This window comes from Lynx rufus, unplaced genomic scaffold, assembly GCF_022079265.1.
Source record: "Lynx rufus isolate CCGP_SWC_20201006 ecotype Redwood Valley unplaced genomic scaffold, mLynRuf1.p SCAF_3, whole genome shotgun sequence".
Lineage (NCBI taxonomy): Eukaryota > Metazoa > Chordata > Mammalia > Carnivora > Felidae > Lynx > Lynx rufus.
Genome location: NW_025814845.1, coordinates 86,568,305 through 86,712,483, shown reverse-complemented (window position 1 = coordinate 86,712,483; position 144,179 = coordinate 86,568,305). Strand labels below are relative to the sequence as shown.

Genomic DNA, 144,179 nt, shown 5'->3' with positions numbered 1-144,179 from the left:
TATATTAGGTCATAAAGATTTCCTAAAACTAAATCAGACATATTTAATTTTGTATGGTTATAATTTCTTTGCTTTAGATAAATATTATCTATAGTAATATGAATATGTTTTAAATTATTTTATGATGTCTTGAGAAATTATGTCCATTGTAACATCAGAAACAATTTTGAAGTTCTCAATTTATCTTATAGGTTAGTTGCTGATGTTTTTCCATTTCCCTTTCCCCCTGGCCCCAGCCCCAAGATTTCCAGTGAAACCAACATCTCTAAACAATTATCAAAGTGAATGTTATCTCTGGTTTGTTTCTAAAATCTTTATTTAGTTCTGAAATATATTTGTACCACATATCTATGAATGATAAAGAGGTAATACTGTTGATTTTACTTTGTAAGACATAATGGACTGAGTAATTTCAAACATGTGTAAGCAGTCTTCTAAGATATTTTAGTTTACTCTTGATACGAACCAAAGTCCTCTGTATGGAATGCAAATCATTCAATAATACTCTTGAAGTATGAATTTATGATTCAAATCATTATGATTTATTTCTTAATGCTATCTCTTATGATTGTATCCTGTTTCCCCAGTGGGAAACAATGCATAAGTATTCCTGTGGTCATCAAAATAGTTTCTATATTACTTTTTGCAGGAGAAAAACTAATCATTACCTTCCTGCTCACATCCTTCCTGAAAAGTACCTGTTCCCACCATTATGAGGAATGGTGAACCTAGGCAGCCTCTTTGTACCAGGTAATCTTGCCCTTGAGAGGATCCAAACAGATTCTTCTGGCCAGGAATTAGAATCTAGAATGATCAAACTGAGTGAGTCATCCAGCTGACAAAAACTGAGTCCCAAGATGATAGAGAAACATAAGAGGAAGTCAGTTCTAAAACAACAACAACAACAACAACAACAGCAACAAAACTAAATGCAGTTATGGAGAGAAGACAGCTAGAAGTCAGCAAAGAGAGGTGGTTTTCAGGGGTGGATAGGAGACAGCCCCATGGAAAGCAAAGGGAGTGGTCTGGTTCTCAGCTCTGCAGTCTGGATCTTGTGAGCAAGCTAACGCAGCTTTGTTTCTTACCCTCAGATGCCTGGAAGACTGCCTGTTGTGCTCTTACTATCAAATTTCTTTCACTACCTGCTTCAAATTGTCTATGCAAACTTGAGTAGATTTTTATTAATTGCAGCCTAATAATTCTGAGAGCTATTTAAAAATCAAAAGGTATTTTGGGGTCCCTGGGTGGCTCAGTCTGGTAAGTGTCCAACTTCGGCTCAGGTCATGATCTCGCAGTTGGTGAGTTCAAGCCCTGCATCAGGCTTTGTGCTGACAGAATGGAGCCTGGAGCCTGCTTCAGATCCTCTGTCTCCCTCTCTCTGCCCCTCCCCCACTTACACTCTCCCTCCCTCTCTCTCTCAAAAATAGACAAACATATTTATAAATTTAATAATACCTAAGAGGTATTATAACTCAAAAGAGTAAAAGAGATTATCTTACAGTTCCATTTCATATAAAACTACCAGATCCAAAGTATGTGAATTATAAAATATATGTATTTGTATCTAAAAAAGAACCTTTCAATCTTCAGTTGTATTTCCATATTAGAAAACCGTAATTACCTTTTTTCTATATGATATCTATTACACAAGACAATCATGTCAGACATTCTCTAGTAAATTCTCAAACATCTTCTTATCCCTAATCAGACCTGAACTCTGGCATGTGTTATACTTGAACTTAATCGTAAGTATGCTTATTTGCTTAAGTAATACATTTCTTGTATTTGTTTCTAGACTAGGATTTTTCTAAATTGTGTTCTTATTTATTCTAAGTTCAGTATATATATTTTTATGTATTAGGAATCTTGTGATTCTCAGAGAAAAAAAACAAACCTTGAAATGGCTTAGATGAAAAGGGAAGTTTATCAGCTCTCATAATAGGATTCTCTAGCCTAGGCTTCAGGTCTAGCTCAAACAATAACTAAAAATTTTTCTCTCTTTGTCTGTTGACTTCGCTTACCCCTATAGAGCTTTCTTTCTCACATGGGTGCTACGCTATCTTACATCCTCTCAGTTAAGGAATCTTGGAAAAAGGAGAACTTCTCATTCTTTTCTTTTTTAAATGTGTATGTATTTATTTTTGAGGGAGAGAGAGAGAACACAAGCAGGGGTGAGGTATAGAGAGAGAGAGGGAGACACAGAATCTGAAGAAAGCTACAGAGCCTGATGCAGGGCTGGGACCCACAGACTGTGAGTTCATGACCTGAGCCTAAGTCAGACACTTAACATACTGAGCCACCCAAACACCCCTTCTCATTTTTAACGTTTCTAGCAAATGTCTGACCATGCTGCTAAGAAGCAACTTCTGTGACCAGGGATAGAATGCTTTGAGTTATTAAGTCTGGGTCCCATGTCCACTAATGAAGTCACATTAAGTAAGAATGGGGCAATGGGAGTGGGTAGTTTCACAAAGGAAAACCAAGATGCTTTTACTATAAGGACAGATGGTGCAGGGAGGCATAAGCATCCCCTAAATCTACCCAAAACTTCATCCATTCCTGTCTTTATTCTGACTTCACCTGCCCACTTCAGTTATGATAGTTTTGTTGTCAGTTGCGGCCTGTTGACCCATACATTCTTAGACATGATAATCGGTATCTTTCAAATAGGATCCGCCAATTCAAAAATCATTCATCTAGCAATAGCCTTAAGACCTGAGAACTTTTATGTGATATGCTCAGAGTGCCTGAAGATTTCCTCTTTATTCCAAATATTCCCTCTCACTACTCAACACAGAGATATGTGTGTGTGTGTGTGTGTGTGTGTGTGTGTGTGTATCCATCCCAGTGGTCTTGGAGTTTTCCAGTTTTATTGAAACACAAATATCCCTTTAGAGCAGTAGTATCTTAAGCTATTCAGAGTTGGTACTCTAGCATGGATTGGTCAATGGCTGGTGATAAAACAGCTATTAAGGGGCAATGTCAAAGGGAGATAGAATAGTTAGATGATTTTCGTTGGCACAGCATCAAAGATTTGCTTGATCTGACATCACAATTTTGTTTATGGTCATTCTTGCTGTAAGCCATCTTTTATACTTCTGCAACTCCAATGGCAAAACACAGGTAAGTTATAATGGATAAAAGAGAAGAGAAAAAAAATGGCAAAAGGGTTTCATATTCATAGATGTTGAAAAAAATAAAGGTATTTCAAATTGCAAACCACATGGAAGATAAGATATTAAAGCTCTCCATCAGTGTTTGTGGAGTAAGACTCCGTGTCAAAGAGAGTTTGTATGTTATTATTCTTGTAATTTTTCAGTAGGAAAAGTACACTTCAATAATAGATACTGCAATCACTAAAAATATTATTAAATTCAAGTACAAAGCAATAATGTTTTATTGAATTGAATTGATGAAGAGAGAGAACACAGAGGATATCATTATGTATTTTCTACCAAAATGCTTTAGTAAAAATTGGTTATATCTTCTGAGGTTCTAAAAGTTTAGCTATTATATTGTTTAAAACTGTATTTTGCTTTGTAAATATGATTAAATTGATAAGGTCTGAGCTGTGGTCTACTTTGGTTAGATGTTATTTTTACTTATTTTACATTTTTCAATTTAGAATCTCATTTCATACATAAATGTGAACTATTTTCTAAGTTGTCTACCACGTATATTAGAAGAGTGTTTTTAAAAATGTGTTTTCTTGATGGGCCCTAAGAGTGGGAAGCTGCCATATGTGACTATATGTAGCCACATACTGGATGATGATAAAAAGTACATAGCCATGCTAAAAAATACGCCTGAACATAGATAACTGCAAACAATCTCCCTCTAGTGTCCAAGAAGGAAAATGTTCAGAACTTACTGGAGTGGAATTTGTTGGAAACAATGCTCAAGTGAAATCAGAAGATGGTGTTCAGTTTGGGCCTTTCTACTGATGTGCTGGGCACTGAGAACCAGTTATTGATCAGAATCTTCAATAAATGAAAAGAATTAATTGCATCATTGTGAAGTAACTTAGTAGCTGACAACATTTATTATAGATCAGTTTTTACTGTGTTTGCCAAATGGCAATTATAATTATATGTATAATATATAATATATATGATATATATATATAATAGATAATAATTTATTTCATAAACATTTGTCAATATCAAACCCTGTGAATGGCGCTAAGGTATTTTGGGGAAAAAATTACAAAAACAGAAAATCAGAGTCCCTACTCTTGATAACTGTAATATATTTTAGCTTTTCTGTCCTGAGTATTTATTCCCAGCCCTGCCTCTGACACTAAGTGAAACAATTTATGGGTTCTTTCTTCCAGGGAATGTGAATGCTTAGAGAATAGCAATTCATTTCATGTCAGTCTAAGTAAACACAAGGAAGCAGTCTATGAAAGGAAATAAAATATTACATTCCAAAAATGGGTCTTATGCTATTACTTGTCTTTTTTAGTGGTAAAGAATTGATAGAATTTTTTAAATTGAATTTTAAATCTTTTACTAATTGCTTTAAAGTCAGATTTTTTTTTCCCTTTAGGCCTTGAGTTCTTGCTCAGTGTTTCCTGTATATTAGTATTTTTAAGCTTAATTTTTCTACCTGCTCATTAAATACTTGAATATAGTGTATGTTTACATTTGCACAAAGGAAACAAAAATACAAATGAACTACACAAAAATTAAATATTATTGGAATATCTATATCTATATCTATATCTATCCATATAAATCTACCCTTCACCAACCCATTACCTTCACTCCTATTTCCTTGCCCATGGTAAACCAGCATTAGGAGTTTGAGTTTTATTTAGATATTCAGCTTATGTACACATATGCCACAGTTATAGTACATTTTTCTGCATTGTGCTTTTCTCACCTAACTGTATAACTTGGAGATATTTGCATGTTATCACTATTCATTTATTTCTATTGCTCCATCTATACCTCTCTTTATATCTATTTGCCCACCTATTTATTCATCTACCTGTCCATCCATCCATCCATCCATCCATCCAATATATCATTTCTAACATCATCTAGTAAGTCTCCTCTCTCCATCGTTCACCTCCACCTCTTTCTGTTCACATGCATCAGTCCCTCTCACTAAAGACTGACTTTCTTTCCTTTCTGTCCACAAGACAGAAAGTACTACCAACAGATTCTCAGTGTGCATCTTATATCAAGAACACAGATAGACTTAGTGCTAATTCCGAGTTTCACAGGGAAGGAAGGGACTCAATGGCTTTATTGGGTCACATGTGACACCAAATCCATCCACTGTAGTCCGGGCCACAGATGGTGTTTCAGCAACATGACCATCAGAGGCCTTGCCCTACAGCTATGAGAGCTGTAAGTGAGAGACACTTCTCAGAGAAAAGGGGTTTCTGAGAAAGAGGTAGGGGTCTGGGCATCCAATTGAGTAAGTTTCCACTTATAGGTAAAGTTTCTCTTAAAAAATCCAATTCAATTGTAAAACCAACTCTAATACCAAGAGCATTACTTTGGACATTTGTGTAGGAATTATCTTCTAATACAACTATTTCTGGGACATCCTCTTATTTTTCTCCAGCTTCTGGACTTGCATTACCATTATCTGTATCACACTAAAAATGCACTGCCTTGGGGCGCCTGGGTGGCGCAGTCGGTTAAGCGTCCGACTTCGGCCAGGTCACGATCTCGCGGTCCACGAGTTCGAGCCCCGTGTCGGGCTCTGGGCTGATGGCTCAGAGCCTGGAGCCTGTTTCCGATTCTGTGTCTCCCTCTCTCTCTGCCCCTCCCCCGTTCATGCTCTGTCTCTCTCTGTCCCAAAAATAAATAAACGTTGAAAAAAAAAATTAAAAAAAAAATGCACTGCCTTGGGATCTGAGCTAATAAAAGTACACTATTTTTCCCCCGAATAAATCAGGATACTTTGTCTGAAGTGTTACTACTGAAATGAAAGAATAGAATTCTGAAATCAAATGCCACCTGAAAAAAAGTCAAAACATGTTTACTCTAAGCATATCTCCTAGTAAGAAATATATATGGATAGTGACACTGAAGCCAACTTGTTATTGCAGAAGAATTTAGAGGAAGTTAATTCCTCAAGAGGCCTTTAGGACACTTACAGACCCAATGTTTCAATGTTTTCAACTTTCTTGGAGACTTTCGAGGAACATAAAATGCTATAATCAATATTCGTATAGACAGTTGGTTTCAAAGGTCACCTGTTTGTATACTTAGAAGTGTTGACTTAAAATTGTTGTTATTGTTATTGCTGTTGTTGTCACTTTTATTTATGGACATTTTCAAAGCTATAAAAATTGAGAAGAGTATAATAAAACTACATACACACATCACCCACCTTCAACAATTACCAACTTGTGACCAATCAGATTTAACTTACTCCTCAACACACTTACCCATCCCCCAGATTATTTTGTAGCAGATCCCAGACCTAAAGCCATTTCATCTTCGAAGTATTCCAGTATGTACCCTTAAAAGATAAGAATTCTCTAAGAAAACTCATTCACAGGAACCATGATCACACCTTAAAAATTAACAATAGCTTCAAAATTTATCATATATTTGTCATGTAAGTTTTCCAACTTGCCTGCTTGAATGAGAGTCATAATATGATCCATGAATTATAATTGTTTAAATGTAAGTTTTCCAACTTGCCTGCTTGAATGAGAGTCATAATATGATCCATGAATTATAATTGTTTAATGTGTCTCTCCATTGTCTTTTAACATATGGGTTTCTTCCTCTATCACCTTTCTTTCCTTGCATTTTGATGTTGTGCCTGCTGCTGTTTGTAAAAACTGAGTCATTTATTATGTAGAATTTTACACATGATAAGGATTTTACTAATTTCATCACCTTGGTGCTTTTGAACATGTTCCTCCATTTCCTGTATATCTGAAAATCCAAACTTTGATCTAGAGGCTTGATTAGAATCAGATTCAGTTTTTTGGCAAGACAACTTAAGAAGTGGTACTGTGTACTTCCATCAAGCAGCACATGTGTTGTGTCGTGTTGATTTCTATGATGTTATCAAACATTGATGATGATTGCCTAGATTCCATAACTCCTTAGTGATTATAAAATGGCGATATTCTAATTCTCTCATTTATCTTTCATCCACTAACCCCTATGGAAGTTAAGTTCTTGACAATTTATTTGATTATCCTGAGGTATAGTAGGACCAGGAAAGGCAGAATAAATGCTTATTTTTTTCTCTTTCATCATTTTTCACAATAATAACCTGGTTGCTTTGCATCATCCAAAGGTGACCAATCGTTTTTTTAAAAATTATTATGAACTTATGGGTCTAAATCTATTTTATGAGTTTCAACATACTGCAGTTAATTTCCTTATTGATGCATATTTGTCCAGTGGAGACTCTTTCGGGCTCCTAAATCATTTGGACATCCCAACCTTTTATAATGTCCTTGCTATCTGATTTTTCAAGTTGATAAAGCTTATTTTGTATATTTCCTACTTCAGAATTGCAATTAGTCTTTTCTGCAAAGAGCCCAGATCCTTTTAGTTGGAAGTTAATAATGATACCGCAAATTTAAATTCAAGTATATAGAGTTTATTTGTATTTAACCTCATGGATCTTACATCTGTTTCTCCTTCCTTAAATATCAAAAAGCCTGGTACAAAAGTAATACAAAAGTAATTTCAGTCCTGTAGAAGCCACAGCAGTCTCAGGATAATGATACGAACCCTACCGCTGAGAATATGATTATTGGAGATAATTCAATAATGAATAGTTATTTCACAGTTGTGTAAACTATTTGTATGGCTACATGGCCAACTCTATGAAATAAGACTAATTTATATCCATGGTCCTCTCCAACCTATTCCTATTCTCCATTTTGTTTTTGTGGTAGTTTGTTTTTATTTTTAAAAAAGCTTAAGCAAAGACATGGAAATACAGTTACAGATATATATTTGTACCCTGCCCTTACTTAGTTATATGATCGTACACAGTTTTCCATCTTGCTTTTATTCACTTAGTGATATATCTTGGAGACCACACCAATGAAATATATTTTAATTTCTTTTTATAGATATAGAATTACATTGTGGATATATCCTGGGTGTGTTCAACCAAGGCCCTGCTTCTGGACAGTTAGATTCATTTTAAAACCCTTGAGGGGCACCTGGGTGGCTCAGTTGGTTGAGCGTCCGACTTTGGCTCAGGTCATGATCTCACGGTCTGTGGGTTCAAGCCCCGTGTTGGGCTCTGTGCTGACAGCTCAGAGCCTGGAGCCTGCTTCAGATTCTGTGTCTCCCTGTATCTCTTCCCTTCCCCTGCTCATGCTCTGTCTCTCTCTATGTCAAAAATAAGTAAACATTAAACAAAAAAATAAAACCCTTGATATTACAAATAGTGCATAATAAATACTTTTGTGTCTATGTCTTTGCTTATTTTTACCAGCATATCTTTGGAATAAATTCCCCAAAGTGGGATTACTCACTGAATCAAAAGTAACATGCATGTGTAATTGTGCTAGATTGTCAAATTCCCATCCATGTGGGAAAATGCCATTTTGTATTCCTGTCAACAATGTATGATGGTGCTGGTTTTCTGACAGGTCTGCTGTAGAGATATTGTCAAACATTTTGATTTTTGCTGTCTTAGAGATAAGAAATAATATATTGGCATAGTTTTAATTTGAATTTCTTTTATTATGTATAAGCATTTCTTTTTCACATTTTTAAGAGCCATTTCATTTTTTTCTCTAAACTCTCTCTTATTTCCAGGCTATGTTCTTTATAGAATTATTGGACTTTTTTTTTCCATTTTTAGAACTTCTTTATACGTTAAGGATATTCACCATTTGCTTCTGATATGAAATGTAAATATTTTTTCCTGTTTGTCATTAATCTTTGGGCTTTGTTCAGAGTGATTTTTGCCATGAAAAAAAATCATCTTTATGAGATCAAAGTTTCCAAGATTTCTCTTTGTTACTCCTTGATTTTAAATCAGAAGCATATTTCCCTGGTTATGGAAAAATCAGTTTATGGAGGAGTTCATCTATTCATTTTTTTAACCTTCTGCATTGTTTTATGCATTTATTTATTTTTACAATTAAATTTTTGTTGTATTTGGAATTTATCTACTAGAGTGTGAAGAGTAGATCCAGTTTTAGCTTTTTCCAGATGACTATCTGGTTAAACCAATGATTAAAAAGTCCAACTTTTAGACCACAGATTTGGGATGCTGCTTTTATCAAATACTAAATGTCTATATGCAATTGAGTATACTGCTGAGTTTTCTATTATGTCACATTGGTCTGTATGTCTGTTTATGTACCAATAACAAATCAGTGCTTTTTTTAGACGCTTTAATTTTTGGTAGATTTATCTCCATGTCTCTAATTAGTACTCTTCTTTTTCGGAGTTTTCCTGACCATTCTTGTTTATTCTCCCAAAAGATATTTTGATTCGATCTAATGTGGTTTTGTTGTTGTTGTTGTTGTTGTTCTTTTTAAGTAGGCTTCATGCTGAGAACAGAGCCTAATGCTGGGCTCCAACTCACCACCCTGAGATCAAGACCTGAGTGGACATCAAGAGTCAGATACTTAACAAAATGAACCACCCAGGTACCTCTCAATCCAATGCATTTTTAAATAAACTTTTCCAATTTCAGGGGAAAAGAAACATGATATATTTCTATTGAGATTATATTAAATTTATTAATTAATTCAGGTATAACTGGCATCTTATAGTGTTGTGTCTTCTGTTCTGAAGATATCGTATAACTTTTCATTTGCTTCAATCTACTTTTTTTTTAATTTTTGGGAGTAGTTTTAGTTGTTTTCATTTCGGTTTGTATATTTCAGGTTATGTTCATACCTAAGAATTGTATTATTTGTTTTCGGCAGTTGACAAGGGGTCTTCTCTTCTATAATACCTTCTAAATGATTTTTTGTTATATATAAGGACAATTATTGATTATTATTATATTTATTATTGGATACTAAGATTAAAAACTGCTTCTGGAGGGATTCTGGGAAGATGGCGGCGTAGGAGGACGCTGGGCTCACCGCGCGTCCTGCTGATCACTTAGATTCCACCTACACCTGCCTAAATAACCCAGAAAACCGCCAGAGGATTAGCAGAACAGAGTCACCAGACCCAAGTGCAGACGAGAGGCCCACGGAAGAGGGTAGGAAGGGCGGCGAGGCGGTGCGCGCTCCACGGACTGGCGGGAGGGAGCCGGGGCGGAGGGGCGGCTCGCCGGCCAAGCAGAGCCCCCGAGTCCGGCTTGCAAAAGCGGAGGGGCCTGACGGACTGTGTTCCGACAGCAAGCGCGACTTAGCGTCTGGGAAGTCATAAGTTAACAGCTCTGCTCGGAAAGCGGGAAGGCTGGAGGACAAAGGGAGGGTGAGCTGCGGAGCCCCCGGACGACAGAGCTCAGTTTGGCGGGGAACAAAGGCGCTAGCCAGCGCCATCTCCCCCGCCCATCCCCCAGCCAAAATCCCAAAGGGAACCGGCTCCGGCCAGGAAAATTGCTCGCTCCGCGCGAACACCCAACTCTGTGCTTCTGCGGAGCCAAACCTCCGGCAGCTATCTGACTCCCTCCGGCTGCCACAGGGCCCCTCCTGAAGTGGATCACCTAAGGAGAAGCGAGCTAAGCCTGCCCCCCCTGCCGCCGTGCACCTTGCCTTCCCACCCCAGCTAATACGCCAGATCCCCAGCATCACAAGCCTGGCAGTGTGCAAGTAGCCCAGACGGGCCACGCCACCCCACAGTGAATCCCGCCCCTAGGAGAGGGGAAGAGAAGGCACACACCAGTCTGACTGTGGCCCCAGCGGTGGGCTGGGGGCGGACATCAGGTCGGACTGCGGCCCCGCCCACCAACTCCAGTTATACACCACAGCACAGGGGAAGTGCCCTGCAGGCCCTCACCACACCAGGGACTATCCAAAATGACCAAGCGGAAGAATTCCCCTCAGAAGAATCTCCAGGAAATAACAACAGCTAATGAGCTGATCAAAAAGGATTTAAATAATATAACAGAAAGTGAATTTAGAATAATAGTCATAAAATTAATCGCTGGGCTGGAAAACAGCATACAGGACAGCAGAGAATCTCTTGCTACAGACATCAGGGGACTAAGGAACAGTCACGAGGAGCTGAAAAACGCTTTAAAGGAAATGGAAAACAAAATGCAAACCACCACGGCTCGGATGGAAGAGGCAGAGGAGAGAATAGGTGAACTAGAAGATAAAGTTATGGAAAAAGAGGAAGCTGAGAAAAAGAGAGATAAAAAAATCCAGGAGTATGAGGGGAAAATTAGAGAACTAAGTGATACACTAAAAAGAAATAATTTACGCATAATTGGTATCCCAGAGGAGGAAGAGAGAGGGAAAGGTGCTGAAGGGGTACTTGAAGAAATCATAGCTGAGAACTTCCCTGAACTGGGGAAGGAAAAAGGCATTGAAATCCAAGAGGCACAGAGAACTCCCTTCAGACGTAACTTGAATCGATCTTCTGCACGCCATATCATAGTGAAACTGGCAAAATACAAGGATAAAGAGAAAATTCTGAAAGCAGCAAGGGGTAAACGTGCCCTCACATATAAAGGGAGACCTATAAGACTCGTGACTGATCTCTCTTTTGAAACTTGGCAGGCCAGAAAGAATTGGCACGAGATTTTCAGGGTGCTAGACAGCAAAAATATGCAGCCAAGAATCCTTTATCCAGCAAGTCTGTCATTTAGAATAGAAGGAGAGATAAAGGTCTTCCCAAACAAACAAAAACTGAAGGAATTTGTCACCACTAAACCAGCCCTACAAGAGATCCTAAGGGGGACCCTGTGAGACAAAGTACCAGAGACATCACTACAAGCATAAAACAGACAGACATCACAATGACTCTAAACCCGTATCTTTCTATAATAACACTGAATGTAAATGGATTAAATGCGCCAACCAAAAGACATAGGGTATCAGAATGGATAAAAAAACAAGACCCATCTATTTGCTGTCTACAAGAGACTCATTTTAGACCTGAGGACACCTTTAGATTGAGAGTGAGGGGATGGAGAACTATTTATCATGCTACTGGAAGCCAGAAGAAAGCTGGAGTAGCCATACTTATATCAGACAAACTAGACTTTAAATTAAAGGCTGTAACAAGAGATGAAGAAGGACATTATATAATAGTTACAGGGTCTATCCATCAGGAAGAGCTAACAATTATAAATGTCTATGCGCCGAATACCGGAGCCCCCAAATATATAAAACAATTACTCATAAACAGAAGCAACCTTATTGATAAGAATGTGGTAATTGCTGGGGACTTTAACACCCCACTTACAGAAATGGATAGATCATCTAGACACACGGTCAATAAAGAAACAAGGGCCCTGAATGAGACACTGGATCAGATGGACTTGACAGATATATTTAGAACTCTGCATCCCAAAGCAACAGAATATACTTTCTTCTCGAGTGCACATGGAACATTCTCCAAGATAGATCATATACTGGGTCACAAAACAGCCCTTCATAAGTTTACAAGAATTGAAATTATACCATGCATACTTTCAGACCACAATGCTATGAAGCTTGAAATCAACCACAGGAAAAAGTCTGGAAAACCTCCAAAAGCATGGAGGTTAAAGAACACCCTACTAACGAATGAGTGGGTCAACCAGGCAATTAGAGAAGAAATCAAAAAATATATGGAAACAAACGAAAATGAAAATACAACAATCCAAACGCTTTGGGACGCAGCGAAGGCAGTCCTGAGAGGAAAATACATTGCAATCCAGGCCTATCTCAAGAAACAAGAAAAATCCCAAATACAAAATCTAACAGCACACCTAAAGGAAATAGAAGCAGAACAGCAAAGGAAGCCTAAACCCAGCAGAAGAAGAGAAATAATAAAGATCAGAGCAGAAATAAACAATATAGAATCTAAAAAAACTGTAGAGCAGATCAACGAAACCAAGAGTTGGTTTTTTGAAAAAATAAACAAAATTGACAAACCTCTAGCCAGGCTTCTCAAAAAGAAAAGGGAGATGACCCAAATAGATAAAATCATGAATGAAAATGGAATTATTACAACCAATCCCTCAGAGATACAAACAATTGTCAGGGAATACTATGAAAAATTATATGCCAACAAATTGGACAACCTGGAAGAAATGGACAAATTCCTGAACACCCACACTCTTCCAAAACTCAATCAGGAGGAAATAGAAAGCTTGAACAGACCCATAACCAGCGAAGAAATTGAATCGGTTATCAAAAATCTCCCAACAAATAAGAGTCCAGGACCAGATGGCTTCCCAGGGGAGTTCTACCAGACGTTTAAAGCAGAGATAATACCTATCCTTCTCAAGCTATTCCAAGAAATAGAAAGGGAAGGAAAACTTCCAGACTCATTCTATGAAGCCAGTATTACTTTGATTCCTAAACCAGACAGAGACCCAGTAAAAAAAGAGAACTACAGGCCAATATCCCTGATGAATATGGATGCCAAAATTCTCAATAAGATACTAGCAAATCGAATTCAACAGCATATAAAAAGAATTATTCACCATGATCAAGTGGGATTCATTCCTGGGATGCAGGGCTGGTTCAACATTCGCAAATCAATCAACGTGATACATCACATTAACAAAAAAAAAGAGAAGAACCATATGATCCTGTCAATCGATGCAGAAAAGGCCTTTGACAAAATCCAGCACCCTTTCTTAATAAAAACCCTTGAGAAAGTCGGGATAGAAGGAACATACTTAAAGATCATAAAAGCCATTTATGAAAAGCCCACAGCTAACATCATCCTCAACGGGGAAAAACTGAGAGCTTTTTCCCTGAGATCAGGAACACGACAGGGATGCCCACTCTCACCGTTGTTGTTTAACATAGTGCTGGAAGTTCTAGCATCAGCAATCAGACAACAAAAGGAAATCAAAGGCATCAAAATTGGCAAAGATGAAGTCAAGCTTTCGCTTTTTGCAGATGACATGATATTATACATGGAAAATCCGAGAGACTCCACCAAAAGTCTGCTAGAACTGATACATGAATTCAGCAAAGTTGCAGGATACAAAATCAATGTACAGAAATCAGTTGCATTCTTATACACTAACAATGAAGCAACAGAAAGACAAATAAAGAAACTGATCCCATTCACAATTGCACCAAGAAGCATAAAATACCTAGGAATAAATCTAACCAAAGATGTAAAGGATCTGTATGCTGAAAACTATAGAAAGCTTATGAAGGTAATTGAAGAAGATTTAAAGAAATGGAAAGACATTCCCTGCTCATGGATTGGAAAAATAAATATTGTCAAAATGTCAATACTACCCAAAGCTATCTACACATTCAATGCAATCCCAATCAAAATTGCACCAGCATTCTTCTCGAAACTAGAACAAGCAATCCTAAAATTCATATGGAACCACAAAAGGCCCCGAATAGCCAAAGGAATTTTGAAGAAGAAGACCAAAGCAGGAGGCATCACAATCCCAGACTTCAGCCTCTACTACAAAGCTGTCATCATCAAGACAGCATGGTATTGGCACAAAAACAGACACACAGACCAATGGAATAGAATAGAAACCCCAGAACTAGACCCACAAACATATGGCCAACTCATCTTTGACAAAGCAGGAAAGAACATCCAATGGAAAAAAGACAGCCTCTTTAACAAATGGTGCTGGGAGAACTGGACAGCAACATGCAGAAGGTTGAAACTAGACCACTTTCTCACACCATTTACAAAAATAAACTCAAAATGGATAAAGGACCTAAATGTGAGACAGGAAACCATCAGAACCTTAGAGGAGAAAGCAGGAAAAGACCTCTCTGACCTCAGCCGTAGCAATCTCTTACTCGACACATCCCCAAAGGCAAGGGAATTAAAAGCAAAAGTGAATTACTGGGACCTTATGAAGATAAAAAGCTTCTGCACAGCAAAGGAAACAACCAACAAAACTAAAAGGCAACCAACGGAATGGGAAAAGATATTTGCAAATGACATATCGGACAAAGGTCTAGTATCTAAAATCTATAAAGAGCTCACCAAACTCCACACCCGAAAAACAAATAACCCAGTGAAGAAATGGGCAGAAAACATGAATAGACACTTCTCTAAAGAAGACATCCAGATGGCCAACAGGCACATGAAAAGATGCTCAACGTCGCTCCTTATCAGGGAAATACAAATCAAAACCACACTCAGGTATCACCTCACGCCAGTCAGAGTGGCCAAAATGAACAAATCAGGAGACTATAGATGCTGGAGAGGATGTGGAGAAACGGGAACCCTCTTGCACTGTTGGTGGGAATGCAAATTGGTGCAGCCGCTCTGGAAAGCAGTGTGGAGGTTCCTCAGAAAATTAAAAATAGACCTACCCTATGACCCAGCAATAGCACTGCTAGGAATCTACCCAAGGGATACAGGAGTACTGATGCATAGGGGCACTTGTACCCCAATGTTCATAGCAGCACTCTCAACAATAGCTAAATTATGGAAAGAGCCTAAATGTCCATCAACTGATGAATGGATAAAGAAATTGTGGTTTATATACACAATGGAATACTACGTGGCAATGAGAAAAAATGAAATATGGCCTTTTGTAGCAACGTGGATGGAACTGGAGAGTGTGATGCTAAGTGAAATAAGCCATACAGAGAAAGACAGATACCATATGGTTTCACTCTTATGTGGATCCTGAGAAACTTAACAGGAACCCATGGGGGAGGGGAAGGAAAAAAAAAAAAAAAAAAAGGACGTTAGAGTGGGAGAGAGCCAAAGCATAAGAGACTGTTAAAAACTGAGAACAAACTGAGGGTTGATGTGGGGTGGGAGGGAGGGGCGGGTGGGTGATGGGTATTGAGGAGGGCACCTTTTGGGATGAGCACTGGGTGTTGTATGGAAACCAATTTGTCAATAAACTTCATAAAAAAAAAAAAAAAACTGCTTCTGTAGTAAATTTTGTTTTGGGGATTTTCCAGATATATGCTTGCATTATCTGCAAATAGAAATGGTTTAACTTTAAAAATTTTTAGGACTATAATTGATTTCTCTTGCTCAATTGAATGGCAATTACCAATAACATTGCTCAATAGCAGTGGGGATTTTGGTCATCCCTGTCTTGTTTCTGACTTCCTTATTTAAGCATCAAGTGATTCTCTATTAAGTAAAGATGCTAACTTTTGTGATATTTATGGAGAGAGATATATATAATATAAATTATATAATATAATGTAAAATAATTTTTAACATGAATGGTGTCAGTTGAGTGTTGCCAAATGCTTTTTCTACATTCATGGAGATGATCATATCATTTTTCTTTTTATATTATATTGATAGAACATATTAATGGATTTCCTAAGCTTTCATTTCTGAATAAACCCCATTTAGTCAAAGTGTATTGTTTAAAAGGACAATTGGATTTTGTTTATTACTACTTTGAGATTTCTTCACATCAGTTTTCACAAGGGCATTGGTCTGTTATCTCTCTTTTTTCTTTCCGCCCACCTCATCCTTGTGTAATTTGTTACTGCATATAGCCATTGTATAATACTGTCTCTCTCTGAAGACCATCATGTAGTCTTAATTCTGTATGTAATTGCATATTTAGTACCAGTCCTTATTTCAATGTCTCCCCAATCATTGAGGTTGTCTAAATCTTATTTTCTGGTAAATTTCTAAGGATAGGTTTATGTAATAATATTATATGACTGCTTGGATTCACAAACTATTTTGTCTGAAATATTGGTACCTGAAGTTTGGTTTAGCTGGATTCAACACCCTTGGTTCACATTTTCTTTCTTTAACTATTTTAAATATTGTACCTAATTGTATCCTCACATAAAACATGGTTGTTAAAATCGACATGATCTTTTTCCTATTGCCAGAGGATATGTTTTCAAGTTCAGTAGTTTAAAACGTGTTATTGTATTGTCCATTCTGGGCGGACTTTCTCCTGTGTAACTTTATGATATGTATTTTCAAATCTTCTTCATTTTGTTCATTTTATTTTAGAACATTTTCTTAAATTATTTTATTTAATGGGTTTGTTGTTGTTTTTGTTCCGTTGCTTGGGTTTCTTATTTGGGGAAAACTGTTATAAGCCTGTTGGATCTTCTTTTCCTGTCTTGTATATCTACCATTTTTCTTGAACTCTTTTTATCTCTTTCCTTATTTCTTTTGATTTATCAAATGTCCCTCTTTGTCATCTAGTATTTCCCTAAAACATTGTATGTTGATCTTTTGTTCTTTCCAGTTCAATCTTCATTTCTGAAATAATTTTTCTTGTTACATCTTTTTTTTCCAGATCTTTCTTTTCTTGAAGCATATATTAGAGTTTTTCTAATTCTGATTTATGATGTTCTTTCATAAAATCAAATTTTTAAAATTTCCTTTAACATGTTTTAGAAGATTAGGTTACTATTTTATGTGTTTATTGGAAATTGTTTTTTGGCTTGCTTGTAGTGATGTTATTCTAGTCCTTATTCTCTTTCTTTCACATATTAAGTTTACACAGGATTGGGTCAAAATCTTTTTTTATTGCCCATTTTTAAGTTTAATAAGTTTTTCTTGTTGTTAGAGAGAGGGTTGGGCCAGAATAATTTTTCTAGCTACGTTACCCTAGCACTCCCCTTGTACTGTGTTTATAAAGTGATTTTTTAAATGCCCTTATATTGTTGATATCTACTTCCTCCTTTTGCTCATTTTTATCTACACTTTTTCTTCTTGTCCCAATTGTTCCTGACCTACTCAATTTGGATTCTATTTCCCTAGGTTTTTCTTCATTGAGGAACTTTGTTTTTTGACTTAGAGCCTGCAGAACCCATTCTCTCCTAGTTATGTCTACTGCTTTCAGATTGGCTGTGTTCTATCAAATGAGGACTTGAGAAAGACTTGAGCGTTCTCTTCTTGAGAGCCTCAGGTTTTTCTGTCAACATCATTTTTCATAGAAACTAATATATGGGCCTTATAATCACTGGTGATTTTCATCACTCACCTTATTGCCTTGTTTTACTCTAGATGTTATCTGTGGGGTTTGTTGTTATTGTGGTTCTGGTTATGTTTGTTTGTTTGTTTTTGTTTTTGTTTTCCCAGTGTCTTTTTTCTGGTTTTGTATAGCAGGCATTTAAAAACTATGCCATCATGTGTTCCCAGACTCTACCTTCAAACTTTTACCAATAGACTTTTTGAATAACACTAATCCCTTTGTGTTGGGGCTGCTTTATTTGATGTTTATTGCAAGCAGTAAAACATGGGACAAAGTCAGAACAGAGTGAATAAGGAGGGAAGCAGCTTGATGAAGTAGTTTTTTAAAGAGCTGGGGGGGGCGAGGGAGGGGGAAGATGCAAACATTGTTATGGGAGTGGGCAGTCACAGAAGCTAAAGGAAAGTAAGAACTGAGGTCTTTGGATTTTGTTGCCTTAAAAAAAATGTTTATTTATTTATCTTGAGAGAGACAGCAGGGGAGGGGCAGAGGGAGAGGTGAGAGAGAATTCCAAGAAGGTTTTGTGCTGTCTGCACAGAGCCCTACGCGGGACTCAAACTCACAAACCGTGAGATCATGACCTGAGCTGAAAACCAAGAGTCCAAGACTTAACTGACTGAGCCACCCAGGTGCCCTGTTGCTGTTTTGTTTGTTTTTTGTTTTTTGTTTTCAAGTAACCAGAGACAGTTTGAAAATAAAGTGGTAGTAAGATGAAATGGTATGGTTCATTTCCAATGCATTCTGCACATGTGTTAGGCCGTTTGCAACCTGGTTTATCTGCCTTTGTTTCTGAGTGGTCGGGAAGAGTTTTTACAGTAGATTTGGTGCCATGTGGGCAAACTGCACTGATCTTGATAAAGAAAGATGGTTCCTTGTGTGTACTTGGGTAAGGGAAATCTTACTAACTTTTAAATTGTTTTTAAAATCCTTACAATCTAGGATTCAGAAGTATTACAGCATCTTCATGGGGAGAGTAGACCTGTTGTCAGGTCTCTCCAATTCAAAAACACTGGTATAGGAAAGGTCTTTAAACACTTCTTTCCAGAAAAATTATTTTGTAATAATCTCTAGTTCTTCATCTTTCTTACTATTGATAAATGTGCATTACTGCCCTCTGCTGCATGAACTTGGACCTCTTCTAGTCTTGCAGACTAATGATAATTTTGTAAGATCATGGATTTGTTTTAAAGCCCATTTCTAAAAGTTGGCAGGAATTCTTCTTTTGTCAGAGAATAATATCATGATGGGTTGCAAGTTTTATCCCCCATTTGTATGGATTTACTTACAGGCATTACTTAGAGCGGTTTCCTTAGAGACATTTTAATATTAAATGGACACTGAAAAAGAAAAGCAGATGATCATGTCTGCTATATTCAGAAAGTGCTTTACAAATGAATGGCAGATAGTGTACAAATTAACTTATAATTAACAGTCTTAGACTGAATCTACACTTGGTTAAAGAGAATGAAAATTGGTAGATTTTAACAAGTATAACTTTTGATCAGAACTTACAATTGTGGGCTTTTTAAATGAATCACCTCCTAGAATTATGCAAACATATAGAAAGGAAAATCACATAATTACATGAACTTGAAAGTAATACTTAGGAAGTTATAATTGTATCTTGCCTTTTCACATTAGAAAAGGTCCCAGTTTGCATATCTCTGGCCCGGTGCTAGCTCCAGTGTTAAGTGGCGGAAAGACATGCATTCAATATTGTAGAACAAAACGACAGTTTTCAAAATTTGATTAATTCTATTACATGCTAAGAGTATATTTATACAATACATTTTGATACCTAAAAGGCCAATGGATAAAATACTTGAGGATTTCATTTTCTTATTAGTTAAAATATAATATTGGTATTGGGGAACAAGGCTAACCCACTTTTAGAACATGGAAACGGTTGTTATGTTCTAGATCTTATTTGATCTTAGGTACATAAAATCTGCACATATATTCTTGATACTAACAACAAAAATAGCATCTTATGGATTTTGGAAAGAACAACAACAAAAACTGAACTAAATCTGAGTTTATTCTAACTCAGATTTCTTTATAACTTAAAAACTAAATGGTCAAAGTGCACATATATTAAAAAATGATTTCATGAGCAGTTTCAATGAAATTAGATATTCCCTCTGCTTCCACATATTTAGCACTGCCTTGAATTAATTAAAGGTACTGTGATTCCAACTGACTATTAATTTACTGAATAAATGGAACAAATCAAATTAAATAAATGGACAAATTAAGTTAGTAACAGAACAACTTGCTGATTGCTAGATCGATCTATTTTTGATTCCCGCTTCCTTTTTCTTTGATCTACAATGATTTCATTTTTGTATCATATACTCCTGTATTTTATTATTTCCATCTTTCATTAACGAGGTGCTGTTTTGAAATGTAAAAATGACCTTATCTTCTTGGCAAATAGCTTGTATTCATTTTCAGGGCCCCAGTGGAATCTCAACAATCATATTCAAACTCAGCTGGGTCCATAGTTAGCCATAAGTCACACACAGAAGAAAGGTGAGAAAGTTAATATCATTAACACAGGCCAGAGGTAAAATGTAATAGGAAAAATTTGAGTAACATTTTTAAGTGGATGTATGACACATCTCCCACCTTAAGTTTAGGAACTCTGGTGGACTTCCAGAAATGTTACTCCTTCCCCAAATATTTTAATATGCACTATGTCTATAAATCCATCTGTTAGGGGCTGAATTCTGTTTCCCCCCCAAATTTACATGTTGAAACCCTAGCCCCCAGTACCTCAGAATGTAACTGCATTTGGAGATAAGGCCTTTATAAAGGACATTAAGTTAAAATGAGGTCTTTAGGGTAGATCCTCATCCAGTCTGACTTATGTCTTTATAAGAAGAGGAAATTTGGACAAAGACATAAAGGGACAGCCAAGTGAGGACACAGAGAGGTGTTAGCCACCTGCAAGCCAAAAAGAGTGGCCTCAGAAGAAACCAAACCTACCCCCACGTTGATCTTGGAATTCTTGCCTCCAGAACTGTGAGAAAATAAAATCTGTTGTTTAAGCCATTCAGTCTGTGTCATTTTGTTATAGCCACAGACTAGCCATAGACATAAGACACCATCTAAATTGATAGCAGAGAGCCTTTTTTGTTTCTCTGCTAAATGATCACTGAGTTTCCAAGAGGTTCTACTACATTGGATGAAGCTGCAGTATATGTGCTCGTCTACTTACATTATTGATGTTATTTGTAGCCATTTACCAAGCTCACCTCCTTCAGCGGAGTCAGCATTGAGTTCTGCTGCAATGAGGAAATTTTCTTTTTTAGGTGTTCTCTACATCGCTGCTGTAACTGGACTTTATGTCTAAAATGAGAGCCCGATGTGCTGCAAGTTACTCTTTGCTCAGTGATTATTTTAATATTGTATATTGTTTTAAAGGCATGAACTAAGGAATCCGAATAAGAGGTAATACATGTAATGCATGTAAAGTACTTAACAAGCCGGCATATAGTAAGAATTTTAATATATTTTGCTTGTTATTATTTTTTATTACTACTGTATATTTCAAGCCATTTACCTATAAAATTCCTTCAGTTGATTGTAGTTTAATATCTTGACTTTTCATACCTCAAATTGTTTTGGAGCATTGCAGCCTATTCCTACTCTATCAAAAGGTAGGATCTATTATAAAATGATCATTCAAAAATAGACCAAACACAATTTACATTTCCTATTACCGAGCCTAGTGATGCTTGAAACACAGATTTTAAATTGCCACTTGGGAACCTATTTCCTTATTTTTTGCAAACAGTTTTCACATTATTTTTCAATCTGTGCCACAATTTATTTTATAGTTAATGTTTTTCCATGGTCATTAGTCATAGGTTCGGATAACTACCAGGAAGAAACATATTGTCCCATGACTGGATTAGCTACCCTGCCCTTCCATTTTTTAATACTCTCTACTTCAAGTGACCAAATCATTTCTGACTGGATAAATTGCCAGATTTTCAATAGTTTCCCCATTTGAGTAATGTTTGTTTTGGAAATAATCTGTAATAATAACAGGGTAGAAATCAATCTATCTTGTTCTTGGCAGGTTGAGGGCTCATAGAATATTTTGCCTAACTCACTGTGGATTCCAAATCTTAGCAGTTAACAGTTGATTAAAACCAACCAATCAACTAACACATCTCTCCCCTAAATAAAAACAATAACAAAAGCAGGCATTTAAAAAGTCATCTTTCTGGATCCCTGTCCTATCAAAAATACAGCAGCTTTAACTTCCTTGTGGGACTTCTCTAGAACCCTGAAGACCTAAGGAATATAGTTTGGAACCCACTGGTCCAGATTACTGAGAAGTTGTTTGTTTTCTTGCTCATCAAGATGAGATTCCTTGCAATGAACCTCTCTTAAGAATTAAACATGTTTCTCTTTCACAGCCAAGTGTAGTAGTTTCCCAAGAAGAATCTTGAAAACAGCCTGCCAGAATTCAGCAGTGGGAGTATGTGGACCACCAAGAAGGATCTGCAGTGTATGGAACCAGCAGAAATTGTGCATCACAAAGGGAAAGGCTTGGTGTTAAACATTTGGAGAATGTTTCCAATTTCAGCTTCACCTAAGGTCACTTACATGCACAAGAATCAGTAGAATTTTGTCCACTTGAGTTTCTGACTATAATATTTGCACACTTTTTATTAGTTGGGTTCAGGTGCTAGGAGAGGGATCTGTTCAATAATTCTCTTTCATCTGAGTAGCAGATAAAGTATTGAGAAGATGATTAGTAGGTCAAAGATCAAAAAAAAAAAAGTCATTAGCTAAGCAATTGTGTTTTTGATTGATCCACTGTGAAATCCCTGAAATCATTTCATTTGTGCATGTTTGTGTCAAGTATAGCTAAGTGCCTCAAAAGTGACTGATGAGGCTTTTTCTCATTAGTAGGTCCTGTTGTTCATCAGATCAAGGTAGAAAAGAGTTAATAGCTGAAAATTACAGCAGGGATCAAATAGGAGATACAAATTTTTCATATCTGGTTGGAAATGAGCCCTATCAAGAAACACACACAAAAATGTTCACAATACCAGTGTTAACTTACGTTTACTGAAGATTATTGAAAATGCAATTAACAGCAACACATGATACTATTATTTCTTAGGCAGAGTGAGAAGCATGAAATGCTCATGTGATAAGATCCAAAATGTGAGCGTACTACTAGAATAGACAGCCAAGTAGCCTTGTTTACTACAGAGAGAGGAAACCCATATAACCATATTTTCCAAGTCTTTTAACATCCAACAGGAGGAAGGTCTGTCATGTCCATCCTGTGTGGACGAGAGGATTTAGGGTCCTGTGGGGCCTACTAAAATGTAATCTCCCTTCCCAATTTGCCATAATACCATATTTTGGTTCTTAGTAACTAAAATGACCACGACTAGTGTCATTGTAGGACTATTTTCTCCATGTACACTCTAAAAGTGTACATGTAACTTATGAAGAAAGAAAAGACTGGAGGACATATCTATTTTTTTTTCTTTCCACAGCCACATGAATTCAATCCAGTTCAGAAGTTCCAGATACCCTATGAGAGACTGAAATTGGCAGAATTCAGCAGCAGATGAGAACAGAGGAAGGCTCATAGCAGCAACTCCTGAGAGGGGCGAGAGGCAGATTTCAGTGAAGCAAGGCCTTGACAGTGGACCATAAGCCTCTCCATAGCCAAGGCACTGTCTTAGGCACCTTTGTCTTCTCAAGACCTTAAGCTCAATAAATATGCAGTGAATGCATGAACAACTGCTAAACAGACTTATGTAGGAAGTGGTTGCCATTGCGGGGAGAGAGATAATGGGATAGAAAACACGAAAAAGGCAATTATGTGTATGCACTTAGCTCACCGTGGGGCTAAGTAGTCAGAAGGAAACCAGGATCCAGAAACAACTAGTGAGATGGTTATTTTTCAACGGAACCAAAATGACTTGAGGAGCAGAGAGAGAAGGGAAAATACAGCCAAAGGAGAAAGTGCTCAGGCACTTTCTTCTAAGAAAACCCTATCCTTACTTCTGTACAGTATTGCCTTTATATATTTACTCCCTAATGATGTTATTGCAAAACGCATTAAAAAATCTATTTTTCCAAGTAGATTATGAAGCTTGTATCTTCATGCTTATGAAAACACACATGAGAAAACACATGTGTGGTTATGACATTAGTCCAAAGGATTATGTTTATTTGCAGTTAGTTGATTTTGTGTATGTATATCTACTTGTCTATGTGTGGGTTATGTGTGTCTGTTCTACAATTTAAAGAGAGCACTTGGATCATGAATACAATTAGTTTTTACCTCCTGTAAAAACTCCTCCTCCTCCTGTTTAGCCTAAGGTGTAATTGTGTGTATTTAAGCATTTGATTCCATAGTGTGATTTAGTTTCATGTATATGGGGAAGTGTTAGTGCACCTAAATGTAAACTTTGATTTTTAATTTTGATTTGCAAAAATTTCCTTTTGGAGTGTGTAGGGTGTCATGTAAACCCCTGAGATAATCTCTATCATGATACCCAGAGAAGAGGGGTTTCTTGAGAGTACATAAGTTGAGCTTCACATCATTTTGCTTTTCAGCAGATATATTGACAAGAGTTAGGAATGACCATGTGGGATCTTACTTTGGTTGGAAGTAAGGAAAGAGGGAACTGACAGGCAAAGTATCTTCAGATTTTCTCTTGATACATGTGTTCCCTCTTTAGCAGATGATGGATATTTGCAACCTTCAAATGGATGTAGAATGATTTCTTACCCATATCATTTAGCTCTCTTTTGTCTTTTCCTTTGCTCCAGATCTTGAAAAATTCCCAACCAATAGCCTCCTAACTTAAATTTATCCATTTCTCTAATATTTTCTAATTGGCATATCACAAAGAAGGCAAAAGATACACCTTCCTTAAGGTGTAAACACTGAATCCCAAGTGCTCATTAATAGCATATCAATCAGTTTCCTTGCCCTTCACTAGTCCTGTAATGTGTCCTTTGTCCTTGCAAATACATTCCCAGGCATATTTTTAAAAAGTGGAAAAAAAAAATTGAATGTGAAAATCTCTACTCTAAGGAAGCACAAAGGCAATCCAGAGATAAAAGATTCCAGAGGTTTCCTCAGTTTTAATGACTCTTTGCTTGTGTTTAAAAAAAAAAAAAAATCTGAAAACGAAGAATTCCACGCCAGACAGACTCACAGATCAGGGCAGAGAAACATGCAAGGCTGGTGCTGTCTGGGAGACCCCAGACATAAATTCCTACTTTAGAACTTGGCCCTTTTGTGGGGAAAAGAAAAGAGTCACTAACGTTCTCACTTAGCGACGTGTTGAACGCATACTCCTGTAGGCGCTGGTGTGCTTTAGGATCAGGAATCCTGTTAGGATCGGGTCCACAGATCAGATCTAGAGTGCAGTTCGGGAGATAAGCCTCCTTCTCTAGCTGTTAGCTGCCAAGCTGTGCTCACGGCCTCAATTTCTCTGCGCGCAGGCGTTAGAGCCTGAGAAGGACAAATACAACTCCCAAACAAGACTTCTCATTGCAGTAGAAGCATTGGCGATTAACGGCCAAACCGCTCCAAACCCGAGCACTGAGCTTGCCCGGGACGCCTTGTCTCCTGCAATACTTCCGCGCCTCGTCCGGCTGCTGCCACTGGCGCCCCCAAGCGCCGCGCGCTGGGCGCCCCAGTCCCTCTTAAATCCTCCTAGACCTTCTCAGAAGCAAACCGGACCTAGGGAGCCTTGTGAGCTGGAAGGAAAGGCTTCCCATGGAATTCCCAGAAGCTAGGAGGCAGGAAGCTGAGGAAAGCAGAGCCTCAAAAGGCTCCCCTGCCTCCGTTCATTCCAGTTTGGGATTTCCTCTCTGCAAAAAGGGGGCAGTTGCCTGGCACGGTAAAGGTGCCCGGTAGAGCTGGGAGATTGAAACCCTCGCAGCGTACTCAGGGCACCCCATTCCTCCTAGCCCCAGAGACATAAACGTACGCTGCTTGTGTGGTGGGGTCCCAGGGTTAGGGGTGCAGAAGGCGGACACTAGAAAATCCCAAATGTCTCCTGGGTTTAAAGAATAGGAACATCTTTCCCCTTTCTCAGGTCGTCTTCTCCCCAATTCCAAAGCCCCCATCCATCTCAGTTGGGCACCCCTTGGCACACAGCATAGCGCAGCCTCACACACCGACTGGGAGGCAAAGACTAAAACCCAACTTGAGCATTCGAGGGTACACAGACCACAGCATTAACGCCCAGGTGCTCACTTCTCTAAATCTTCTGTAGGGCTTTCTAGTGCCCCAGTAGGAGTCAGGCATTGGAGGTGGGTGCTGGTGGTCCCCAGGGGCGGTGGAAACCTGCCCCTCTCCACTTCCACTTTTGTCCTCCGTCCGTCCCCAAAGGTCTTTCCACCGTCTGGAGCTGTGGTCAGGAATTAGGAGACCTCACGTTCCTCTGGGACTGAATCCCATTTTCTCAATTGTTGTAGCGTGAAGAGGGGTGTGGGAGGGGGGCAAGGAGGAGAGGCAGGAGGGGGGGCCGCAGAAGCAGCAGCCGCATGGGGGAAGGAGAAGAGTGGGGCGGGAACGTGGGGGGTGAGAGAAACGATTTCACTCTTTGTCACTCTTGAATTGGGGGCGGAGGGAAAAAAAACCCCACTGTGGGAAGCTATAAAAAGCAAAGGGGGCGGCGGTGAGAGAGCAAACGGAGAGAGGGAGACCGATCCGCGCGCGAGACCGCTCCCAGGGCATTGCTGCGTTCCTGGCAGCGGTAGGCTGCCGGGTGTGAACCGGGAAGCGACGCTTCGCGGCGACTGTGCCTGCGCGCGTGGGAGACCTCCGCTCGCCTCAGACCTCCAGGGTCACGTCTGGGGCGTTCTTGATCCCCCATTAGAGCGTCCGCTAACACTGTGTCCTGCAAAGGTGGAGGCTTAAAGCGTAGTAAGGAAGGCAAAGAGGAGAAAAAAGCAACTGAGGCCGCGGGAGAAGGAGCTGGTGTGGACCTCCAGAGGGATTAAGAGGACGATTGGACCGCGGAGATCCGGGTCCAGAGGGATTAAGAGGACGATTGGACCGGCGGGACCACGGAGGTGCGGGGCAAGGAGCAACTGGAGCGGTGCGGTCTGTGGGGCTGGGTCTTCTTGCACCTCGGGTCACGCCTCCTTGGCGAGAGTGCTCCTCGCCTTTGATTGCTTCCAGTTACTGCAGAACTTCCTGCCCCGCTGGAGAAGCGGGTCTCGCTCTGGTCGCTCTCGCTCCTGGTCTGAAGCGTGAGACTGAGTTCACACGGTGCTGGGCCCCCCCAAGCCAAGTGGGGTTGGGGGAACAGAGCCTGCGATCCGCCTCTCCCCGAGTGAGGGGCCAGGTGTAGGGGTCCTCCCTCCTCTCTCATCCGCACCCCTCCCGGCTTTGCGCCTCCCCGGGGACCCCTCTCCAGGAAATGGCCGCGCTGATGCGGGGCAAGGACTCGTCCCGATGTCTGCTCCTACTGGCCGCGGTGCTGATGGTGGAGAGCTCACAGCTCGGCAGCTCGCGGGCCAAACTCAACTCCATCAAGTCCTCTCTGGGCGGGGAGACGCCTGCCCAGGCCGCCAATCGATCAGCGGGCACATACCAAGGACTGGCTTTCGGCGGCAGTAAGAAGGGCAAAAACCTGGGGCAGGTAGGAAAACACTCCAAATACACTCTACAGCAAGAGCGTTAGGGACCAGCGCTCTTGAGCGCCTCGTTTGCCTTTGCACGCCTCAACCTTTCAAGTGCGTCCCCAGGTGTGGCGCGCACCACAGCTAGGGAGGGGTTCCCAGAACAGATCTTCGTGGGCAGGGGTGGCTGGTGGCTGCTGGTGCTGGAGGGTGTGGACCGGGCGGATTAGGGTTCTCTCATTTTTCCTTTGGGACATGGGCATGGTCAAAATCCAGAGCGTATCGGTGGGGAATGGTCCTTCTCCAAATTTAACATGGCAATGCTGATGATAATGTTAATAGCAGCTAACACATAGCAACTATTACGTGTCAGGCACCGCTCTAAGCGTTTACATATATTTATTTAATCTTCACAACCCTATGAGCTAGGCGCTGTTACTCCCCCCATTCTGCAAATGAAGAAATTGAGTTAAGGAGTGATTAAGCGATTTGCCCAAGGCACACAAGCTAGTGTTAAGTGGCAGAGTGGGATTCCAATCTAAACAGTCTGGGGCCAGGTCCTGGTCTCTTAACCATCACATTTTACAATGTGGAGGGGGGGATTTACCCTCTTTCAGGTTCTGCTTCCCTCCCAACCACTTTCTTCCTTCAAAGAAGTGAGGTCACAGAAAACTTCAGGACAATCCATTTCTCAATTCTCTAGCATTGTAAATAAATCATCCAGGAGGCAGCAAAATGATGAAGCGACATTGACAGCATCGCGTAACTCAGGCGACCAGGGTGCCTGCGACATAGCAAGGTACACGCCGGAGGCATTTTCGCAAGCGGAAACTTTTCGAGGGCGTTTGTCACATTGTCATACAGACACATTGACAGTCGCTTGCAAAGAGTTACGCAAATATTCACAAACAATAAAACTAGCGTGCACACTCAGGGCCCGCTGTGGCCAGCGCGCAGCAGCCAGGAGAGGGGGCCTTGTGGGCACTGGGAACCACGACAGCTCCCCCTTTCTGCTCCTTTTGTAGCAAGCCAAAACCGAAAGCCAGTATGCCAAACAGCACACGCACCTCTCAGCACAACTGTCAACCCGTGAAAGCGGCTCATTGCCCCACAGATCCTGGGTTTCCTTGTTTCATCGGAGGACCTTGTTGCACCCGCTGTGCGAGCTCTTCGTGTCCTCCACTGTCCCTGCTCCTAGCGCAGGCGGCAGGGTGAAGTTGAGAGCAAGGGCCAGTCCTGGATGGACAATGAGGGAAAAGTTGGCCCGGGTTTGGCCCCCTACTGCCCTCTCACGGGGACAGTTTTGCTAGGTTTACAGTTCCAGAATGCTTCCTAGGCTTTGAAATGACAAACATTTCAGCTATCTTCTCAAAGGAATACAAAGTCTACAACCACAGGACTTTTTTTTTTTTTTTAAGGGTCTCCAGGGAAATGCACTATACATATGCATGCATACTACATGCATAAATACTACATGCATACATGTCCTTTGCACATTCTCGTATGTCTTGTGCACATACCTCCACACTTATGTGACCATTGTCATTCCCTTTTACTCTTCCCTCTGAAACACCCAACACTTTCCATAGTAATGCACTTAACATTCCCTTAGATATCCATCGTGAAACGAGGCAAAGTTTAGAAGGAAACAAAGCTGTCAATCCAAATCATAAGACTTTTCTCTCATGCTCCTAACTTCGAATTCTGCCTTGTCAGTTGTTGAGGAGAGCTAGACGTTTAGTTCAGCCAAGGACAGAGGGGTGGACCCAATGATCTTTTGAGGTTCCTATCGATTTTAATCAATGTACATCCTGTGAGTTTCTGTAAAAGACTTTCTGTTTCCCTCACCACTGGGCCCCAACACTTGATGTTCCTGAATCAAATTATCAGTTATGTCAGAACTGTCATTAGCCGTGGGTTTACATGGACTAAACTGAGGAGTGCAGCCCAGAATCTAGCTTATGCCTTATGTTTTGATATGCCTATTTTTCTCTGTGTCCGAATATCTGCTCCTTAAAGAGGTTGCAATTCTATGTGGATGTCTTCAAATGGGAAATTGATTTATTTTTATAAATGAGTTTAATTTTCTTCTTTCTTTCTTTCTTTCTTTCTTTCTTTCTTTCTTTCTTTTTTAAATACTCTCCATAACTTAGTGGTTCTGGGGAATAGATTTCATTGTATTTACTTAACTGTAATACCATATCCTTAAAATTTGATGATGGGTTTGTGAGAAAATTGTAATTTATAAGAGATAGTGGTAATGTAAGATAAAATACAGTTGAATTGAAGTAAGATAGGTGGAAACTGAGAGGATTATCTTTTGTTATTTTCTGGCTTCTTGTTTAGCGGGTGATCTAAAATGTATTCTATTATGAAGAAACAAATGGAAAAATCTATCTTCTTTGAAGTATAAGAATTCTTTGAATATTTACAGGTCTCTTTACCTTCTTTAATCTACTAGTTAGGTGGTTTCTGAAATTCTTTGTACTCTCACTTTCAATAATAGAATGGAAGTTAGAAAGACTATTCAAACAGGAAGATGCCACATCCTTTTTTGGAGAAAAAAATGTCGAATTGAAGTGTAGCCGAGCTGAATTTTTATCCATCAGAATAGAAAAATATGATTGATTGATAAGATTGGGTGTTAAGTGCCAACTGATCAAACTAGCTAATTATGTAGTGTCATTCTGAGGCCTAATAATTTGATTTTCTCCCCCTCTCCCAATCTTGATGAATGATGCTGAAATGTATGTGTTTCAGAGGTACAGGAACAGGAAACTGTAGGATGCAAATTCAAGCAGGTATATCAGAAACTTAGTTTTTGGTCTTCTTTTCCTTAAGTGAAAATTGAATAATTTTTTTTTCTGATTTACTTTCAGAATATAGAATTAAAATAAAGATTTTATTGCCCTTGCAGAATAAATTAATGAAGGAATTTAATAATTCATTAATCTACAAAAGTGAAAATGAGAAAATAGGCCCGAAGCTTTTCTTGATTCAATGTAGACTGTTTTCGTATGAAGAAAACATTCTTATTTACAGGAATTCTATTTATTCTATAGGTGAGATGGATTATTTGTAAATCATTCCTGGAAAAGATGCCTTTGAAGATCAGGAAAGATTAGGAGAGGTCAAAAAGAGAACATACTGTTCTCCAGAGGTGTTACGATTCTCATTTTTAGGTTTGCTTTCAAAGACAGTTATGAGCTATGATGGAAAATGACCTACAAAATTGAATATGGCAGTATTCAAGTGATTGATACAGAAGTAGCAAAAATGATTTCGTTGAATTATTCACATTTATGTTTTAACTTGGCTTTCCATTTTCATCTATTGCTTATGAGTTTTAAAAGATAGTGTATATGTATGTGGGATAAATTAACTTGTAGACTGTTACTAATGTATGTACATGTCAAGATATTTCCCTTTCTAAAGAGATTATTGCAAATGTTCTAAGTTAAAAATTATTTTAAACAAAATCTTTTATATCACGTGGATACATATATTCTGAATAAGTACACCGTTGCTTGACATCACCTCTGGAGTTTAATCAAGTTTTACAGGCCACTTTAAGAACAAATAAAAAAAACAAGCAATTTAAAAAATCAATTTACCTTTGTAATTCACTTTTTTTTTTTTCCAAATGGAAAACCTTTGGATTTGTGCTCGTAATTGCTTCTTTTAGTCTTCTTTACTCCTTGCTTTGTCTCTTTGAGACAGATTAATTTGAATGCAATGCTATTGGATTTTGAAATATTTTTAGAGGTTATGAGTAGAAGAGTGGAAAATAAGTACATTTTAAATGTAAATAAGCTTCCTGGCATGTGTCTCTAAAAAGAAGCTGAAAACCGGTTTAACATAAATTCGATTCCGTGATTTTCTCATATAACTTGGACATTTGGGCAGGTTTGGATAACGTTGTGCTGTGAAAAAAGAATGCTTGAAATACGTTGAAACAGAAGCTTGAGGAAGTCGGTTAGAGAGCCCTAATATTTGTGTATTGCATTTTCTTTAATAAAAAGTGCCACGGCTATTTGTATGTATGAATACTCAGGAAAGTGCTCATAGAAGTAAACTGTATATAAAATAGATGGCCTATTTGCTGTAGGTGATCACTTCACTTTTTGAAATTACCCATGACTTTTTTTTTAACCCCAGCCCAACTTTCTCCTGCTAGAGAGTAAATATCTGCAATTTTTTCGAAACATCACCTGATGCTAAGTGCAATCAGGAAAGCAAATCATTTTTAAAATTTAAACTTTCTAAAATAGAAAGGTTTTGAAACAATCTGCAGTAAGGTTCATTTTCTTTCACTGTGAATAATAGAGAATTGATAGTCGATGCAAGTGGAAGGTGACCTCGTGAATAGCAAGAAAAGTATTTTAACGATAATCTAAGTAGGAGCATCCATCATTTTATTTTTGTGCTAGAGTAGAGAGAGCAAGGGACAAGGGTACTTAAACTCACTCCAGCTGTGACTTTGACCCTACCAGAGTCTTTTTTAGTACTCCCCTCCAATACAAACTCCTCCCAGGATGTTTCAAATCTTATAGTTTTTAAAATAGAGAAAGCAATGTAATAGAAGGGTAACTGATGTATTCTGTTCTAGAAGAATGTTGCCGCTTCCTCTTCTTTTCCTTGCACAATCATTTTAAATGGATATTAAAATAACTTGTTAAATTGTAGAAGTTTTTATAATACTCAACATATTTACCATTTTCGACCCACAATTTTCTAGCTGTTCATTCTTTGATATTGATGTAACATCAAAATGAATTACAATCTTTTTTCTGTCTGTGATTCCCTCACAGCCCTTTAAAGTCATTCTACTTCATTAGACCCCTGGTTACTTGTGCTCATCTATAAAAAGAAGGTAAAGCTGCTCCTAGTTACTTATCTCACAATTGAAAAGATTTATTTACTATGTGTGTCTGCCCATGACTCTCACTGAGTCATTTTTTAAAAAATAATTTTGAAACAGAACCCAAAAGGAGAAAAAATTAATAATAGTTAATGGATAAATTTTTGCATTGTGTAGGATTGCTTTAAGATAACAGAAAGACTGGGGCGCCTGGGTGGCGCAGTCGGTTAAGCGTCCGACTTCAGCCAGGTCACGATCTCGCGGTCCGTGAGTTCGAGCCCCGCGTCGGGCTCTGGGCTGATGGCTCGGAGCCTGGAGCCTGTTTCCGATTCTGTGTCTCCCTCTCTCTCTGCCCCTCCCCCGTTCATGCTCTGTCTCTCTCTGTCCCAAGAATAAATAAACGTTGAAAAAAAAAAAATTAAATTTAAAAAAAAAAAAAAAAAAAAAAAGATAACAGAAAGATTAAATATGGAATGCATAATGAAAATTTAGTATTATCATGGAAGGTAAGCAGAGGTTAATTTTCTTTTCCTCCTTTGTCCCCTCTTGCCAGGAGCTAGAGGACAGCAACATATTTTTCTCTAATTGTTTTGTTGTGTTTTGTTTTGTTTTTCAGGACAAATATAAACTATTCTCCCAAATGAAGAGGTCAACTGATATAAAATATGGGAGATTTTTTTTGATAGGAACATCTGTCCACAGGAAGAAGTCACCACCCAAATATTTTAAGTAGTGGCTTCCCAACAAGTCTCTCGTGCTAGCAGCTCTGGGTTACTGCCCATGTCTCTGGGTTCAAACCAATGATGATGGAGGCCATGAATGATACCAACATCTAATCAGATGTCCTCAGGGAGAGCTCATCCCATAAATCCTTGTCCTTGGAATGATAAATTGAGCCAGATGAAACTTTAAGGCAGAGGGATTTCAATATCAGGTCTAAAATGCTGTATTTTAACTCAAGTAATTCGTTTATGTAGCATTAAAAAACAATTATTATTTCAACACTGATTCCATAACCACTTAACCATAACAGACTATATTTGTGGAGTCTTAATAGTAGTTGAGATTTATCTATGTTCAATAAACAATAACAAATAACAAATGTAGCAATAAAATCAGAAAAAAGCACAAAAGTAGTATATTTTTTAAAACCTCATTTCTTCTCTCTCCTTCATAGATAAAAGGGACAAATGTGCATTAGTTATCCTTTGAAATATATTACAGTGCCTAATTTAATTGGTTGATTCCACTTCTGTATTATAATTTGGTATATAGATAGTTACATATTTTATAATCATACAAATTCTAACTGCTGCACCCTGTCTAAAACAAAGAAATAAAATTAATGAGGGAATAAGTACATTAGGTGGAAAAACATCAAAGCATCACAATTAGGAGTACTGATTTCTTGAAATAGTGGATCTATGCAAACATTTCCTGAAAGATGTTAGTTCTCTGTACTATATCTTTCCAAATAAGAGTGTTCTTTTTTTCTGGGGACTGGAGGAAGTAAGTGGTCCTCAGACATATTATTTCCTTCACTGGTTTATAAGTACTTATAGCACACATTAAATTCTAGTACAAAGTTCCATTTATTATTTACTCTGTGCCATACATTGCTCCAAATGCTTCATTATAATGAACTCTTTCGAACGTCTCAGCAGCCCTTCAAAGGGCAAGTCCTATTGTCATCCTTATTTTTATAAATGATAAAATATTTTATAAATGATAAAGCAATAATTTTTCTGAGACACAGAGAGGTTATGCAGTTTGTACAAGTCACACAGCATTAAGTGCAGAAAGGCAAAAAACACACTCTCCTGTGTTTATCTGCCCGCATCTGAGGGACACAAGGTGCCTGCCCACTGACACCAGCAAGGCAGAGGCCTTCTCAGTGACCTCCCTGCAAGGATTGTGAGTTGGTTTGACTGGCATCACTCACATCTGATCGGATAAGGGAAAAATCATCGAGGGCTAGTGCCTCTGATTGCTTTTGCTTTTCCCTTGCTTTGGACTTCTCTAGCTTCCTTTTGGAGAATCAGATGATCTGTAGCAGCCCCACAGCACTATACTTTCCAAAGAGGTTCCAACTTCTGACTTGCCACTGACCAGCTTAATGTCTTTGGGAAAGTTACTTAATCTCTGGTTCTTTTTCTTTTAATATGTAAAAGAAGATAAGTAACAATAGCAACCAAGAGTAATCATATTTATGTTACTGAGCCAGAGGGAAAGGGAAGTGCACTTATTTACTGTGCTGATGTCATTATTACTGCTACCATTACAGAAATAAGTAAGACCAAGTCAAGTGCTCACGCAAAAAACAGAAAGTGCTGCTTCATCTTCCCCACCAAACCGGGCAGGGGTAACTAAATAAATGCATGTGATGTGCATGAAGGAAACAAATGAACTCAGTGGCACCAACGGCAAGATTGCACAACAAAACAAGACAAAATGAATACACACACAAACATGCTATTACATTTCTTGTATCGAATGTTAACATTAAGAGGGATGGTGAGTCAGTGCTGTCTTGTATAAAGTAAGCAAAATAGCATATAATTGAGTAATTGGTGAAATACACAGAAGCAAGCGTACACCAGACATTAAAATACAATCACAGTAAGTGAGGGTCTTAACAGCCATGGCAATATTAGTTATTTAACCACAGGAACCAAAATAATTGAACAACATGTTAGAGTCTGCTGCCGACAGCATTAATTTGATATTCTCCAAAGTAAGATAGCCTCTGCAAAGGCAAGTTTCTTGACACTTTCTGCACAGCCTGGGGCCCAGAGAGCTTGCTGAGAATTTGGAAGGTTTACAAACCTTTTTTGAGTGTCAGCTGTCCTGCGAGGAGGACTTAGAAATTCGGGGTTCATAATTCCCATTCCACTCCCTTCACTTTCTTTGTTTTATTTGGACTGTTCTAGGATTCAGGTGATTTGGAAGTATTTTAACAATGTTACATTAAGAGTGAAAGTCTTTTAGCATATTGGAAACCAGCTGTTTGCCAATAAGTGTTTCTATCTGGTAATGAGCTAAAAGACTGGGTTCAGATGGGATGATGGGCGTGGGGATTGTCATTTAAAACCAACTGAAATGACAGCTCACATTCAAATAATGGTCTTCACTTGCTCATTCTAGCTTCACTTCATCTTAACCCTTTGAAACTTGGCTCAAGAAGCATTGGGTTAATTTGTCTCTTGAAATCTTTTCAACAATCATCCTCTATGCTCGGTAGCCTATCCTTTATACTTAATTTATCCCCTTGCTTCTGGTGTTACATGTTTCCATGTTCCTTTCTAGATCATTCCTCCCTCTTTCTTTCACTGATCCCTCTACAACCTTCTGCCCATAAATGTGGGCATTTGCTCAAGTCCCTTCCTTACACTTCTTTCTCTGTTCCACTCTCTCCCCTTTGCTGAGAGGATTTCCTTCTTTGCAATCATTTGCCACACAGGCAGAAATCTACCCTTAGTTTGGTTAAACTCCTGAGCCCCCTTACCTGCTCAACTGTTTGGGACATCTTTCCAGAAACAAACAAACAAACAAACAAACAAGTCCCCATATCAAAAATCACACATTTTATATCTAACTTTGAATTGTCAGGAGTTAGGCAACCAAGTCTTTATGATTTCTCATAGCTATCAAAACAAAACAAAACAAAACAGGTGAAAAGTGCCCTAGGTTAATCTAATGCAGGCCACAAGAATCAAGTCTGATAGCCCAAATTCTTCTCATGCTTTGCTCATTACTCACTGGTGATGAAATAAAGCTCTGTAGATTCCCATGAATGCTCCATATTTAAATGCTTGGGATTTAAATGGCCTCCAATTTTTTTTCTCTATGGTAGACCTGTTGTTAAAATAACTCATGTCTGATTAGAATGTGCAAATAAATCTGTAATGTATGCTTATAAAACATTACATATTATAATATGTGCATACCATTTTAAACAATATATAATGTTTATTTTTATAGCTTGAACAACTTACCACAGAGTACTTTTTGCTATTTGCTATTTTAGAAATAATTGTTAATTTTTAGTGTGAAAACCCTTCTTAACATTTCCTTTCAACCTGACAGACTCTTAAACATGCTTTCATAACTGTGTAAGAGGATTCTTCAAATGTGCTTATTTAATATTATTTAAGATGGAGAGCTTTACAGAAAGAACCAAGAGAACCTTTTATCACCCAAAGGTTTCGAGACTTTGTACAAAACAGACAAATGTAGGCATAGTTGGAGCTGGCAGATACATTAGAAATCACCTAGTTTAACTCACTCCTTTTATGTGTGAGGGAACCGCACTATGAGATATTTCCTGACCTGTCCCCGATGTCAGTGCCTGTGACAAAAGAATTTCTGTTGGAACTTGGATTATCTGACTTCTAACACAAGTCTTCCAAATAATCAAAAGCAACACTTTCTGTCAAATCCATGGTAACAAAGCGCTATAGAAGAATTAAATTCAGTTGATTTAAAAGCTGGTGGGAGATAAATTACACGGAGAGCTCTCTTTCAGCTCTGAATTTTGTCTGTCAAAATGTATTATCAAAGAGTACAATGTCATGATGACAACTATGTCAGTAGGATTTATACAAAATTAATGAAGGGGAGGGGCTTTGACTGTATTGTGTTTGCTCACTTTTTCAGTCATGATACTTAGTGACATGATTAGCAAGAAGTCTGGCTGGAGAGAATCTGCACAGGAACAGCAGGAACACACAAAAGAAGGGAAGGAAATAATGGTGGGCTGGCGGGAACACAGATTGCTTGACCTTTGTCCAAGCATCATCTAGGATAGAGGCCAATGGCTTTAAAACTTTTCTGACAGCGATGCACGGAAAAAATTGTATTTTATGTTGTGATCCAGAATGCACACACACCCCTCAAAACAAAGTTTCGAAAATAAATCTTCTTACAATGGGTAATGCAGTGAGACATTTTAAGAAATTTTAGTCCTTTCCTTTATGTTCTATTCTATGTTAGTCTCCTATTCTATTCTCTCTCTCTTTCTCCCTCTTTCTCCCTCTCTTTCTCCCTCTTGCTCTCTCTCTTTAAAATGCTGGTCATGACGGGACACCTGGGTGACTCAGTCAGTTAAGCATCCAGCTCTTGATTTGGGCCCAGGTCATGATCTCACCGAGCCCTGCATCAGGGCTTGGGATTCTCTCTCTCCCTCTCTGTTCCTCCCCCCCTCCCTCCGGTGTGCTGTCTCTCTCTCTCTCTCTCAAAATTAAATAAACTTAAAAAAATAAAATAAATAAATAAATGCTGGTAATGACTCATTGAATTCATTGATCAAAATCTGAGGTTTGAAAACCTCTGCCCCATTTGATCGTGCCCTCACCCTGCACAGAACTCAGGGTACCATGCTGGGACATCAGCCATCCTTTAGGATCAGCACCAGTGAGGGGAGGTAGAAAGCAGAGGCAGGAAGGTCTTCATGGACAGAAGCATGCATTATCTCAGACCTCTCCCACTTTCCCTTCTGCAACAGCATGTCGGCCTCTGGCCTAAATGTGGTGGACCTCTTCACCTACGATGTGCTTCACCTTTGCCTCTCTTTCCACTTTTAGGAGTAGGTGACCGATAACTATGCTGCACGTGGTACTTGGATGGTTCAGACATGTTTACTCAGAATCTGTTATCCTACGTTAGTATTGTTCTTCCTGGGTGTATGCTGTGTGCACTGTCATATTTTATTTCTGAGAAAATGCAGTCAAAAATGGTTACAGTCTCTACACAGGATAGCAGGTGAACCTCAGAGGGCATGGGATATAGATTCAGAAGCCCTGGGTAGCCTATTGAAGAAATATGCTGGCCCGTGAAATCATCCAACACCTTTGAGCCTTAGTTCTCTCATCAGTAAAATGTTAGTTCATAATAATATTATATTTTCTTATGTTTGCAAAATATAAAATATTGCTTATTTAATTAACATCATTAGAAGTTATTTTATGAAAAATAAAACTAAGACCTTTCCACCCTGAATTTATGAAGGACCAATGTGAATTAGAGTCAACTCTAATGAGTTAGAGTTAGCTAGAATGAGTTAATCTAGTTGGATTTTATGATTCTGGAATCATAAATTCAGTTTCTGTTTTAATAGATTGCCTTTTTTATATAAGCAGGAAGATTGAAAATTGAAGGTGTTTTTTGGTTTTGTGGGTTTTTTTTCTTCTTATTCTGATTTTCTTGGATTTACCCAAAAATTACAGTGCTAGTGGTTATACTTTCACCTTTCTGATTAAAACATAGTTTTTGTTTTTGTTTCATTCCTGCAGGCTACAAACTGCTCTCTCGCCTGTTTAGAATATCTTGTCTATGATATTCAAGGAGACCTCTTTTTTTTTTATCATGTCAGAGATGTGTTACTATTTATGTATTTTCAATATATCTTGGAGAGACATGATAAGTGTCTTAATAATAGAAGTAAGTGTATTTTTAAAACTGTGAAACTAAACATGAGGGTCATATTTTGGACACATTATAGGCTATTGGGGTCAGAATGGATAAGTTTAGGGAAAAGCCAATTGTAGTCAAGTTGCGTGGATGTGAAATCACATGTACGGTGACAGAGGAAATATATTTTGTTAGAATTCTTCAAACAGGAAAGTGGGTATTTTCAGAGCTGTTGAAAGCATATTGTATTGCTAAGGAGGCATTTCCTAGCGAACAATGTAATAAGTCTTATCATTCATGTTACAAGTGCTGGAATCTCACCCAACCATTTGTCCGTGCTAAAAATAGTCTAGGCTTCCTGCTTTCTATTCCTGCTCCTAAGCAATTATTCTCCAACGTATAGGATCCTACGTCTTCCTTAATATTGAGGTCTTCTGCTGCTTTATTGTCAATCCAATTGTCATTGCTTTGGCTCAGACCATAATCATTTCCGGATGGACTATTTCAGTATTGTAATCGTTTTGTACTTCTCCAAACCATCCTCCGTACTACTTCTAAAGTGAGCTTTTTAAAGTAAAACTCTTATCAGGCTATTCTCCATCTCACGGCCATTTCTAGAGCGTGATGTCTGAATTTCCTGAGATGGCACACCATATCATCAATTATTTTGTTTCTCTCTACTTTATCCCTGGGGCCATACAATTGTTGAGTGGAAGATGTGGGATTTATAACTAAGCAGTCTTAATGGAGTCTGCCTGCTCAATCACCGAGCTGTCCTGCCTCCTCGTATAAACTGGAGGCCAGAGAAACCAGCTAGAGAACTTTTACTGGTACACTTCAGAATTCAGATGTGGTTCCATTCTTCCAAGTCAGTCAACTTGCTAATTGCTTACTTACTTCTTTGGTGTATTAGATGCTATAGTCATAGTAAACAAACATTTGTCTGACACATATGCCATGCTGGGTATTTGGAGTAGGTATCCATAAAAGCAAATGTAGTCTTCTTGTGGAATCCAGTTGGCATTTTAAGATTAAAAGAGATAGCCAGAAATGGTCCAGTCCATGCTTCTCTTTCTAATACAATATTAAATCCGGACAACCTGATGTGTTTTCCTTTTTCTAAAGAGTTCCAAGAATGAACACTTGAATTGCATCACTTAGTTATCTCATTATTTTAACTTTAATTATGTCAAAAACTAGAACATTCTGCTTTCTGTTTTAGTGGAGAATGAATTAAACAAACCTGGATATCAATCTGTATGTAAAATCCCTCCCTTATTAACAGAAAATGTAAGTACATTATTTTAATCATTTTTCACAAATTACACTCTGATTCCCTTGATGAACAGTCAGGCCGACCTGGAAGGGTAAGACCATCGCTATAAACACTCAAGAAGAAGGTCTGTTCATGTTGGACATTATGGTGACAATGTAGAGCAGTGGTGTGTGCTTTTTCCTTTCTAAATATTTTAGAAGGAATTAAATTTTGATTTTTTTCCTTTGTAAATGCCTCATTATTCCCTGTGGAGGTCTGATCCTAATTTTACCATTTATAAAGGACTAAAGAAACATTAATGGGAAGAGGCATGCTTATGAGGAATTAGAAGAATTATAAGGAATAACAAAGTTGTACTAGTAGGAGGGTAGGAGTCTGGTGACCTAAAAATGGAAAGGTGGAGGGGGTGTGTTCAGTAAAGTAGACAAGATTTTACCGCAGGTAGGGAAGAGGGATGGAATGTGTGCTAAAATACATCACAGAATGAAATTTGATAAAGATACAAGTTTAAAATAATCTCCTAGGTTTTTTTTTTCTTTAAACAACCACACTCATTATTTTTTGAAATTAGTCACTGCAGAAAACTCATCCTTTTGATATTGTCACTTAAATGTTGTTTTGGAACTAACTTCATAAGTAGTTTACATGTTTATTTTAGTCTACAACTTTATGACCACAACTTTATGACCACCACTACAACTTTATGACCAACTTTATGTTATATATATTGATTAACATACCACATTTAAAATGCTAGGCCCTGGGGCGCCTGGGTGGCTCAGTCAGTTGAGCTTCCGACTTCGGCTCAGGTCATGATCTTGCGGTTCGTGAGTTAGAGCTCAGCGTCAGGCTCTGTGCTGACAGCTCAGAGCCTGGAGTCTGCTTGGGATTCTGTGTCTCCCTCTCTCTCTGCCCCTCACCTATTTTCTCTCTCTCTCTCTCAAAAATAAACACTAAAAAATTGTTTTCAGGGATGCCTGGGTGGCTCAGTTGGTTAAGCATCCAACTTAGGCTCAGGTCATGATCTCACGGTTGGAGGTCTGAGCCCTGTGTCAGGCTCTGTGTTGACAGCTCAGAGCCTGGAGCCTGCTTCATATTTTATGTCTCCCCCTCTCTCTACCCCTCCCCTGTTTGCACTCTGTCTCTCTCTCTCTCTCTCAAAAATAAATAAACATTAAAATTTTTTTTTTAATTTAAAATGCTTGGCCCTGAGTGATTTTATGTTGTTTCCATTAACCAAATAACCAACAGAAGGTAAGGATATCAAAGAAATGTGGTGTCATTTCTGAAAGCAATTCCAAAAAGTTCCAAAAGATATTATGAGTCATGGAATCAGTATTGTGGTTTCAATTGTAAATCCTTCAATGTTGATTGCTTTAAGGTGGAAAACCATCAACTGGGTTTATAGTCTTAAAACTAAAAAAAATATATATATATATATATATATATATATATATATATATGTAATATCTTGTAATTAGGTCTTCTCCATTAGAAGAACCTGGTCAGAATTTATATAATATGGTTATTATTTCTCAAAGGATCATGGTGTTCAGGAAGCATTTAATGAGTACAAGCCAGCAGTATGTTCCCTGCCCAAACCCACTCTTTTCCTGAAAGAAGAGGCAGGAACAAATCAAACCCAGTGCAATTCCCTAGAGTCTGTCTGGTGACACACATAACTTTATGTGCCATGTAGTTAAAATGTGTACACTGAAGTCAGAAAAACAATAAGGTCCGTAAAAAGTTATTTTTTAATGCAAATATAGTCTATTAAAATTTTAGAGAAAAAACTAAACTGCTTTAACTCGGTAAAAATATTTTTGCAATTGTTCAAATTAATACAGTGCTTCCAAAATGGTCTTTGGAAATCCTTGTAAATTTCCTTGCTTGCCCATTTGCCCCACTGCTATCTTCTCAACACTTTTCAGAGGGAAAATTTTCTTTTTTAACCAGAAAAATCTTCTTGAAATTACATTTCCGGGGGGGTCCTGGCCACACCAGCTGCAACACATTGTAACTGAATTTTAGTCTCTGTTTTTCTTATTGTTAACAGCACAAGTGACCAGCACTCAGGTCTTATGCCACTGACATCCCACTGATTGATTACAAATTGGATTTGAGTGTGTGCTGTGAATTTTCCTGTTAGAAAAATACAAGCTTTCAACACAAAATAGCAGCTATATTTGATGGTCTGGCACTTAAAAAATTAAGTTAGACCAAAAAATATAATTCTGGTTCTTAGTAAACGTCAATAAAGAAGAATGTAGCCCAACCTCACCAGTAATTGTTTTTTCGTTTCTTTTTTTTTTTTTAATTCCACTTATGGAGAGAGTCAGAGACTGAATGGAGAGAATGTTCTGATAGTTGAGACAAAGATGTTCTGAATTTTCAAGGACCATTTAAAATATCTTAGGGAAGTGGGGCACCTGAGTGGCTCAGTCTGTTGAGCATCTGACTTCAGCTCAGGTCATGATCTCATAGTTCGTGAGTTTGAGTCCTGCATCAGGCTGGTATCAGTGAGGATCCTGCTTCGGATCCTCTGTCCTCCTCTTTTTCTGTGCCTCCCTTGCTCACACTCTCTCAAAATTAAATTTAAAAAAAATGTTTAAAAAAATAAGATATCTTAGGGAATCAAGGCAGGGCAATGTCCAGAGCAATGGACAAATTATTGATTTTGAATACATGCTATCAGATTTAAGAATCGCGTGCCCAATGACAAGCCCATTGCAATGATCATAATGAGATTTAACATAAGGATTTGAAACAGTGATGATCTGCAGCTAAAATGCATGAAAAGGAAGAACATGACTGAAAGTTACTTGTGACTCAATCACAAAATCAAGCAGGAAAAATAGGCTGAGCTTCCAATCATAGTCATTGCTTATCTATGGATAGGCAGTACACAATGTGAGTAGTACACAATACCTTGCTTCTAGAAGACAGGACAACTAATATTTGTTGAGAACCTACTTCACGCCAAGAACTTTATATTATCTCAGTCTTCCCAATGCCCTATGAGCTTCTGTCATGTGCAGAGCACTCAGTAAATGTTTGTGAGAGGCAGTCAAGCAAGGAAGAAGTTGCTACAAAAGTGAGCATTTACATTATGAGCAAGCTCAACATATGGTATCTGAGGTCCTGTGATGGCCTAGCTTCAAATTCAGAATTATTTGATTGTAGTTTTAATGTAGAATAGCTTTGCCTTGCTGAGTTAGTAGGGAAGCCACCTTACACTTCTTTTTAGAACGGTCATTATAAAAAAGGCAAGAAATAACAAGTGTACATGAGGATGTGGAGAAAAGGGAACACTCGTACACTGTTAGCGGGAATATAAGTTGGTGCAGCTGCTATGGAAAACAATGTGGAGGTTCCTCAAAAAATTAAAAATTGAACCATGATATGATCCAGAAATTCCACTTCTGGGTATTTATCCAATGAAAACAAAAACACTAAATCAAAAAGATATATGCACTCTATGTTTATTGCAGCATTATTTGCAAGATATGGAAACAACCTGTCTGTTAATGGATGAATGGATAAAGAAATTGTGATATATATATATATATATGCATAATGGAATATTATCCAGCCATAAAAAGAGTGAAATCTTGCCATTTGTGACAACATGGATAGACCTTGATGGCATTATGCTGAGTGAAGTAAGTCAGGTGAAGATAGACTAATACTGTATGATATCTCTTATATATGGAATCTAAAAAAGAAAGAGACCACCAAACATACAATAAAAAACCAAGCTTGTAGATACAGAGAACAGATTGGTGGTTATTGGGGGCATGGGGTAGGAGAAAAAAAAAAGAAAGTGGAGAGACACAACCAATCACTAAGACTGGAAACTGGCACAACTCCATATGCAATTAATTTAGCAAGTGTGTCTGATTATTCTTTTATGCGCTTCATTTCTTGTACAACATATTTGTTAATTATACAGAAACAGATTAGCATGCTTTACTGAAACATGAACTGAGAAAGAAAATGATAGTGGCATTAAATCTGAATTGCAAGTAATTTCTGAAGTCAGTCTACATTATTGGCTTAATTAAGATTATGAGTTCTTGGTTCCTGTGCCTGAAAATTAAGGTGAATATTCTGATCTTGGTCAAATTGGAATCTATTGAATGACTTTTGTGAGATCTTTGTTATAGTTACTATATTTTCAGGATGATACTGCAACTATATTTGTAATTATATTATATATTTATAATTATATTATAAAATCTGTTTTTTTCCCTATTCCTATCAATTTTTTAAACAGTGAATGAATTTGTCTTCCCCATATTGAGATTTTTGTTTTGTTTTGTTTTAGGGGTTTAACAACTTTATAGAATGAACCTGTAAATTCTAGAAACATAATCAAAGCCCTTATCTTCTTATCTCTGAGGAATAAACCAAATTGCCATAATTTTTAAAAGGAATAGATGATAAATATCTATCAAAGGAAAAAATAAACATTTAAAATATCTGTTCATTACTAATAGTTGGTGAAAGGTAATAGATGGCTAAACAAGGACTTAATAAAGATAGTTTGTGGGAAATTCAATCCCCAAAATTGCAAAGAAGTGAGTGTTAATTTATACTCTTCAAAATGTCAGTTTTATCGGGGGGTGGGAAGGCAATTACTACTAGTTGTTCAATAGATTCTGAATTGTCCGCCATATTTTCTCTGTCCAGATTTTCATTAATGATCAGGAAGTCAAGGTGCGGGCCAAATGTCTCCTTATGTTTCAGAAAGACTAGGGAAGAGAGATATTCCCTTGTTGGTCTGATTGTTGCGAACCCAGGACAACAACATAGAGCATTTTTGGAATGTGCACATGCTTAACACCTGGAATTTTCTGAGAGTTATAGTCATACTTCATCAGTCACCAGAATGAAAAGCCAAATGCCGATCTGAAGGAGAACTTCTGAGGCAATTCTTCTGGAGCTAGCAATATACCCTACTTGTCATCTCTCAGACATAAGCCTTTAATCCTCTCTTCCTACAATTGTTTATTTTAAAATGTGAGAAAGGCTAAGGATGTCACAGCCGAACTGTGAGCTTTCTCTTTAAAGAATCCCATCCTTCAAACCCATCTTAGGCAAAGGAACTGGCATTCCATGTGCTGAGCAGATGGTGTCCTACGGCACTGGCCAGCCCACATGTGCAGCTGGGCCTATCTGGCACACAGGTGTCCTGATTTGGACCTTCCTGAAATTCTGACACCACACTTTCCTCCATGGGGAAGTATGACTTGGCTATGCTGTTTTCCAGTGACAACAGATATACTGGCCTAACAATGACAGCTCTGACTAAGGGGATAACATAACCCTCTAACTCATATTTAGCTGGGACCCAGGGCATAGGGTTTGTTCTAATAGTTTGGGCCAACTTTTTGGTTTTGATTTCCTCTTTTGTGTTTTGTCTTTCATGTCTCCTCCCTTCACCTCTTCGAATTTTGGGTAATTCTCAGAAGGGTGGGAAAGTCCCTTGGAGGGGGGAAATGCTGTCGTAATAAACAAACAAAGTTAAGCATCGTACATCAAATGGGTGGCGTTTCTATTCATGGGCCAATATCGGGCAACCACATTCCAATATTAAGTAATCTTCAGAGTTTAGAAATGAGCAAAGCCAGACAAATTCATTAAACTTTTCATAGCATTTGACAAAAACTACTGTGAAAGTAAAAGGCTATTTCAAAACGCCTTTGTAGGCAACAAAGAAGAAATTCAGTTGATGTTCCTTCTGCACAATCTCTTACATAATCATTTGGGCTCACCAAAAATATTTGTCAGTGCAGAGCCCAGATGTTTTGAAGTTTGTTTGTTTGTTTGTTTTTTTAAATAAAGCAATATTTAAGGACTTGCCCATTTCTTTCCATCTTAGTAACAGCTGCCTTAACAACTGATTATAATGAAAATAGCTAGGTAGGAAAAACATTCATGGAAGTAATGAGGGAAGTAGATGGTATCACAGTTTTGAGCTGCCTCTGATTTTCTCTCTTTCACAAAACATAATTTCAAGAATTACGTATCATTTATGAAAAGCTACTCATCTTCACTCAAGTATGCCCTACAAAATGGATTGGCCCTGCCTTTAGGTAAGCAGACATAATTACTCAGCTCAAGGGGGAATTAAAGTTTATTACCCAGAGGAGATTTTATACCACTGTGTTAAGATAATTCAACCATTCCCATTGATCTAAAAGGGACAATAAAATATGGAAGAGATATTCTGATTACCAAGAAGTAAAGGTTTATTCCAGAGAATGACTGGTTTGATATTGATTCTGGACTGCATCACAAAGCAGATTATGAAATACAGTACTTAGGGAAATAGATATACCTAAGAAATAACACAGATTACTTAGAATAAATCATGAAAAACTAATTTTATTATTTCTTGGACAAGGAATTTGTCTGGTCTCAGTAATACGTGCCATCTATAGTCACTCCCTTCATGATTTAATGATTTTAGGGCTTTAAATACCACCATATGCCAATGACTCCCATGTTTGTATCTCTAGGCAAAACCTCTCTTGAGCTTCAGAGTAAGATACCCAAATTCCAAGCTAACAGTTCCACTAACAGATATTTCAAACTGACCATGTTAAAATCCCATCTTGTCCTTTTTCCTAACCTGTTGCACCTATGGATTCCTTACCTCATTTGACATTAAATCCATTTTTCGAATGTCTCAAAGGACTAGGATTCATCTGCAACTTTTTTCTTTCCCTCACACTCACATTTAGCCCATTAGGAAAGATTTTTAGCTCTATAGATCAAAACAGGCATCTCTATAAAGGTATGAATTAATAGTGGCTCACAGAAAAATGACTTAGGAATTTAAATTTGGCTGAATAAGATGCACATGTAGCAGAGCAGACCTTCCTAAGAAAATAACATCATACATATGTGAGAAACATATTTAGTTTATAGTCTAGGTGGTGTTTTATCCTTATAAATTCATAACTAAAAAAAAATTAGAAACCAATTCAATCATCAGTTCTGCCCAGAGGTGTTGCCAGGGCAGGAAAAATTACTCAAGTGGCATTCATTTGCCATATCCTATAAAAACAAAACACTTTGTCAGTTCTGTTCTTTGTTAGTAAGACTGGGTTCTTTAATCATGTTTTTTTAGTGACTAGACAACATCGAAAGTCATATATCAGCTATGTTTTCTTGATACCTTACAAATGTTTTTGTTTGTTTACTTTTTCTCTATATTAGGATACATATAACTAGCAGTGTGTGCTAAACAGACAAGGAGAATGATTTCTTAGATTGGCCATGATGTTCTCTAATAGTCTTATATAGAGATGTGACTTAGCTTCCCAAACTCAGACTTTCAAATCACTTTGCTTTAATTTGACTCTTTGGGAGGGGAAGGCTTATTTATTATTTAGGAAAAGGGAAATGGTAGCATACAGGAGGTGTTATGATATTGTTATCACACTATTTACCATAGTCCCAATTTTTATCATAATATTAAATTTCTCTCCTTTAGTGTTCAATCATATTACCAATATGATTTATCTGTCATACTGGTACATAGACATTTGAGGAAAATTGTATTTCATTTCAGCAACTAAATGTATCTTCTTTTGCCTAAATTTCAGTTATTCTGTAATCCCACTTATAGGACTTAGTATCTGTGTCTCAAGAGAGATGAAAAATACAAAATTAACATTGTGATATTGACAAATTAACGAATGAGACAGATGATAGAGCCTAGATGTAGATTAGAACATCAATCATTAAGAAAAGAAGGAACTATTTAAAAATGAATGTTGGAAAAATCGAGTATTTACATTGGAAAAAACTGATATTGTAATACTACCTTACTATCTATAAAAATCCATTCCAATGTGTTAGTGCTCATAACTAAAGATAAAAAAATATTAAAATTTTAGAATAAAATACAGTAAATATCTTTCAAACCCTGATAAGAAGGGATTTTTTTAGCAAGGCACAAACCAAAAGGGAAAAAAAAGGTAAATTTGACTATATTAAAAGTGGAACCCTAGCCTACCCAGTGACACCATAAAGAAAGTAGGAAACAGACCACTATCTGGAGGATGTATGAGCATTTACAGCAAGCACAAATCTTGTGTGACTAAAGATTGGTGTCTGGAATATTCAACAAATCCTATAAGTCAACAAAGAATTAAAAGGGAGATAAACTATCCTGGAAGTAAAATAAAATTAAATAAAATTAAAAAAAATAAAAGGCAAGTAAGCAATCCAATAAAAATAGGAAAAACACATGAATAGGCAATTGACAGAAGAGTAATAAAATGGCCAAGAAATATTTGAATAGGTCCTCAGTCTTATTAGTAGTAAAGGTAATGCAAATTAAGATGTTGACCTTCCATTTTATACACATTGGACAATAAAAAATTAAGACCTTGATAATGCCAAATTAGAAAAACTTGAATATATTGTTCATGGGAGTGTAATTACTACAACTACTTGGCAATATCTTGTAATTCTGAACATTCATATATTCTATAACTTAGATATTTCACTCCTAAGAATATAACCCAGAGAAATGTTTCCTTCATGTGCACCATATGTGTAAAAAGGGCAACAGCAGTACTGCTTATATCAAAAAACAGGAAACAACCTATTTTGTCAATAAGAGAATGCATATATAAATGATGGTTGATTAATATTGTGGACTGTTATGGAACAGTGACAATACATAAATGAAAAAGCTAGAAGTGAACATGAATGAAGCTTTGATATATAATAGTGACAGAAAAAAACAATATAAATAACATTGAAGATAGTGTTCATATTGGAGGAAGTCAGAGAATTGGTATATGGAAGGTAAGTTATAGGTAAGGTATATAGAGGCAAGTTATTGATACTGTTCTAGTTCTTGGGTTGGATGATGAGGTTGCAGTTGAGTTTAATAATTTATAAATACTTAATTTGCATGTGTCAAATATATTTTAAGATATTTAAAAATAAAACAATTAAATAAAATAAAAATAAAACAATTGAAAAAAATAATTCAAAAGAGGGATGAGAATCTTAGTATAACTTAAGGATTTTCCATTAAAGTGGGATATCTGCAGATAAAAAAATTCAGGAGAGGGGTAAACATTTGGGAGCATGCCCTCTGAAAAGTGTTACCACTTTAAAAGCAATTTTTAGGGGCGCCTGGGTGGCGCAGTCGGTTAAGCGTCCGACTTCAGCCAGGTCACGATCTCGCGGTCCGTGAGTTCGAGCCCCGCATCGGGCTCTGGGCTGATGGCTCAGAGCCTGGAGCCTGCTTCCGATTCTGTGTCTCCCTCTCTCTCTGCCCCTCCCCCGTTCATGCTCTGTCTCTCTCTGTCCCAAAAATAAATAAACGTTGAAAAAAAAAAATTTAAAAGCAATTTTTAGAGGTCATATGTTGGCAACACTATGATAAACAGAACTAGGGAATGTTGTGTAAGAGTAGGACTCAGACCTTAGAGAATGTATTTAAAACTTTTGTGAACTTCTTTCTCAACCAATGGTGAACCACTTTCCTCCTCATACACACCCTTTCCTTCTAGAATATTCCCCTGATATATAAACCTGTATCTCTCTGCTTACTCACCATCTTTGACAACATCGTGGTTTTGGATATTTTCTACCTAAACCAAAAAGTAGAGACTTTTTTTTTTAAAGAAAATAATTTATGGCTTCAATAAACACCCCCTTCTGCAAAATGTATCTCTACCTTATTGCTGTAATTTACTATGATAGTGAATAGAGATGAAATTACTTACAATGAATGAGAAGAATAATTTTAAGATCTCAGCACTGAAACTAACATAAATACTGGATGATGTTTATTTTAATCACATTTACAAAAAACTATTGCTGAATGGTTCTACTGGGAATGTTATTCAACTTATTCGCTCCTTGGGTACCTTGCTTGTAAAGTAGGTTATAATTCATAAGCTGCGGTAAAACAGGTTAAAATCTCTTTAAAATCTGTGTATAAACTTTCCTTTCAGCAATACTGCATGCATGGGATATGAGATCTTTCAGCAGTTTAGCTTTCCATGCATTTTGCATCTTGGACAGAGTGGTTTAAATGATTTTTGTTATTTCAATGGTGAGTTATATATAGTTAGCAACCCCCTATGCTAAAGATGATGAGGGGGTGCTATAACTCTTCTCATAAGAGCAAAACAGAAAATCATTTTTTCTAGTTTATTGATATAAAAAATAGCCTTATGCCAATGGTTCTCCAAGTTAGGTCCATGGACTCTTGGCTATACCCAGGACCCTTTCAAGAAGTCTAAAAGATCAAAACCTTTTTTTGTAATAAGAGTAAGATGGTATTTACCTTTTTTCACTATGTTGACATTTGTTATTGATGGTGCAAAAACAATGGTGAATAAAATTTCTGGTACTTTAGCATGAATCATGACAGTAACACCAATCTGTACTAATAGCCATAATATTCTTCATCAAAACACTCAGTAAAATTATACATACATACACACATACATACATACATATATGCATACGTATGCCACTTTCCCTTAAGAATGCCCTTGATGAAATAGTAAAAGTTAATCAATTTGATTACATCTAGACCCTTGAGAAGTCATCCTTTAAACATTCTGTGTGATGAAATAGGAAGTATGCATGAAGCACTTTAGCTGCACACATGATATGACTGCAATATTTGAGTTGCAAGTTGAACTAGCTGCTTTTTTCGTCTTAAGGAACATCATTTTTTTTTACCTGAAAGAATGACTGAAAAATAAGCTGTGGTTATTCAGATTCAGCAAGTATTTGGGAAATATTTTCTCAGAAATGAGCAAAGTGAACCTGTTACTTCAAGAAAAACAATTCATGATATTTGTTTCCATGATAACATTAGAGCTTTCAAGGTCTGCATAACTGCACAAACCAACATTTTCTAAATGATCATTGGATAATGTTGCAAAAATCATAACGCAAAGTAGACCAAAGGGTTTTAATGTGATAGTGTATGGAAGATTCACTGACATGGTTTCAGATTCCATACTGCAAGTAACCTTTAAGAAACTACCATCTGCCAAGTTCTAGTGTAGTAATCAAAGAAGAATATTCACAATTATGTGAAAAAGCTTTTAAAATACTCGTCTTCTTTCAAACTATGTATCTATGAGAAACCAGATTTTTAAAAATCTATTTCAACCAAAACAACATATCACAAGAAATTAAATGCAGAAGCAGATAAGAGAATCCAGCTGTCTCCGACTCAGACATTAGATTTTCAAAAATGTAAAATAATGCCATGCTTCTCACTACATTTTTCTTCTGTTTCTAAAAATCTAGCTATTTTTCATAAACTAGAAAAGGTTATTATTACCTGTAAGTCAATTAATAAATATTATTTTTTTAAAAAAACTTCTGATATGGTCATTATGGATAGATACAACAAACATAAACAAAAAGCTTTTTGAAGCCCTCAATAGTTTTTAAGACTCCAGTAGGGTCCTTAAACTCAAAACTTGAACAACTTTCTTATACAAATTATCAGTCTTTCTCTTCCAGTGGTTAAGCAGCAAAGTAAAAACAAAACTTTCAGGAGTATCAGAACTTAGTAGGAGAACCAGGAAGGTGACTTGATTCATTGTCTTTAGTTTAATGTTTTAGTTTCTGAGACTTAATGCCTTACTAAAGTTGAACCCCACATTTATTTTCTTACCCAAAATTTACTGAGAACCTTTTATGGGATAAATATTGTCCTAGAACTGGAAATATAGAAAAAGACAAACATCCTTGTGGTCCCTCAGAAAAGATGTTTAAATTCAATATTAGATTTGGCTTGAGTTGATAAAAGTGAAAGATTAAATTAAATATTTGATTTAGCTTAAACTGATAAGAGTGAAAGACTGTGAAAACATTGATGTGTATTTAATAGATTATTTAAATTTAGAAACTAGGAATAAAAGTATTATCTTTTTTTATTGCCCACCCACTCTTATGTTTAGCTGTGTTAATAAAGAGTTAACCTATAATTGAAGGAATTCATTAGACATTTTATAGTTTTAGGTTGATTGGTCTTTAACAAAGAATCATAACAAAGAATCTAACTCAGAGAACCTACGCTGTGCCTATAGACATCATCCAGTTACCCCTTTCCTATCTTTGTAGGAAGACAGCCTACTTGTAGGTAAATCATTGAAATGGAAGGAAAAAAACCTACAGGTTTGTTTTGTTTTGTTTTAGTATAAAAACCAGCTCATTTAAGTCCATAAAATGATGGTAAGCTTCACAGATGGCAAAATGCATTGGGATCCTTAGGGGAAAATAAATCCTTTTGATGTACAAATTTGAAGAATTGAGGAAACTTCACCTGGGGCCAAATTCTTATTCCCTGTAATTCGAGAAGAATTCCCACAGAATTACAGAGATTTAGAAACTGGTTAGCAAGTACTCATTTAAAGAAAAATATCTGTTAGCCAAGGAGCCTAAAATTGCTTTTTGCATAACAAAATGCCTTATTCCACTTTGATGGTGATTCAAGAATGTCCCTTCCAATACTATGTCAAAGTGAGGGCTTGCATATTTTATTAAAGTGACTTACTTGAAAAATATTGCTGTCCCTTTGCCCTCCCCCAGCTGCAAGTTCCCTAGTTGAAGCATGATTTCATAAATTTATTCTGAAACAAAATTTTATTTTTCCTTTGCTCTATCCCTTCCAGCTGCAAACTCCTACCTGGCTTTGTGAAATAATTAATACATATGTTTAAAATAAGAACTCATCTTCTCCCCTCTATGCTCCCAGCTGCATATTTCCAGCCCCTTTTCAACTTTTTATTTGTAGTAATATTTCATAAATACAGAACAAGTCCAGATTCTCCAGTACCTCTTTCCAAGCCCACATGTTGCCCTGAGTCTCAGTGGTTCTGATTCTTGTCAGTGGAGAATAGCCGGGGCTCTTCCTCAGTTACATTATTTTTGAATTCCACTATTTTTAATTTTACTTTTGCAATTTTCAATCCTCAAAACATTACTAAATGAGCATTAGCCAAGGGCGGGCATGTTATAATATCCTAGTGTTGAAATTAAGGGGAATTTTTTTCTGTGCTTGAAGACAACGGACATCCTTCTGAACTACCTTTTGAACTAATCACTGAGTAGGCAATCTATAATTCCTTCATATTAAAAATGTCAGTATATAAAAGCATTTCAGTTGTTGAGAAGACACTCTTGGTGTCTTCGAGAATGATTGATGTTTATGTTTGTTTTCACTTATTTGTCAGATTTGCAAACAAATTCTCTATTATTTGTCAGTTTGTGAAAAGGCATTACGAATAATCAAATGTTCTTGATCATAGAATAATGGATTGATATTTCTCTTATACAATCCAGTTTTGATTATATTCATTTGTCATCTTTCTAAATATCTTGAACATTTTGGCTAAGTAAAATATCAAGGCTAGGGAATCCTTCAATATTATGATTATAGTTGACCTTTGAACAACACAGATTTGAACTACATGGCTCCATTTAGTTATGTGGATTTTTAAAATAAATACAGTACAGTATTACAAATGTATTTTCTCTTTCTTGTGATTTTCTTAATAACATTAGCTTTACTTTATTGTAAGAGTACAGTATATAACTCACATAATATATAAAATATGTGTTAATTGACCGTTTATATTTTCAGTAAGGCTTCCAGTCAACAGTAGGTTATATTAGTAGTTAAGTTTTGGAGGACTCAAAAGTTGTATGTGGATTTCTGACTGTGTGCCCACCCCCCATGATGTTCAAGGCCAACTGTACTATTCATTTTATTTGACTTATAATTTCATTAGACTATTAACCCCTAAACATTTGGAAATAAGTTAAGCCTAATTCGACATTAAATCAATCATTCAAAGTCTAGAGAAGTTTCAACAACTCTGTGTGTGTGTGTGTGTGTGTGTGTGTGTTTAAGGTATTGTGTGTATGAAGATTCAAGGGGCTTTGACCTTCTCCCTTTGCTCTTCCATTTTGTGGCTTGGAGTGAGCTTTCCAAATTACAAATTCGATGGTGCCTCTCCCTTTTAAGATAAAGTTGACAGAACCCACAAGTCTATGATTTACAAGTGCTTATCTTTACCTAGTACATGGTGCTTTTTCTTTTTCCCTTTACATGTTTTACTTGGATAACTTACTCACCCTGCAGGCCTTATTGAACTTCTCAAGACAAAACAACATTGCTGGGTTCCAATAGCACCCTGTATTTATTCTCATTTTAACTGTTGTTATTCTGAATATTTTGGGTCACTGCCCATTATCCTTCACTGCCCATTCCCACCCCAACTGAAAGATCTTATCTTTTTCATCGTTGTATACCCAGTGTCTAGCACAATAACAGACTACAAGGTGGATGTGTAGTAAATGTTACTTGAGTGAATGAATGAATGTTGAACTATAAATCCTTCAAAGTCCTTATCAATTTTGGCAGTATGATTCTATATTGCTTTGTATGGAGTTCATTGAGCTTTTAATGGTGGTGATTAGAGAACATTTATTTTCTTTTGACCCTGTTTTATCAGAGGCTGAAATAGAAGTAGGGACATAACTGTAGAGTGCTTTGGAGTTGAATCAAAACAGTGCAGCCAGAAAAGGAGTAAGGAGCAGGTGATATGGGGGACCAGTTTGGGAAGTTTCTCATTCTAAGAGTTGCTGTTTCCCAAGGAATTAACAAACCTGTATACTGACATGCAATTGCCTCCTGCTGTTTACCTCGAGTTTTAACAATATCAAGTTTGCCATTACATATCTACACTTGCCATATGGCATGACTCTACCCACTGATACACCAGCTCCTAAACTTAACTACACATGAGAATCAGCAGATACCCAGGCTCCTCTTCAGACCAATTAAGTCAAATCTCCTGATGTAAAATCCAGACATTGTTAGTTTTTAAACCTCGTCAATCAATTTCAATGTGCAGCCAATTTGAGATCCACTGTGCTTGACGATGACAACGGAAGTGTTGATTTGGAATCACATTAAACTCCATGAGCATGCTCCAGGAAGGCATCGTTGGATTAGAAAACCACCTCTAGCAGTGAGCTATAGCACCACCACAGGAAGGTATTTGATTTCTTCTCAAAACATTTCTTCTTTGTAGTGGTGTAATCTAAAATTATGTTTATTTTAAAGTACTAATGGAGCCTCAAATGAAGGCACTCTAATTACTTTCGGGAGTGCTGAAATAAATGGCTACTTTGGCAAGGAAAAGCATTGCGTATGAAAAACTAATCTGCTTCCTTACTGCCACCTTCCTGAAGCCCATGCTGAAAAAGAGCTTAAATTTTTTGTGACTCTATAAAGAGGAAACAGAACCTCTGTTACTTTTGAGTCCACTGACACAGAAGGGATATTGAAGTTGCATGCAGGAGCTTCAATTTAAGCACAAACTTAAATATCAAAGCAAATCTCCTAGTTTTAAAAATGAAATCAGGATTATTTTACTGGGGAAAAATCCTTAACCTCAAAAAAGCAAAGCTACCATGATAATCATTCTTATAAGAAAATACACCTGTTTGTTTTACCCTATTAACACTGCAAATTTGAAGTGGTTTTATTTTTAAGAATTTTTTTCTCTTTACAATAATATTTAAAACACTGTCCCTTTGAAAAGTTTTCACTATCAACGTTTGATGTATTTATCATATTAACACTTCTTATTTCCCTCCACTTTCCCCTTCAAAATAGTTACAACAAAGAAGGTTAAGATTTCATTTCAATTCACTCTCAAAGTGCTGTACTTCTCAACCAAATTTTAGAACAATATTTTTGCCAAAAGGTTCTTATCTAACAGTTATATGTTTCCTTAATTTTCATTTGACTTTGCTTTGTACAAAAGCAAGACACAAGCCAGAGACTGTCACCTGCCCTTTCACTGCTTTCACTGAGGTCAAATTGGCAGGTACATAGTATGGATATGGGGGAGAGGATAGCAGAGTAAAAAGAAAAGTGGATACATCTTGTACTCAATTCAGCCAAGTCAATCACACAGAATTTAATACTTCACAAGTACTGTGCACTTAACGTGGTCTTGAAGTCACTAAAGATTTCAACAAGATCCTCAAAATTTGACCCAAACAAACCTTGGGTACCAAGAGATTGCTGAAGGTATTGCTTTACCCACGACCAGGTGTTGCTAAGCATGGAAAGAGGTTCTGAACCAGCAAGGACCTTCTGCCTGGAGTTTAGTTAGGTACACAGAAAATTTGACTGCTTTGAAATTTTTGAGATGTTTAAATTTCTCCTTCTGAATCATGCCGCAACACCCTACTCACATCACCAAAATTGTGTATTCAAACATACTTATCATTAATAATAAAAACACTGCTTGTTTTGTTTTTAAATCATTTTAATATGAGACCTCAAGCCATTACCTTCTAGTCCTTTAATTTTTATTTCTGACATTTACCTTCTTGATCATTAGCTACATTCTAGCTCTTTGATTGCCTTCTTAGCTCTTTAGATTTTATTTCTGACATTTTCTTGAATGTTGGAATTGCCCTTTGAAGCCACAACTATTATTTTTTCATGCAGAAGGTGCTATTTATTTTAAACTCCTACTGGCATTATGATTCTAGTTTCTGTATAGCTGTGCTATACAGACCATGGTCTTCCCTAAGGAGCTTCTCCAGTGATTCTGGTATGCTTCCAGATTTGGGAACCACTGCTCTAGAAACAAAAGTGTTTCTTAAATGAGATTGAACAACTTCTTCTTGTAACTAGTATAGCTTAATTAGTGGAAGAAGATATTTCATGGAACTCTATTGATAATTATACGATTATGAATATAATTTGTTTAATAAGGAGCTTTGCATTTGTTAGAAACTAAGACCAAAATAAAATAAATACAAAATATCTCCCCACTTACAAAAATCTTTGAAAATACCCTCTACATCTTTAATTGCAAGTTCAAAATAATAATGCAAATGGGATGCGTGAAGTATATAGGCAAATTAAGAGAATGGTGCACATCAGATACCACATAAGGAAGAAAGAATGAAATGATAAAGCATCGTCAAAATATCTCCATATATTTTGGGAGAAATGTGTTAAAAGCATTGAGATGGAAGACACAGATCTAGGTCTTTCTGCTGTTTCGCAGTTTAAAATTTTCTATTTACTATTTTTTGTTTTCTTTTACTGTCATAATAAATTACTACAAACTTAGTGGCTTAAACCAACATGTTAATTATCTTACAGATGTGGCATTTCTGACACAAAATCAAGGCATCAGAGGGCTGAGTTTCTTCCTGGGGCTCTGGAGGAGAATTCATTTCCTGGACTTTTCCAGTTTCTATAGACTGCCTACATTCCTTGGCTCCTGGCACCTTTTTCCTCCATCTTCAAAGCCAGTAACAGAAAATCTTCCTTTCACATTGCATCTCTCTGATCCTTCTTCTTTATTAACATCTCTAAGTTTTATAGTCCTTCTGACTATAGCCTAGAAACCGTTTCCAGTTTTAAAGACCTATGTGATTACACTGGGGCTGCCCAGATATTCTAGAATAATCATCGTATCCCAAGGCCTTTAATACCTGCAAAGTCTTTTTGGCATGTAGATTAATATATTGACAAATTCCAGGGATTAGGATATAGACATAGTTAGGGATTTTAATTCTGCCTACTACAGCATGTGTGATCTTTAGGCAATAATTTGTATGCCACATCTTCTATAATTTTATTGAATTACATGAATTATATAGTAAGGTAAATTTAAAAACTACATTACATAAGTTTTGTCAACTGCAGATGACTTATGGCTAATGGTAGAACTGATGTTAATAGATTTTTAATTGGGGCTTTGGTCTAAATCGCCTTTGAAAATTTCTTAGGAAGACATAATTGTGAATCCTAAGCATAGGCCTATCAGTAACAACCAATATAATCTGATTTTTTCTTCACCATTGGAATAGATCACTAGCATTGTGATCTAAGTACCAGATACAGTAGTTAGTAGATGAAAACTGTGTATCTTTAAACATTTTAATCACAGTGAAATGACACACCACAATATCACAATATGAGAGGCACTTTGTAACTGGGTAAGTAATTCAATAGCACGTTTACACACCCAATCTCTCACTCACTCTGATTATATGGCCTGGAATGGTGGGATTAATTTAAATTGTTCTCTGTTGCATTCCATTTTGTAGATTCTTGCTCACTTGCTCTCCCAATCCACATGTTATAAATACAAGTTATACTGAACCATGTTGCTTCATTAATTTCAATTTTGGCCATCTCTCATAAGAAAAGAAATAAGTTAAACAAACAGGGAATATGAATTCCATCCCTGTGAGTTCCCTCACCTCCCCCTCCACCACCATCTAATAGTTCATTTTGGAATGCAAGACTTGCACAACTTCTAGGACTGTGCTTCTCAAATTATGATATGCATACAAATTACCCAGTGACCTTATTAGAATACAGATTCTGATTTAGCAGATCTGGGGTAGAGCCTAATATTTCTTATTTAAACAATGTCCCAGGTGATGTGATGATGATGGACCCAGTTTGAGATAGTTTAGTACCTTCTGATGACGTGCTGTTGCTATCGTAACCCTACTCTCTAGGAAAGGAAGCTGCAGATACAGGCATTTGGTGTATGTGGTTGGCTGAGGGACCACAGGGGCAAAGCTACCATCTGTGGGATTATGACTGAATGCCTCCAAGTCAGAACCCCACTAGGGCAAAACTTTAGGGCATTGCCACCAAGCCTTGTATAACTCTTGGCTCAATGATAGTGAAGGCTGGTGGGATTGCTTGCTGAGATGGGATCCCAAAGCCTCTCCAGTTGGCCAAGAGCACATGAGTGGGTGGGTGGGGGTGCCGGGGAATGGCAGGGTGAGGGACTGAAGCGTGAGTGCTTATGTTAGGACTGGGAGTGATGATAAACTATGCCTGAACAGCGTGAAACCAGAGGAAAATCTGGTGAAGGACTATAGCAAGTCCTATGCAGATCCCTCATCTGATCTGGGTAAAAGGGAGAAAGACTGAGTTGTCTACTAGCCGGTTCCCTTCAAAGTTTCCCTCAGCATAGCAGGCACCATGGAGAATGCCATGTGAAAAAGAAGGCAGAGATCTACAAGCCAAGGACTGCTAAAGATTGCCAACAACCATCAGAAGCTATGGGAGAAGCAAGGAGCAAATTCCCCATCAGCACGCTCAGGAGGAGCCAGTTCTGTCACCATCTTTTAAGTAACAAAGTTTTAGTGGACTTGAGCTATGAAGGATCTTACTTACTTTCGATCTCTCCATACTCCTATAGAAGGTGCTGAATTATATACTATTACTCATCTATGGAATGTGATAACTTCTCTGACCTATACTAAGCATTTAATATATATTTTCTGATTTAATCCCTACAATGGTGCCAAGAGATGGGCATTATCACAATTTTAAATAAAAGGAAGCAGAAGGTGAAAAAAGTCAATGATTTGTTCAAGACCACATAATTTATAAGTGGCACAGCTGAATTCAAATACATCTCTGCTTTTCTAGGATCCGGAATTTCAATCACAGTGCTATAGTAAACATTTCAACAGGGAGTATACCCAGAACCCCAACTCCAGACATTAGAATATTAGAATATGAGATTGCGTTTTAATTTTTTATACCATTTTTAGGGCATACCAACTTTGTTGTTGGCTCAATATTTGTTCAATGACTGGTGGTTTTCTCTTCCTTTTTCTTTCTTTTCTTCTTTTTCTTTTTGGCAGTAGAAATCATTGAGCCAGCAAAGCAGAAGCATGTGAAGCCCTCCAGCAGATAAACATTTTCCATTCACATTTTGAAGAGAATAAAAAAGCCAAATAAAAGAACCCAAATGGCAAACACTGTAAAGCCATTCCTTCATAAAAATAAATTTTTGGTGAAGAGGTCTTTCATTTGGAAATTAGATCCAGCTTCTGCTTATGGAAAAAGCAAGTAAAAGGCAGGGAGAACCAGTAGGTCTGCTAACTATATAGCCACACGGTGATACTTAGAGTTCCAGAATGCAAAAATGTAGACTTAAAAGATTCGAACAATTTGTTTGCATATCTGTTCCCTGTGAAATCAGGCATTGCAAAGAAAGAGTGTCTTGTAGCTAGCTCAGAATGATATAATTCAGGACAGATTTTTTTTTTCTCCAACACATGGTTTTGAAATCGAAGATTTCTTTTCTTTGAAGGAAGATGGAAAAGTCATTATGGACCAAGTGCAAAAAATTAAGCTCAGAGTAAGATTTTCATGGCACGTAACATTTCACTTCCTGCTTATCTTTGATTGGATGGGTATATTTCTTGTCAGCAAAGACCAGTAGGTTTTCCAGAGCTGAGGTCAGTGGTAGTCCAGTGATGGTAACATAGTGATAAGGCTTTCACATTCTAAAGGACAATGATTTTTGTCTGTTGTGAACTCAAAATATTTCTTTTTAAGATTATTTATTTATTTATTTATTTTGAGAGAGAGAGAGAGAGAGAGGCAAGGAGAGGAAGAGAGAGAGAATCCTAAGCAGGCTCTATGCTGACAGTGAGGAGCCTGATGTAGCTGGATCTCACAAACCATGAGATCATGACCTGACTTGAAACCAAGAGTCGGATGCTTAGCCAACTGAGCCAACCAGGCACCCCAAAATGTTTATTTTCTCTAATTATTCTAGAAATTGTCTTTTTGCATTATCTTATGCCTTACCTTATGGAAGACAAGTAACTTCTCCTTCCTTTAAGTTAAAAAAAAATAGTTCATTCTTTTGTACACATAAGCAAGACAAGGCAAAAAATGGTGTGAGAGGTGGCAAGCCATGATCTCTGCCCTGTAGAACCTTAAAACCTGGGGTTTAAATAATCTGGGGTAAGAGGGATGAAAAAGAAAGAGAATGCACTATTCTTTACTGAGCACAAGACACCTCCCACGTCTTGGGCTAGGAGCTTTAAATATATTATCTAATCTCTACAACAATCAGTACTACTAATTGATTTAAACCCCAGTTCAGTTGTCTCAAAAGGCAATTTCCTTAATTTAGTCCTGAAAGTAGAAATATCATATAAGAGTTAAACCGTTTATTTAGAAGATTCTCAGAAGACGAAGACCTTCAGGATTACCAAGATCTATTACTTTTCTAGGACTGCTGTAAGGAAGTACCCCAAACTGGGTGGCTCAGAACAAAAGAAACGTATTCACTCACAGGTCTGGAAGGGTGAAGTCTGAAATCAAGATGTTGGCAGAACCGTGATACCTGTGAAGGCACCAAGGAAACGTTCTTTCTTGCCTCTTCTTGGTTTCTGACAGTTGTTGGCAATCCTTGAAATTTCTTGGTTTTCTATGTTCCTTTGCATGTTGTTCAGGTTGGGGATGCTAGGGTTATAGTGACTGCTCTCAGTAGGACTTTATGTTTCTAAGCTAACTGTAAGTTTTTATTTTTACTTTTTTGTTTGTTTTGTTTTTAGTAGAGAAAAGAGACATGGAAATATGATATGGGAGAAGTAAAAAGAGGTCGATCAGCGGACCAGTCATACCTGGGTTCTCTTCCCAGGAACCTTCAAATCTATGATCTTAGAACCAGATGCAGTTATTATACAGTTCAGATAGTTGTGGGACTAAGAATAACGACTTAACTCACAGGCGGTGAGATCTAAACTTCCTAGTTGTATAGCCATGGACAAGTGACTAAATTCAACTTCAATTTCTTCATCTGTAAAATTAAGATAATAAACATGGCATAGGATTTCATGAAACAATACATTTAAAGAGTCTGGAATCATGTCTGGCACATAATGGACCACAAAATTTTGTTCTCTATGTCCTTTGGCTTAAGTGGGTACACTATATCTCAAAGGGGTCACAGTTTAGGAAATCTGATACAGGGCCCCTCTATTAGCATCTAGAAAAAGAAAAGTAGTAAAATGAGCCATGATTAGCATATAACACAATAGAAGATACTGAATAGTTACCAAATAACAAATTGAGGTATGCGGGTTTAAATTGCCCTTTTGCTCCTTGAGTAGAAGCCTCAATTAGAAGCAATGTTTCAGGCACTAAAAGTAGTCAAGTGTCCAGTACTAAAAAACGGATGGTGTAGATTTTGCTTAGATTGAAAAACCCATAAATCCAATCTAGTAAACAAAATTCTTTATTCTAAACGAAATAAGTGCTATACTGTTGATGAGTTAAACAGAAACACTGTAATTTAATCTCTAGTCATTAACATCATTTCAGAACTATTGAACTGTAGTTTTGCAGTTTATAACACCAAGAAAAATCCATAATAAAAGCAAATTTCCCATTCAAATAGAAGGCTATTCTTCTTAAAAGAATGTATTAGATATATAACAACATATATTTGATTATTTATAAAATTGTGCATTGTTTTAAATACTTTAATCTGTTGATCTTTAGATTTCTATTTTATCACCCCTTTACACACTTTCCTTTTCTTCAGTTACATATGCTCTTATCACCTCTTTATGTATTTTTTTTTACGTTACATATTTCATCATCACGCTTATTCATTTTCATGGTGATAAAGTTTCTAAACATTCCCCTTCCGTTCACAGGTACCATTCTTTCTAGCCATCATTATTTGAAGAGTTGAAACTTTACCCAGTTTAAAATACTCCAGTTTAGGGGCGCCTGGGTGGCTCAGTCGGTTAAGCGTCCGATTTCGGCTCAGGCCATGATCTCCTGGTGAGTTCCAGCCCCACGTCAGGGCTTGTGCTAACAGCTAAGAGCCTGGAGCCTGCTTCGGATTCTGTGTCTCCCTCTCTCTCTGCCTCTCCCATGCTCATGCTCTGTCTCTCTCTGTCTCTCAGTAATAAATAAACATTAAAAAAAGTTTTTTTAATAAATAAAATAAAATACTCCAGTTTATATTTATATTACATGATACATATGTCTATAGAATATTAAAGTTAAAAAGATGGAAAAATACAATTTAAGCTTACATTTTTTAACTAGCTATTTGTCTTTCATGTAGCCACATCCTTCCTCACTAAAGAAATGAAGTTGAATTAGAAAAAGAAGTTCTCTTAAAAAAAGATACATGTATCTGTATGTATGCTCATACACACACACACACACACCCATATCCCCACACCTGTAAACATTTTCTTTCCAAAGTAGAGTCACATCTAATGCATTTTTTTTCTTTTTAAAGTTGATATTTTCCTATTTTGAGTGAGACAGAGAGTGTGAGCAGGGGGAGGGGCAGAGAAAAGGGGAGAATCTCAAGCAGGCTCCTCCACGCTGTCTGCGCAGAACCCAACACAAGGCTGGATCTCATGAAATTGTGAGATCATGACCTGAGCCAAAATCAAGAGTTGTCAACTGACTGAGCCACCCAGGTGCCCCACATCTAATGTATTCTTAAAACCCTACAATCTGCAAGACCCCAGAACTTGGGCCAGGTGATTCACATACTTCAGTGGTTATTCTTTTTTTCTTTTTTTGTAATTTTTTTTAAATTTATTTTTTAGAGAGAGAGAGAGAGACAGAGCATGAGTGGGGGAGAGGCAGAGAGAGAGAGAGGGAGACACAGAATCCGAAGCAGGCTCCAGGCTCTGAGCTGTCAGCACAGAGCCCTACACGGGTCTCGAACTCACCGACATGGGGTGAGAACTCACAGACTTCGAGATCGTTGGAGATCATGACCTGAGCCGAAGTCAGAGGCTTTACTGACTGAACCACCCAGGTGCCCCTCAGTGGTTATTCTTATAGCAAATCTAGAAGGTAGGCACAGGGTTATCATCAAGAATGTAATTTGCCTAAGAACACAAAAGCTAAGCACTGAGGTCAGGATATTAATCCAAGTCTTTCTGATTCCAGAGTTTGTATGCTGCCCTGTGCCCAATTTTGCCTTTTTTTCCCCCTAAAGAAACTTGAAGTGTATAATTCTAAGGTGTCACTTTACTTGCATATTGGTTAAGTCTATGATCCCCATTTTTAATGCTTCACTTCTTCCTCTGAAAGTTTTTCACATAGTAGTCAGGAAGCTATTTTTATCTGTTGCAAAGTCACGCGCTTATAATAGGATCGATTTATGTGACAACAAAATTACTTGGGATGTTTACGTAAGCTTTTTAATGCGGCCCTCAACATGAACTACTATTTAATGCTTTTTGTAATTTGCGCAAATAAACTGATTTCCCTTTCTAAACAGGACATAGGGGATTTTTTCTCATTAGCTATAAGCTATTTGATATGGCCCATCTTCAGAAAAGTTGACAACAAATTTATCGAACATGTATTTTTAGGAAGTATTATTGATATTTTATGGAACTGTTCCTTTTACAGGAGAGTTCATTGAAGATTTTCATTTAAAATTATTATTTTTTTAAACACTATTCTTTTTTGACCAGAGCTACTGAATTAAATGAAATTTGTTGTAAACTGCTTGCTGGCATCCATTCCAGAGATGGCTTTTGGAAGGAACATTGGTCGTCCTTACTGAAGTAAAGGAAGGGATGAAAATATACCTTTATGCCCCTGCATAACCAAAGTAATTACACCAATTTGACAGAAAAAATATGGATGCACTTTATGTTTTCTTCTTCCAGAAGAAATTTAAGCAAAATAACTTGTTTGGTGGCCAGATGGAGGGCCACCACATTGTGAGATTGAAACAGAATGGACTAGAAAAACCCAGTACATTCAAAATAGATTAGAAAATGTGATTCATTTTATTTGGTGGAAAAACAGGATGTCTTGACAAATGAGAAGAAAAGAAAGCGTCCCAAAGAAAGCATCCCTTTGCTTGTATATTTCAAGCTGTCTCTATGCCAGTTGTTTAAGCATTCTCCTGCCTCACCTACTTAAATGTTCACGGAAAGGGTGTTTCATATGCTGAAGGAGCTCCATATCATTCTTGTTCTTGAACAGTTCTGACAGCTTTAAGACTGTAATTCTAGAAACAGGAGCCTGGTATTAAGCATCTGCACATGTTCTCCATTATTTCCTCCAGAAGAAAACAATAGCTGGGTAAGATTACACTCTAATGGAATCCATTTTCACTAAATAGGTACATTTAGTCAGATGTAATTTGGTAGACCATAAAAGAGAAGAAGAAGAACCTATTTGAAATGAGAAAGGCAAGTATCATGCCTATTAAAAAGTGTCTGAGTAACCGATTACGCATTCATGCATAATTGGAGACCTGGATACACCTGAGTCTTGGAGAGTTTTCAGAAGAAAAATCAGTATTTAAGCTACCAGGACCTTTATCAAGGATGTTTTGGTTTGTGGACTTAATACATTCCCATCCTCCAATAACTTTTTTTGAATGAAATTTATAAGGAAGCTTTTCAGTTGGCATGGTAAAGGAAAAAATGGACTCTAAAGGAAACTAAGAAATATAACTCGTGATTATCTAGACAGCCAATTGGTCCCAGATAACCTTGTTGATACTCTCGGTAATTTGCTATATTTCAGGAGGAATTGAATTGATTTGCATATTGACATGCTATGCATAAGTGTGATTGATAAATCACCACTAAAACGTGCAGCACTCAGCTGGTAAAAAGAAAAATCTGAAAATCATTTTACAGGATGAACAAATAATTGAAACTTTTTAACCTGGAAAGAATATCTGGCAATATTTTTAGTGTTGCCGTGGGATGATTGTTTATTCATTCATTCATCCATTCATTCAGCCACTCATTTAACAAACATTTCTTGAGAGCCTACCGTGTGTCAGGCCTGTGCTGGAGTTTAAGACGTAGAAATAGCTAGTGCGATGAGTATAGGTATTCTTTGTAATTGAAAGGAAGAACTGAGACTAATGCAGAGGCATTACAGATTCAAGCTTGCATTTTTCATAGATTGAATATTTCTAAAAATCAGAGATTTCATAAAAATAATGGGCCATTTTGTGTTATAGAACTTTCTAGGCACGGTCTAAAGGTAAAAATGTGCTAATTTGTAGGGAATATTTAACATATGATAGTTGGTGACACGTTCTATGCTTCCTCTCAACCCAGTGATTTATTTTTAAAGTCACATATAATTTATTATTAGTCAAATTAAAATGAGCTTTTCAGAGCTAATCTTGGCCTAAAGAGAAAGCTAAACTAGGTGTCAGACAGACATTCTTCAGAGAAGCAGGAAACAAACCTACCAATTGTATTGCTGTCACACCTGCCTAAGAAAGGAGAAAGCCCATATTGTGCAGCTGTTTTTCCCCCTTTCTGCTAGTTTTTAGACTTGCAAAACAAGTCACCAAGGGAACTATGAAAACCTGTTTCCAGCCCATGACCTAGTAATTTTGTGTGTGAGGTTAATCACCAGACATTGCCCTTTCTTTGATGTCTTGGAGTATGAAGGTAGTTGTGGCCTCCAAGATCTGTCAACTTCAACACCCACGTGATTTCATAGTTTACCTTAGAACTTTGGCCTCAAAAGAACTTCATTCAAAAAACTTTCTTTAGAACATACTAAACTTACAGTCTGCTCTCTATGAGAATTATTCAGTTACTTTTCCTAGAAATAGAATGGAATCCTTATCAGGACATTTGAAACAAGAAATCTCTAAATTTATACTTTTCCCCCCCTACATTTGTAGATCGTGTCTTCCATAACTCAAATCATAGGCTATTTTTAAAATCTGATCTACAAATTATTGTAGATGGGGCCAGCTTTGCATAGGAATACTCACCACTTAAGAGATCATGTGACTTTGAAGATCCAGAATGACAAATATACTTTGTCTCTGTACATTCTATTTAACTTTCAAGTGAAAGATTTCCAAAGTAGACCTTTTTTGGTTTTTAATTCTCCAGGACTACTCCCCACACCCCTTTTAAGATCTCTCAATATCACAGAATTAAGGGTTTGGAACAGATATTCACATGGCTAAGTAAAAATGTAGAAGTAATTTTTTTTTTAATTTCTCATGACAAAAGGGTGCTTAAAGGTACAGAGAGTCCTGTTCCTCAGTGACCTCATTCTACATGTGAGAATGATATGTTTTCCCTCCAACATTATGTAGGATTATGAAAATTCATGTTGGTGAATTTATTTTTTGAAGACTGGTCCAGCAAAAAGTGAGTAAGAATAAAATAAATTCTTTCTCTGTATTTTATTTCATGAAAAACAGTAGATCAATCATCCCTTGAGATTTGTATCTAAACTGAAAATGAAAAAAAAAACAAAAAACCGAGACAACAAAGAGGACATTGGTGAAATTTCTGAGATAAAGTTTAATTTCAACTTATACATTCTTATAAGTAGGAAAAATATTTTCAGGACTCTAATCAATATATTTACAATAATGTCTTTAGTGAGACGAAAATAAAATAAAAGGATTAACAAAAAACTATTATTTTAATTCCTGAATCAATAATTCTGAAAGATATCATTTTAGAAAATGAAATTAGAACTATAATTAATCTTACTGTAACATTTAATATTGTTAAATTCTGGAAACATAAAAAAGGAAATAAACTGGATTATAGGAAATGAATATTTAGGTAATAGTTCTGGTATTATATATAATTAATACTATTAATGGTATTAATATCTATAACAAACGAAACGTACTTTTGATAAAATAATATGCCAGTCTTGAAAATTTTTCTGTAGTAGAATAACAGCATATTTTAGTACAAAAATGAATGGGGAACTAAGAGCTACCCTTTCCCTAAAGACCTAAAACCTTTTAGGCAGAGTTGACTGCATGTGCTCATGTGTTGGTCAAACAGGAGCCCTTGTAAGTACTTGCTGTAGGTTCAGATGTGCAAGACAGTCCTCAGAGGGGTTCCAGGACTTCAAAGGAGAGCAGCTGGGGGCCAGATGGGGCCAGCAGTAGCCCGGAAAGAGTTAATTTGGTAGGTTCCCTAGCAAGGTCTTCTTATTTTTCCCTGGTTATTCTCCCATTTACACAAAGAAAGTTATGGCACTGAATTATAAAAGAGAGAAAAACAGGATTGGTCTCTAACCCTCAAATTAGTTTGTATCTGCAATAGTTGGCCCACTCAGAATAACCCACTCTTTGAATTATTTAATTCAGAATTATTACAAACTTTAATTGTGAACTTGCCATTAGGATCGTTTGTATGCGTGTGTGTGTGTGTGTGCGTGTGTCTGATTGTTTGGAAAGACTTCTTTCTGAAAGAAACGGGTATATGTGTCTAAATCCTGGACTGAAATTGTCTAAGTGGACTTTGAAAAATTATCTTAAGTGAACGTAAGCAAAATTTCGGATGTGTCATGGCCACTCTGGTCTTTGAACGTAGCCAGCAATGCATGGGCATCGCACCGCAAGCTCTGAAAACTTGACTTTTGTCCTTAAGAGATCTTAGATGGGTTGGTAACAACTCAGAGATAAAGAAAACTAAGTGGTCCCACTTGGTGAGAAGAGAGGAAGGCATGTGAACTTAATAGTGGAGAGGCTGCTAAATACAGTGTCTGCTGGCAGTTTCCATAAACCACAAAATGCTCTTTAAGTTCTTCAAACCAAATTACCTCAACCAGTAGATAAGGTTTCAATGCATGATATTATTATGCCGCAGGCTTTTCTCCCCCTTCCAAGTTAATATCTTTGTTTTGATTTTGGCTGGGGAAGTTCCTTTGTTGGTCAGCCACAACATTTCCATTAACTCACATAAATTCCCCATCTCACGATGCTTGCCAGTTTTCTCCCTGCCCAAACAGGATAGATAACATTAGCAGTGTTGCGTGAAACATCTAAAATTAAAATGATTTTTCCCACAGCTTCCGACCGCTGGATTGTGAATAACTTCGGTATTATTCACAACCTTCCTAATGAAAGCAGTGAACTTGGGAATACTTTTTATTTTAACAAGGAACTAAATCTCCGTGCCTGATATTAGAAATTGTTGATAGGTTTTAAAAAATAAAAGAATACCAGAGTTGCTCCTGAGATTACTTTTGGATCTTGTGAAATCGTTTGCCTGCTCTGGTTGCCTAGAGCTGTGGTCACTGAGAGCTTGTATGGCTTCCCACTTCAGCTCCTAACAGCATGGAGTTACCCTGTAGGCCCCATATGCCTAATCCAGCAATCCAATCCGTCCACAATCCAAGTGGCCAACGTATTCACTAAATTTCTATTGGGTGTGAAGCAAATTGGTCCTTGTGGATACTGTGGCAGTGACTACATGGGTAAAGTTAGCTAGTATTTCGTGGCTTAAATAAACTACAGAAATGAATGTATTACTGCGATGCCTAGGAACTTCCATTTATTGAGCATTTTACCAGGTATCAGGCACAGGCCAAGTACTCCACATACATCATCTCTTGAGTTACCGACAACAAACCAGTGACATGCATATTATTTTTCAAATTTTACAGATTTATAGGTACATCTCCTTTAAACAATCTGCCCATGGGTATATTGTAACCAATAAAAGAGCCAAGATTTAAACAAGATGCCAAAGGCCATGTTCTGAACCATTACTCCATGCTATTTAATTGAACCCCAGTTAGCCAGCCTTTGGGAAGAATGGAGGAGAATAAACTTCTTTGTACTTGAACTGGTTTCAGATTCAAAAGATCCCAAGAAGAGTACACACTGGTTCCGATCTTCAAAGCTCCTGAAAAGTTCCCCATTCAATTTACGGGCAACTCCGTTTCTTTCTCAGAGGGACAGGAACACTTGGTGAGGTCTCAGTCAGACATCTTTGTGACAACAATGATAGCAATAAACCCAAAGGGTTTTTGTCTTCTGCCAGGCACTGTTCTGAGTGCTCTCCATGCAATGACTCATTCAGTCTTCACAACAACCCTATGAGGTAAGTTCTTATGTTCTGGGGGCAGGATGTAGTAGTGGGAGACTTTCCTATTCAAATATATGCATGAAGTGCTACCTACTATATTCTCTTTTTAATGATTCATATTTCACATCAGCCTAGTAAAGTCTCTGAGAAGTTCTGCAATAAAGCAACTTATCTTTGTTTTAGCCAGCATCTCAAATTTATTTATTTTTATTTTATTTTAGAAGGAGAGAGAGCGCACAAGTTTGGGAGAGGGGAAGAGGGAAGGAGAGGGAGAATCTGAAGCAGACAGAATGCTCAGCTCAGAGCCCAATGTGGGGCTCCATGTGGGGCTCTATCCCATGACCCTGGCATCATGACCTGAGCTGAAATCAAGAGTCAGGTGCTTAACTGACTGAACCACCCAGGCACCCCCCCCAAATTTACTTTAATATACACTCCCATCTCCACTAACACTTATTAACATCTCATAGAGTGCAGATTGAGGGTTGCTATTCCAGATCTTCAGTAATAGCCCAAATGCAGAAGCAAACCCTTGGGCAAATGTTCAATGGCCAGGAGGTGGGGAAGAGGCAGCAGGTGTGGAGAGATGTTATTCCAGCAATTCTAGAGTCCACAGTAGAGACACTGGGCTCAGATGAGCAAAGTAGCATTTGACATGTCAATCAAAAAGTTGTTTGTCAATGCTGAAAAAAATTAGGAAAAGTTTGGCACTTAACTAACCCAAGGCACTTAACTAACCCCAGAAATAGTAGTATTTCTGCTACTACTTAATGTAAATCTTTCATCTAATAATATGGTGATTTCAGGATTTAGGGCAGACCAGCATTATACATGTAACTGCGGATAACAGGATCAATTTGTTCAAGCTGAGATAGTCTTGTTACATTTACCGGTAAGAATTGTTGGTGTTTCATAACCTGCTGCTTATCTTGGAACTCTGAGGAAAGTTTGGCAAGTGACTTAGATTCAAAATCTGGTCACCTTGCTGGCTCCATGGGATCAGTTTAGAGTTTAGTGTTAGGATGGAAACAAAACGGAATGATGCAAGGTTCATGGAAACAAAAGGAGAGAGGCTCCAAGTGGCAAAGGGAGTGAGGGAATTGTCACTGGAGTTCAGGGTTTGGAGTTGAGGATGTTGGTCAAATGGTTATGAGGGCTTTGAAAAGTTAAAGCCCCAATGATGGGTGGAATTTGGAGAAGTACAGATTAGGAAAAGTAGTATTCTGATGTGTGTGTGTGTGTGTGTGTGTGAGAGAGAGAGAGAGAGAGAGAGAGACAGAGAGAGAGAGACAGAGAGAGAAAGAGAGAGAGAGAGAGACAGGTCAGGCCAAAAAACAAAACAAAAAAACCACAAAAAAATCAGTATAGAAGAAAAGCACTGTAGCAAATTGAGCCTGTGTTCTAGGGATTGCAATCACTTGATCTGGCTTCATGGAAGTGCTTGCATGAAACTTCAGACAAGTAGGTTAAAATCAAGTTATGGGGTTCTTTGAAGGCCAGGCCAAAAGAGAGGCCTTTATGTTCTTGAGCAGTGGGATGACATAAAAAACAGTGTCTTAGGAAGAATCACCTAGTGGTTCCAGGTGGGGTTACCTGGAAAGAAAGAGAGGAGGCAGAGGGCCATGCAGCTGGCCCCGGTACCAGAGCAGCATGATGAAGACATGTATTCATATTGCAGAGGAATGGAACTAAAAGAAAAGGTTTGAAAGATTTCTGAGTATAAGGGTGAAGACAGCCATGAGAGATCGCAGGTGTACAAACCTGGATGAGTCCTAAAATGGAGGCTGAAATAATTGAATCTGAACCTCACTTTATATGTTACATCAATTTTGTCAACATACTGAATAATTATACTATTAATATATATAAGGTCATTGTTTCATATCAAAAAAGTAACATCTCAATAATTGTAGAATTTCTTTTCACAAAGGAAGTTTCCTAATCCATCGCAAAAAAAGAAATGTGTTCTCTGATAATTTGTGAGGCCACATTAACTGTTTTACCCAACTGTTTATGCACCATGGGTTATATCGGAAGGGCATTTTTCCTCTGTATAAATTCTATACTCACATAGGACAAAATTTTTTAATCTAGAAAAGAATCTGATGCCTTTCCTATTTAGCATCCTACCTTCAAAGTCTGTGCTACAGATTTCAGCTTCCTTGTGGTCATTTTCTTCCTATATGTGCCGAAGGAAAAAAAGAAAAAGGAGACATATCTTTTTTAATTTAAGCATTGGATATATTTCCCCCTGCTTTCTGATACCTCATCAACCTATTCAGTGCCCTAGGAGGCAGACCTGCAAGAAGTGTGTCATGGGCACCCTTGCCTGTGGTTCCCAGTTGAGTTTGACCATCAGAAAGGAGTAGCAGGAGACTGAATGATGGGAGGAGTTTCAGTGGTATGTTGGAAAGAGCCAATGTTGCCAAGTCCGCTTTCAGTGACATCATGTTGTCAGTGTGCAATCAGCCGTGATAGGAGAATTTATACCATGGAAATGAACAAATATTACAAATCAGGGTTTTCAGTGTTGGAAAATCAGGTTACCAGCATACCACTAGAAGAGTGTGGGTCCAGGTATTTATACTTTTCATTCTTTCTGTTTCCTAGCCATCTAAGTTGACTATGTACCTCAACCAAAGGTGTGTGGAGGGGACTCTCTCCATATAGCAACCCTATTCCAGCTTCTGTAACAGGTGCTTCCTCTTCAGGCTTACAGGAAATAATGGTTTCCTGCTCTGCTCACCTCAGACTACTATACCACTTTTTGTTTCTCTAAACCTGCAGCATCCAATATGGTAGCCACTAGCTACATGGGGCTATTGGCCACCTGATGGTGTGACTAACATAATAGGATAACTGATGAATTTATGTTTTTATTTTATTTGGTTACGATTAACTAATATTAAAATTTTAGAAACAAACAGTATAAAACATTTTTTCATTAAATACAACCTTGTTGTTTTGGTAGGACTTCATTTTACTTGAGACATTATTTGAACTGAGATAGGCTTAAATATATAATACACACCAGATTTCAAAGACTTCACATGAAAAAAGAGAAACACATGTAATAACTTCTTTATATTTATTACATATTAAAATAATATTTTGGCTATGTTGGGTTAAACAAAATTTATTATTAAGAATAATTTTACCTGTTTCTGTTCACTTTTTTAATGTGGTTACTAAAAAATTCCAAATAATGCCTCCTACTATTGGCCTTTTCTTCTCTAAACCTTGCCCACACTACTGAATATAGCCCTTTTTTATTCTTTTCAAATACACAGTTTAAATATACCATCAGTTTCTGACTGTTGGACCCAACTAATACCACCCTGCCACCAAAACAATAAAAAATAAAAGAAAGAAAGAAAGAAAGAAAGAAAGAAAGAAAGAAAGAAAAAGAAAGAAGGAAAGAAGAAAGAAAATTTTAAAAATCTGTGATTCATTTTATTCTTTATGAGCTAAATTACCACTCTATTTTTTAAATTATTTTAGAGAGAGAGAGAACACAAGCAGGAGAGGGGGCCAGAGGGAGAGTGAGTCTCCCTCTCAAACAGGCTCCATGCTTAGTGTGGAGCCTGATGCAGGGCTCGATCCCATGACCCTGGGGTCATGACCTGAGCCAAAATCAAGAGTCGCTAAATGAACTGAGCCACCCAGGTGCCCCAGAACTCTGTTTTTTAAAGAGAAAATAAACAAGTTTGTTTGGAGGAATATATTTAGTGGGCACTATTAGCTAGGTGACACTTAGCTTCTAACAATGTTTCCTAAACAATTTTTATGGTGTGGTCTAGTGGAGTAATCCTCAAAAATGTTTCCCAAATGTCAGGAAATAATAATGCTGAGTAGCTATCATATGCTAGACAATTTTTGGATAAATTGTTTAATTCAACTCTCTCAACAATCCTGAGAGATAGGACTGTTTTGAGATACCCTCATTTTACAGACCAGGAAACTGAGGCATGGAGAAGTTACTTGCCCACGGTTGGTAAACATGGAGGCCAAAATCAAGCCCAGATTTCTTGATCATTATAGCCCAGGATCACTCTAGCACACCAAATAAGAGTTACTCCTTACTCTACGGCATCTTAAAATTTAGAAGGGCAAGTTGTTGATTATACTAGGTCTTGATCTTTAAGCTTTCCTTGCAATGTAGATGGTCTTTAGCCTCCTTTTCCCTCTTACCCAACCTCACAGACCACATTGCACTTCTTTTGCCCCAAGGGGAACTATTTTCAAACAGCCCTAGGAAAGACCATAGCTCACAATACTTCCATGAAAAGTTGTGTCTAGGGGTGGCTTGTCAGGTCACTTGCAGGAAGGAAGAGCCAGAGGTTTGGTGAAATAAATCAGGCCAATTTGCATTCTGCTGAGTCCAGCCCCATCCCCAGCCACTATCTCATCCCCTCCTGCTCTTGATCCTTAATCAGAGTCTTATGTGGACCCTTAGTCTTGCTTCCCTTTAATGACAATGGAAAAGGGTGTAACAGAGGCTCAGAGATGGAAACTGTGCCCAAGTCACAAAAGAGACAAAGGTCTTCCATTTGGGGTTGAAGATGTCACAGTGCTGCCTCCTGTTCATATTTTCAGTCTATGCATAATTTGATCCTCCTGCACTGACTCCAACTTACAGTGTAATTCTTATTGGGAGTTTTAATGTGATGTTTACACACATGTTAGCACTTGTTGCCCTGGACTTCACGTATCCTCCCTTGCTAACTGGGTGTGAAATAAAAATATTTTTTTAAATGGAGGTAGGGACTGTACTTGAACCCATGTTAATTCTGGAATTGTGCACAGCTGTGTGACATTAAACTGTAAAAAGGAAATTATAGGAGCCTACAGGATCACTGCAAAATTGGTTATGGTTTTGGACTTCTTGTTTAGTGCAAGAAATCCTTTGGGTGCATAATAAATACCGACCATCTGATTAAATGTAACAAAGCAAGGGATGCTTCCTCTTCTACCCATTTTACTGTTTAGCCTGATCTAGGATGACTGTGTGACCACCTAGATATGTTCTCATCTAAGCTCTTCTGAAGATGAACATAGAGGCAATGTTACCTAGGATTAAAAGCTGAGCTAAAATGAGGCAGTTGTGAGTTTAGCCATGTTACTTAAATGCTGCAGGATGGTGGGCTAGCTCCTCTTGACACCCCAATTTCCTTATCTGCAAAAAGAGGGTAGTGTCATATCAGTTAGGGTTCTTCAGGTGCAAGCAACAGAAACCAACTCTTAAGTAACTTACACAAAATATTTTTTAAAGGGGAACTTATTGTTATAATACGAGGTAGCTGAAATAATCCAAGGAAAGAACGAATTAGGCCTCAGAAGAATATGAAGTGATGGAGTGCCAGAGGTCTGGAAAGTAACACTTTGTGGGCATTATTAGGGCACCTCGACCAGAATGGGAGAACTCTTACCTAATTTCATCCTTTGGCCTTTCTATTCAAGATGCAAATTCCCAGAAAGAGTCTGCAGGGTCTGGTTGGGGTCCTGCGTTCCTTCCTTTGGCCAAGGGAGGGCAGGAGAAAGTAGGGTGTCCTGACCAACAAACTGCAGTAAGAGAGACTGAGTTCTTATATAAAACATCAGGGTGCTGTTACCATGGAAAGAAATGTGGTATTGAGCAAGCAAGAGAAATGAAGTGTCTTACAGACTCTTGACTTCTAGAATCATTATGCCATTCAAATGAGATCATTGACTTAGGTACACACAGTGACAGTACATATAAGTTGTCAATTAAGATGATTTAAAAATTGTTATTAAGAAAGAGTTCATAATCCAGTATACTAAGAATGATCATATTTTCAAAGAGCGTATTTTATACACACACACATATAGACACACACAGACACACACACACACAGCAGTCCCTTAGATTTTACTAATGGGACATTGTAGCAATTTGCTATCTAACTAGATGGAGATACAGGGAAAACAAAATAAGTAGTAATTATATCCCAAATAGTTAGCATGCAATTATTTAATTCAAAAATCTGCCTTTGCTATTTCAAACACAAGCCAACAATAAATCCCACGCCATCTATTTTAGTTATGGTAAATCATAGTCGTATGTGGTCATGATTATGGCTAATTGTGGGATAAAGGATTTAATTTTAGAGTATGAATAAAGTACACTCTTGTTGACATTTATGCATGACAGTCTGAGAACAATAGGGGAAGAGCTAACAGCTATGTGATATAATTCCCCAACAGGGAGAATAATAAAGAACATTTGAATCAATGATTCGATTCTTAATGATGGTACTGATGATTCTGGAAGCTTGAACTCTCCTATTTAGAATATACCAGCTGCTTCAAATTAGAGAGACTGTAGACTCTTCTGACACGGGTTCATTGTTGTATGTGTGTGTGTGTGTGTGTGTGTGTGAATTAGTCTCACTGATATGTGCAAACAGAAAATCTAGAATACTTGCTTTCCTGAAATAGTTTATGGAGGAATATATTCTGTGGTACATTGCTATGCCATACTAAGATTGGTAATGTGCATTGAAATTTGTAACTTTTTAAAGAACCTTAAGAGAGAATCTAGTAACATTTGGCCTCAAATTGCTTGGGACTGCATGACATCAGGAACTTAAAAGGAACCAACTCTGATTTTTTTTTTTATTTAAACTTCTGCTTTCACTTCACAACAATGTCTCCCATTAAAACTAAACAATTAGCGCTGTTAAAGCAAGGCCTCAAACAATTAACATAAGACTCAAAGTTATTTCCCTCATCATAAATCTTCAGTAACAGGCAAAATATGTATACAATATGAAGAGGAACAGAGTATGCCCTCTGCTTCCATAACACATCCCCATTAAGAAAAACTCCTCTACACTGACAGTAGGTATTTAGTGTCACAATATAGCTCCTGCAAAAACTTTTCAGGGAATTCTGTAAATAAATACGAGTTGAAAGAAATTTAAAATAGTACTATTTTATAATTGTACTGTGTGCAATACACTGTGGGTATTAAACTGAATCTGAGTCACCACCCTTTCCATTATGGGAAGTTCTTAAAATTCACACAGTGCCTCCATCAGGCGGTGAGGGGGAGGAGACTTAGCTAACGACTCAGGTTGTGTCCCCATCAGAGACTCCGGTTGAATTTGTATATTTGTATATCTGACTGAGATTTCTTTCCTTCCTTCCATCCTCCTTCCCACTCTCCCTTTCTCTCTCTCTCTCCCTCTCTCTTTTCTTTCTTTCTTTTGGTTAAACGTGATATTGTAGAATCACATGCAATTGTAATAAGTGACATAGAGAGATCCAGTGGACCTTTTGCCAAGTATCCCCCAGTGGTAACATCTTGCAGAAGTATAGTGCAATACAACCAGGGTTTGACATTGATGTGAGTCAAGATACAAAACATTTCCATTCTGCAATTATCTATCATGTTGCCTTTTATAGTCCCGGATACTTCTCTCCTGCCCTAATTTTGTCACTTTAAGAATGTTTCATAAACAGGGGCACCTGAGTAGCTCAGTCAGTTAAGTGTCCAACTTCAGCTCAGGTCATATCTCGGGGTTCATGAGTCTGGCCCTGCATCGGGCTCTGTGCTGACAGCTCAGGGCCTGGAGCCTACTTCAGATTCTATGTCTCCCTCTCTGTCTCTCTCTCTCTCTGCTCCTCCCCCACTAGTTCTCTCTCTCTCTCAAAAATAAATAAAACGTTTAAACAAAAAAGAATGTTCCTTAAATGGATTCATGCACTATATAATATTAGGGGACTGGCTTTTCTGACTCAACATAATTCTCTGGAACTTCATTAAGAGGCTGTTGTGTGTATTAATAGTTTATATTTTCATTGCTAGATAATAGTTCATGGTATGGAATACCAGTTTGTTTAACAATTTACCCGTTGAAAAACATCTGGGTTTGTTTCCCATTTTTGTCAATTAAGAATAAAGCTGCTTGGGAATGCAAGCTGGTGCAGCCACTCTGGAAAACAGTATGGAGGTTCCTCAAAAAACTAAAAATAGAACTACCCTACAACCCAGCAATTGCACTACTAGGCATTTATCCAAGGGATACAGGTGTGCTGTTTTGAAGGGGCACACACACCCCCATGTTTATAGCAGCACTATCGACAATAGCCAAAGTATGGAAAGAGCCCAAATGTCCATCGATGGATGAATGGATAAAGAAGATGTGGTATATATATATATATATGTATATATATATATATATGTATATATATATACAATGGAGAATTACTTGGCAATCAAAAAGAATGAAATCTTGCCATTTGCAACTATGTGGATGGAACTGGAGAGTATTATGCTAAGTGAAATTAGTCAGAGAAAGACAAAAATTATATGGCTTCACTCATATGAGCGCTTTAAGAGACAAAACGGATGAACATAAGGGAAGGGAAACAAAAATAATATAAAAACAGGGAGGGGGACAAAACAGAAGAGACTCATAAATATGTAGAACAAACTGAGGGTTACAGGAGGGGTTGTGGGAGGGGGTATGGGCTAAATGGGTAAGGTGCACTAAGGAATCTACTCCTGAAATCATTGTTGCACTATATGCTAACTAATTTGGATGTAAATTTAAAAAAAAATAAAAAATAAAACAAGTTAATAAATAAATAAATGAAAGAAAGAAAGATCTCCCACTGACTAATGAATTAAAATACATAAAATATGATTAAATATGTATGTCATTAAGGTTCTTTAAAAAAAAAAACAAGAGACAATACAAAGGGGGAAAAGAAAGAAAAGTTGTTGTTCACCTTTGGAAGATGCAAGGTCACCGATTCATTATTTTGAAAGCTGGTTAATACAGAATGAATTTATCCACCTTTTCTTGTACCAACGGAATCCCAGGGTAACCAAATATGTCTTGAGAAGTTTCTCCTCATAATTATGTTCTAACTTGTTAAGTGAAAGAGATATAATTAGAATACCACCATTTTTCAGTCCTTAATGAGTTGATGGATTTAGATAATTAATACATGTTTGAGAGGCATCAGTGCTTCCTCATGGAAATACATAAAACTACCTCTGAAGTATTTTTGCAAGGAAATATAATCTAAATATGATTAGGTCCATAGATCTAAACTTCCAGGTTTCAGGAAATACAAGAGTCAGAGAGACTCTTGCTGTATGATTCCACAGCAAAATTCAAAATGTCATGAACTCAAACAAATGACTGTTTCTTTAACATATAAATTGTAAAGGAAATAAAAATAATCATTTAAAATTGAGAGACATAAAAAACATATCTACCAATTACAATATGTGAAATCTTTTGGTCTTTTGAACAACTTGAGACAACTGGCAATATTTGAACATGAACTGTGGAGTTTGCTAATATTAAGAAGTTTAGTTTTTTAGTGTGGTAATGGTATTATTGTTTTTAAGACTCTGTCTTTTAGGTATATGTAGTGACTATTTCTGGATAAAATTATATGCGGACCGGGATTTGCTTCAAAATGAAATCTAGAAAGATAAGTATGGATATAGATGAAACAAAATGGTCCTTAAATTGATAATTATTGAGTCTGGGTTAACAGGCATATGGCATTAAATTATATTCTTTTTATATACATATCATAATTTTATTTAAAATTATTATGTGTTATATAATATACATTATAATTTTATATAATCTCTTTGTATTAGTCTTTATAATAAAATATTTTAATTAAAATATGAAAAAAAGAATAAAGCTGCTACAGATACTTGCATACCAATGTTTACAGCAACTTTATTTCCAATAGCCAAGAGGTACAAACAACTCAAATGTGCACCAACATATAAATGGGTAAACAAAATGTAGTACATGCATAGCATAAAATATTATTCAGCCTTAAAAAAGAGTGAAATTCTGATACATGCTACATCATGGATGAACCTTGAAAACATTATGCTATATGAAATGAGCCAGAAACAATAGGACACGTAGTATATGATTCCACTTACAGGATTACCTAAAATAGGCAAATTCCTAGAGAGAAAAAGGAGAGTAGAGGTTACCAGGGATTGAAGGGAAGAGGAAAATGGGGAGTTCTTGTTTAATGTGAATGGAGTTACTATTTGGGATGATGAAAAAATTCTGGAAATGGATAGTGGCAATGGTTGCACAATACTGTGAATGTACTTTATGTCACTGAACTACACACTTAAACATGATTCAAATGGTAAAATTTTATACAATTGCTGTGTAAGCACTTGTACCCAGGTTTTTGTATAAGCAGAAGTCTTCATTTCTCTGAAATAAAAGCCCGGGAGCATAATTGCTGGGTCATATGACAGTTGCATTTTTATCTTTTAAAGACATTGCTAAACTATTGTCCCGAGTACCGTGCCATTTAAATTCCCATCACCAATGTGTGAGTGATCCATTTTCTCGGCATCTTCACCAATATTTGGTACTGTCACTAATTTTTTAAAAAAATTTTAGCCATTCTGATAGGTGTGTGCTGATATCTCGTTATTTTTTTTTAATTTTTTTAACGTTTATTTGTTTTTGAGAGACAGAGACACAGCGCGAGTGGGGGAGGGGAAGAGAGCGAGAGGGAGACACAGAATCCAAAGCAGCCTCCAGGCTCTGAGCTGTCAGCACAGAGCCAGATGCGGGGCTCAGACTCACAAACAGTGAGATCATGACCCAAGCCGAAGTCGGACACTTAACTGACTGAGCCACCCAGGCACCCAGCTCATTGTGGTTTTAATTTACAATTCCTTAAGAACTAAAGATGTTGAATATCTTTTCAGATGCATTCTGTCATCTGTATGTTTTCCTAGGTGAAATGCCTCTTCATGTCTTTGCCTACTCTCAAATCAAATTGTTTGCCTGTTTATTATTGAGTTTTGAGAGTTCTTTTAAAAAAATCTTTTTTTTTAATGTTTATTCATTTTTGAGAGAGAGAGAGACAGAGAGTGAGCAGAAGAGGGAAACACAGAACTCTCAGTGGGTTGCAGACTCTGAACTGTCAGTACAGAGCCCAACGCCGAACTTGAACCCAGGAACCCTGAGATCATGACCTGAGCCAAAGTCGGATGCTTAACCGACTGAGCCACTCAGGCGCCCCTTGAGAGTTCTTTATATACTCTGTGTACTAGACCTTTGTCACAGATGTAATTTTCACATTTTCTCCTACTCTGTCACCTGTCTTTGAATTTCATAGAACAGAGTTTTAAAAATTGTGATGATGTCCATTTATCATTTTTTTTCTTTCTGTGAATTATGTTTTGGTCAAGTCTAAGAACTCTTTGCCTAGTCCTAGATCTCAAAGATTTCTCCTGCTTTTGTTTTTCTTAGAAGTTTTATAGTTTTATAATTACATTTAAATCTGTGATTCATTTTGACTTAAATTTTGTATAAGGTGGAGGGGTTCCTGGTGGCTCAGTCTGTTAAGTGTCCGATTTCAGCTCAGGTCATGATCTCATGGCTTGTGGGTTCAAGCCCCACGTTGGGCTGTGCTGACAGCTCAGAGCCTGGAGCCTGCTTGGGATTCTGTGTCTCCCTCTCTCTTTTCCCCTTCCTGCTTATACCCTGTCTCTCTCTTTCAAAAGTAAGTAAACATTAAAATTTTTTTTTAATTTTGTATAAGGTGTGAGATTTTGGTCAAGGCTATTACATTTCCCCCCATGGATATCCAATTGCTCTTGTACAACTTATTGAAAACACTATCCTTTCTCCATCGAATTTTTTTGATTGCCCAAAAATGATTCTCTTTCCTCCCATCCTCCTTTCTTTTTGGCTACTGCTTAACATACTCTACATAATCTCATTGTGGCTGGCTTTTCTTTGTGTAGACTAAGGTTTTGGCACCTTTATGCTATGAAGTTGGATGCTCAACATGTACATGGAAGGCATAAATTTACATTTTCTTTCATATTTACAAAATAACCACACCAGCATATTACTGGTCCAGTTATGTACTTTCGTAGTTGTCATGTTTATTAACGTGCAAAAGAGAGAAGGAAACAAATAGTACATTTTAGTCCTCCCTTTGTTATACAATGTACCCGGTATCAACAGCACCAATTAGTCTTGGTTTATTCCTGTTCTGCCATATTAGGAAGCCCAGAAACTAGGGAATGAGGCACAGGAGACTTTCCAGTCAACAAAAGTGGTAATGAGAACAGTGACGTATGCAAACAGATCCTGTACCTTCCACTGTCCTTCTCTCTCTCCCTCCCTGAACAAAGTAGACAGATCTTCGCTTTTGAATAAGGTTTTGAATATTTATTGTGTAGGTTGTAATATAAGAATTACAAAATGTGTCATTAGAGTGATATTTGTGTTGAAATTGTTGATAATAATTCATTGATTTGCCCCATATTTATTGAGTATATCAAAATTGCCCTAATTGCTGTTATAACCCTAAAGGAAAAAAATTGTAAGTTTTGGTGTCCAAGAATTTATAATTTACCTGAAGAGATGAGAATACACCTAAAACATAAATATGTTAAATATGTGCCATATAAAGGGAATGAATGATAAGTGATGGTTAAAAACAAAAATAGTTCAGTGAAGAGGAAAAGTCTCTTTGGTTGGGAATGGATGTGGGAAAGTATCACTGAGCAATGAAGATGGGTTTTGCAGTAAACTTCAAAGTGGAGACAGGATTTCAGATAGTTAAAGACCATGAAGGATGCAAAGGACAGTGAAGATGATTACCCTAACAAAGATTTGGTGTCAAGAAAACAGGGCTCCTCTGTTTGGGGGATGATAGACCAGTTTTGACATTTTGGTTCAAAAAGTAGGAGATTCAAATACAAAGGGAATAAATGCATGGTAACACAATTTGAATGCAGTGGAAAGATGCCTATTTGTACCTGGACCCTATACTCACAACACCTCCCAAAAACATTCAAAGATTTAGGCTTTAAATAGGATGCAAGAATGTTTTCATTTGTGTAATTGCTTTTAAAGATTTTAGACTGAATAATGGATAAAATGTAGTGGTTGATAAGAAAAATCTTTATTTTCCCAATAAAAGCTGAAAATATTTGTTTGCATAATTTGTCAGCATGAAATCACAATAATTTTGTTGCTAATTCAGTTCACTTTTGAAAAAATTCAGGCCAGGGGCACCTGGGTGGCTCCATCGGCTAAGTGTCCAACTTTGGCTCAGGTCACGATCTCTGGATTGGTGAGTTTGAGCCCCCAGTCCAGGCTCTGTACTGACAGTTTCTTTGCTATACTCTGATTCTATCCATTTCCCCCATATAGGCTGACTGATAACAGCAGAGTCAATCAACACTTTAAATAATTTTTTTAATATGAAATTTATTGTCAAATTGGTTTCCATACAACACCCAGTGCTCATCCCAAAAGGTGCCCTCCTCGATACTCATCACCCACCCACCCACCCACCCCCCATCAACTCGCAGTTTGTTCTCAGTTTTTTTTTTTAATTTTTTTTAACGTTTATTTATTTTTGAGACAGAAAGAGACAGAGCATGAACGGGAGAGGGGCAGAGAGAGAGGGAGACACAGAATCTGAAACAGGCTCCAGGCTCTGAGCTGTCAGCACAGAGCCCGACGCGGGGCTCAAACCCACGGACCGTGAGATCATGACCTGAGCCGAAGTCGGATGCTTAACCGACCAAGACACCCAGGTGCCCCATGTTCTCAGTTTTTAAGAGTCTCTTATGCTTTGGCTCTCTCCCTCTCTAACCTTTTTTTTTTTTTTTCTTCCCCTCCCCCATGGTCTTCTGTTAAGTTTCTCAGGATCCACATAAGAGTGAAAACATATGGTATCTGTCTTTCTCCGTATGACTTATTTCACTTAACATAACACTCTCCAGTTCCATCCACATTGCTACAAAAGGCCATATTTCATTATTTCTCATTGCCACATAGTATTCCATTGTGTATATAAACCACAATTTCTTTATTCATTTAAATAATTTTTAAATTGTTATATGCTGCATTGGCAAAATTATGAGCAGATATTTTTCACACAATTGTGATTTCAATTGAGCAACATGTACAGGACTTGGAGTCCTGACCTGGATTGAATTCTTGTTCATGTCACTTGTCATCTTTGAGTGGGGAGATAATAATAGCATTTTCCTCATATTGTTGTGATAAGGATAAAATGAAACCATGTATGTGTGTGTTTTTTTTAAAGAAAATTGGTAGACTGTTAATTTAATAATATTAGGTAATAAACTTCATGATGGTCTGGACTACCTCTCATATATCTTAGGATTTTCCAAGTGCCCTGTGTACTACCTGGCATGTAGCACCTCGTTATTTTTGGTAGCATTATTGAAAATAGCAACAGAACCACAGCACATTTATTTGCCTTTATGCATAGAATCTGTTTAACAAGCTTGTTGATGGATAAATAAATGTCCTATGAACTTATTTACGAAGAATTTAGCATACATTTATCTTATTTAATCACAGTCAATCATCTAGAATAGAAAAGTCAAATTCCTTGTGTCCAAAATTATGACTTGTTATACTTGTTATACTTCTGATATGATATATCGTGTAATGCTGAGTAAAAGTCAAATTACATTTCCTCCATTGGCTTCACTTTGTGTTTAAGCAGATGTCATGCATGATTTAATAGTCAGGATATAACATGCAGAAAAGTTAAAAAGTTTAAGCTTAGAAGGTTCAAGCCTAAACATTTAAACTTACTTTGTGATAACATATAAACAGGTATAATGTTTATATATGTGCACATAACTATATCCTGAGGTATATATCTATCTATGTAAATGTGTAGATGTATAGGTACTGTAGATACACAACCATATAGTCTAAGTTGAAATGAATCCTAGTGCCTCAGAATGTGCTGAGTTTCAAATCACATTGAAACAAAATGAACATGTGTAGCTGTACAGCAATTGTCATGCTAAAATTAAAACTATTTCAGAGTTCATATAGCATTCCAGATGAGAGAAGCTTTCTTTAATATAGACTGGTGTAGCAGTAACCAAAATACATGCAGCCGAATGAAATTTTATGTGTAGGTCTGTGGATGAGTGATTTAAGATTTATGATAATAAATTAAAGTGACTATTTTTATGAATTATCCCCTTATGAATCTATTTGACCATTTATCAAAGTCTTACATGGTTAAATGTCAAGGTTTAACAAACAAACAAACAAACATCTGGATGCTGTGACGGATGAGAAAGACAGAAGTGCATCTGTGCACAAGTACGGTGAGTGTAAGTTGGTAGTAAGGCTGGGAATAGCACAGCATTAGCTGAGTGTGTGACACACTTAACAGAACAGATCCTGAACACGTGCGAGCCCTTATGGTTTCGGTCAGCAACACTGTCCAACCACGACATGGGGCCCCTTCTAGGATAAGTCACGAGTGTGTAATTTACCATGGAGTGGCCTATTTATGGTGCACAGGAGGATACCTTGCTGGTTTTTTTTTTTTCCCACAGTCATTAAATCTTACCAGCAGTTAGAATCCATGATACTGTACAACTTTGCACAAGATGACAGCGTGCTTCCTACAGTCTTCCTGTCTTTGAAGAAAACAATATTAAGTAGTCTGACCAGAACTTGAGGAATGAGAAAAATGTGACTTTTTGAGACAGATGAACTTGCCCTCACATCCTGGCTCTTTATTTAATTTTTCTTGGCCTACTTTTTAGTTTTTTTTTTTTTTTTTTTTTTTTTTCACAACAGAGAAAACAGTATGTACCTTTCATGGGCACTTTGAGTATTAAGTGCAATAATGGATGCAAATATACAATATAATGCCCAATGTCTATTAGGTGGTCATACTCCCTCATTGTCCAACACCCTATCTCCTCTCCATTTCCTATCATCCACGGGGAAATTAAGAAAAGAATCTTAGAGTTTTATAGTTTCTAAAATTAAAACCTTTACATGTTTTCTTATGGAAAATTGATGCTAATTCATACAAGAAGAATGCGATAGCTTCTCTTATATCAGTACCTATAAAACAAGGCAGCAATGTTCTAGGAACTTTATATGTTAATATTTGAGTACATGTATTAATAAATACCTCATCCAGTAGATATTATTAAGTATTTTGCAGATGCTCAAAATAATCATGAGGAAAAAGTACCAACTTATTTATGTTGGCTTTATAACAAGAATGCAAGCTCTGTTGGAAGAAGACATGTCTGCCCTACTTATATTTTAAGGCACTTTGCTTTTCACTTAATAGGCAGTCAAGATACATGAATTGATTGTTTCTTCTTGAAAAGCTTCATTGCTAAATCTAGAAGGATGGCTTTATAGAAACTGTTTCTCTGATCCAAGTACAAATCAAGAAGCGCTACATAGTAAAGATCTATCAAGGTAGTAAGTGAAAAAGCAGGAGTTTTCCTCTGGAATTTGTGAATCACTTTGATGAATTTTGCTTCTGTGAACTGGTTTGTTCATCGATGTAAAGATGGGGGTGAAAAGGAGAGGGAGGGAAGAAAGAGAGAGAGGGAGGGAGGGAGGGAGGTGACACAATTTTTTAAATTCTCAGGTGTGAGAAATTACTAGTGAATTATCCTTGAAGTGATCAGATTGCATTTCAGGAGGTTGCACTGAAAAGTGTATATTAGCAAAAAATTATTATAGCATTACCAGCCTGAGGCACTTACTTCTTTGTACCTATTAACTAGCATCACAAATGAACGGACACTCCATCACAATAGATTTAGAGTACTGAAGAAAGTAGTCTCAGGTTGCTACATCTGGATTTTTTTCAAGGGTGGAAAATAAAATAATGAGGATACCAACTGGGCCACCCACTGCAAAATGTGGGTGACCAAATGAGCCAACAGAACCTCTAATGAGTATTTACTCCAAGGGACTCTGCATGTAAACTACTTCCAGACTGATGTGGTGCCAAGCTTCAAGGATTAAGTCTTTCAATGGCTTTTGTTGATCAGCGGCCACAGCATCTAGGAACAAAGGAGGGGTCTCCTTATTAAGCATATCAAGAATATTACTTTCAGACAAGAATAATGCAAAGAATGGATCAAAGAACACTATAAAATAGATGGAAGACGGTAGAAATAAGTAATAACAGCATCATTCATACTCTGCATTTAGAGTGACTATAGTTAAGGCATTATTTTCCAGAAGACTTTAAAGCATCGCTTAACATTTATGTGGTCTGGCCTACATTATAGGTAGTTGTGAACATGTCCTTGGGTTTGATGATCTTGGGAGCAAGAGTTTCTCTGCTCTGTCTCATCAGTGTGCCATTAATCTTTTGTTCTTTTCCTCCTTTAGCATTAAAGAGTATAGATGTAAGTTTTTTAATAATTATTTTTGAAATATATTAAATGGAACCTTGCAGTTATGATGGCTTTAATAATATAGAAAGCATGAGGACTAACATAACACGGTTTTCTTTTAGGAGAAAGAAATCTGTGAGACAAAGAAAAGATATCTGGAGGGAATAGCTCAGTATCGCTTAGAAAGTTCGTGGCTGAGTTTATCCTGACTCAGGGATCTTGCATATCTCAGACAAATCCAATCCCTCAATGCCATGCAAATGACAGGGTGCATACGGAAAATCACATTCTCAATATGTTTACCCAGAGAAAACACAAAGCAAGAAAATGTTTACGCACTGTGACAAAAGTCAGTGCTAGAATAGGTTCTAAGATGGCCACCCAAACAAATGTTTACTTCTGTAAAGCAAAACAAAACTTAATTTGGTATTTTAAAAGGTTGAAACATAACAACAGCTATTTGATTCCTTTCTCTTCCTGTTTCTAAATAGTTGCATTATTTGAAAACCTTTATTTTTTCAGTCCTTCTCAAAGAAGTAGTCAGTTGCAGTTAACAGTAAGATTTCCTAAGAAACACTCCTGGATGTAAATTGTGGCCATGTTTCCCCCTCTTTAGGTACAAACTAGCCATATGGGTATGAGGCATTGACTTGCAATTTTGGAACTGCGCTGTCTTGATTCAAGATTTTTCCAATGATAATCAGTACTAGTTTTGCCACAATCCTGACACATGCTATGGGTCCGACAGGCCCTGTGCTGATATAGCAACTGACAAACTAGTAATAATGTAATAAATACATGATGATCATATTGATGTTGGTGAGAATAGTAATAATAATAGTGACTGTTGAGTACCTGCTCTTTGCTAAGCACTTCGCTGAGATTTTCATATACATCATCTCCCTGAATCTTCAGAGAGATAATGGCAAAGATAGATAACCATTACTCTTTTCTAAATGGACTGCGGTTGGATACTTGCAGTTATACACATAGAGGGCTTCCAAAATTTTTATTTACATTCTTAACACTCCTATAAAGTGCCAGAAAATGTTTTCATTTCTTTACGTCCACTGATTCATTCAATCCTCACAATAGCCATGTAAAGTAGATAGCAGTAATGTCCCTATTTTATAAATGTGAAAAGTGAGGCTAAATTAACTGTTACAGGTCATGCATCAGAAAAGTGGTAGAACCGGGCTTCCAAACTCAAGCCAGCCGGCTAGAGCACATTAAAGTTTGACCCAAACTCAAAAATACACGTTCTGAGGAAAATAATCACAGTGGCTGGATTTTCATAAAATTCTATCCAACTCATAATATCTCTGAAACTGTATGGTAAGCATCTCCCTCCTCTGTTCTGCAGCCAGCTCTAGAGTAGACACAGGAAGTTCTCCAGGTCTTCTGTCCCTGGGGTCGAGTCCCACACAGTGGAGCTGAGAGGAAGGTAGGAATTATGAGGGTGGGGGATATTTCTAACCAAGCTGAACTCCTGGGGATGTTTCTGTGGCTCTCAAGGATTCCGTGCCTTCTTTTGTCAGCTCCTTTCCTTTGCCTCTATGAGTCATTCCAAGTTGTTTTTTTTTCCTCCAGGCATTTTTTAGTTTGGAAAGCGGTGGAATATTTCTCTCACCTGAAGCAAGCATTCAAAGTAACTGTCAAAAGCTTTCAAAGGTGGTATGGCTAAGGACCAGAAAGCAACAGAGATGGTGAAAATATATCACAGGGGAAACATATTCCTTCTTCCCCCACGGCCCACTTACCATACTTGATACAAGTTATATAATTGATTTTCAGAGTAAAACTTCTTAAATTCTGGAGTCAGCTTGGGGCTGAATTTCCAGGGGGGCGGGGAGGGGTGGAAAGCATGGGAAGGGAGAGGTGAGGAAAAAAGGGCATCAGCACTGCTGACAGAATAGGTCCTAAGAGTGAGGAGCCCAGGAAAATAGTCCTGAAGAAGTGGGAGTACCTGGGATGATCTGGGCTATGTGGGACAAGAGAAAGGCAGGGATCCCAAACTGGAGGCTAAAATTTTTAGCAGAGGCAGGGTGAGGGAAGCCAGCACTCAACTCGAAGCAAAGATAATGAAACTGCTTCTTTAGGGGTAATTGACTCCTAAAAAAAAAAAAAAATGCATAGCCTTATTCTCCAGGAACCTAGCACTCAACTTAATTCCAGAAAGGAACTGGGATTTGTTTTAGGTCAAATGCTTGAATTTCTTCTTGAGTAGTTTTGTTTTACTCCAGGAGTATCTCTACGTTGACCAGTTACGCTTCTGTGAAATCCAAATTGGCAACATGGGAAAGGGAGGAAGAATATGACCATATATCTTGAGGGAGTGTCTTTTTATCTTCTCTTCAATGGGGGAGTCAATAATATTAACTCCTTTTTCTTAACATGAAGGAACTACAACCAGAGCCAGCTTTTCAATTTTCTGTAAATCCCATGTGTGACAACAGCTTAGGAAGCTTGCCAATACATTCAAAGCCAAACTGCCCAGAAAGCCATATGGAAAATGAAAAATCAATTACCTCATTATGCAGTCCATTTTATGCATGTTGGGCACACTGTGTTTCACACCAACTTGAATTAAAAGTAAATATATTCACAATAGTCTTAAGAATATAAAGCATGGCCCCAGTGTTTAGTCTCTTTAAATCTTTTTTTTTTTTTTAGTTTTTTTTAAGTTTATTCATTTTTGAGAGAGAGAGACAAAGCATGAGCAGGGGAGGAGCAGAGAGACAGAGGTAGACACAGAATCCAAAGCAGGCTCCAGGCTCCAAGCTGTCAGCACAGAGCCTGACACGGGGCTCAGACTCACAAACCGCGAGATCATGACCTGAACTGAAGTCGGACGCTCAACAGACTGAGCCACCCAGGCGCCCCTAGACTCTTTAAATCGCAATCACAATCAAGACCCGTCTGGGTAGAGAGATAGAAAATGATACTTATACAAACACATATACTAATATGCTAGAGACAGGATGGATATAAGAACTGGTTATATCACCTTAAGCAAGCTATTTAACTATCTGTAGATAGGTCTTATACCTATCCACAAAAATGATGGTAGAAACCAAAATGAGACAAGCTCTGGGAAAAGTTGAGGAGGCACACAGTGGATGGGAGCTCTAGCTGACCTAGATACATCCAAATCTTATGCTGCTTACTCTGTCTCTTTGATGTTTCCCTCTTGCTCCCACCCTCCTTCCCTTCTATCTTTCTTTTAACAAGTATTTGTCAACTCTATTAAGTGCCAGGCATTGCATCACCATCCTCTTCAAAATCCTGTGCGTGACTTCCTGTTTCTTCAACAATAAACCAATGAAGTCTTAGTAAGCCTCATTTCGGTCACCACCTTGCTCTCATCCCTTGGGACACTCCGTTCTTTTTCTGCCATGCTGTCTTGTGCTGCAGGGACTTTACACAAACCATTTCCACTTTCTGGAACTTTTCCTTAGCGTGGCTCTCCCTTCAGCTAGTTAACTGCTAGGCATCCTTCAGATCCCAGCTCAAATATCACTTCTTTGGAAAAACTTTCTCTGACCCTTCATCTGGATGAGGTTCTTTTGCTATGTGCTTCTACAGCACTTCCACATTGACTCAGAGCACTTAACTCTGTTTATCATATTTATTAATCTCTACTCCACCAAACAGCAAGCTCCACAAGGAAAACATTGCTTGTCTTCTTCCACCCTTGTGAAGCCAGTGCCTCCCAAGGTGCCTGTGTAGCTTACGTGCTCAATTTTATTAGCTGAATGTGTGAGTGAGTGGATGAATGAATGAGTGGGCCCGCCAACATACTTCCCTGTCATCAATTTTTGTCCCTGTCAGTGGTGGTAATGCTAAAAACAACAACAACAACAACAATCTTTTAAAATTAAAAGAAAAAAATTCATGTACTTCTGTACTACACAAATGGACTCTAACGATGAAGACAATTCTTTGAAGACAGTTCCTTATTGTGATCTTTTCTTCCACTTGCAATCTATTATTAACCAGAAACCTATGACTGAAAAGCCTGGTAGTTCTGAGACAGCCTCCAGAGACTTATGACTTGCAGGCTGTTCATTAACATGCATATTGTCTAAAGAAAGAAAGAACCCAGAGGCTTACAATATGTGCTTTCAAACATGACTATTTGTGAACAATGGTCAAGACATTTAGTTTACTTCCTACCAGATGAGATTTAAATAAAAAACACACGTACATTCTTGGGAAAATTAGAATGGCTGAAAATTCAGAAGGGATGGAGAGCTAGCTACTAATGAGAAAACCCCCAGGAAATTGACGAGGTCGCTATTCAGTTGCTGCTCTTGTGACTGGAGTTGAGAGTAAGGCTGCATACATTTTGGCTTGTAATGCATATTCCCATGTAAATTCCATTGTGTGTGAAGAAAATGAATGAATTACATGCTTTTCTTTAAACTCAGAGTCTGATTCCAAAGGTTGGAAACATTTGCTATTTTTCTTTAGTGAAGGAATATTATGTCATAAAAGGCAACTTTACACTAGAGTCAGTATATTAGCTACTGCTTTTTGGCAAATTATTGTGTTCAATTACTACTTGGTCATTATTTCATAATTTCAATCACCTTACATAACCTGAAGTTAATTATCCATGTCTTATTACAAATATCTAAATGTAAGTTCATTTGAAACTATGTACTTAAAAGCCTTTAGACTGTCCCAAATTATTTTTAACTCTTAAATTACTTATGTATCACTGGACTTCAAATACAATCAAGGACTTCTCAGTGGTATTAATATTCTCTGTAAGAAAATTGAAAGAATTATACAAAAGATCAAAAGCAAGTGAAATAGGTTACATGTATTAAATCTTACTTTTGGTGGGGCGTTTCAAATAGTTTTTATTGCTTTTCAATTAGGAAGACCTGCATAACTCTTGGCTTTGACATTTTTAGGAAACTTATTTCTGCCAAATTTAAAAATAACTAATTAGGCTCACAAAAAGATATTTTACCATAGTTTTAACACAATGGTTATTAGCTATTCAAAAAAGCCACCCAAGACATATTAATTATCTGGATAGTAACAGAACATGATAAAGGTATATTTCTATTTTGCGCCCTTAAAACTGCTTTTTAGGTGTTATTTAAATGTCTAGAAATAAAATTATATGACATAAAGTCAAAAGGACAAAGGCATATAGGAAAAATATGGAAGAGAAAATGCTTTCTCTTTTTGCCTTTATTCTATTTTAAATCAAGTTGGTTGAGTAGTAATAAACATACATCAATTAGGATTTTCCAAAGAAACAGAATAGGAGAGATATACAAGATGTTTATGGATATAGAAAAATATAGATATAGAGGTATATCCATATTTCTGTATCTATCTCTGTATCTATCCATCTAGATATAGATATAAACATATAAGTCTATATTAACCAGAAACATCGATCTATATATTTATATCTACGTATATTTTGAAAGAAATTGGCTGACATGTTTGTAGACCTGACAAGTCTGAAATCCATAGGCTGGAAACTCAGAAATGATACTGCAGACTTCGGGCAGAATTTCTTCTCTGGGAAACCCTTGGGTTTTGCTCTTAAGACCTTTCAACTGATTGGATGAGGCCCACCCACATTTCTCAGGATAATCTCTGTAAAGTCAGCTGATTATAGATGTTAATCACATCTACAAAACACCTGCACAGGACACCATGATAGATCAGTGCTTGGTTAAGTAATTGACTACATTAGTCTGCCAAAGTCAACTCACCAACACCAGGTTGCTTATTAGTCTCCAAATTTCTTTTTGCTCCTCACTGGCTATGCAATGTTTATTCTTCTTCTCCTTCACCTTCTCCTTCTTCCTCTTCTTCCTCTTCTTTTGTTTTTTAAAGATTTACTTATTTTTGAGAGAGAGAGAGCACAAGAGGGGAAGGGACAGAGGAGGGGAGACAGAAGATCCGAAGTGGGCTCTGCAATGATGACAGCGAGCTCAACTTAGGGCTGTAACTCACAAACTGTGAAATCACAACCTGAGCCAAAGTCAGAGGCTCGGCAGATGGAGCCACCCAGGTGCCCCTCAATTTGTATTCTTAATTTAAATTTCAAAATAAAGCAATTTTGAAAACTGATACTTGTGATAGTCTCTTTTTCCCCTTTATTTGCTCACCCTTTTAGTCATTATGTTGTGTATTTGTACATTCATCTAAGAATCAGAATGAAAAAAGAATAAAGCTCACTCCATCCAAGTACTTGATCAGTAGGTTGAGTATACAAGACCCCCTTGGCAGGTTGCTGTAACTTAAGGACTCCTTCTCAGAATAATTAATGTTTTTTAAATATTTATTTATTTACTTCTATTTTTTGAGAGACAGAGCACAAGCAGGGGAGGGGCAGAGAGAGAAAGAGACACAGAATTCAAAGCAGGCTCCAGGCTCTGAGCTGTTAGCACAGAGCCCAATGCTGGGCTCAAACCCACGGGCACGAGATCATGACCTGAGGTGAAGTCGGTCGCTCAACAAACTGAGCCACCCAGGTGCCCCTCAGAATAGTGTTTAAATAAAATAGTAGAACTGAAAGAAACATCATTGCATTGAAATATGATTAACCAAATTGTGATGTGTTTATATATTGAATAATAAGATCTAGATCTAGGTTTAATAGCCACCATGATTTTAAAATGGTGATGAGTAGAAACAGTATTCTGAGATCTAGAAATAACTGTAATGTGATATGAACATATCTGTGATTTCTATTGTTGACAGACACAGATACTAATACCACTGTGATCCATTCGATGCATTCACAACTGAAGGGCGTGTAGTTAGAATTTAGGGAAAATAAAGATGTCATATTTTCCCAACCAATTCAGAGACATCTGGTTAAGAACCAGCCAGTTGTGGGGCGCCTGGGTGGCGCAGTCGGTTAAGCGTCCGACTTCAGCCAGGTCACGATCTCGCGGTCCGGGAGTTCGAGCCCCGCGTCAGGCTCTGGGCTGATGGCTCGGAGCCTGGAGCCTGTTTCCGATTCTGTGTCTCCCTCTCTCTCTGCCCCTCCCCCGTTCATTCTCTGTCTCTCTCTGTCCCAAAAATAAATAAACGTTGAAAAAAAAAAATTTTAAAGAACCAGCCAGTTGTTTGATGAGGAAAAAAAATAATGGTTTGGTAACTAAGACTTGGAGATTATCTATAGATTTAATTTCTCAAGCTTCACCAGATGACAAGAATAATAATAGCTATAGTTAACACAGCACCTATCAAGTGCCAGACATTGTCCTGGGTGCTTTATATATGTCACATCACATCATTCTTAGAAAAAATTTCATGGGTAAGATTTTACAGATGCACAGAGAGGTGAAGTAACTTGCCCAAAATCATACAGTGTTACAGGTGGTGGAGCCAGCTCCATTATGGTCTTTTAAAATATTTTTTTAATGTTTATTTATTTTTAAGAGAGAGAGAGATAGAGCACGAGTGGGGGAGAGGCAGAGAGAGAGGAAGACAGACACGATCTGAAGCAGGCTCTAGGCTCTGAGCTGTCAGCACAGAGACCTACACGGGGCTCAAACTCACCTACCGTGAGATCATGACCTGAGCTGAAGTTGGACGCTTAACCGACTGAGCCACCCAGGTGCCCCTCCATTATGGTCTTTTAACTATTGTGCTATGTATTGTAGTTTTCCTTTATCCATTGTTTTTTGTTTTGTTTTGTTTTGTTTTTGTTTTGTTTTTTGTTTTCAGTTTCCAGCATTCAACTCCAGTCCAGCAATAGATGATCCTTCTGGCTATACATCAGAAGGTCATTAGTAGCCTACCAATACATCACAATGCTTATGTTATTCACCTCACTTCATCACATCATCACAAGTGTGAGAACAATACAATAAGATATTTTGAGACAGAGAGAGAGGGCACATTCACATAACTTTGATTACAGTATGGTTATAATTGTTCTATTTTACTGTTAGTTATTATTGTTAACCTCTTACTGTGCCTAATTTATGTATTAAACTTTATGTTTATATATGTATGTATAGGGAAAACATAGTATATATAGAGTTCTGTACTACAGCCATTGTTTCAGACATTCACAGGGGGTCTTGGAATAGATTCCCAGTCGATAAAGGGGGACTACTATAATTCATAGCTTGTTTCTTTGTATTTGTCTGAATTTTATGGGAAATAATGGGACGTCAGAATTACGTGAGAAACTTGTTGTCAATAGAAAACGTTTTAAACTATTTTGAATATCTATAAATTTGCATAAGGGGTTTACTCTTACCTATTTTATAAATTGTTATAATTAAATTGTTCATGTCAGAAGCACAAGAAATGCTTACAAAGAGTCTGTGACTGTTAACTATTAACAGACTTTCTGCTTTTCTTTTAGTACAAGCTGTTGGTGGTTGCAAATGTAAGAGTTTGAAATTTCCTTACAAGGTTAAAACATGTTAAAATTTGTTGTTATATGGTTGTTTGACTCAGAATTCTAGAACCACTTTGTTATGAAAATGTTAAGATCTTACAAATTTTAATAAGGTTAAAAATTAAGGAAAACTAACATGGTGTTAAAACATAGCTACTGTAATTTAATATTAAATATTTTCAACTCTAAAAATTTAGTGAAAGAGACAACCCACAACATGTACCAACTTTTCAACAAGTTCAAAATACTTTTTTTTTTTTCTGAAAGATTTAATGAGTTTGGGTTTACTGCTTTAGAACACATAGACATTTAGCCAACTCTTAATTTTCCAGAGAAAGGGGAGGTGAGATGGCATGAGGACTCACGTGTAGTGCGGAGCTAAAATTAGCACTTAATATAAACGTTTATATTAATATCAAAATATTAGTTAACGCTTTTAACAAATACATGAATTATTTAAATGGAATTAATCTCTTCGTATAGTAATTGGTCAAAAGAGAAAAATTCATGGGACACCAGGGTAACTCTGTCAGTCTAGCATCCACCTTTTGATTTCAGTTGAGGTCATGATCTAGTGGTTCGTGGGCTCGAGCCCGGCATCGGACTCGGCATTGACAGTGCAGCACCTGCTTAGGATTGGTTCTCTCTCTCCCCCGCTCTCTCTGCCCTTCCCTCGTTCTCTCTTTCTCAAAATAAATAAATAAACTTAAAAAAATTTTAAGAGAAAAATTCATATAAAAAGAGAAAAAGAATGAAGTACTTGGATTCCATAAATATGCATAATTCTAATAAAAAATAAACATACAATGACTATAGATTCAATCATTTACCTTACATAGAGCAGACCAATGGACAATAGAATGAACAAACCAGTAGGGAAGAAGAAAAGAGGAAAAATATAAACCTGGCCATTTCATTTTTTATAATTTAATTAATCATTATTATTAAAACTCACAGGAAAGATAATTTAAATAGTTATAAGCATTTTTTTCCTAATTATAACTGATATGAAGGCAAGTTTACACATTTTATAACAATATGAACATCAGTATAAAACATTTGGAAATTTCAGGCAGTGTGTTTTAAGGCCAGTTGGCCATTTATTTAATGAGACTTGAATCCTTACTTATAAAATAAATTTATCATGGATATCTAGATATCCAAGTTCTTCCTGAACAGAACTAGTTTTATCCTTTTGTCTCAGCTTGTATGCCCTCAGTTCAGTTTTCATGCCAGTGAGCCAATTGTTTCATAAATTGATGACATGTTGAGCAAACTCAGAAATCACATTTTAAAAATTACTTGAGCTCATTGTGTATGAGCTTCATTTGCCCTTCCTACTCTACACTCAAGGGTAAGAAGGGCAAACTGATTTCACAAGGGACAAAAGAAATTGTTGAATGAATGAATAAGTTTAAGACAAAGAAGAGTGAACTTCTGCCAACCATAACTTTTTACAATATCTTTCAGTTTTGCAAACTGCTACTGCCATAAATTTGCTCATATTTTTAATTTTTACCTTATTTTTTGTTAAGCACATACCATATTAAGTTTTAAAATATTCCCATTAAAATGTGACCATTCTGTTCTAGTAATGAAGCTACTTATGGGAACTTTTTATAAATTGTGGTCTAGGTCCTACTTAATCTCCGCATCCTCTTAAGAAACATTTGAAAAATTAGGCATAAAGAATCAAGTAGACTTCCAAGATAAATGAAGAGATTTACATGAAAAGGAAAGGAGTAATTTCCTTGCACTGAATACTGCAAACCAGTCATTTCTTAATAGCATGAAGACCAATTTTCTAGAGTCCCAGAGAAAGAAGAATGAGATCAATCAAGAACATAAACTTATGTGAGGCAATCAGACACTCATAAAAACAGCTTAATGTAATGAATTTTTGTGATGTGGAGACTTGGGATATTTCATTCCTAATCCACCAGGAAAGCCCTTTTATATGTTTGGAATATTTTCCCACAAAGGCAAATAAAATCTTTTTTTAAGACGTCTTGTGATTGTAGAAAGTGAAATACAGTAATTGGGCATATATTTTTGGATTTCGAAAATAATGCCTGCCTGATATGATCAACTATTAAGAAAGGAAATGTAAACATATGTCTGTATTTAATGCCATTTTTTTCATCTCTTAAATTCTTAATAATAACCTTTCTGTTCATTTTGTTTTATTTGCGGAATGGCAGGAACATGAGGAAAACTGAATCTATTAGGTAGGAGCGCAATTGGTTAAACTGGATGACAAAAATTAGAAGCAGCTGTGCTCAAGTGCATAATTTTTCCCTCTTTGGTTAATTAAAGTTTTACCAAACTATAACCTTTAAAAATGATGTTAGGCATGCATCCATGAATTCAGGCTTTCTTCACAGGGCATAATAATATATATTCAGTATAGTAGGACTTTAGCTTTTTTAAGTTTTTTTGTGTGGTTTGGGGGAGTTATAAATGGGAGATTAAGAGTCACAATGTCACACTTATTTCTTGAATACAGTTCCAAATCTTATAAATTATAGGTAATGGGTAATCCAGGTATATTCTCATAGATCTTGAGTATTTTTTGATCCTTTAAAAAAGGACTGTGATTACTATATATACTTGAATTGGGGATAATTATACTTTGTTAATAAAGCTCCCAACAAAGGTAAAAGTAAGCCAACCCATTCCAAAGACCCTGTGATATAATCTATATATAATTTATATATTTAATAAACCTTTTAATGTACATTATCATGTTGTCAGTAATTTCTATCCTAGATCCTAAAAATTACAAAAAAGTTTTGCAATGCAGACAATTGTGAATAAATTCTCAGTTCTTTGATTTCGATAGAAGTGGTCAGCTACATTTTTTTGAAGAGTTCTTGCTTCTTTTAAAAATGCTAGTAGAGTATCTCTTAACAAAGTTGGACTACATTCTCTTACTCCCTAAATTAAATTATCTGCAGAATTCCTGTATTCAATAATTATTCACTGATTCTCTTCTATGCACCAGAAACTGTATCATGAATTGGCATATATAGATGAGCCAAACACCTTCCCTTCCCTTAGGGAAACTTCTAGACAACCACAAGAGATTGTGATAAACGTGGCAATAAAGGGAACTGAGTGCTGTGGGGAACAGGAAGGGAGCTCTATTTCTGGGACTGGGGTGCAGGAGGGCTGCACAGAAGGGTAATATCCACTCACCTCTTCGCTGGGCTATGCGGTAACGTAAATGTAGGGTTTCTCTCTTTATCAGTATTCTGTAGTTAATAGCAGTGGTTTACCACCAAGAAATGTTTTTCATTTGCTCTCTTTGTATTTCTGATTATGACAAAAATAGGATAATTTGGCATATTTAGATTTAGCTGCAATTTCACCAAGGTTTCCGTGATATGTCGGATAATTGTTGATCTTTACTGGAAAAAAGGAATAGTTTACGTCTCCCTTGGTATTGTTAGGTGTGAAAAGATGAGTTGTGGTGAATTCATGGGTGCTGTATTCTATGTACTGGGTGTGATTCTACACAAGGGAAAACAATTGTCCAATAGACACACTCTGGTGTGGTGGTTCCTTTGCCTACCCTGTAAAACCTCCCCAAATTTCATGCACGAGCCTAATAAGTGAAGCCAGTGATGAGTCTTTTTTTTCAATATTTATTTTTTATATTAAATATAATTTATTGTCAAATTGGTTTCCATACAACACCCAGTGCTCATCCCAACAGGTGCCCTCCTCAATGCCCATCACCCACTTTCCCCTCTCCCGCACCCCTCATCAACCCTCAGTTTGTTCACAGTATGTAAGAGTCGCTTATGGATTGCCTCCCTCCCTCTCTGTAACTTTCTTTTTTCCCCTTCCCATCCCCCATGGTCTTCTGTTACTCCTCATCAGGGAAAGACAAATCAAAGCCACACTGAGATACCACCTCACGCCGGTCAGAGTGGCTAAAATGAACAAATTAGGAGACTATAGATGCTGAAGAGGATATGGAGAAACGGGAACCCTCTTGCACTGTTGGTGGGAATGCAAACTGGTGCAGCTACTCTGGAAAAAAAGTGTGGAGGTTCCTCAAAAAATTAAAAATAGACCTACCCTATGACCCAGCAATAGCACTGCTAGGAATTTAGCCAAGGGATACAGGAATGCTGATGCATGGGCCCCAATGTTTATAGCAGCACTTTCAACAATAGCCAAATTATGGAAAAAAAACCCAAATGTCCATCAACTGATGAATGGATAAAGATGTGGTTTATATATACAATGGAATAATACTTGGCGATGAGCCTATTTTTAAAAACATATTCACCTTACATTTACCTTCAGAGAGTTTTAGCCACACAAATACTTTACTTTCAGACTTTGGAAGGATAGGAGAGAAATATGGGTAAAGAAGAGAGGCAAAAAAGCCAGCCACTCAGCCTCTAGTCTTTGGGAGGGCATAAGTATAACATTAAAAGAAAAAATAAAAACCGTTACATTTCCAGTAAGTTGTTATTTTCAAAGATAATTAACATTAAAATCTAGCACACTATGTCTTGTTCATTATTACTTGATTTATGAATAAAAAAATTTCCATTGAGAAGACATGCAAAGTTGCCTCACTGTGCAATTTCCCAAGGCTCTCCAATTGAAGCAAAGCAGTGTTGTTAATTATGAACTTGTGAGGTCATATTCCACAATGGGGAAACCCCTCCACATTGTCCAGAAAAGTCTCCATTCCAGTCTCTACAGACGCGGCTTTCTATGTAACATTGATGGTGGTTTCTGTCTACCATGAACTGCCAAAGACCTGCTTTTCTCTGTTACATAAAAATGGGCATTTCTCAAATTTGATTTAGGCTGTCATGTGAAATAATGGAGTGGTATATTAGAGAATGTACTGTGTCTTGATTAAATGCAATTACACAATTCATCTCTTCTTTCTCTCTTATGTCTTATGATAAAAATAAACTTGTAGGTGATCCAAATGGAAAAATATAAGAAAGTGATGATAATATTATGTCAGGCAAAATGGACCAACCAAGAAAACAATAATACAAAATTTCAAAATTCATATGCTCATTCCAGCACTTTTAGATAATAGCTTCCTTCCTCAATCTTTTGTCTGTTGAAATTTTAGCTGGCACAGTGGTGCCTCTGGCTTCCTATGGGAGAGGAGACAGCTTTCCATCAGAGGTGATTTTTTTTCCATTTTAGGGTTTTTATGTAACTTATTGAGACTACTAACACATTTACAACATTTGCAATGTACTTTATTTTTTTAATGTTGATTTTTGAGAGAGAGGGAGACAGAGACAGAGAGACAGAGAATGAGTGGAGGAGGAGCAGAGAAAGAGGGAGACACAGAATCCGAAGCAGGCCCAGGCTCTGAGCTGTCAGTACAGAACCCGATGTGGGGCTCGAACCCACAAACCGTGAGATCCTGACCTGAGCCGAAGTCAGACACTTAACCAACTGAACCACCTAAGCACCCGAATTTGCAATATACTTTAAATAATAAGTTATCTCATTTGACCACTCAATGATGTAGTAAATGGAATAGTAGTTACTATTATACTCATTGCATATTTGTTAAAACCTCAGCTTGGCTGATAATTTGCAAAAGATATCCGTGACTTGGATTTTCCTCATCATACTGTACAACAGGACTTTTATACCATAAGAAAACTAGATTATCAAGAGCTTATGGATAAATGGACTGGCATCATAAAATTAGTAGAAATTTGAGGTCTAAAATATTTGCTTTCGTTACCTGAAAGTGATAGGGTTGTGCTGCATTATCGTAAGTTCAATGCCCTATGATTCTGTGATTCTAGAATGTCAGAGAACACTGAATTCTCACTTACCTCTTTGTTGTGCTATATTGTGACCTAAATGTGGGATTTCTCTTTTTATGTGAGGTATTGTCTCACATGGACACAGGGAGAAAAAGAAACAGCCTCTGAGCATCTAAGATAAGGGAAGGGAAGATGGGGTGGGAAACCTCAAAACTTTCCCTTTTCATCTACTGAGTGAGGCAACTTGTCTATAATGTTGAAAAGCATCACAATGTAATTGATCCAAGTGGTTGTGGTTAAAGCCTTCTCTGTCTCCCATTTTTCTTTATTAAACTCATGTTACTTTGTTATTTTCATGTACAGCAGAATCACCCGGAATGTATAAACACAGTTTACTCCAGAATGGTGTTCTAGCCACCCTTTTAAATTTGTGCTACAAATATGTTTTTGTCTGTTTTATTTCCATAGAGAAAGGTGAGGCTCAATCCCCCCTTTGGAGTAGTGAATACAGTGATGGCAATGGCCAGCACTCTGCTGGTTGTCCTGGTAACAGCATCTCAAATCTTACATTAACATCTGGTGTTCTTAAGCTTAACAGCTGGTTGTCTACAGAAAAATTTGAATAAGGAGTTGAAACACAAATGGGAATACCACAAAATAAAAGTAGTTACCTAGGAGGAATACTAAGAAATAAGTAAGCTTAAAGCAGGAAATTAGATGCAACTTGCAAAAGACAGAGAAATATATCAGAGATTTAAAAAATGAATAAAAGATAATGTTGCCCCTCCTGCAAAATGAAATACAATGAAGATTGTAAGTTTAAGTTTTGTATTGTTTTGATTAGCAAATCAACCAACATCTTGGGAAGATGACAAATCCTGATTAAATTTTGGAGAATTTGGACTCATAGTAGCCGACTTGTTCGGAGTCTCTACAAATCCTAGCAGAAGTGGTACCTGTGATTATCAGTTCAGTTAAACCTCTTGAGAATTCATTGTAAGGTGTCCAAAGATTAGAAAATTCTTGAGAGTTACCCTAGAAGTGGTTGATCAACACCTTTTAACTTATTTCTATTCATGGAATTAAACATGGTGTTGTTATATTTGAAGGATTTGAGGCTATTTTTATTTTTGAGAAGATTGTTTTTACTTGAGGGACTCACTGAATACATACTGACATTGAAGGAGTACTCATTTTAAATCATAACAAGACAAATAAAAGTTTTGACATCAACAGGACTCTTCATTTTTAAGGGCACGGAATATGATTACTTACAAAAAGTTGTTAAGTCAGTGATTGTTCTTCACCTTCACCTCTTGAATTGGAAAGTTCATTAAACTCCCAATTTCTATAGGTAAAAACAATTTCTGCTGTACCTACTCTCATATTAGGTGATATCAGAATATCCAAAATCAGAATAGGTCCTTGCCTATAAGGAAATTGACCAAAGCCAAATGGAAGTGTTCTTGTGGCTTAGGATACAGTCGCAGAAAGGTGACTAAAACCACTCAACTAATAGGAGTATAAAACTTGCGGTGAGTAGATTTACTAGGCAGAAACAGAAAAACTGAATAGAAACAGAAAGGGAATTAGAGTTTTACTTGATACAGGGGAGAACAGTTTAGGAATTTGTTTCCTAAATGGAGTGGACAGCCCCTTTAGGTCATAATTTCCTCACTGGAGTGAAGGCTGGATGGCCACTTGTCAAAGATGCTGAATAAAAGCTTCATGTTGAGTTAAATAATTGCTAAGCTCTCATCCAAATCCAATCTTTAGTTTTCTTCTTTACTCGATGCCATACCAAATGTAGTAATTTCCAAACTTGCATTTGTCTTTAGTGGTATTTAGAAAAAAATAAGCAAATAATTGATTACATTGCTTTCCATTTAATGCAAATATTTTCCCAAAGTGTAAACATATCATTTTTTTTTTTCGTTTTTATTTATTTATTTTTGGGACAGACAGAGACAGAGCATGAACGGGGGAGGGGCAGAGAGAGAGGGAGACACAGAATCGGAAACAGGCTCCAGGCTCCGAGCCAGCAGCCCAGAGCCTGACACGGGGCTCGAACTCACAGACCGTGAGATCGTGACCTGGCCGAAGTCAGACGCTTAACCGACTGCGCCACCCAGGCGCCCCAAACATATCATTTTTAAGAGCTATATTTGTGGAGAAAATTTTAAAACACTAAAAATTTTAAATACTAATTAAGTACCTGACTTTCACCACCTAGAATTAAGAGCTTTTTAATGTTTTTCCATATTTGATTAAAAATAAAATGTTAGAGTTTAACATGTTTAACTTTATTATTAAGAATGCTCTGGGGGCGCCTGGGTGGCGCAGTCGGTTAAGCGTCCGACTTCAGCCAGGTCACGATCTCACGGTCCGGGAGTTCGAGCCCCGCGTCAGGCTCTGGGCTGATGGCTCAGAGCCTGGAGCCTGTTTCCGATTTTGTGTCTCCCTCTCTCTCTGCCCCTCCCCCGTTCATGCTCTGTCTCTCTCTGTCCCAAAAATGGATGGACGTTGAAAAAAAAAAATTAAAAAAAAAAAAGAATGCTCTGAACACTACTTCCCTTCCTTCTCTCTATGGTCTCATCTCACACTCTCTCAGTCACAGGTTTCATTGGTTTTCTTTTAAATTTTTGAGCCACTCCTTTTGCCTTTTTGGAGGATGTTTAAGGAGAAATAGGAAAGTCATGACTAAGAAACTGTACTGATTGAATTTTAGTGAGCTTATATGTAAAGACACACATAGGGTGCCAAAAGAGATCTAGAAAATGTTAGGCACTGAAGGGAAATGTCTGGAGTTGCAAGGACAAGTTTTAGTCATCATCGTTTAGAATGCCATCTCCACCAGACAATCAAAGCCATAGATGTGACTAGGGTTCTGGAGTGAAAGATTCTATAAGAAAATTTAAAATCTGAGACCAGAGCTGTTTAGAATTACCATGTTGGATGAGAGAATGGAGAGGACTCATTTAAGACAAGGTGAAGAACCAGGATGATGTGGGCTATAGAAGCCATTGTCCTTTATGGATAATCCTGTCCTGCAGAAAGAGTAGAAAGTGATACCTTGAATTAAGCTCTTAGAGGGTGAGTATACCCAGGACTGATGAGTGTCTGCACATTGGTAGCATCAGGTTTCAGGTTAAATGATGAATTAAAGAATGAATTAGTGGCCAGAAAGAGGAGACTGTATGTACAAACTACTCTTTCAAGAAATCTACCAATGAAAGGGAGAAAGAGTAGTTAGAGATTTGGTTTTTCATAAAAGACTTTTCTCAAGGGAAAGAAAAGTTACTAGTAGGTGGGAAGAAATACAAATAACATTATCTCCTTTTAACAAAACTTTCACCAGTCAGACTCAGGAAAACAATTTTTCTGGTAGTGGGGCAAAGTTTTACAAGAGAAAGAAAAAACAACTGGAAGAGGGAGAGTCTTTGTAGCCTAAAATAAAGACAGGTAGGGAGGAAAAGGACCTTTTTAATGCTAGGTGTGCAACACTATGTTTATAAAATATATCCATTCATTCGTTTATTAAGCATCTGTCCTATGCCAGACATAGTTCTAGATGTTGGAGATGCAGTCATAAACAAAACAAAATAAAAATATCCCTGCCTTCATCATGCTTATATTTCAGTGAGGGGAGAGATGCTAAATAAGTAAACATTAAAACTATATAGCATGTAAGATGGTAAGAAATACTATAAATAGGGAGAAATAAAGTAGTGAAGGAAGCAAGGGACCGGTGACGTGGGGTGTCAGGGAGGCCTCAATAATAAGGTGACATTGAGCAAAGATCGAAGGACAAGAAGGTGTCAGCCATGTGGCTTCTGGGGAAGAGCCTTCCAGGCAAAGAAAAGAGCCAGTGCTGGGCCCGGAGTTAGAGGATATCTGGTGTGTAGGAATAATCGCAAGGAGACCCGTGTAGCTGTAGCAGGGTAAGCCAACGGGTGAGTAGTAAAAAAAGTAGTAAGAAGTAAGTAAGTGAGTAGTTAGATGAAGGAAGAAAGGAGAAAGAAGTAGTAAGAAAGTAGTAAGAAGGGCTAGCTCACGTCAAACAGAAGGGGCTCTGACTTTTGTGCCCAATGAGATGGACGGTTTTAGCCAGTAACTGATGGGATCCGACTTCCATTTCAATAGGCCCACTTGGGCTGCCATATTGAGAATACAATGGTGTAAGAGAATCCTGGGATGGAGGGCAAGGATGAGGCTTGGAGCACAGCGCAGCAGCAGTGCAGATGGTGAGAAGGGGTTGGATTCTAAAAACGCTTTGAAGATAGAGCTGACTGGATTTGCTGATGGATTTGAAGTTAGGACTGAGAGACAGGAGTCCAGGAGAGCTCCAAAGTTTTCAGCCTGACAACTGCCACCATAAACTTGCCATTTACCGAGATGGGAAAGATTGCTGTGCAAAAGAAACAGAGTCCCATTTGTAACATTTTTTGAAGATCTGGAGAATCATTCCTACCTACCTATGTGGGTTTTCACAAAACATATGTATCTGCTGGGACTTTTTTTTTTTTTTTGACATTCCAATTTGCAATTGCGTTGTTAAAGTTTTGCAATTCAAGACATGTTGTATACTGTGCAGGAGCCTCACACACGTTATTGCTTGTAAAGCATTTAACACGGAGAGTTGTACATAGTAAACTTTCAGTAAGTATTAGCCATTATTAGAGTTTTTTTTGTAATGCCAGGCTGTGTTAACAGTGATGCCATTTCATATTTATCAAATGTTCTGTGTAGATATCTAGTTTGTTTCACTAGGTGCAAATGAACAATAAAAGGAAGTGTATTATTTCTGTAATGCAAAAAAAGCAGATTAATGACAAATCACCCCTGGGAAATTGGGAGGTTTTTTGATAGTTGCAACAGATAGCCTGTTAAAAACAAAAAACAAAGTCAAACATTTTTTTAGGTGATTTCCTTTGTTCTACAGATGAAAAACCAGAAGACCACAATGATATGTACAAAGTCTACCTGCTAACTGACGGTAGTCAGGACTTGAACCCAGAATTTAGTCTCCTGACCACAAAATGTTATTATCTCTTGTTTGAACCAAAAAAAAAAAGAACCATCTGTACAAAGATTCTATGTGTTTTTAAGAAACTGCTTTTTTATTCATCACAGCTACCTCCCTCTGTTTCCCAATTGTTTGTGCTATTATTTGATGTATGGGAGAAAATAAATAGAAGTCATAACAGTGTGACCAGAGCTGTCATCTTTGTCCCCAGAGTAAAAGAGTCAAAATAGCCACCCACCCACAGAGCAGAGATCTAGAAATGTGTGGGTAATTCAAGTCACCTGGTACCATAGGCTCTGCAGGTGTTTGTAACACACACCCTTTACTGGCAAATGGTTTCCTGGTGTTTCATTTAGTCCCAGTGTCACTGCATAAAGAGGGAAATCTCAGACATCAAAGGAAGAAAGAAGATTAAAGGATCCCAGCACTTTAGAAACAAGACCTTGTCAGCTCTACCGTTTACTCTCCTGCAATGCCCCTCCTCACCCAACCTCAAGCTAAGTGACCAGGAGAGAGAGTGAACAGATCTGGTAGGCAGATGTTGGAATATACTTTGGCTATATTGCAAGTTGTCATCTGTACACATGTACCCACATGGGGGAGGGGAGGGCAAAGAAAGTGGTTTGGGGTTGATGCTAAAACACTGGCATCAGCTCATGCAGAGCCAGGAGAGGAGGGGGTGCCCTAATCAGTGCTTTTAAGACCTTTTCGTGCAGTTGGACTATGACATTGGCATGAAACCTGAGTTGGGTAAGAATTAACCTATGCGTAAAGCTCTGTCCATAATGTCAATAATGGAGGTTTGCTTCCCAGCCCTGTATCTAGAAGTGTCTCAAGTAATACTAAAAGAAGCCCTCTTACTTTTGATATGTACACTAATTCATTCAACATTGACTACTCTGTCTGCGTGTCAGACTCATGATAGGAGATACCTCTCCCTCTGGCATTCTGGAAGTACAAACTTTACACAGTTTTCAGTTTCTCAGGCCTGCTGGGAGAGATAATAAGCTTAGCTAGTTAAAAAAGGGCTGATTTTCAGCAAGGAATTAAGAGTCTAACCTACGTGGTAATTTTTAAGCGGTTCTATTTCTGGATCTGGCACTTACTATCTGCTGGTCACCGAGCAGCAAGCTTCCTCCCCAGGAAAGCTTCCTCCCTTGTAGAACTGAAACGTAGTGATGCCTACCCAACCTGCTTAAAGGGGTATTGCATGGGAGGGCTGAAGTGATGGAAATGTTTTGGAACTAGAAAGAGGGAGTGCTTGCTCAGCACTATGAATGTAGTAAAATGGTACTGAATTATTCATTTTTTGATGGTCAATTTTATTTTTAAAAACCGCCTACCCACCTCATCTCCCTTGCTGATGAGAGAATGTGTCTGAAGGCTCTTTGCCAGTCAGAAGGTGCCTTACAGATGTGAGTTTGTGGGAAGGCTATTCAGAGAGTAACTATTCTTAGCTACTTTTATTTTTCCTGAAAAACAGAGAGCCCTGTCATTTCAATTAGACAGACATTTCGCAAGTGTTGCCAAATAACGTGGCATTTTAAAGAAAACATTTTATCTTTCCCTCTCAAGCAGCTGTCCTGGGATGAAACGGGGATGGGCGGAGGGGAACACCAGCTGCAGCTGATGTAGTTGGTATCAATAGATAAAATCCTTCACCTCTGGGTCACACATATACCACCAGTTATTCCAAGATCAAAACCAAAAACAAAAAACTAAGAAACTCCAGGTACTTAGAAAATTTCCACTCAGTCTGATATCAGTTCTTTCCTGTTGTTTGCCTTTTCGAAGACAATGGGGTGCCTATGTGCCCCCTGAAAAAAATGGGCTGAGACTAAGTATATCATTGACCATGTGCGTGCGACTACCCATACAAGGAATGTCTCGTTTCTGCCCTGTGTGATTCTCTTAAGGGCAGGGACCATATCTTGTGCATCTCTACCACCCCTAAGATGTCTACACGAGCAGCCCATCAGTAACAGTCAATGGATGGCAATGGCCTGGGGTGGGTGTTTTCCTGTGGGGTGGGTGTATTCCTGGGATAATTTTCATTCTAGAGATTGGAGCATCAGAGGCTGGAGCGCTAATTCATGAATACAATGAATGCACCACCACCTTCACTTAGTAAACTGTGAATAATCCAGCTTGGGGAAGGTCCAGTTTAATCACTACCAGAGGTCTTGTCAGCCTGATGTAGCCTAATCAGAAGTTGCTTTTGCAGCCTCTCCAAGGTGAGGATGGAGTCAGAAGAAGGAGAGAATTTTGACTCCACGTTGTCGGGATGCTGCCTGTGCTCTGCGTATGGAACCAAGTGATTTCAGATCGTGTCTGGAGTTGGCTCTCCTTAAATATTAGAGTTTGCCTATGTCTCAGGAGTTCTTTAGTTTCTTCCTGCTGGAAATTTCAAGCGTAGACAAAAGCAGAGAGAATAGTAGGAGTGAACCCCCACATGCCCATCCTGTAGCTTTGATAGTTTTTAACTCACACCTAATCTTGCTTCATGCACACTGCCCTACTCACCCCCACTTTCTGCAGCACAATTTAAAATAAATCCTATACATCCAGATTATTTTATCCACAAATATTTCAGTTTTCTTTAAGAGAAAAGAACTTTTTAAAAAAAGTGCAATACTGTTATTAAAACTAAGGGTTAACAACACTTCCTTAAAATCATTAACTATCCAGTATGTAGAATTCTTGAATGCTTACAATTTTGGAAATTACCAAGCGGAAGTGATTACCATCAAAATTTGCAATCTGTAATGAAGACCAGCCTTTGGTCTTCATTGGTTTGTAAAGTGACATATCGATAAAGTACCTAGGCAAATTGTGAAATCATTTTTGTAAAAGGCACATCTGCAAAATATCTGTAGTTTCCATGAGCCTGTTATTTTCAGGGTCTCATGAAAATGTGTGCATTTTGTAGAGAAGCTATAGCAACTGTGGCATCTGTTAGCAGGAGGAGTCCTTTTGGCTGGTGAGATGGTGAATTTAAGGATCCACGGCTCGGCTGAGGTTATGTGGAGAGTTACTGAACTCTAGTGAGAAATGTGAAAAGCTCATCCTCACCACACCCAGGTTATGCACCCAAATTCCCAGACAATTTTTGTATTATTTTCGGCAGAGTCTGTCCTCAATGAAAACCATACTGCTCTATCACTGGAAACACATTTTTGCTTTTGATTGGGTATTGGTTGGGGACTCAGCAGTAAACCAGCCAGACAGCAGGACATGGGTGTGTATTATTATCCCATCTCTGTACATCCATATATGTTTATCTATCAGTGGAAAGATTCCCCCTGCAGATATTACCAGATGAGAACACATGGATGTTAAATAAAAGTCTCCCTAGAGCTGTGTAAACATATGTTGGCAGTTGTGACAGAGGGAGTTAATTTGTTAATACTTAAGGAGTTTCCTACTTTGAAGACAGACAGCTATAAGTACAGTTAGTGTTAAATATTAATATTAATTATTATTATATAATCAGTAACTGGCTGATTACTCTTTTAACTGATTCATTCTGTGAAGCTGTGTTTTAAAGCTCTGTGATTTCTTTTTGGAACGTTCCCAGAAAGCAGAACTGGACTTCTTAGCAGATTTGCTGTTAGTTATTTAATGTCTCTCTATAAGAAAGGTATTCTAATGTTTCTTGGAATCATCATTTTCAAGTTGTAAACAGTTTTCAATGTTCCATTTGCACAAGTACAGCTCCAATTCTCATTACTATGGGATGAGCAGTCTTATTTCAAGAGCTTATTCTTGGCTTTTCCAGACCATCCTGTTTAAAATCCCAGGCAGAATTTGATCAGTGTGTATTAGGCAGTGCTGTGCTCAAGGAAGGGAGATGAAAAGCAGCACATGACCAGATCCTTGTGCTTTTGATCTATCCTCAAAAAAGAGCCTGGCTAGTGCTGGGTTTGGTAATAAAAATCACTTCATCCAATGTTAATGTGGAAACAACTTGACTTGCATGTGTGAATGAAGTTCTGGTGATCTCATTTAAACCCAGGAAATGTTAGAGTCAGACCGTAATCCATCCTGTCTGATACCTGCTGTGCCCAGGTGTAGCTGTGTCCTCTTCATACAGAACAAGGGGATCCAATCACTCTAGTCTCTAGACTGTGAAGCTAAAGTGTACAGGAGTCTTATAGAGACCCAACTTTTTCAAACACACAGTAACATCCCTGCCTGGACTCAAAACATGTAGCAAACATCTAACTTAAAAAAATTTGACCTAGAAGGTAGAGATCTTATTTCTTGCCTCTTTGCCCAGGCTATAGGCCCATCTCATTGTTCTACAAATACAAATATGAACCTATCTTAGGCTGAATAAAGTCCTTTGTAAATTTCTTTAAGTTTTTAAACTTGGGAGATGGGTCTGAAAAGTATATGGGTGTCTCTAAAATTCTGATGTGTGGGCATAATGAGAAGAGTTGAATTGGTTTATACAGAAATATAGATAGGATTTGAAATAAATTTGGTTCAAAATCTAGAAGCACTGTCCACATTTTCTTATAAAAATGGACATTCCAATGATATTTAACTAATTTAACATGGCTGGTGAGAACCTTGTTTAGCTCAATTTCATTAGGATCATAAACAAGTCAGAAGCCCCTAAATGCATTGATGTGGCATTCCATGAGACACACATTTGGAAAAAAATCACTTTAGTTGTTAGGTACTGGTTGCTATTTTTCTGTGACTAAGGTGTACCAGGAAACTGAATCCCCTTAGCATTCCATCTATGTGCCTCCAAGACGTTGAAAGGAAGCCATCGTAAACTACTCACCTTCTTGCATCTTTGCAATAATACCTCATAGTGGTGGTGGTTAACTAGGAACACTATCAGGTATGATCCATCAATGAGAAAAATATTGAGAGATAAAGGCAAAGAAAAGTTAGAATAAAGTACGTAGGGTGGAGTGTCACCAGCTTCGTATGATCCTCAGAAGTACTTAGAGTCATAGTTTCTAATCCACCAATAGGCTTAAACAATTCCCTGAGGACAGTTAGGGAAGAGGTGAAATCCAGAGTCATTGCTGTGAATGGCCTCTAGGATGGCATTATTGCTCTGGCAGAGACATTGATACCACTTAGAAATGAAAGAGCCTACTTTTCACTTTAGGTAATTTACATGTGAAAAATATCATCAGCTATAGGAATGTAATGCAAAAGGAATTGATGAGAGTACTTGAAAATGTGAATCTGAGGCTCAAAATGAAACTCTTGAAGCCAAGTTGCTGGTTGAAAAATTACTCACCAACCAATCTCCTTTCTTCTTAAACATATAAGATGTCCTTAGCTATATAGTTGTAGGTTTTACTGATTTATGTAGAACTTAGCTAAGTTTTAAAAATCTATTTCAAAATATATAAAAAATCAGTTTAATTTCTAAGTTCTTTTTCTTTTCTTTTCTTTCTTTCATTTTTCTTTTGTTTTACCATCTTCTCATGGGTACTTATGTGAGCAATTTTGTCAATTCATTGTACAGATTTGCAGACACTGTTACGACAAAACTTTGTTCATTAATTCATTACTGGACAAAATGTGGAATGCTGTTATTCCAGGCATGATGTGACCACTGGGGATACAGAGATGAAAAATGGTTTCTGTAATCAAAAAGTATAAAGAAGGCAGAGGAAGACTTTAAGACAGCACACTCTATATCATGGAACAAATAAGCATGAAGTATTAACAGGGTGCAGGTGACATGGGACGTCCGAATCAGCTGGACGTGAGGAGCCAACCCAGAAGGTTCCCCCAAATAAAGTCACTTGATATAATCTCTGAATGGTGAGTTGGACTTATCCTGATGAGGAAGTAAATGGAGGAATGGTATTCTTGGTAGAAGAATATGTACAAATGCCTAGTCATGAGGGAGTGTGGCTAAAGGATGTGCAAGTAGCCCCAAAGAACTGGCATGTGTAATGCAAATGCTGGGGAGGTAGATTGGGATCATGTGTAATGCTGAGAACAAAAATGTGTTCTGGTCATCTTTACTGTGACACAGCTGTCTTAAGTTAAAACAAACAAAACCAAACAGGACAGATTTCAGATAGCATTTCCTAGCAAAGTTATACAAAAACTCTATTAGCCATTTGGCTAATGAATTTCATTTGATTTGTTTGCCTAGACTTTTGATTAACCAACATAGCAGTGGGGTTGTCTGAGGAAGGACAGCTCTACTCCAGACCTCAGGGCAGGTGGGGTGAAGGGTCCTTGTTTTCCTAGTTGCATTCCACTTCTCTTTCCCACCCTCCCTCCCCATCTCACACTTTAATGCCCCATATTTTCTACAAGTCTGCTGGAATGTGAAGCCAGACTCAGAGGTGTTAAAAAGAGTCCAATGCCAGTACATCTGTGATTCTAGTAATGAACAAAGGCCAACAAAGGAAGCAGCAGAAATACAGAGGAGCATACTCTTTGCACAGGCTGGAAGGACCAAGGGATGGAGGGGAAGTGACTTAAGCCCAGAGACATGATTTCATTTGTTTCATCTAGTAACAAATCATCTGACCTCTCTTGCACTATTGAGAATGTGCTGGTTGCCACACCAAAGCAGATGAATGGGATGTGGGTGGCGTGGGGGACCAACGTCTTCAATGTGTTTTCTTTGGGATTACTAACACATTGAGTATTTCATCACAAGATGTACCAAATTTCTGAGGCTGAGATTTGAACAGGAGGGTCACACAAACCAAAGAATCTGTCCTTTGGCTTATAATCTCCTCCTTGTCCAATCTTCTAACAAAGCATTTAAATAGAATTTTTTGATAAAAATAGATTGTAAGTCAATGAGTGATGTCTTTATGCCATGCTGTTTGCTCGACATAAGTTTGCGTTGTCCTTGCTGACCAGCTGTCCTTGCTGTCCTCTTCTTTCTTCCACACAATAAGAATTTAAATTGGTTCAGGGGAGTAGAAAGCCTGGTAAGTAAGACCACGTGTGTATCAAGATATCGATTGTTTTTTGGAAAATTATTCTATTTTAATAAACAACATGTGGTCATATAATTGCTATTATCAGACACTAAAAACAAAAACACTCTCCAAGCTGGGGCTTTTGAACCCAATCATCTTGCAAATGTTTGAAATGAATGAGTAGCCTTAGCTATTGTAATTTCATCCATTAGGAAGTCAGGCAACTATTCTACCCTGATGCTTTAACCCTTTTGTTACATCAGAGACTCTGAGAATGAGTTCAAACTGTCTTCAATATAGTTTGTCCTGATCTTTGGAACCCAGAAATGACAGTATGAGTGTATTTTGAGTGCTCCTTGCATGAATTTGTGTGTGAGAACTGTCCCATCAACTGAACATTCCATAAAAATAAAAATGAAGCTGGGGTGTGGGGCACAGATTCCTAACCTGTTTTACAGGCTATATAAATATTGGCTTGGGTGGCTAGGGAAGGAGTCAAGCTGGGAAATAGGAAAGAATAAGGATGGCAAAATAATAGATTAAATGACTTCTATTCCTTTCACTTCAGTAACAGACATGTTGGCTTATCCAAAGCCCAGGAGTTAAAGTCCGTCCCCCTGCTGCACATGTAACTTGAACTTTAGTCCCTCCGTATGTCAGTAGTGTGTAATGTCATAATGATTCTAGTCCAGGATTCTTCATACACTTACTTTTTATTTTCTTCCAAATGGCAGAGGTAGAAATAGAGGAGTTATTTCGGCAGAATTCTTGTTAGAATTGTCAACCACCTCTGCATCCTACTTTTTTAATCCAAAGGTTTTTAGTCAATTCAATATTTGTGTCTGTAACAATTAAGTAAACCCCTTGCTCCAACCATTTGGGGAATCACATGGGGCCCTGTTTCTTCTCAAGTCATTGCTTCTCCTCCCAGCACACCTGGAGGGATAGAACGCAGGCCTGCCTTCTTGCTCGTGACTCTAAATTTGAATGGTAATATTTTGTATTTTTAATCAATATTTATACAGAGCCTAAAGTGGCTCTTACATAGAAATTGGGTCTTTTCACTGCAAACAAATATTGAGGATTATATGCTGTGATTTTTTTCCCATCTTCCCAGCCGTAAAAGAACAAACTTTTCAGTTCTATTGGCTTTCATCAACTGTTTCCTCATAATCAGAATAGACTGCGGGGAAGAGAAATGATACCAGAGAAATGTAAAGTTTGCATGTTCTATACTAAATGAACAATACTATAAACATCACCTCAAGGAATTGTTGGGACGATGGATTATTTGTATGTGTATATAATCTAAATGTATTAATGATCTGACTCTGCTAATAAGGTCACACCAATAAAAACAGAAAAATTTTAATCAAGAAACTTCAGCTTGGATTCTTGATACTCTCGCAAGAAATCCTGACTCTAGGAAACCCAAGCTCTTCCAAGACTTCCTAATACAAGAGCTAGGAGGCATAAATTAGCAAGGAAAAAGAAACTTCACATTGAAGCTCTTAAAATTAGTTCCTTTAACAACTGTATTAATTTTAATAGATAATACACCACGTGCAAATTAGAAAATTTTTAAAAGAGTTTACATGGAAACTAAAATTTTCCTCTTCTCAGTTCTCAGTAATTCTGTCCAACCTTCCATGGGTAAATTCTGCTATACTTTTCTTGGATGTACTTCCTGAAAAAATGCAATTTATAACTTATGCACACACAGAAACCTGTACACACAGATTAATATATATCTTCACTGGATTTCTTTATCGTCATTCATAAACCATGATTTTAGAAATGAAAAATGTCTCCAACTAATGTAACATTTAAATATTTTTTAATATTTATTTATTTTTGAGAGAGACAGAGACAGAATGCAAGTGGGTTAGGGGCAGAGAGAGAGGGAGACACAGAATCCAAAGCAGGCTCCAGGCTCTGAGCTGTCAGCACAGAGCCGGACGCAGGGCTCAAACTCACGGGCCATGAGATCATGACCTGAGCCGAAGTCGGACGCTCAACGAACTGAGCCACCCAGGCGCCCCCATATAATATTTAAAATTCACAAGCGTTTACATTCAGGCTCAGAAATATTTACCAACATTTACTTACTCTATAATCCTAAAGAAAGTATGTTAAGTTTTCATACCTACCTGGACTTCAATATTTGAAGTTTGAATGTGATTTTTCACTGGACAGGGAAATTTGATACCCTACCAGAAATAGGAAATAATGAGAACACACATCCATCTATTTATCATACTTGATACGGGGAGAAAAAGTAGTTGTTTTGTAAAGACCCACGGGATACGAGATCCAAAGAAAACTGCAAAGCTGTGTCTTGCCAACAAGACACAGGTGCACACCACATGAGGATATGAAACAGTCCAGCTACAGCGGGTGTGTTGATAGCTCTGAGTCTACACTGTGTATCTCCCCAAGTGCACTGGTATGTTTGTTATGTGTTACTTTATTTTTTCATGTAGTCTCTGAAATTCTCAAGCCTACCCCGAAGCACAGTGGCTCAGCAGTAGGAGTAAAGGTGAACCTGCCTGGAAGTAGCTGTTGTCGGCGAATCTCTTACTTAGACTCATGGTGATGTCGGGGAACCAATTCCCCGCTTAGACCCCTGTCTATCAGAGATAATATTGAGTCCATATCTCATAGAGACCAGACATTTTCTCCATGATATATATGCAAGAAGCATCCTTAATCTTTGTAACAAGTCTATAGAGAAATGTTTCCCTATCTTACTGTATCTATGATTACCAGGACAGAATTTATTAATGATACAGGTTCCTGGACCGTATCCAATTCACAAAATTAGAATCTCTATGAGGAGTCTGTGAACAATTTGTTTTTAAAGAAACCCTGTGAGATTTTAAAGATTTGGTAAGTAGGGAAATGCTGCTGAAGGTAGAAATGCTATCTGCCTTATTGAGGAGAGAACTGAGACTGTTCTCAGTTAAGTGACTTATAACAATCAATCGTGGGGGCATAATTCAAACTGTAGTAGGACCCCAAAATTCTTCCTACCATGTTACCTTTCTGAAGGTCATGAGGTCAGAAAAATATGTGAGGCTACATGGAAAATTTTATATTGTAGGCCTTCAATCCTGGATTTGGAAGAAAACTTGAAATTGTGTAGTTTCTTCCTCTGTTTTGGTTAGAACAATTATACTCCACCAATCACAGAACTACAAAGGGCTTTATAATGATATAAGGAGTATAAAGGGCTCCAACCATTGCTGCAAAAGCACTCCTGAGATGCTGCTTTCTGAGCATGCCAGTGTTTTCGTCCTATCTGTTCCAAATGAGAGGAAAATGGGTCAAAAACAGGCAAAAGGAAAATCAGGTAGACTACAAGGTTTAGATTTCTCTAAGTGCTGAGACCCTATGGAAAGGGTTAGCTTTGCCCACCTGTCTCCTGATCAATAGTAGCAATGAACATGTTACAGTTGAACATGTGGTCTGTGTTCCAAGTAGAGAACTCCCTGCTATCTCCTCTGCTTAATGATATACAGAGAACAGGGTGGAACAACCCAACTTAGAGAGGACTTTGCCTTGATTTCATAGAATTATTGTTTCTTAGGATTTAAGTGAGATTTTTCTGAACATATTGGGGAAGTTAATGGACCACTGGCAGAAATCCATCATTCCTAATTTATAATCCAGGAGGCATTAGCAGAAGTCTCTCAGCTCTGCACTTCTATGTCAAAACCAAATATCTAACAATCCCAGCCTTAAAATGAATATGTGGAAGAGGTACCCAAAGGTTTTCCACAGTGTGCACAGCATGAATTGTTTTAAGGGAATTGATTTCCATATCCTTAACTTGCATGATTTTTTTTTTCCTTACAATTGTCTGGGAATGTGCCTGTGTTTACAATAAGTCTTTTGCCATTTTATGTGGAAAGAAAGGCAAAATCGTCATGCATTCCAAATCTTGATATACTGCATTAACCAGCAGTATAAAACCTTTTATGGATGACAGATGAAAGTAGAATTTGGAGTATTGGCTTAACAACGATGTTCTTAGTGGTTGATTAGGCATCCTAAACACATCTCTCCTTATCTTGTCATTAATTCTTTAAAAGTGAAGCTTCACCGTGGTTGGAAAATCATGGATACAGAACATCCAAAATAGTTGTGATGACTTGTATATTTCAAAATTTAACTGAATGTTTTCTAAAACTAACCATTACTGTGAATTTCATCTTATAAAATATTTAGCATTATATGTCACATTAATAAAGCTAGCTAAACTTGTGCTGAAAAATTTTACGTGTTACGCACATGAGAGGATACATAGTTTTCAAAATTGTTTTATGGATAGTGCAGGCAGAACATTTGTAGATCACAGAACTAGTTGTGTCTGGATTGTAGCTGGTGTTCAATAAATAAATGCTAAACAAACAACTATTGAATATTGAATGAATACCCAAACAGCTGCCTTAATGAACCTATGGCACACATCCAGAACATCATGAAATTTCTGAACTTTTCCCCTCCAATTTAATATAGCTCAGTCCTCCTGGCCTTATGTTCAGGAATCCTCAAAGATACACCCTTATCCCCTAGAGGTAATTGTGGACAAAGGAAAAGATCCGATTGCACTGCCTTTGGCATGCACCATGCGAGTGCACATTAGCCAGCTTGAGTTCTATGTCCCTGCATCTCCCGAAGCTGCAATTTTAAGGTTTGATTTTGAAATTACCACCTTAAACGGTAGCAAAGCTTGTATATTCATTGAAACAGAGAGCTATCATATGGAATGTTAGGCAAGGGAAATTATCTTTTCTCTAAGAACTGAGTTGGGGGTGGGGAGCCAGTCGGATCTGGTTTCCCAAATGTTAATTGCCAACCTTCTGCTAAGTTCCCTTTGAGACCCCAGACCTTCTAGTCCCCAGCCCTTTGCTGCTACCTCCTTCTATGCACTCGCCCCAAATGTTTTTCATTCCCACAGCTGGGTCGTCCCCCTGCAGGCTTTCTTCTTCCCGCCCAGCTGATGATGTTTTTCTGGCTCCAGAAAACTTCCGATTGTTACAAACAGTGCTTGCGGGGACAAAGGATTGTCCCGATTAAAACAACAACAACAAAACTGGGGCGGTCTTGCAAGAATCCGGATGGGTGGCCATCCCACATGAACACTATGTGATGTTTCTCCCTTCCTTTTTTTTCCTACCCATCATTAAACAGGAACAATGTCAGTATTTTGAAAACTTGGGAGTTAAACTAAGGTTTCAGTTGTGGCCAAAGGTCTGTTCGATAGCCAGTGCTGCTGAGATACCTAGATACTTTTTTTCATTTCATTATTCGTAGGGATTTGATGATGTCATTGTTGCATTTACATGTTTTAAGGGATGGACAACTGTTGAAAACTAAGAATAAATTCAACCCTAAATCTTACTCTCAAATTAACAGGTATTTTTTCCTCGCAGCTCTGAGAATAATTGAAAGGAAAAAAAAAAAACAGGCTCAATTAGTTCAAATAAGATGCATTAACATTTCGTTTTATTTCGTTCATTAGAATATTATTTAATTATCATTAATCACATGAAGGGCTTTTACTTGTAACTCTGATTACCTTGAATTTAAGTGGACATAAAACCGTTGTCAAGGAATGAAATGAGAAAATGTTGTTTACGGCATTGTCTGTGTTGTCCGCCAGTATTCCGTCTTTCCAACAGCTGCACCCGGACATGCTGTTGGTATTTGGAGGCTTCTAGAGAGAGAAGTGGCCAAGTTTATCTTTCTAATCTCTAAATTCGGCACATAGGTCAGCACTGAAAACCCCTTCTCTGTGTGTGCATTAAACCGTCACTGGTAAATGCTCTCAGTCATGACACCTTGTAGGGAGGCCTGAAAACCAGGGTAGGCCCCGAATCCCCAAATTCTCTGCTATTGAGCACATAGGACTTATCTGCAGAAATCACTTAAGCTCTCTTTACTTCATTGCTAAAATTTTAAATAATGATTCCAAATTCGCATAGAGTAAATGGATGTAAAAAAAAAAATCCTTCATACTAAAAAGAAATGCTCGTTTTTGATGGACTTGATTTTCAAGCAGTGCCCAACATGTTCACTCTGTTTTAGTTCAGGTGCTGGCTGTAATAATAACTAGAAAACACTCTATTTTTAGCCTGGAAAGGGGGTTGGGCAAAACTTCTTTGCTTTTTGACCTGATCATGGACAGCTCTCAAACATTCTTAATTTATGGCCTATCACCTGCTATTATTAGGAATTTCAAACGAATCTATCTCCTCATTGTGACTGATACTAAGTCAGGAATGATTTTTCATGGAGGCAAGTATTCCTGGATGATCATGCAACCAAATTTCACTGTTCCTCAGACCGTTCGCTTGACAAGTAAATGAAGAGCCATACAAATTCACTATTAATAATTTCCATAGAGGTAAAAAAAATCAGTCTTCTTGTTAATTTATAAAAATAAGTAACAGGCAGGCATATTATTGTTTTTGTTAAATGGAAACTTAGACTAAGATACTCAAATTCATTTTTTGTTTGTCATAAAACCATCAACAAACGGAAACAGGAACAGCCTTCCGAGTCCAAAGTAAATGGAAAATAAAGATTTTTCTCTATGGAAAAGTATCTGAATGGCACTTTCACTAATGTATGTAATTCCCTTTAGTGGTCTATTAATTGCCACAGTCCTCACTTCTTCAGGATCCTCTGTAGCTACTTTATCCGTGCGCCTCTCTCCCTTCGTCTCTTTTTTTCCTCCCTCATTCTACCTCCCTTCCTCTCTTGCCTACAAGGATACCATTTCCAGACATGTTAAAGGGGGATATGTGGAGAAAAAACAATAGCAAGCTGCAGAGCCCTCATACTTGAGATGAAAATAGTCTTGTTTCAAACTCTTTACTGAAAAATCATGTATGAGGCTGAAAATACAAGAATTGCTATTAAGGGTTCAGATCCATATTTTCTCATGTTCTATGTTTTATTGCTAATGGTTATGCCAAAGGAAACCATATGGCTGAGGAGATCTGGGCTGGGCGACATTGATATCAGAAGGTAAGGCATGCCCCCATATTATTTGCTTTCCCAAAAGCCTGCTTCAGTCAATGTGTCTTATCATTTTTTTAATTTCATTTATATTTGAAGGCTGTTTATTGGAGCAAGCAGTTTTATAAGCATACTAGAAGCTGTATAACCTTGAATTTCAATTACTAAAATTTTATTTTAATTGTCGAAGAATTGCTCTTAATGTTATGTTCTGGGATTCCATTTCAAGTGCAACATCACATTAATGATAATCTTTTATCACAAAAAATTCCGCATAGTTTTCTGCCTCTGTCATTTCTATTTAAAGCCAACTTATATATAATATATATATAGGTGTAATATACATGCATAATAAAACTACACATCCTCCAGTATATTTTACCTCTTAGAACAACTGAGTTTCCCTCTGAAAAACTTGAGAGAATTTTATTGTGACCCCATTCAAATAAAGGACTACTGTACATTTAACTTTTTGCAATATCATCTGCATCAAATATTTTCCATTTCAAATATTTTCCATTTCCCACCATCTGAGAATGGGAAGTTAATGATGTGCCTTCCACAATTTTCTGCATAAATGAACTGCTACTTTTAACAAACAACTTGTTTTTTACCATATAGACTTTTTTTTTTTAGTAATTGAATCAAATATTATTCTATATTCAGAATCCCTTGAAGATTTGTTGCTTGTGTTGTAAATTTCACGTGATGTTTTAGGTGGCACATGTTTATTTCCATTGAAAGAACATGTCCTATTTTTGAGGAAGGGAAAAAAAAACTTGTAAGACATCAAATGTTTCTTGCAAAACAATTTGATGAAATAAATGTAAATGAATCAGAAACATGTGAATTGTATTTCAATCAAAATTAATGGGTTTAAATATGAAGGGAGTAAAGTGCTTCGGGGAGAGAGTGTGGCAAGGCGGGAAGTGACATTTGTTTTGTTTTCATCAGTCTTGGATTTTTGAAAAATGGCCTAATACTCTGAATTTACCTTAATTCATATTCTCTCTTAAGCCTGATGAGGGAGATCCAGAATGGGACAACAATATGCAAATTCACTTTATAGCTTTATCTGGCTCCAATTATAATGTAGGCATCAAGCATGGCCACTCTTCAATCCTTCAAAAGCAGTTTCAACTTGAAATTCATGATTTTTCTATTTTCTCTTGAGGGTAAACGGTAAATTGTAATAATGCTGAAGTTATAATTTTTCCCATAGAACATGTAGTTTTCAGACTCTCATGTCAGCTTCACATTTATTTCCTCTGCCAAAATGAAGAGAATCAGATCTAAACAGAAAATACGTGGGGACTGACTGTAGCCACACTTAGCAGGAAAAGAGCAGAGGGAGAAAGAGAGTATAAGAGAGGGAGAAAGAAAGACAAGGGAAAATAAATAGACCATTCACACAGACATGGGTCATCAAACCTCATTTCATAAGCAAAGCACTCAAATCACACTACTTATTTGAGAGTCATAAAAATTTTACCCATAGTTTTACATTTGTACCATTTATGTGTGCTTAAAAACAACTACATGGCTTCTTTTTTACTTTTTATATTTTTCAACAAAAAAAAATAACCATGCCTGACTCTGAAAACAGAAAAGAACTACAAAAAAGAAAAGAAAAACAACTTACGAATAAGTCTCCCTGTCAACATGCTTCAAAATATGAGGGAGTTTGATGTGTGGTGTGACAATGCTGTTTCTCAACTCAGTCTCTGCAAACAGAGACATTTTAAGTGTTCCAAAAACTTCCAAGGGGCCAGGAATACATAACTGGAGATTATATTTTTATTTTGGGAGATAATATGGGGCACTGCTTAAGTACCTCCCTTGGTGAGAAATGTAGGAACAGAGTCCTTTCTGCACTGAAGGTGCAGTAGCCCATAGGGTTATTTTTGTATGTAAAGAGCCTGCCTTTTTGTTTCTTGAGAACATGCTGCAATTGGAGTTGAGCATTTATTTCTCTGACCATTTGGAACTCCCCTGCTGTTCATCACCACATTTGGAATGAGGACCCTGCTCCTTGATTTCCTTGTGCCAAGCAGCTCATAACCTCAAACAGTTCTGGAAGTGGTTCTCTGCCATGGTCCTCATAAGCAGGAATTGTAGGGAGTCCCTCTTAATATATTTGTTCTATAACTGGGCAGAAGATATGTTTTAGCTTCTAGCACAACCTTTTGTTTTTTTTTAACTTCCCCCTCATCCAATTTTGTGGATAAAAAACAGCATAGCTAGGCTGACTGTTTTATTTATGCCTTAAATCAGTGGCAGTATAACAATTACAACTGGGGTGCCTGGGTGGCTCAGTCGGTTGAGCATCCGACTTCCGCTCAGGTCGTGATCTCACCCTTTTTAAGTTCCAGCCCAGAGTCAGTCTCTGTGCTGAGAGCTCAGAGCCTGGATCCTGCTTCAGATTCTGTGTCTCCCTCTCTCTGCCCATTCCCTGCTCACGCTCTTTCTAAAACATAAATAAATGTTTTTAAAAATTTAACAATTACAACTATTTCTGAGCTCTCAAAGTTACCCTTAAAAGCTCCATTGATCAACACAAAATCTAAATTCCAATTCCAAAGTTGTGTCAACAAAAGTATATGAATAGCATCAACATTATCTTTGTTACAATCAACAATCAGTATTTATAAGGTTCTCAAAAAAGTGTCACTATGTAGGATCTATGCTCAGAACATTACTACAATGGCATGTTTCCTTTGACGAGAAACGTGATTTATTTCCCATTATGATTTGTTGCAGTAAGTTTTTTTAAGTGTTACAAGATCTAATCTACTTTGCGTTTGGTGTTGTTGTTCTACTTTATGACAGGCCTACCCTTGTAGCAGTGATAAGGAATGTGAAATTGGGAGATACTGCCATAGTCCCCACCAAGGATCATCGGCCTGCATGGTGTGTCGAAGAAAAAAGAAGCGCTGCCACAGAGATGGCATGTGTTGTCCTGGTACCCGCTGTAATAATGGTAAGATCTAGTTCGATGTTGATAGGCCTCTTTCTTTTTATGTGAGAGCTGCTTAGCAAATTAGACCAAATTCTCCTTAGCCAGCCCCTGAAATGTAAGGAGTCTTTCAAAACTGGCAGGGATTGGATCATGGTTTAGATATGTGTACAATTACTTGGATTACCTCCCAAATCCTAGTTTTCCTGGACTCTGATCACTTTGTATATCGTACAATTTATGGTGATCTAGGATTCGCCATGTTGAAGTGTTGTATATAAATAGCTAGATATTCTATTCCACTAAACACGAGTGAATATACGCAAAAGACCAAAGAACCTGCTGTGATTTAGCAACACAGTGGTGAGTCCCTCTTCCAGTTGCATATTCATATCATACCTTAATTCTTCTATTCAAGGTGTCTTCTTTTAAAGGCTCCACCCTGCACCACACTTATAGGGAGGGAGTGATTTGTTCCTCCAAAAGGAAACACAGGAGTCTATTCCCTAGCCTTTCCATAAGCATGACTTCCCCCAATCTCCATGAATTTATAGGCAGACAATTCAGCATTAATGATGAAATAAAGAATCACAGACAATACATGATAAAATCATTAAATAATTATACCCAGTGATCATAAACATAAACTTAATCATGTGAAACAATATGATCATACTCCTTTTCCTATACTTGCTCCTGACCTCTGGACAGAGTCCTATTGGAAGTACCGTGGGCAGGTGAAGGGAAGAAAGGCCTCATACAATTCAGGGTGTTTACAATGTAAACTAGGATTATATTGTTGATTGAACAAAGGAAACTGGATACTGAAGGTGTTTGTCTGGTCAGACATTTTTAAAGTACTAATAGCTAATATTAATTTAATATTTGCTAAGTCACTATTGTAAGCACGTCACACATATTCACAATAACTTAATGCAATGTTTTAATTCTTATTTTTTTCCCACAGTCACTTGGTCTTGAGAGAGACAAGATTCAAATGAAGGGAGCCTAGCTCAAACCAAATGATTTAATATTATTTCATATTAAGTAATACAATTTAATCTCTATGTAAATAAATGAATGGTTCAATAGAGGAGAGAGAGAGAGACAGAATATAGCTTCATACCTCATATCAGCATCATACTTAGATAGGAGCCATACTTTATAGAATTGTAGAAGTCTAACTGCTTACCTACCATCTCCAGGCATCTGCATCCCTGTCACTGAGAGCATCTTAACCCCTCACATCCCAGCTCTGGATGGCACTCGACACAGAGATCGAAACCATGGTCATTACTCAAACCACGACTTGGGATGGCAGAATCTAGGAAGACCACACACTAAGATGTCACATATAAAAGGTAGGCTACCTGTAGTTGTACATTTACTTTTTCTTGTTTTTAAAAGAAGTAAAATTAAAATATAGGTAATTCATTGCTTTGATTTTAGAAAAAATACAAGGAAGATACTTTATTGGCAAAATTTTAACTGAATTCTTAATTTATTCTTAATTATGAGGATCCTGCAGGTTTCTAAGAGATCTTAAATAGTTAGAAAATGCATAGTAAAATAACTACAGCACCCTGATCAATCATGCCATTTTCTAAACAGTCCTGCCTTTAAATGTTTGCTGTCATATGATTAAATCCCTAGTCTTTTATACCTTTTTCTCACCTTTACAGAAATTTTATTTCAATACACAACCACATATTATACTATTCATAAACCAACTTATCAAAAATAATTGGTTTCTAGTGGAATTATGTATGGTCATAAAATTCCCCTTACTTGTATCAAAATATTTGGGAAGCCTAATCACTAACAGTAAAATTTGAAAACATGAAATTATTAAACTTAAATACTAATAGTAAAAATTTAAAGGCATGAAACATGTCTATTTTTAAAGGACACATTTAACAAGTGTGGAGCGTTACTCTGTTAAGACCTTCTTTGAATAAAAGGGTTTGTAATAATGCATATTCCCATTTTGAGAACTTTATATAATAAATATTGGTATATTGAAGGCTGTCAGAAGTCCAGCAATGAGGAAAACTGATTAAATTTTTAAACACCCCTATTTCCCCATATTTCTTGACTACAAAACCATTTCCCCACATTTGCATGCCCAGAGGAGCTAGTATTCTATAAAGTATCTGACCTATTAGACCTGAATATTATTGTTGACATGGATAGTGATAAGGAGATGAACAACTCTTCTTCAATTATCTTCTATCTATAATTCTCTGAAGACCTACGTCCTTTACCCAATCTCCTATTTCTATTCCACCAAATTCACATACATCTGTTATTACATGAATATCCTTCGTTATTCCAACAGATATCTATGTCACAGTACAGTTTCAAATTTACTAATATTTTTATATAGTTTTATGTGTAATTTTCTTCTTTTTTAAAGTTTATTTTGAGAGAGAGAGAGAGAGAGAGAGAGAGAGAATGCATGCACGTGTGCCCAAAAATGGAGGAAGGGCAGAGAGAGAGAGAGAGAGAGAGAATCCCAAGCAGGCTCTGCACTGTCAGTGCAGAGCCCCACGCGGGGCTCAGCCCCAAAAACCATGAGATCATGACCTGAGCAGAAATCATGAGTCAGACACTTAACTGACTGAGAAACCCAAGCACCCCTTATGTGTAATTTTCTGGTGGCAACTAGGAAGAACTCTTATGACAATGGCTAGTGAGTTGTGTCCATATCACAGAGGGGGATTGGTTATATCTGGGCTGACAGATAATCCTTTAGACCAGGATTGGCACATCATGGCCTGTGAGCCAAATCTGTCCTGCTGCCTTTTGTTGTAAATAATGTTTTATTGGAACACAGCCTTGCCTATTCATTTAGGCATTGCTTATATTTGCTTTTCTGATATGTAGCAGAATTGAGGAGTGACAGATCACATAGCCTAAAAAAGCCTAAAATATTTACAATCTGGCAAAATTACAGAGAAGTTTATTGGCAACCCAACTGTGATATGTGTGTTTGCTCTTTGTTGACTTAGTCATTTTTCTGAGTTAAATATCCAGATTTGTTCTTCCATATGTTTTTAATGAAGCGTTCTTGGTTGACCTTGGGGCTGTCTGCCCTTTCACTACTCCACTCTGTATCACAGCTCTTTATAGACTGCATGTTCTAGGCTCCCTATCAGGTGGCTTCTGGCCATGTGGGTTTGGCTGTGGGAGAGAAGCAGGGAAAGAAAAAAGCCAACATGCTAAGCCTACTTCAGGTGATGTTTCTGGCAGAACTGTATTTCCCTGGGGCTTCAGCGCCTGCCAGGCGGGCCTGTTGGGATTCTAGTCATAGCTAGTGATTGCAGATTCCAGATTCTGACATGACCTTCTCCTTCGGACCCTCCAGCCTATATGTGGAAGTGGTTTCCTGCTCTGTTGCTTTACCATCCTCTGGTGCTTCTTAGCCTTGCCGCTCACTACCTGTATGTCTGGTTCTCTGCGTTAAACACCTTATATTTTAAGTTTCTGTTTGCTGGCTAGACATTGATACATGGTTGTAGGAGTTCCTGAGAATTTCAGCTTTCTCCTTGAATCAGTTTATTTATATTTCCAGGAAGGTATCAAATTAATTACTTTGAAAGCACTTTTTTTTTTATTTACTTATTTTTCACTTACCTAGTTAAAAAAAAAAAAAAACAACAGACATGATCAGGGAAATATCTAAAAGCAGACCATGCCAAAGTAAAGTCCTAGCTATTCATGGAGCTTGATATGCAGACAGCAAATAATCAAAATGAATGATAATGGATTGACATGATTAGAGAGACACCCGATTGGTATGAATCCAAGACTTTCCATAGTAATGATAACTTCATGGAAGGAAGTACAAGCACAAATATCTTATGTGCTTCTGAGTGACAAGTAGAACTCTTTTCTCAAGTGTGATGATAATATCTTTTGGCCATCATCTCTGTAGGACATGAAGGAGACCCCTGCCTACGATCGTCAGACTGCATTGAAGGGTTTTGCTGTGCTCGTCACTTCTGGACCAAAATATGCAAACCAGTGCTCCATCAGGGGGAAGTCTGTACCAAACAGCGCAAGAAGGGTTCTCACGGGCTGGAAATTTTCCAGCGGTGTGACTGCGCAAAGGGCCTGTCATGTAAAGTATGGAAAGATGCCACCTACTCCTCCAAAGCCAGACTCCACGTGTGTCAGAAAATATGATCACCTCTGAGGAGAATCAATGCTAGCAGACTGTGAATCTGTGTATTTAATGCATTACGGCATGGTGGAAAATAGGATTTGGATCTCAGAAGAATGGCTAAAAAATAAGGAATGTGATTAAGAATATAGAGCTCACAGAGAGAGAGAAAAAGGAAAAGAGGATAAGCAGATTAGAAAGGGTGACAAATGTAGTACAACCAATGTGTTTCCATTATGCAACTTGTTTATGTAAATAATGTACACATTTGTGAAGATGCTATTACTGAAAAAAGCACACAGTGAAAATTACAGATACCATGTGACTTTCCCAGAGTTTAGGTTGTGCTGGAGGATTGGTTTCCTTCAGATTGGTGATTGCCTATAGAAATAACCTAAAAGCCATATTTCTAGTTCAAAGTTATAGTTTAACAAAATAGTCCCTGTATACCTTGGCATACAATAGGCTCTTATGTAAAAAGAGTTGTTAAATAGGAAATGAAGTCCTGGAACATAGTTAATTTGCAATGCAGAATCGCCTTTTAGTTTGGAACACTACTTCTACTGCTCAGTGAAAGGCCTTGGTAGATAAGAAAAAAAAGTCAGTATTTTCCAAATAATTTCAAAATAATTGCAAGCCCTTTATGAAGGTCTTTAGGAAAAACCAAACTTGTTTTTCTTCAAACTGTTTATTTACGTTTTTCAAATATTTAGTTGCATCAGTAATTAATAAGAACCAGTAGAAGACAAAAAGAGTGCATTCACATTCTAAAAGAATGACATTGTATCTTTCTTGATTGTATGTAATTCCTACCCTGAATATATTTCATTTTCCAAACTATCCTGATTAATTGTGAATAGTACCGAGCAGAATTTCATAGTTTGCGAAAATTTTCAAGGTGTCCAAAATACAGAATCAATGCTAATTGTTATTTTTTGAAGCTTTGGCATTCCCTATGTTTGATAGAATTAGATTGATAAATACATTTATTCTTTACACATGCTGCAGTATAGTTGGCTAAAGCTGATAATAGAAACTTGATCTATATTTGCCCTGGACAGAAGTACACAAAGGAAATGGAAAAAAATGGCAAATACTGAGGTTTTGGCAACATGTTGATCATACATCTGAAGCACAAAACTGACTATTCATATTTGAAGCCCAAAGCCACACAACCTAAATGGAAGTTTTCCATGGGGTTTGCTATCACAATATTTACTATGTAGATGAATTCTGTGTAGGTTGCTAATTGACCTCAGAGTATTTATTTTATATTTTTGAGGTCCTAAAATAATAGGAGGTCTCATGAAATGGATTCCCAATGCAGATTAGTATAGTGAGGTTCCATTGCCCTTGATAAGCTTCTAACTTGCCAATGGCACCAACTGAAATTTCTGTACCAGTTTCTGTCTGCAATAGCTGTTTTTTGCCAAAGATAGTGTTTCCGTTTTCTGCAGCCATTGAAATTAAAAATATAAATGGAATAACTTGTAAAATCTACATATTGCTAACCTATAGGAACCACAGTCTCGAAATTCTTTGAAACCATTTTATCACTTTTTTACTTTACTCAGTTCTAAATATTATGTCTAGAGCATAAAGCAAAAATGTTATCTTATAGTTGTTACTTTTGACCTTTTCTTTTATAGACTGAAAGTCACTCCTTAATTTTCTTTTACTTCAACCCCTTCTGCAGTCTCAAATTCAAGTTTTCTCAGTAGAAATTGAATCTGAGTCTGCATATCTATTAAAAATTTCAGCTTCCCATACACACTTACTAGGGTGATTAAGATTTACATTTTCCCCACATGTCTGCTAAAACAAAATTTATAAGCTGATCTATCCAAGAACCAATGTCTGTACAAACAGGTTTCTATAAGCTTGGCAACGTGAAAAATGGAACATTTCAGTCAAGCATTTCCTATATAGCAATTACATCTACAATCTGGTTTTTGCATTATTTCCCTTATGTACATCCCAAAATTATTATTTGAAGTAATTTATTTACAGGAAATGTTAATGAGATGTATTTTCTTATAGAGATATTTCTTACAGAAAGCTTTGTAGCAGAATATATTTGCAGCTATTGACTTTGTAATTTAGGGAAAATGTATAATAAGATAAAATATATTAAATTTTTTTCCTTCAAAAATGTAATTCAAATTTCTTTGTGCTTTGCTTATGATAAAAACTTTCATAGAATCAGATTCTCAGAGTTCAAATGGGCTTACTTGATCTGATTTTACAGTTGGGTTAGGAATCCTTTGGATGACATCACCATGAGATGATCCAAGGCAGTTTACTATTACTAAAGGCAGCTTATTCATGGCAAGACAGATGCAATTGTTAAAAAGTTATTTTTTCATCAAACTAAAATATGCCAGCTTGGGCTTTGTACCCATTTATTCTTACTTAGCGTTCTGGAATATTTTGGAACAAGGGCTCTCTGCAGACTTCTTCAAAATGCTTGAAGCCACCTAGCATATTTCCTACAATCATCTCTCCAGATTACAATTTCCCAAAATAGAGATGCCAACATGCTCAGGATATTGGTTCATCTCCCTCATGGTGCAAAGAAGCTACAAAATATCTTTGTCCCTCTATGGATACAGACTGAGTTACCTGGCCCAAATCCACTTCCTGGGAAGGTCTTTCCTCTGCTTCCTAAACAGAGATGTCAGAAGTGTTTGATAAACAGTACTCACCAATTTTGAGACTGGGAGTGGTTGTAAAAACCCATGTTGTATTAGAGATGTTAATGGGCTGGAAATGTGGAAAATAAACATTCTGTGACAGTGGAATGGATTAAATGTAGCTATGGCAGCATAATGAAACTAAAACAGTCCCATAGCTAGAGTTCAGAGTTGAAGATACCTCAAGCATTGCTGAAATAACTCCCACATTATTCTAATTAGTCACTTAAATAGTTATTCTTAAATAGTTATCCATTTCCTCAAATTGAGAACATTTGTATTTCCTAGTTACAGTGTATTTTTAGACTATAACAGTCATATGGGTAATATTTTTCTTTTCCACTGAGCTCAGGGAGATGCTCTGAGAACTGACAAATTGTCTAGACTTCCTTTTTAGCCAAGAAACACAATGCCCTATCATAGCACTAGGATTTGAGGAAGGAAACAATCAATTGCACTTTTCTCCACCCCCAAATTCAGGCCATTTGAGAAAAAAAGTTGAGAGAGAAAGGCAGATGACAGATTACCCTAAAGCTGGTAAAGTTATCGGAGAGTGTGATGTGTACTGTGGGCAAGAGGATACTAGAAAGAGACAGATTCCAGAGCAAGATACTAGAAAGTTGCCCATTCTCAGACAACAACAGACAACGTCATTTCTATCTATGGGAGCTGCCCCTGTAAAACTTATAGCATGGATGGGCAGAATGAAATGACACACTTTCTTCTGGCAATTTGTGCCAAAGAAGAAGGGTGGGGAAGGAACAGAACTCAAGAATCTCATTTGAAATTCTACAAAACTGGGTAATTCACAGCACATGAAAGGAGTGAGTGAGGGATAGAGTGGGACAAAGATTATTATACACTCCACATTAAACTAGGAAAGAAGAAACCCCTCCCTCACATCATTCCCCATCAGAAGAATCCACCTGTGTATTCCATCTACTTTTAGAGGGTGAGTGGTATTTGAAGCATTACTGCCTTAATGTAAAACTGGTAAAGTTTAGAAATTCACCATTTGGTCTTAGCCTCAACTGGGGTTTCTTTTTTACACACCTAGCATATTCAAAGCATTGCCAGTGCTTGAGAATAGGTTTGGTTTGGTGATGTGGCCTCCATATATCTTGCAGTTTGACCTTTTTGGGGGTGTGCTATGGTGCTGCCTCCACTGCTTTATGCATTACTTGTTTCCTCATCCCTGCATTTATCCAAGCTGTAGAAGCACATCAACAAATTCCTGAAATAAAATTGCTATTGATACTTCTGAAAATTACCTGAGCAAAGGATGCCCTGGGACACAGAAGATATTCCCAAATTATACCCCTTCGCTCAACACACACTCACTGACAGTGCCTTCTATATGGCAGGCAGCTTAGTAGGCACAATGGTAGAAGCAGAAATCCAAACCAGAAAAGTTCCTCCTTTCATTGTTTTTACACTCCAGTTATTTTTTAGGAAGGTAAAATAATTAAATAAAAATTATGTAAATACTATAGGAGACAGAGGATGAGCCCCATGAGGAAAATTGAAGCAGGGTAAAGAAACGGAGGAAGACAGTGCTATTTTAGATTCTGTGGTCAGGGAGATCTCTTAGAGGAGGCAACTATGAATAGAAACCTGAGTGAAGTGAGGGTCTGGGAATGGAAATTTCTGGAGAAATGGCAGCCCAGGAAGAAGAGCATGGGCAAAATTCTGACATTGGGAAGAAGCTGAGGGGGAGACTCAGATGGGATGGGTAAGGGGAGAGAGCTGGAACATGAGGTCAGAGAAGAAGGTGGGTCATATCGTGTAGAACCTTACTGACTTGATGAGTACTTTTATTTTCAAAGAGAGACGGAGTTGGTGAGAGCTTTTGAGCGGAGGAGTAGCATGAGCTAACATGTTTTAAAATTTTCACCCAGGCTGTTGTGTAGAGAAGAGACAAGGGCATCCAGGCAAGAACCACAGGTGGCTTAGATTTTCGAGGTAAGGTGGAGGTCATGAGAAACAGCTGGATTTAGGGTATGTTGGGGGTGGAGCCAACTGGATTTGCTGTTGGACTGGATGCAGGTTTCATGAGCGAAAGAATCTCTCTGGCCTAACCCAAGGATCAAGGTCATGGAGAAATTGTTGATAAGAAAAAAAAAGGGTTAAAAAACTCTTTCTTGTACAGTGCCCTTGTATTTAATATCTAAGGGAAGAATTGCCCTCATAGAGTACTGACAATTCTTTAGAAAATTACCCTTTGCAAATTTCTTGCCAGCCATCTTGAGAGCTTGAGAAAAAATTATGCAAAGGAGGGATGGAGTCAACAAAAAGAGCTTGTTGGATGCACTAAGAAAAGCAGTTGCAGAAAAATGGAGGGTATAGAAGAGGGAATAAACAGGGACTGAGCAGAGACAGTTTTAATGTAGGAAAGAGATGCATCAGGTGGAATGCTAGAAATCTTAAAAAGTGCTAATAAGAAACTTCAATTTGATGCAGATGTCAAACGGTGTCAAGGAAAACTTGCAGGAAGAGAATAGCTGACTCACAGCAGTAGGTTTAGAGAATTATTTAAGCAAAGGGTGTAGCCCAGGCACCATTCCCATTGACATCGGGCCAATGAGTTGCAGTAAAGGGCAATTTGTCAAAGCGAGTCATAGTTCTCTTTGAGTTTTAAGTAATTATATAGTGTAGGACCTGGGAATTCTAAAGACATAACAATATGCAAGTAATTGAAGTGCTTTCAGGAGAAATACACTTGCCATCATACCGCTCACACATACGTCATGAATACCACAATGCACAACCTTTTAAAATTTCCTGGGGGTCAACATTTCTTATAGATGCCATGGATTTGTTTTATTTGCTCCACACCTTCCCACTTCACTACACCTGCTACACCAGTCATCATTCCGTATTTAATGGCCAGTCAGTCTCCAGGGGCTAGTAACAGATGGAGAACATCAGATCAGCTAATGCATATAAAATATTCTAAGTCTCACTTAAGCTTTTCAGGCAGACTATGAGCTTGAGATCATTCTATCCTCCATTCTTTTCCTACTTTGCCTATCACTTCTTACCACTGTGCTCTTGTCTGTTGCAATACCCATTTATTCTTTGTCTAATTTTTTTTAATGTTTATTTATTTATTTTGCGGGGGAGGGAGGAAGGGGCAGAGAGAGAGGGAGAGAGAGAGAATCCCAAGCAGGCTCTGCACTGTCAGCACAGAACCCCACCCAGGGCCCAAGTTCACGAACTCGTGAGATCATAACCTAAGCTGAAATCAAGAGTCCGACTCTTAACCGACTGAGCCACTCAGATGTCCCATTCTTTGTCCAGTTGTACGCCACACTTAAAGCTTGTTTAGAGAACAGGAAAACCAAGCAATGTCTATGGAAATTTCACAGTAACATGCAAACTATTCAACACATACCCATGTCTTATAACTTTCCAAGATCCAAATATAGTGACGCTACCTTTTATAATGTCTGAGAGAAATACACAGCAAAACTCGTTTTTACATGTTTCAAGGGACTTTTAATTCTCTATGAAGAGTATACTCCCCAATACACCATTAGCTTCAGTTTGGGAGCATTAAAAATCATTCTTAGTGGTGGAGATATGTAGGGATGCTATGCAAGACTTTTCTTAATTAAAAACAGTAAATACAACTCAAAAGTAGTTAGGATTTATTTCTTTAATGAGTGTAAGTTTGCTCAAAAACAGTTTTAGGGCTTCGGAAGAGAAGTAATAGATATTACTTAACAGGGAAAAACAATCTCAAGAAAAACCTAACAGTGTTAAGAGTAGGATAGGTTGAAGAGATTGACCATCTGGAAGAAGAACAGGCAGAGACAGTTCAAGAAAATGTTCAGGGAACAGGGGAATGTGAATTTTCTTTGAAGGAACTTATGTTTTGGTAGCCTTGAAATAAATCAAAGGAAGCATTTAAAGAGAAGGATTAACTGGGGGAAAATGGGCTATTAGGGGTGGGAGTTTCACAGAAAAAACAATGCCTTAGGGACTATCCAAACAGAATATTATGCTAGTTCAACATCCTTCTCAGATTCTTCAGGTAATCTACCAACAACCCAACTCTTATCTCCTCATCAGCTGGCAAAAAAGAATGTTCCTAGGGAAACTCTCATAGGATATAGACAATAGTAATGATTATAATCAGCTCTGTTTACTTTGCCTCAGAATGCCATCAAGTGTGATACTTTATTCCTTACAATATGCTTGAATATTTACTATGGACAAGGTGCTGGCTTAGTAGTGCTTCTACACCATCTCCTGTCATTCTTCAAAGCAACCATACTACAGCCAAGAGAGCTGGAGCCAGGATTTGAGACCCTGACTCTCTGAGAAGAGTCTGCATTCTTAGCCATTAGTTTATGCTGCCTCCATTGGAAACAACCACCCCTTTTATGATTATGGGGGATTCTATGGCTTGCCTACTGACACGGAGCTCATTAGTGTCAGAGCTGAGGTTAAAGTCTATCTTTCCATTACCATTTATTCACTCTAAGATTCTCACTCTAAGAGTAATTCCAAAAGCAGTTACCTTATTTTTCCTGAAAACATAGTAGTTAGTGCTGGAATTAGGGCTAACAGTTTATCGCTCTCTCCCCAGCAGATATTCCTCCCCATTGATTTTTTTTTCCAGGGGACAAACTGGCCCATTTAGTATTTTGGACAATGTTAATAAGAACATCTTATATGTATATCCCAGTTTATAAAGTTTACAAATAAATTTTATAACAGAGTGAGGTAAGAAAAGACCATTTGTATAATGACGGTAATTTGCTGTTTACAAAAAAAGCCACAACTTTTAGTTTGTAATTCATTCCCATAAAAATGTCCCAAGTTGGAAAGATCTTTATTGCTTATTGGTTTGGTATAAATATTAAGTTGTAATATATTTGAAATCAATTTTTTTTAAAAGGTACCCGATTGATGGCTTTTCTTTGCCCTCTTATGTCCCAGGAGACTGACTGACATCGATTGCATTAGTAGATTCCCTAAATCTCTAGCTCTTTGCTGGATTTGATGAAGAAAGGCACTTGAAGAAGATCTGACAGTGAAAACAGAGGGTTCTTGGCTTTTCTTCTGACATGGCCTAGTCTGGTAGTGACACTATTCTTCCACCAAAGGCCACAGATGGGGATGAAGGCCCTTTTTGTGACTCCTCTCCAGGTTTCAGAAATGACAACTTCAGACATAGCAACATTAACACCTATTGATCCTAGCCCTGAGTGCATCAACATCCCTTGTTGCTTTTCGTGAACACTGCCTACATCATTATAAATTCACCTTCATCAATCTCTCCTTAATGACCTGTCTCTGTCTGACACCTGTTTCTTGCCAGGACCCTGACTGACACCTTACCTAGGTGTAAATGTTAATATGTGTTTTCTTTTCACTGTTCTCCTTCACAGTCTATAAAAGTCAAGATGCAACATTACAAGATGGTAAATTATCAAGTCCAGGGCTTCATCTGGCTTCCATACATGTTTAGTGTTGTCTACTAAGACTAGTGTTTAATGTGATGGCTTGTATCCCAATTTTAGAAAAATTTGTATTATTTGCTAACATAGAAAATGGAAAGTTCTTACCTAAAAATCTGGATTTCTAGTCTCCTGAAAAACAAAACAAAACAAAACACCATGAAATATAGGAAAATGCTGGGCCTGCATTTCTGGCATCAGTAATTGACTAAAGCTAAGAGGGGCTGGAGTTCTCTAATTCTTTTTGGTTCCCACCTCTTTCTGGTATTTTGAGCATCCATTGCTTTTATTATTTTTATATATTTTTTTAATTGTGGTTGGGCTTTTTTTCTTGTACATTTAGAAAAAAGCAAAATGTCACATGTTCCTCTGCTACAAATATCCAGTCTGCCATTACCTCAGAATAGCCTCTAAATCCAACGTGGCCTCCGCCTACCTTCTTGACCTCGTCTCCTCTCTCCCTCTCCACTTCAGATGAGTTTATTTTCTTTCTGTCCTCACCAGGGTTGTCCCCATCAAAATCACTTTTCCTTCAGTCCTTTTGCCTAGTATGGTTTCTATCTGACCTTAATTCATTGAGGTCCATCAAATGTTGTCTCTTCAAAAAGGTCTTCTCTCTAGAATGTGAAGGTCTCTATTTTGAGAGGATCTGCCATGTATGCCCACAACTCTAGTATCTTATTCTTTCTTCCAGATCCTCTATTTTTTTTTTATCTCCAGCACCACTGCTTCTCAGGCTCCTCCACCAGCAAATCCATAAATTGTAGCTGCAAGTGAACTAATACCACATGACCTCTCCATGGTCCAGACTCTGAATGTTGCTTTGGCCCTGGAATTAAGGGGTAGAAGCCTTATTGTACAGTATTAAAACCAGATGGTGTTATTTTAATTAGAGTAATGGGGGTTCTCAATCAGGAAAAGTGCACAAACAAAGCCAGGATATATCATCATGTCCATTTAAAAAAATCGGCAAAGCATCGCAAAGTCATTATTTTAGAATGTCCCTGAAATTTTTCTGTACAAATATCTCTGTTTCCATTAACATGTATTTGTGAGCCTTTTCCAAAATTCCTTTCACAAGCTTTTATTTATTTTTTTACTCCGTCAGTGAAGAGACAAAACCACAGATATCTTAAAGGGCGTATAAACATGCTTCATTTGGGGGTGTGGGTGTGTATGTGTGTGTGTTTCTGTGTGCATAAGGTGTGTTCTCCTGAAAAATAAATAAAATAAAAGACAAATCCTCCCTCTGGAACCATTAACCACAAAAGATTCCTACGAGAAAAGTGAAATTTAATTTGGGAGGGATGAATGGAACAATCTGGTCCCATACGTAGTGCAATATACTTAGCTCCATTCCAATCATTTTAGTAACGCACGCCCACTCTTTATCCCTTTCACTCGCCTGTGTTTTAGCACTTCTACGTGTATCTCCAGAGACCCCAGCATTCTTTCCATGTTTCTGACACTTGTGCTTATACGTATTGGGGCTGATCCTCTCTCCTCCATTAGATTTTAAATTTATTGTGCACCAAGAACTTTATAACTCCCCACTTCACTTAGTAGCCCCACAGCTGAAGTCTTACCTCTTTCATGAACTCTCCCTTAGACCCTTCCGACCCCTGGTGAGCCTATCCTTCTCCAAAATCATATTGCATTTCTCATTGCATCACATCCCACAGCACTTTCTGTAATAACATTTACTGAGCACTTGTTATATGACACACACTTTCTCTGTATTTTATTTGCATTGCTAAATTTAATTCTCATAATAAACTTATGCATCATTAGGTACTATCTTTATGCCAATTCAATAGACCAGATTAAGATATTTGAACAAGCCATACAGCCAGGAAATGCTATACCCACCAAGTTTTCTGAATTTAGAACATTCTTTTTAACCATTCTGCTTGATCATGTTAACTATCTCTCATGTATGTAATGTCTATTCATTTATGAATTCTGTCCTATAAATTAGTTGAACCTCAGCCAAATGTCATACTGCACTCAAACAGCCTGTGCAGCACCCAGGTCTGTATTATGGGAGGTATGCAATAAATATATTTGTTAACTAAGCAGTCCTCGTGAGAGTTTCTAGTCCTATGTCAGATCACCTATCTGCACATAGCCAAGTGTTTAACATCTATGAGATTTGAGCATTTCTATTTTTGAGATCATCAGAATATTTGAAGGAAATGGATTTATGCTATGTAATTGAGGTTATCATTTTTAGGATCCAAGGAAGAAAAGGTGAGCCTGCAAAATCTGCCATACACCAACGTGACCAGAAACAATATTCCTTTCTGCTGTAGACTGAGTTCGAGCATAACTGGAAACACTTCATCTTAGTTTATGCTGTGGGGGGAAACAGAGATGACAAGAGAGAGAGGAGAAAAAGGAACCACTATTTATTAAACTTCTCTTTATCATATTACCCAAATTGATCTTAAAATTGGGTTTTATTAAATTGACCTTTAATTGGGTTTCTATCTCTGTCCTTTTGCAGGAGTCCTTAGAACCCCATGGTATCAACAGACAGACTTTGGGGCACTCAAAAATGTTATGAAAGTCTTGCAAAATGCTGTGTGTCTGTTGTTATGTCTGGTTGAAAAGGTTTGTGATGTTTATCAGTTCCTCAAAGGAGCTTTGAATGGTAAGATCTACTGCTCTCCTGATGACTATAATATATCACACATAACCTGAAAGTTGCTCATTCGTCCACAATCAGGAAGAATAAATAATATTAAACCTCTATGAAAGACAATTTTCAGGATTTAATATAAGGAAAGTGAAAACAAAGAAAACTCTTCATATTTTAGGACAGCGTGCTTAGGGTTCTTCCATACTCTTAAAAATGATTAAGGACCCTCAAAGCACTTTTGTTTATGTAGACTGTATCTATTAATACTTGCCAGGTTAGGAAGTAAAATAAAAATTTTTTTAAGCATACGCAAGCACACATTCCATTAACTCTCAGAGTGATCGCACTATCAGAGCCACAGTTGTGCAGCCTCTGGAAAACTCTACCCCGTGATCTGGAGAGGAGGACATGGAAAAAACAAAAGATGTTTGTCTTATTATGAAAGTAGTTTCACTTCGCAGCTCCCTGAAGGGACTAACGGATCCTGAAGTATATATACTCAGACGACATGTGGAGAACTACTGCTTTAGAAAAGCTAAAATCTTGTAATTGGTACTGCTTTCCCATTTCATTTTGGGACTCTGGAATGATGAGGTCCAAGTATGAGATTCATCTCCGGGAAACAAGGGAGCTTTATGAGAGTGTTGATGCTATCCTCTCTCTATCCTCCCTATTTTCTCTTTGTCTTACTTTTGTCCTATATTTATTTCATCTTACTACACCGTGTACATAGTCACTAACGCCCTCAAGTTCTTTTGGAAAAAGATAGTATTTAAAGAAACAAAGACACACACACAAAAAGCACTAGACCACCATAAAAGACTGAGGTAGGGACAATAGTTTTTTTAAGGAATTTATTCCGAAATGACTAAGTTCCATGTGATGACACTGTTAGAAAACTCGTAACTTTTAGCAATTTAAAAAAAAGTGTGCAATGGAATAGTTTTAAAGCTAGAAAGGGTTTTGGTGTTTTAATCCAATCTCACCTTTAACAGGGGAGGGAAATGAAGTAATATTGTCACTTCAGTTTCCGTAACTTACATATTGATTTAAAAAAAAAAAAGGTTTTTAATCCTTGAATATAGAAATTACCTTGATAGAATTACAAAGTAGCATATTTTTATTATTAAGTGTGATGAATATTTGGTAATTCTTCTACACAAACTGTGACACCCTATATCTCATGTGTGTTCAACATATAATGGCTAATGTTAAATATGGCAGAGAAATGGGGGTCCTGAGTGGGAGTGGGTACAACAGAAGCAACTAGAATCTGTGTCTGTGTATCATTCATCATTGACAACTAAATACTGTATCTTTCACGTGCGACTGGTGGCTCTCTCTTCCTGCCAGTAGCCCATTGTTAAAGATAAATGTTTGAAAACAGGAGATTTCTCCCATGAAACCATAAATCTGTGTTTGTGGTATTGTCTAATCTCTGTTGTGGGAATGGATCTGACATCACCATTTGAAAATTATGACTTCTTTCAATTCAAAACCGGGATGCAGATGATGATGAAGAAAAATTTCCTCTATATTCAGGCAAATGTCACAATTGTGTATAACTCTGTTAGCCATGTTGAGAGGCAAATGGACTTAGGGTTTACTATCCCTTAATTAGATTTATCTTCAGGAGATGTCATGGTTTATGTGCTCACTAAAGCAATTGAACTGAGCCCTTACTTCCTCTCTAGCTAATCCTGGGCTGGAGAATGCAAATGTCATCACTGTAATATTACAAGTCATGGAAACAACCCAGAAAAGAGGATTTTCATCCAAGGGTTCAAATCAAGTCCATATTTCTAGGGCCCCGATCACTTCCCCATGTTCTTTCATCAAACATTTCCAGTGTGCATCATACCTTGCTGGAAATATCCTTTAAATTCCACTTGTCAGAGTGATATGATGCAAAAGTTGTGTTTTATGGTAGGAAAACAACCTGCCATCTACTTATCTGTGCACGCCTCCTTCAGTCCTTGACAACATCCTCCAAGAAAATAGTATTGCTTTAGTTATCCTCCCTTCATTTTTTAACATCTGAGCATATGTTGGGAGCAATGACATCATGTGCTAACCTTCCTCTCAAAGAGCATGCAACACCTTTCAGGCCAGATGCTTGGAGCAAACATTAAACATGCATCCTACCTCTTTCCCAAACATGGGTAACCACGTACACATCATCACAGAGAAGCTCACTTACAGGAGGTTACTCCATGATCTGATGGCGTAGGTAGGAATAGAAGCCAGAAGCCACAGTTCCCTGGGAAGCGTCCCACTTAGAAAACACCAGGCCTGTTTCTTCAGGAAAGAAAACACACTCTGAAAACAGGCCAAAGATTTGGTTAAGGGGAGGATGGGTCAGGACTTCCCCAGCCCTGAGTGAACACCCTTCCAAATTCCATCACAGTTTTTCTTAGGCAGGTGTCACCTTTGTTGAGCAACAATTTCTATTAGCACAGAGATAATTGCACTCCATGTTTGATAGTAATATGGAGGCAATTTCCTTATTTGAAAAAAGAGAGTAAAAAACTGGAGGAGGAGTGTCACTCTGTCTGGAAAATCTTAAACACACTCCTTGACCTATAAGACAAATCTAAACAAGCAAACAAGCAAACAAAAAACCCATTGTGAACCTCTATAAACATCAGGCAAAAAACATATATTCAGTTTTCTTTCCTTGAATTCATAATTTTTTGTTCCTGTGGGTTGAATTAGGCATTTGGGGCAGCTACTTTAGGTGGTACTGCTAAAAATGGAATATTCTGAATTTATTCAGACCTTAAAATCTGAAAACATCAGTACACCCTCTCCCCCATTTTTTCTTTTCTATACCTTTCCACCAGCAGGGTTTAGCTCAGCATCACTAGGGGGGAAATATTCAGTTAAAAGGAAAACATAATTTGTTTTCTATCTGTATTTCCAACACAAAAAAGGTTCTCCATAAGCATTTAACTATAATAATTAAAATTGCTATCAAAACCCTTGCCTGTGAATATGCCCATTTCCCATGCTGGATTTATGGGGGAAGAGGGATATGTTTTTAGGGAGAAGGGGATAGTTTATGGGATACTGAGGAATAATTTGATAATGTGCGCTGCAAAATATTTTGAGGTATATCATTCTCATGCAGGCATAAGTGACATGTATTGAATTTAATGTGTCCTTGAACTTGATTTTACTTTCTTATCCTGCAAAATTATTCCTCACTTGGCATTACTTTAATTAACCAATGCAATGAGGCCACAGTCTCCATTTAAGATTTAATTTTTCAGTAAGGCAACACCCAAAGGAGGAGTCAGAAAGTTTTACTTATGTATATGCATCATGAGTCAGATTTTAAAGTTACTTTTTATTATTATTTGCAAACTGGTAAAAAATTTGTAAAAATTTGTAAAAAATTGTAAAAAATTATAAATTATATTTTCCTATAAACTAACCCCTATTAAGTAAGTTTTAAAAATTTTCAACTTAAATAACTATAACCATATAGAGATAAGCAGACATTTGTCAACCAGTAGCCTGCTGGAATCCTGTAGTCTACAGTGATATATAAACTTGTATTAATAAGTGATAAACACAAGTTAATTACTAGAATGATGGGAAGGGGTCAGAGGGAGAGAAAAAGAATTGAAGTAATTTTTAAGTGAGTAACCTTTCACCTGACTCACACTGGTCAGAATCCAATATTGACCAGAGGGACAGGAATTCATTCTAATGATGTGATGGTAAAAAGTTATGAGTTCAATGAGTCTGGAGGTCTTGGAACTATTCCCAGAGAACTGGAGTTCCCAGTACGTAACTGAAGGACAACTTCAGTCTAACTGGCAGTCTTTGTTAGGTCAAAAAAGACTCCGGGTAGAAGTGGGCCATTGGGACACATTTTTTCCTTCCTACTGACAGGCTTCATCTCTGACTGAGTAGAAGGAACTCTGGTGGTCACTCCTGGAGAAGTAGTGGCCAGGACCTGATTCTCAGTCTGACCTGTAATTGTATTGGACTCTGGTTTCGAAGGAGTACTTCCCAAAACCTATTGCTGTCTTTGGGGAACACAAAGAAACATAAAATTTATCACTTGGAAAGATAGAATGATTTCATGTGCAGCCTTCATATCAGAGTCCTCAAGGAGAAGTGATGAATAAGCTGAGAAATTTTATTCAGCAGAACAATTCCCTTGGGTATGGGAAAGAGTGAGCCACGGTCATCTTTATTAGAAATTGTGCACCTGAAGGCTCCCAGACAGAGTGAGAGAACATGCACAATCCCACTGTAAAACACTTTTTAAAAATCTTTAGGATGCATTAGTGCGTTAATACACAGGGGTTTAGCTCTGATTGCCTGATATGGAAATCCCAGCTGCTCATCTTTAAAAGCGAACACTTTCCATTATAAAGTGTTTTTTTTTAATCTTTTGCACTGGTTTTCCTCTTTCTTTTAATTTGTGGTATTCATTTATAGAGTCCTTATGTGGTCCCTATGGTTTCTAAAATTACTAAAGGAAAAAAAAACTCTTCCCAAAGTCCTTGTAAGTGGCTAGGGTGAATGATTCTTGTCCCTGGATCAAGCTCCAAAAATATATGGAAAAAATGCAAAGTCAGTTATGGTGAAGTGATTCTAGTCTCTATAATTGTACCATTCCATTGGTGTTCCAATCCAAATGGATTATCTACAAGAAAATGATGCAAAGCTCAGAAGTTCCTCAGAGGGGTTCAATCCCAGTGTGAGAAGAATGCGGGCAATCAGAAAAAAAAATTGCAAAAGCAATTCTGTAACAGAAAGGAAAAAGAGCCCCTAGACAATATTCACACATGAAAACACCACACACTAAGCAAGAAAGTGCGAGATGAAAATCCAGTCATCTTCTCCAACTTGCATTTTATTTAACCTGCTGGTAAAATCTGACACTGTTTTTTTTTTTTTATGCCCTTTGTCTTGAAATTTTCTCTTTTTTGTTTTTTATACTGATCTCCTAAACAGGCTGCTACTCTGTTATCTTTCTGCCTGGAAAATCTGATGTCTTTTGGGAACCTAGATCTCCTTTCCTTCTGTCTGGTGGTCTTGGCACTATGTCCATCCTGGTGGTCTACAGACTCAGGGAATCCTGTCCTATCCTTTGGCTTTAGATTCCATCCACTTGACAGTTACTCCTGACTGATCAGGGCTCATTCAGAAGCTAGTGACAGAAATTCAAATGAAACCAAATTAATTATAAAAAAATGGGTATTGGGCGCCTGGGTGGCTCAGTTGGTTAAGAATCCATTTCAGTTCAGGTCATGATCTCACAGTTTGTGGGTTTGAGCCCCGCAATGGGCTCTGCACTGACAGTGAGGAGCCTGCTTGGAATTCTCTCCCTCTCTCTCTGCCCCTCTCCTGCTCCCTCTCTCTGTCTCTCTCAAATTAAATAAATAAAAACTTTTCGAACATGGGTACTTATTGGCCCAAACAACAACAACAAAAAACCTAGACATAGTTATGATAAAGGTGTTCAATGTATCTACTCATTTAACAAACTTTTACTGAAGATCTACTATAAGCCAAGCACTATTTAAGGATTAGGGATAGAAAAGTGAACTAAATAGAAAACAATCTCCAACATCATGAAGTTAACAATAAAATAATTTGAAACACTCGCAAAATGTATTGTATGTTAGATGCTGGTAAGTGATAGAAAAATAAGGCATGGAGGGAGATTGGGAGGTCTGGGATAAATAGTTATTCAGGGCAAAATCTCACTGAGGAAGTAATATCTGAGTCAAGATATGAAGGTGCTGAAGGAGTAAGCCATGGGGATAGCTGGAGAAACAACATTCTAGGCAGAGGGAATGACAAGTGCAAACACCTTAGGGCAGAGAAAGTCTAGAGGGTGTGGGACCTGCAGGGAGTCCAGGACAACTGCAAAAAAATGGAACGAAAAAGACAGTCATAGACGGAAATAGAGAGGTACCCAGTGGGCAGAATACATAAGGCCTTTGGGGCCTTTGTAAGGACCTTAACTCTCTACTCTGAA

The 144,179-nt window shown here is 37.5% G+C and overlaps 1 protein-coding gene and 1 non-coding gene across 2 annotated transcripts; one reads left to right on the top strand and one right to left on the bottom strand.

Annotated features, from left to right (window-relative positions):
- The first annotated feature begins 27,416 nt into the window (after positions 1–27,416).
- DKK2 (dickkopf WNT signaling pathway inhibitor 2) lies at positions 27,417–127,396 on the top strand. The gene is made up of 4 exons (XM_047090535.1): positions 27,417–27,638; positions 123,082–123,232; positions 124,414–124,569; positions 127,146–127,396. Exons 1-4 carry the CDS (start codon positions 27,417–27,419, stop codon positions 127,394–127,396), a joined length of 780 nt encoding a protein of 259 aa, XP_046946491.1.
- LOC124521358 (U5 spliceosomal RNA) lies at positions 76,572–76,686 on the bottom strand. The gene has a single exon (XR_006964458.1). It is a non-coding gene; the product is annotated as a U5 spliceosomal RNA (small nuclear RNA).
- Positions 127,397–144,179: the final 16,783 nt, after the last annotated feature.

Bases quoted from the DNA above. Each gene is read 5' to 3' on its own strand.
- DKK2 (XM_047090535.1), top strand. From the start codon at position 27,417: ATGGCCGCGCTGATGCGGGGCAAGGACTCGTCCCGATGTCTGCTCCTA. The intron at 27,639-123,081 runs GTAGGAAAACAC...ACTTTATGACAG, and splicing joins AGGGCAAAAACCTGGGGCAG to GCCTACCCTTGTAGCAGTGA. The intron at 123,233-124,413 runs GTAAGATCTAGT...TACCATCTCCAG, and splicing joins TGGTACCCGCTGTAATAATG to GCATCTGCATCCCTGTCACT.